The 144,179-nt window shown below is 44.5% G+C and overlaps 1 protein-coding gene, 1 long non-coding RNA gene and 1 pseudogene across 3 annotated transcripts; 2 read left to right on the top strand and 1 right to left on the bottom strand.

The window, feature by feature from the left end:
• Positions 1 to 27,219: 27,219 nt before the first annotated feature.
• On the bottom strand, positions 27,220 to 143,722 carry LOC142796348 (uncharacterized). 2 transcript variants are annotated; one of them, XM_075886723.1, is made up of 10 exons: positions 143,614 to 143,722; positions 142,143 to 142,348; positions 137,566 to 137,725; positions 134,715 to 134,862; positions 84,298 to 84,435; positions 82,607 to 82,733; positions 80,420 to 81,099; positions 77,087 to 77,293; positions 59,280 to 59,439; positions 27,220 to 30,544 (listed from the first exon to the last, which is right to left on the bottom strand). In XM_075886723.1, exons 3-7 carry the CDS (start codon positions 137,637 to 137,639, stop codon positions 80,501 to 80,503), a joined length of 1,086 nt encoding a protein of 361 aa, XP_075742838.1. In that variant the 5' UTR covers positions 137,640 to 137,725; positions 142,143 to 142,348; positions 143,614 to 143,722; the 3' UTR covers positions 27,220 to 30,544; positions 59,280 to 59,439; positions 77,087 to 77,293; positions 80,420 to 80,500. The 2 variants fall into 2 exon arrangements, with proteins under 2 accessions (XP_075742838.1, XP_075742837.1); XM_075886722.1 differs by lacking the exon at positions 137,566 to 137,725.
• On the top strand, positions 40,072 to 52,136 carry LOC142785781 (uncharacterized). Its single transcript, XR_012888982.1, has 3 exons — positions 40,072 to 40,162; positions 48,419 to 48,466; positions 52,062 to 52,136. It is a non-coding gene; the product is annotated as an uncharacterized LOC142785781 (long non-coding RNA).
• Positions 48,812 to 50,677, top strand: LOC142784028 (uncharacterized; annotated as a pseudogene).
• Positions 143,723 to 144,179: the final 457 nt, after the last annotated feature.

The raw sequence follows: 144,179 nt of genomic DNA, 5'->3' as shown, positions 1-144,179 counted from the left end.
TCTGGGGTACCTGCGGTATAGCTTGCCGGTTCTGACGAACGCTTGCAAAAGCAGTATACGCACAATAGAAAACGCCCAGGGCCAGGCACTCAGAGTTTGTCTTGGATTACCACGCTGTACATCAACAGCGGAAACCATCGCAATCGCCAAAGATCATCCGGCCACAGTGCACATTACTTTGGAGGTGCTTAGAGCTCATATTAGACACCTTGCTCGCGCCCCTGCCCACCACCTAGCTTCGCTTCCAGAAGATCGACCGAGTGCCTCCTTCTGTAAGAGAGTATTGACTTTCCGTGAGTGCCTTCCAACAGTCTACACACCTCCGGAACGGATACTAACACCTCCTTGGTGCTTGGACCGACCAAAACTGCGCTTGACAGTGCCGGGGATTCGCAAGAAGGCGGAGCTCTCGGCGCCAGCTTTAAAGCAGATGATTCTACTCATGCTACACGAAGAATACAAAGATCATGTCAAACTTTACACGGATGGCTCGACAACTATTGGAGGATCTGCAGGAGCTGTGATCTTCCCAGCAAGAGCCGAAACCATCCAGTTCAGAACGTCACACAAGACGACATCGACAGCCGTGGAGCTCGCGGCACTCCGCAGCGCACTCCGCAGGATTGACCAAGAGACACCACAAAAATGGAGCATTTTTACTGATTCGAAACCAGCTCTCCAATGTCTACACAATACTCTACGTCGTGGACCTCAAGATCAATTGGCGCTCGAAATACGACAACTGTACCATCACCTAATAGACGAAGGACATGACATATCTTTTCAGTGGTTACCAGGCCATTGCGGCATCATCGGTAACGAGCATGCCGACAATGCAGCTAAGAATGCTCACGAAAATGGAGTGATGGAACCTATTCCACTATCAAGAAGCGACGCAGCAGCAAAGATTAATACGCTTGCGCAGGATGTCGCAAGGTCTATGCGGAATACGCCCGGTTTTCTCCACACCCGTCTTCACCGCCTGGACCCATGCCTACGACTTACTATTCCATCTGGCCTACCCCGATCCGAGACGACCCTTCTCTGCCGTATGTGGCTTGGGGTGTCTTTCACGAACGCTTTTGCCTGCCGCATCGGAATGAGAGACAGCGCTACATGCGACCATTGCGACAATGACGAAACAATTGAACATATTTTATGTCAGTGCCCCCAGTACAGCTCTCAGCGACAGTCCCTCTCAGCAGTGTTTGCTCGCCTCGACGACCAGCCATTTTCTGAGCAGTCAATCTTGGAATGTCGGAAAGATCGAGCTTCACGCCAGAAAGCAACGAAGGCGCTGATGAAGTTTCTGCGAGCGACCCGCCTCGTAGAACGATTGTGACACTACTGTGTGCGAGTGTGTGTATGTGTGTTTGTGCTTCTCTTCCTCCCTTTCCCCTTACCCTTTCCCCAGTGCAGGGTAGCAAACCGGATATGTTTTCTGGTTAACCTCCCTGCCTTTCCGCATTAAAATTTTCTCTCTCTCTCGAACAGGCTACTCAACAATTGACCACATTCATACTATCAACCAGGTAATAGAGAAATCCTCAGAGTATAACCAACCACTATACATAGCCTTCATAGATTACGAGAAGGCATTTGATTCAGTAGAAATATCAGCCGTCATGCAGACACTGCGGAATCAGGGCGTAGATGAAGTATATATAAACATTCTGGAAGAAATCTACAGGGGATCAACTGCTACCATAGTGCTTCATAAAGAAAGCAAGAGAATACCAATCAAGAAGGGTGTAAGAAGGGGGACACTATCTCCCCAATGCTATTTACCACGTGCATACAGAAGGTTTTCAGAAGCCTAGAATGGGAGCAGTTAGGGATAAGAGTTAATGAAGAATACCTTAGTAACCTGCGCTTCGCCGATGACATTGCATTGCTGAGTAACTCGGGGGACGAATTGCAACTCATGATTACAGAGTTGAACAGGGAGAGCAGAAAGGTGGGTCTTGAAATTAATCTGCCGAAAACGAAAGTAATGTACAACAACCTCGGAAAGGAGCAGCGCTTCGAGATAGGTAATAGTGCACTTGAAGTTGTAGAAGACTATGCCTACTTAGGGCAGGTAATAACCGCAGAGCCGAACCACGAGATTGAAGTAACTAGAAGAATAAGAATGGGGTGGAGCACATTCGGCAAGCACTCTCAAATTATGACAGGTAGATTGCCACTATCCCTCAAAAGGAAGGTATATAACAGCTGTATCTTGCCAGTACTTAGCTACGGAGCAGAAACCTGGAGACTTACAAAGAGAGTTCAGCTTAAATTGAGGACGACGCAGCGAGCAATGGAAAGAAAAATGGTAGGTGCAACCTTAAGAGACAAGAAGAGAGCAGAGTGGATTAGGGAACAAACGGGGGTTAAGGATATCATAGTTGAAATAAAGAAGAGGAAATGGACGTGGGCCGGGCATGTAGCGCGTAGACAGGATAACCGCTGGTCATTAAGGGTAACTAACTGGATTCCCAGAGAAGAAAAGCGGGTTAGGGGAAGACAGAAGGTTAGCTGGGCAGATGAGATTAACAAGTTTGCGGGTATAAATTGGCAGCAGCAAGCACAGGACCGGGTTAACTAGCGGAACATGGGAGAGGCCTTTGTCCTGCAGTGGACGTAGCCAGGCTGATGATGATGATGATGATGATGATGATGATGATGATGATGATGATGATGATGATGATGATGATGATGAACAGCTACATTGCACATCCCTCATCGTGCTCATTTAGCTGATCTAAAAAGCAAGAACGCTTGAAGAAATGAAAATCGACAGAACTTTCTATTCTAATCAGTGCTTGGAGAGGCAATTTTCGTTTCGAGAGCGCATTGTCCGTATATACAAAGAAGCGATGTGTGATGGATAGTGAGGCAGATGTATACGTCATGCCCCAACATTACGCTCGACGGCGGCAAATCAATTACAGACTTATTACGCTGCCATTTTATTGAAGGGAGTCGTTGGCCTTTGCGAAATTCAACGGATGTTCCAGGCTGCCTCTTTCTGTCGCGGTGGCGCCCAATGCTCGGAGTGCAGTGCTAGAAATCCACCCTATAATTGGACAGTCTTGTTATTGGCGTAGCCGAGGTGAGATGTCAGGAATAGAGTGCAGACAAGGTGTAATCAGTGCGAATGTCGTGCGACGGCTGTTCAGGAACTCAATGCGTGTTCCCTAATTTCTCAAGGATGAAGCAAATACTTTCCACCGTACGTGTGATGTTTAATATACCAGGTTTTTGCAACGTGCCTTAGGCACGCGTATTCATGTAAAAAAACCTACCTATTATTTCAGTTTTTATGAAATTGGTACCCTTCTGATAATTGATAATTTCAGCCGTTTTTATTGTATGTCCAGTTATTTCCCAAGTGGCTTTGGCTGGCGGTCAGCTAATGGCTACTACAGTGTGGCTGAATATTTGGCTTGCGCTAAGAAAAATACGATGAATTCTTGCTGCAGTTGAAGTCTTCGGCCACTGCGTATGAGCGACAGGGCATAAGCGTAATTTGTTTTCAAGTTACCAGCATATTCATAAGCCTTAGCATGAACACAAACGTACAAGTAGGCAGAGATAAACAATTACACACCAAGAAACAATGTGAAGAACCAAGTTAGTGAAACCAATGGGCCACAACGTGCAAATACCGAGAAGCGCAACGCAAAAGAGCTGCTAAAAAATGTAACAATAAATACTAACGAGCTGCAAAAAAAATAGAAATGTCACCAAATGCGAATCAGGTAGGAGGCGATGTACCACAGTCTTTTGAGAAGGCTATTGTTAGCAGAAAGTGAAAGACGCACGTGTGCTGACGGTCACTGGTCAAACAACGTTTTAGTCGAGGACCAGGGCAATAGTGATAAAATATTGCAAAAACCTCAAGTGTACTAGTTAGTATTCTCATTACGTTCGAATTAAAGCAGCCGACGCCCCAACTCTTGGTTATGCTTGATACAATTGTATTAGAACGTGTCAAAGAGAAGCAGATAGCATCGGTACTATCAGTTCATTGCAAAAAAGAAAGCTTGTCGTTAAAATATATTCAAATATTCTGGTTTCTGTATGCTGGTTAAAAAAGCAATGATTAGGAGTATTATGGGTGAATGGTAGCAATAACTTCTCCCTGACTTACGGATATATTTGGATGCCTAATTACGAATATATTTGGTTGAAGGGTCGACTTGTGGGTACCTGAACTATTAAGCCAATAATCATCATCCTGTGGTCACTGAGGCCATCAATGCATATCACCGAATAAACAACTTGGGGGTTGGAAACCGTTCAAGAATATTAGCACCACGTGTCGGTATTGTAGCCATTTGTGCGTTTATGTGAAGTTAATATCTGGTTATTAAGGGTAACTGACTGGATTCCCAGAGAAGGCAAGTGGGTTAGGGGGAGACAGAAAGTTAAGTGAGCAGATGAGATTAGGAAGTTTGCGGGTATAAGGTGGCGGCAGCAAGCAGAGGACTGAGTTCACTGGCGGAACATAGGAAAGGCTTTTCCCCTGCAGTGTACGTAATGAGGCTGATGATGTTGATGGGCTGATGATGACGATGATGATGATGAAAAGTTAAAACAAGGTCAAGGACTTCTCTAGATAGATAAGACGATGTTGTCATTTTATCCTAGTTAGTCTCAGGAAGGTTTAAATCACCGCGGAGGATGAAATCGCTTTCAAAAATTTAACAAACATGTGGAAGAGCAAGCTGTGCTAGTCTTCAACAAAATATATATCGTAGCCAGGCACATGGTAGGAAGCGATAATAATGAATGAGCGAAAACAAAAGGAACCCTTTGTAATAACCTTGTAGGTCAGGTTGACAGAAATAGACTGCCTTTATTCAGCGCCCACGTACATATATACCTATACATGAAGTCACATTAATTCCGCAACATTGTGAGCCAGATATAACATGCGCGAGATGCTGCGCTATAACTACTTCTTTCCGCTCTATCCAACAGCAAAAGTTTAGGTAACATCCCGTAACCCTAATTAACAGTTAAGAGACGCCTATTGTTAATAAGCACACAAGCAATCACTTAAAGTTCGCATGTCGGAACAAACGCGATTGCTTGCGCACACGAACACTTTTTTGTAATAGCGATGGTTCCAGTGATTCGTATGCCGCAGCGGGCGCGGAAGATTCGACCAAGTTCCTCCGTACTGGCTTGGGTCCAGGGGCTGATGGTGGTGATTCGTTGTGGTCTAGTGCGTCATAGGTGTTTTCTTAGGTCCGCGTTGCAGGCGAACAGAAAGTGTCCTGGTCGGTAAGCCTCGGCAGTTTTATCGCAGTGGTGTTCGGCGTCACCTCGGTAATTGGGGTTTGCTTTGCAGGCGCTTCGAAAAGTGGTGGCGTTTCATCAGGCTCTGCATGTCTAGGGCGTAGATGGTTGGCGTGGGAAGCGGTGCATATTGCGCACTTTCACTATGTATGTCACGGCACTGAAAACCTGGTTCACCACCCCTTATTCCCTGGAGCCACGTTCACCACGTACAGTTTTCACCAAAACATTGTCCCCGACAACAAACATTCGCTCCCACCCCCTAAACAAATTCCTTTGCTGTTTCACATTTTTTTGTTTGTCCTGCATGCTTTTCGCCTATTTCGGTTTCACCAGTGACGATTTTGCGCGTGACTGGCGTTTCAAAAAAACAGTTCAGTGGACGATTTGCCTGACACACTGCTTGGCATGTTCCGGTGGGCCATGAAGAACCTATCAATGCTTTCTCGCATCACCGGCTGCTTGCCCGAGGCCTCATTTTTAAGCACCTGTTTCAGTAAGGCCTTCTTCACGGCTTCAACCATTCGTTCTGCAGCACCATAGGATCTTGTGTAAAAGCGGGAATACGAACGTGTTTTATGTCATTGGTCTTGAGAAAATCAGGAAACTCAGTTAAGGTGAACGGGGGCTGGTTGTCACTGACCAGGACTTCTGCAAGCCGTAATAGCAAAGGCACACCAAAGGTTTTCCAGGGTCTCTAGGGCTGACGTTGATGACATGGTTCACACGTCTACACATTTTGACACAGGGTCGATCAGTATAAGAAACACGTTCGTCCCCTTTTGATTAAAATCTACGTGCACCCGGGACCAACACTGCGTAGGGTAGTGCCACGGTTGAAGTAGAACAGGCCGTGCAGCTGGCTGTACTGCTTAGGAAATCTTGCATCTCTGCATTTGTTGTTTAATTTTCAAATCGATTTCTGGTCACCAGATGAAACTTCTGGCTAGCGTTTTCATGCGGCTTGCACCTGGGTGCACCTCATGTAGAATTGTTTAGCACGTGCTCCCTCAGCTGTTCCGGAATTACAACTTTTGCCCCCCCCCCCATCACGCACCCCAGCTCAAGTTATAGCTCATCACGACGAGCATAGCACGATTGAAATGCATCTTCATGCTGCCTGGGCCACCCGTTTAGCGTAAACTGAGCCATACGGTTCAGTATTAAGCTTCGCTTTCAGAACCTTGAAATCTCGTCCGCGTTCAGCGGGAGGCATTGAAAAATTGACAAGCACTCTGGAGCCTCGTCTTTAGCGACTCCTGGTTAAGGCAACCTAGACAAAGCGTCTGCCACTTCTAGATATTTACCCCTTTTAAACTTTAGGCGATACTGGTAAGCTGCAACAAGCGTTACGGTCCAACGTTGCATGCGTGTGGACGCTACAGTTGGAATACGCTTATCTTGCCCTAGTACCCCTAGTAACGGCTGATAATCTGTGTATATGGTAATACTCGGTAATACAAGTACCGTAGAAACTTTTTGATTGATTGATATGTGGGGTTTAATGTCCCAAAACCACCATATGATTATGAGAGACGCCGTAGTGGAGGGCTCCGGAAATTTCGACCACCTGGGGTTCTTTAACGTGCGCCCAAATCTGAGCACACGGGCCTACAACATTTCCGCCTTCATCGGAAATGCAGCCGCCGCAGCCGGAATTTGATCCCGCGACCTGCGGGTCAGCAGCCGAGTACCTTAGCCACTAGACCACCGCGGCGGGGCAGAAACCTTTTACGCCATAGACTATAGGGAGTACAGGTTCAAGTTTGCGCAGCCCCATTCACCGCCCTAGCGGAAACAAGGTGGAGCTTCGGTAGCTTGAACAGGCCCCACTTGCTAGGATTTCCCATTGCGCACACGAAAGACGTCCTCTTTGGAGCGCTTATCTTGCCTTTATCACGCTTAGGGAAGCTCTCCTTCGTCATTCTTGAAAGCAGGCACGCACTACTGCTGCATTGTGAGCTGCTACAAAAGTTTAAACATGACAAAGAGCTCAAAACTGTCCGTCAAGTTCTACCATTTCCAGTGCAAGCAGTGCGAGAAGCAAAGGCGTCAAGAGTGGATTACGGCAGTTTGCCGATACTCCGTGGTCTCGTTACAGTGAAAATGTTTTCGTCGTGCACAGTACTACAAACTATTATATGTGACGCTAGATGCAGGAGACGTGGCCCGGCTCATACTCCATGTTTATTCTATAAGCACTTCTTCCTTCTCGGCTTCTACCAACCATCGCTACCTTCATGCGTCACATGTGTGTGTGTGTGTGTGTGTGTGTGTGTGTGTGTGTGTGTGTGTGTGTGTGTGTGTGTGTGTGTGTGTGTGTGTGTGTGTGTGTTGGACCTCGACGAATGAAGTGCTGCGCACGATTTTCTTATATACCCCCCCCCCCAAAGGACCTCGATTTTTTTTTATTCAGTCTTCATTACTGCTACTCTTAGTAAAGCATCATATTCGACTATGAGGAAACGAATCAATTGTCGTTCGGCTGTGAAAACTTCATGCATAATAAATTAAAATGACATTAATAAAATAAACTTCTGGTTTGACAGGGATACCACGTTTGGAAACAAAGACTATTTTTTGTCTTGCTGACTGCTGCAAACACCAAACTGAAGCACGCTTGATAGTCCTCAGAGCGCTAGCGCTTCTCTTGACTTCACATGAATTTGTAACTTAGAGGATGGCCCAAACATTGTGTAGTTTCTATTAAAAGTTGACAACTGGAGAGTACACATTTATAAAGTAAATGTGACTTCCTTGCAATTTTTTTATTTTTTGTAATTTGAAATGAAGGTAGTTCTCTCCTGTTTTTCTTTCTCGAACTCCAGGCAGCACAACCATAGAAAAGTAAAATAAAATGAAAGTAGATCCTACTGTATGCGCCATGCAGAAGCGTGAAAAGATGTTCAGATAAAAGCGCAGTTAGCATGACTGTGCCCCTTTTTCTGTTCTTAATTTTAACCGCTCAACCCTTAGGTAAAAAAAAGCCATTAGGAGACGTGGAGTTTTAAAAGTGCATCTGGGAGCGGAACTTTTTTTCTTAACGTTTTATGTGCATAGTTAGTTTTTATTTCTTCTTGAACTGGTACAGCGCATTACGGGGATGAAGAAACGGCCGAGCATACCGACACAAGAGGGCAGCCGGCCGTTTCTTCTTCCCTGTAATGCGCTATACCAGTTCAAGTACGACGGACCAACTCGCCCAATCTTCAACACTCGTGGACTTTATATTTCTTCGCATTTTCCGATGTTCAAAGAGAGCTATGATGGGTGCAGACAAATCGCACTTGAAAAACTGGGGAGTTTGGCTGACAAAGGTGCTATGGCAGTCATAATGTCTGCTTATGTGCTCAAGCTATACGCTGAGAGCATCAACGAATATTTCGAAACGAGTGGAAGAAAGGAGAAAACCTAACATGGAAAGACGGGAAAGTTAAACGGTGGGCGAAAATAAAGCAGGCTTGAAATAGAGGCGTGCCGAGCGAAAGATCTTGCGTCGATTTTAGGTGGCCTTTTACTCTTCTTAAAAATCTTCGTTGCAAGCTGCCGGTTTGGAACACTGTGGAATAGAATAACTCGTAGCCCCATGCACGTTTGATTCGTCTAGTAGTTGTTGTATTTTCAAGAACACCTCTTAAACGCGCGAAAATTCGCGCTTCCAAAGCAGTCACAATCGGTGCCATGTTCTTTTCCTATTGAAGCTAGCACCAGCTGGCAAGCATTTGCAATGTCTCATGAGTTTCAAGTTTGGAGACTGTCATAACTTCGAAGACAACGTTGTGATATTATGCGCAAATGTGGTGTATGTTTATCGAATAAAATAGTGGTGTTGAAACACGGTCGAGATAGGCAGAATGCAGAATAGGCCCCATGCATACTACACATCAGCCCAACTAAGCACAAATGCGTATTCTAAAGTCAACAGGAACCCTATTGGTGTCTTGATAGTGCTGCAACTGATAGGCAGCTTTTTCCTATACCGTTTGTTAGGTATACCTCGCACAAACTCAGCAATATAGCTGTTTCCAAAGCTAAAGGGCTCCAAAACTGATCTAGGACACAAAGTGTCATTTTATTTTCATTGAAGGAGCTACCCGGTCAATTTAATGTTGGTTTGTTGCATCTTCAACTGCGTCAGCCATGTATCGTATGAAAACGCAAGCACTAAAGGTTTGGCATCATTATTCGCCATCACCTGAAGCACGAAATATTTGTTCGAATTCATATATGTCGTGCATTGACGTCATTACAAACCGATGAATACTGAAATGTTGTATATTCGATCACAGTATTGGCATCTGTTCTTCGACAGAACGCATGTGAATTCCAACAATTTCTCATAATTGTCTCATATATTTTTCTAAATTTCTTCTAGATACTTGATATAATTATTATAAGATGCGGGACGCTTCAGTAACAAAACAAACGGATATGTTTTGCCATCAAACATGCTGGCGAAAAGCTACCTTTCTGGAGGTACACCGGTGACTGACGTGATGCCAACGAATGTCAATTCCTGATCATGAATCATTATTAGTCCGGACTTCATTTTTCCACAGCCGAGAAAATAGTGTGTTTGTCTATGTACTGTTTGTATTTATTTTTTTAACCAAGAAAGTAAGATGGCTTTACGATGAACAACTTTTGCGGGACCACTTGAAAGTACTGCCCGTAAAAGCGGCTGCCTTCAGGCGATCAATAGCAAAAAGCTGACTCACACGCTTACTGCGCGTAAGATTTACCGTGGCTTGGGTGCACGTAGAAAGAAATGTGTCTCCGCAAGTCGTTTATCACAGTTACACCCGGATTTTTCTTTTTCTTTGATCGTTACCCTTAACACCCCCCCTCATTTTTTTTCATTTCGGAATTCGGACGAGGACAGGTTTTCTAAAGCACTACCGATTGCCGTTTTTATAGTGAGTGGAGGAGATCGAAGCTTGGCATTGCCTTCCATTTACCAATATTTCGCTGACTCCCTTAGAAAGGTATTTAAGTGCACCAAGTGGAAATCTGAGGTCCTGACTTCCGCAATCATAATTTTGCTCTTTCTTGTAAGAAGGCCTGATAAGCGACCATGCGAAAATTGTTCAGGGACTTTCAAATGTTTACGTATTGCGGCGAATTGAATTAACGTCACAGTAATATTATATTTGCCTAATATTTGTAGGCCCAAATCCACCTCAACTGACAGCTTGGTGTTTGCTCAAAATAGTACAAGGTAAGCTAAATAAAATACTAAATTTTTTCCTAAGGCCTTTCATATAATCAACTGACATCGAAAAAGCTCCAGCATTCTTCACCTAATTATTAAAAGTAAATTAAATGATGTGTTGCATTATGCTTTGACAAGCACGTCATGATAGCTTACTGTTCTAAAAATGTGCGCAGTACCCAGACATTGAAAAGAAAGACGCAAATGAACGAAACCGGCATCGACCTTTTTCCTCATAACTTGACACCTTCCTTGTTTTGTGTTGATATAGTTTATCTCTGATGCAATAGGCATGCCCCGACTCACATACCAGGGAAATAAATTGCACTCTAGATTCGCGTCAAAATTGCACGAGAATCGGGCGCAGACCCACGCTGCATTAAAAGCGCACACTAAAACAGATCTACATGGAAGAAAACATGGACAACACAAGATGTACCAGACTTACCACGTACGGACTTGGTAGGACATACAAGTGCAGCGCATTAAACTGGTGACTGTGGTGTGAAAATCCTTTATTATAACAGTACTCTAGCGCTACTCCGTGAACTCTTAGAGCATATGTGGTATATTGCATTGTTCTAGAAAAGTTGCATGCTGATAAGAATGACGTGGTAAAAATGTTTAAAACCATTCGATAAATTGATCATATCAATTGTCATGAATATCAAAAAGCACGTTCTGAAAAACCAAGCGCCAAGTGCAAGTTAGCATAAGTTTTTTTTCTTTTCTCAGTGTAGGTGATCACTCCGAAACACCCGTGTCATTTTATGAAGAAGAGAAAAACTGAGTGCCCATAAATTTTTCTGAAAAAAAAAGGTTGCGGTATGTGCGGGGTTGCAGTGTTTCGCTGTTGCCAGTTGTTTTAGACAACTGCACGCACATTAGTGAAAGATCACAATAAAAACCACGGAAAATGGAGGAGGTCTGCAAATATGTCAGTGTTTTGACGGACGGATATGTCGTGTCCTGCACAGAACACCAAAAGAGCGCACCATTACTTGACTTGCATGGGTGCTGGCTGCATCGCACTGCTGTTATGGTAGGCTATCCACAGACAGGAAAAGGGCAGCCATGGTTTTGAGGCACACCTAGAGTCACCATAGGAGATCAACAATGCATACTTCGGTCAGGTCGTCCCAAAGTGTATCGAAAGCTGCACTTCAGAGGTCGTGCCCATTGGATAGTTACAGCCGATCGAAGTCCACTAGAGCGCAACCACAGAACAGGCTTTATGAACCATTAATTGAAAAGTTTCACTCAATTTTATTTTTAATACCGTGCAAGTAATGTGCTCCTATTAACCTATTTCGTGGTAATTTCCACCAGTGGGGCAAGTGTAACGATTTGTTTACCTACTTGGATGATGTGGGATGCAGCACAACATGGAAAATAAGGTTGACCATACATCGTGCTGTGTTCGGAATCACCGACCATTCACGTAGCATATTGGTGTTCATCCAACCACAAGTCCTTGCATGCATAATTTCACGCTATTCACACCCATTAGGATTCTTTGAATACTGTGACTCTGAACTTGTTAGACGATGGTGGTTGTCAATACCATCCACTGCGTATAAGAAAAAGAACACACGAAACTCAAAGCACCGAAATATATAAAAAGGCATTAGCAGTCATCAGGCAGCCCCATATAGCCGGGATTTAACTCGAAATTAGCCAGGGAACCCAAGTATCCCGCCGCGGCTGACGTTCAAAGTAGCCGCGATGTTCATAAGAATGGTCCGGACCACTCTAAGGATTTTCTCGTAGCCACGCTGTTTTTACGCAAAATTTTGCTTCGTGAACCCACCTACAAGCATTTTTCGGTGACGTAAGCAAATTTAGCAACTGCGTCACCATCTCTGACATTTTCCCGGGCAGTTGCAGATAGCAAATTGCAGCGGCCGATGTGAGAACGATGGCCTCTTACGGCGTTGTTTTTTTTTTCGTTTCGTGAATTGACTTACACAACAAAATTTCTGTCGCGCAAAATTTTTTTCATGCGTGGCTTTTGTCAATGCGGCTCCTGGTACGTCCTGGACTTTATAAATAACACAAACTATAAAGGTTAAACCATTTATAGTAACGTTTGAAAACAGGCTTTTGTGCTCAGCAATCTGATTTGTCAAACATACACCAACGCAGATTTTAGAGACAACAGCAACTCCTCCGCAACGTATGCTTTCATCTCACCTGTGCCAGGAAAATAAGTTCGTTATCACGTACACCATCATGTAATGAGGTCTCAGTGATAACAACCACACGAGGAGTGTAAGACTAAATCATCTGTTCTAATTTGTCTAGTTCATTCACGATCCTTACGGCATTGAAAAGGAACACATGCAGGTCCTTACGTGCAGACTGTGAAGTCTACGCTGTGTGAGATCTTTTTCCGATTGAACAACAACATGCGTGTTCGGAACATTGTCAGATACGTAGAACTGTAAATCAATACGCAGCTTATTTTTCCCCAGCACACTCTTATTCCTTGCTCTTTTTTCAGCTTCGCGCTTTGCCATAGCAATTTTCGCTTCCTGAACGTTTGAGCAGAGAAGTCTCTTTGCATGGAAATTGGTGTACCCTTCTTTTTTTTGCAATTATGTAGTACATATTATTTTTTCATGTAATTTTGATAAAACGGCAATACAGATTTTTCTCCAGGACTTTTTCCCAAGCGATGTATTCTAGCAAAGGTCAAGAGTTTTTCTTTATTATTGTCTGCCATAGAACATCATGCGCTTTACTCACTCGCTCATCTAAGCCAAACACTACAATGTTCGTCATCAGACTACGGTCTTCTAGCTCTGCTTTTTTTTTTGTTGCAACACAAGTGCTTGCTCGATTTTTTCAACGAATTGTTAACAGTTTGAAAATTAGCTACTTTCCGTACTATTTAATTTACATTCGTTTCTAATTTGGTCATTCTGGTAGAGCAAGAATGAACATTTTTCTCTCGGCTTCAAACCCTTTTCAAGTTCTCATAAATCATCCCCAATAGTCTGCTGGCCTTGTACCAGAGTCTGGAGCGTTTCAGTATTGGTAGGTTATAGTTTCGTGGGCAATTATCTGGGACGCATTCGCAGCCATGCACTCGCCACACTTGAATTTCTTCACTTCATGCTTTCTTCGGTGTCAGAGAGCTCAAGAACCTAGCACACCTCGCGTTATTAGAATTTCAACCCCGCGACGCCTGTTGGTGCCTCAGTATGCGAAATTACTGGAATTTGTTCACATTATGTTAGGAGAAAAAAAACAGGGAGAATGTCGTGAATGTCATCCGCAGACATTTTTCTGGATCATTCCTACAGCTAGCCACTTTTGCTGTTTCTTACCAGGAGTGAGGCGTCATATACATCGTCCTTAAGATGTACATAGAAGCTGTGGCTCCATAGAAACTGTGGAACATGTATTGTTTGAGTGTAGAGCGTATGCTGATGAGCGTGCGCTTTATGAACATCGCATGCATTCGACAAGCGAGAGCACGTTCGCCCTTGACTGTGGTATTGGGACTATCAGACTGCCTTTCTTTACAGAGGCATGCTATGAAACATTTTTTTGCGTACTTGTACAGAATCAGTCAGCTAGAAAAACTCTAGCTGTAGCTTTACAGCACGGAAAAACTATTCACGCGCATCCTAATTCAATGGTCAAAGAGGTGGTCTCTTCCTTTTGTTTTTTATATTTCCTCTTCTATCTTCAAATATTGCCTTTTTCCCCTCTCTGCCTCCCTATTCGTCCTTTCAATCCTCAATTTCTTTCCCCACGCAGAGTGGCGAATCAGCGAATTATACAAGCCGCCTAAATTCTCTCCTTATTAGTGATAATATACCGTGTAGAAGGATAAATGAGCCGTCCGCTTATTCCTGCTGAAATAGTGAGCACGCGCTCGCCCTCATCACCTTATGACAGCGGCAGAAAATGAACTTCACTATGTCCGCCCCTGTAGAATGAAACTGCTCTCCGATTTCAGGAATTGATTGTTTAAAAAAAGTTTGAGACACAAGCACATTCGTTTGCGACGTGTGTTAAAGTATCATGCACAGTCTTTGCACCCACCACGATGTTGTAGATGTTATGGTGCTCTACCGTTAGGCCAAACGTTCCTGCCGTGGCAGCTGCAATTTCAATGAAAGTGAAAGTGCCTGAGCTGAGAAGCGCAATTGGTCAAAATGCAAGTGGCCAAGAGAACCGCAAGTGGCCAAAATGCCTGGAGCCGTCCACTACAAGGTCCCCCACTTTTATACCGCAGTTTGTGGCAAGTCGAACTGCAACTATACTGTTAATTTATACTGGTCTGAGCTTTTGTCATTTTTAAAATTACGTTCCTTTTGGGGATCAAAGGGGTAAATTACAAGGCAAAACACTAAGTTAATGTACCATAATCTTGAAACGTCAGGCACCAAAGCCAGGGGCAGCTTTCCAATGATGCTTAATTTCAAAAAATGCTATTCCATTGCTACCTCAAGTTATGCTCAAGCAAAGCGGATCGTTAATTAAAGTTGCACAGACGCAGAATTTATAGGTCGATATAGGCTGCGGAATCGATTCCCGGGCGCACTTCGCGTGCAAAGTATGATCATCAAATGTGGCGTGGAAGGTATTTTATGGGTGTTTTGAGTGCAGTTCGAGTTCGTGAGAGTGACCGAGTACGCTGCACCTCGCGGAACTGGTACCCGTAAAAGTGACTCTATGGCCGTCCCTCTGCTTCGCTCAAGTGTTCACGCTGCGAAAAGTTATGATAATATAACAGCTGCCAACTTTGTTTCACCGTATTTGCACTAGCAGACTATTTACTCGGCAGTTGCTCGCCAGTCCTTCACCGTGGAGTACGCGATGGAAATTTTGTTTTGGTCACAAAGGCAACCGAAGAGGTTTAAAATATTGCTAGGGTCCAAGGTCCCCCAATGCTTTGCCAGCAATATTGAAGCCAGCTTTTACATTCAAAGATCCCAGAAAGATGCTATTTTCCGGTGGTGCCCATTGAGACATCGGGTGGTTTTGACCTGTTAGTCTCAAGACTACATTTATCATAAGCAGAGAGACAGAGAGTTGTTTCTCATGAAATAACCCACAGAGACGAGTATCGGTGTCTTAATTTCCAATAAAGTTTGCCTTGAATTTGAGGCTTATTGAAGAAAACTAGAAAAAAAAGGACGCACATTGAGCACCATCTGGCCAAAAAAGGTTGCCACGTTAAACTCAATGGGCGTGCGAGGGAAGCGCTCTTAACATTCGGCTAACGTCAACAGCTCTATAAATAGGATTGCCGCAGCCGCCATTTCACGCTGGGTGCGGCTTCATTCAAGGGCAATAATTTCCACACCAGCAAGCAATTTTAGGGGCGAAGGTGGTGGTGAAAACATTTAATAACCATTAAATGGTTACAGAGAGGTGATTGGGTTGGGGCCTTATTGGCCTCCTACCCTCACAGCACTAGGTGGAACCCCTATTCCGGGGCTCCATTGGCAAGCAACGCCGCCCGCGCACGTTGAACCAGAGCCTCTTGGGCCTTCAGGTCTTGACAGCCGAGCAGGGCCGCCTCCCAGTCCTCTTTCGTGGGATTGGGGTTGGGGGGGATAGATGGATTAGACTGGCACGCCCAGACGATGTGAAAGGTGTCAGCCACCTCACCGCAGAACTGGCACGTGCCATCAAAGGATGAATTGAAATGTTTTAGCACCGCCGGGCACAGTACAGTATTGGTAAACAGTTTTAAAAGGAGGCGCTCGTCAGCGCGATGCAGTCCCTTACAAGGGTCTGGATAGCGCCGGTGCTCCTCCTTGTAGTAATTGGTAATATCTTTGAATGAAAGGGCCGAATTGTCTGATTGCGAGTAGGCTTCCAAAGACAGGGAGATAGCCCGGGAAGAGAGTGCGCGGGCGGCCTGATCGGCCTGTTCGTTACCCCTGAGTCCTTGGTGACCGGGTGCCCAAACCAGATTTCGCGGAGTTGGATTAACGTATCGGCAGCTAGGTTCCAGTATGCGCTGAGCAAGCGGTGAAGCCCACCCTAGCTGATAGTTCCGACAGGCCCCTCGTGAGTCGGTGATGATATGTTTAGAAGAGGGATAGGTGAGAGCCAGAGCGATGGCAACCTCCTCCGCGTGTGTTGCACTGTAGGCTTTGAAAGTGAGCCCGTTTACGGTGTTTGCGTTGTGTATGACTGCGGCAGTATACCACCCCCCATGGTGCGGGCCGGCAACGTCCACGTAGCACACGTGTTCCTCTTGACCAAAGTGTCGCTGCAACGCTTCCGAGCGCGCCTGGCGGCGACCACTGTGGTTTTCTTTGGACATGTTGCGGGGAAGGGGTCGGACCCGGAGGGCGCGTCTCCAAGGTTCTGGCACTCTCACCCTTTCCTCAATATAGTAATCGTGTTTGATGTGTATTCGGTCCAAGAGGCGGCGACCGGAATGGGTCTGTGCAAGGCGCGTGTATTGGTTAACGAGGTGGGCTTCTCGAAGTTCCCGGTAGGTATTCACCACGCCTAGGGCCAGAAGTCTCTGGTTGGACGTGGTGATAGGGAGGTCGAGAGCCCGCTTGATAACTTTACGGTGGATGACCTCGAGTTGATCATCCTCGTGTTTGCGTAGGTGCAAGTAGGGAGTCGAGTAGAGTATTCTACTCGTTACGAAAGCATGGGCAAGCCGCATTGCATCCCTGCTTCGTAATCCGCCCCGCTTGTTGGAGACCCGGCGGACCATACGGCCCACCTGGTCTCCCACCGTGCGAAGTTTGGCTATTGTGGTGTCGGCCTTGCGTTGGTGGTGTATGAAGAGGTCAAGGACGCGGATCTCCTTGGCCTCACGGATCGGTCCCGAGGGAAGACTGATATGGAGCTGAGTTGTGTCCTGAGGGGAGGGACGTACGTGCACAAATTCTGACTTAGCCGGGGCACACTGGAGTCCGCAGTAGGTTGCGTAGTCGTCGACTACAGTCGCTGCTGCTTGCAGGCATGACTCCATGTGACCCAGGTTACCTTGCGTGGCCCAGATCGTGATATCATCCGCGTAAAGAGCGTGATGTATCCCTGGTAAAGAAGCCAATTTGGGGGGAAGATGAAGCATGGCTATATTAAATAGGAGAGGAGAGAGGACCGCGCCTTGAGGAGTTCCCCTCGAGCCGATGACGTAAGGCCCATGTTCCTCATCTTGTATGCGTATGTAGGCTCGACGGTCTGTAAGAAACTGTCTAACATAATTGAATGTTTTATAACCACAGTTGGTCTGACTGAGGTGGTCAAGGATTACCTCATGCTTCACGTTGTCGAATGCTCCTTTAAGATCCAAGGCCAGGACTACCTTGTCATTGTGGGGGCATTCAACAGGATCTAATATTTCATGGTGGAGCTGTAGAAGTATATCCTGGGCTGACTTCTGAGGGCGGAATCCAAACATGGTGTCCGCAAAAGTGTGCTGTGTTTCTAGAAACTCGGAGAGTCTGTCGCGCACCATCGTTTCCATCAGCTTGCCGACACAAGACGTGAGGGAGATGGGGCGAAGGTTCTCCACGTCAATAGGTTTACCTGCCTTCGGGATGAAGGTCACGAGAGCTGATTTCCATTCAAGAGGGAGAGGAGTTTCTCCGTCCCAAATGCTATTGATGTATTTGAGGAGCGTGGCGTAGGCGGCGTCGGGAAGATTGGCCAACAGTTTGACCGTAACCTGGTCACGCCCTGGTGCAGTGCCACGCTTCATCTTGCGTAAGGCCGCCTGGAGGTCGTGGAGCTGGAACGGGGTGTCCAACTGCGTGTTCTTTTTGCCTGCGTAGGAGTATGCGGCCGTCCGGGGGTCCTTGGTGGTGCACAGGTATCGGTCCCTGAGCGTGTTTGCCAGCTGTGTTGTCGTTCCTGTAAAGTTGTGCATGACCTTATGTAAGTGACGTTGAGTTTCCGTGCGTGTTTGTGTTGGATCGATGAGAGCGCGAAACAGGCGCCACGTGTTGCGACCAGACATCTGGCGTGCAGCCGTGTTGCACCTGTCCACCCAGTTAGTGTCGGCTAGCTGAGCAGCATATTCCGCAGCTTGCTCCGTGAGTTCTAGGATGCGTTTCTTGAGGCGTCTGTTATGTTTCTGTTTTTTCCATCGTTTGGTGAGGCTGCGGCGGGCCTGCCAAAGATGGAGGAGGTGGTTGTCCACGTCCGTTTGAGTTTCCGTGAGCTGTATCAGCTGTTCGTGTTGTTTCAGTGTAGACGTCAGTGATTTAGACCAGGTGTCGTATCCCGACTGGAGAGGGTCTACAATAGGTAGAGTGGTGCGGAAAGTTGTCCAGTCTGAGATACGAGCTTGTGTAAGTGGGCGTTTTAAGGGACGCATGTACACAGTTGTGTTTAATACACAATGATCACTACCGAGAGTGTCCTGTGTGTTCAGCCAGTCGGCATGGCGTATGTTGCGTGTAATTGTGAGGTCCGGGCAAGTATCTCGTTGAACAGAGTTGCCTACACGTGTTGGGCTGGCGGGATCAGTGTGGAGGGTGAGTCCAAGTGTAGAAAGAAGTTCCGCAAGCTTCCTTCCACACGTGTGCTCTCGTGGGTAACCCCATAACCTGCTTGGGGCATTGAAGTCGCCGACGATCAGGAGGGGGTCCCGTCCTGCCACCTGCATAGCTTGTGTGAAAGTTTCGCTGAACGTGACGTTCTTAAGCTTTGGGGGACAGTAAATGTTTAAAATATGAACAGGTGGGTCAGATCGCCTTATAGGCAGCACCGACACCATTGTGTATGGGAAAGGCGGTGTTGTGGGGAGTGTGACTTCCTGGGCGGTATATTGCTTGTGAACAAGTATACATGTCTCCGGGTTGTGTTGAAATGTAGTGTAATTTGTGAGTTTGACGTCCGAGCCGGGTTCCTGAAGGGCAACCACGGCAACAAGGAACTCAAAGGTCTCAAGATAGAGGCGGAAATGAGCCCGCTTCTTGTGGTTCTTGAGACCTCTGCAGTTCCACTGTGTTAGTAACAACGGCTGAGTTGCTCTTAGGGGCGAAGATCCTTATAGCGGCGCTCGTTCGTCCCTCATAGCCGTTGTAGTTGTGTGTAACAAGTATAACATTTTGTCCTCCAAGGTGGTGCCAGAGAGATTCCTTGTGTGCGCTGTTGAACAATAAAAGATAGTGCTCAATGTACATGTCAATGGCTACTAAGGGGGAATGAGAGACAGGAGAATTCGGCTTTTAGTTAACGCGAACGCTGCGAATTTATTATTGTTCAAGGCGCACAGAAGACAAGAAAGGGTTGCTACGTTATACTCGCTGGGCGGAATCACCTTGGTTTTAGAAAGGTTTAGCAAGCGTTGGGCTGCAGTGCCATGAATACAGTGAACTAGTATATACCATGAACTCGAGGTGGTTAAAGGTGGGAAGTAGACACGAAGCGCAAGCCGTAAGAAAGTGCGTGTGCCCCCTCTCGTTTAGTTCTCGAAATGTCCGCTGAATGGCGGTGCTTCTATATTAGTGTCAAGAATGACAAGATGAAGAAAAGAAGAAGAGAGAGAAGTTGTCTTGAATAGGTAATTTAAACGCTGGAATGAGGAAGAAGAGGAGAAAAAAGCAGAGGGCGCGGGCCGAGTGAGGAACGTGAGAGCCGGGACGTGGCGTTCGAGAGGCCAAGGGCTGTGGAAGTTCGGACTGGGTCTCGCCCCAGGCTCCCGCCCGAGCACCACACTCGGCGAGCAGCACAAGGAAGTGCCGTTGTCCCTGGACGGTAATGGTTCTCACCCGAGCACCTGACTCGGCAAGCAGCGCACAGAGCAACCGCTGATCCTGGGCTGCAGTTTCCCGCCCGAGCACCGACCTCGTTGAGCAGCCCCAGAACCACCGCCGACCCTGGTCTGCAGTGTATCCCGCCCGAGCACCTGACTCAGCGATAAACTACTTCAGCTACCACTGTAGTGGTTCTTCAACATCGTCGCCACCGTTGAGCATCGATATGGCGTGTCATCACGCCTGAGAGGGACTCCCAGCGAACCGGAGGCCACGCCACAACTGTAAGCGCGAGAACTAGAGAACGAAAACGGAATCGGATGGTCAAACGCGCGTCATTAAGACATCTCCTTTTCTTTGTTTTTTCAACGTGTGCGTGTTTTTGTTGTTGTTTCGTTTTGTAATTTATATGGTAATGAAGTGGGAATTTTCGTTTGGTACCATCAGCCTCTATGCTTCATTTCGCAACGCCCGACGAGCGAATCAGGCCTCAGCATATACGCGTGACAATGGCGAGCCTGCCAGGATCCATGTAACTTTGTCACACGCCTAGGTCTGTCGGGAGCCGTGAAATGGATCAGGAACGCTTGATGGCGGCCGGTAGTGCTGCGGGATTATCGGCTGAGGCTACAATGACGCTCTATCCTGAGGAACAGAAAAGATTACGTGAAGAGCGTGCAGAGGCACGAGAGGCCGTGAAAGAAGATGAAGAGCGAGCGAAAACCGCTGAAGAGAGAGCGAAAGCTACAGACGAGCGAACTTTTAAAAACTTAATGCTGGAAAAGGAGCTCACTGAAAAAAAATGCAGTTTCGCGCAAGCACTAGTGTGGAAGTACTAGATAGGTCAGAGATGGTACCCCAGCCACCAAAAGTGAGCCCGCGTAAGTTAATCGCACCTCTTGACGAAAGGCGAGATGACCTCGACGCTTATATACAGCGGTTCGAGAGAATAGTGATAGGACGGGGCTGGCAGAGGAGTGATTGGGCGACTGGATTGAGCATGTGCCTTGCGGAAGAGGCGTTGGCTGTTTTTAGCCGGATGCCAGAAGCGGATGCGCTAGATTACGACAAGGTCAAAAGGGCTCTGCTCCAATGCTTCAGATTAACTGCCGAGGGTTTCCGAAAGAAATTCCGGAGCTCGAAACCACAGGAAAATGAGACAGGACAGCAGTTCGCTGCTCGAATCTCCGATTACTTCGACCGGTGGTTGGAGATGGCCAACATAAAGAGATCATTCGAGGATCTAAGAGATAATATGATTGCGGAACAATTCCTGGCATCGTGTCACAAGGGAGTGGCAATATTCCTAAAGGAGCGGAAGTTGAAGACGGTGGCTGAGCTGTCCGAACACGCCGACCGTTATTTGGAAGCTCAAGGTCAAAGGAATCTAGGGAAAGCCCAAGATGAGAAAGGTTTGGAGAGGAAAGAGCAAACCCGGAGTGCAATCAAATGCTACCTCTGTGACAAGATTGGGCATAGAGCAGCAAATTGTGCCACGGGTAGCACTCACAGTTCATCGTCGAAATGTGATCCCTGCGGAAAGCGTGGGCGCACAACAGTAACCTGTCGTGATTGGTCAGGAAATAAAACGGCTTGGATGGTTGCAGATGAATGATCTGCTGATGCTGACAGGTAAAAGCAACGTGACCAGGAGGAGAAGGATAAGACAAGTGCTGTTACGACTTCTGCCAAGGCGGGAGAAGCCGAAGATGCTATGGTAGTGGTCGTGGGGATATTGCACGGACGTAATGTGTCGGTACTTCGAGACACGGGCTCCAACATTGTATTTGTAAGAGAATCCATAGTGCCAGAAACGGATATCACGGGTACAGGAAAGCCGGTTCGGTTGGTTGATGGAACAGTACGGCGGATGCCAGTTGCTAGGGTACTGATTTTGTTGCCGTATTACTGCGGTTGGATTGAAGCCCGATGTGGGAAAGACCCTCTTTATGACATAATTCTCGGTAATATGCCAGGGGTCAGAGGAGTTGACGATCCGGATCCCCTCTGGAGATTGCCTACTACAATGCGCGCTGAGGGTACGGAGTTCTAACCTGATAAGGTTATGGGTAAACGTGACGAGAGATGTGATGATCAGCATACCAGGAAAAATTCCGCCTATGCCGTGGTGAAAGCTACGAGGAACAAGAGAGAAAAGGAAAAGGAGGGCATCAAGGAGAACAACTCAGTAGCAGCCATGGACATAACTGCAGCAGGAATGGGGGAATGCAGAAAGCGGACAGTACGCTGCGACGGTGTTTTGAGAATCTGGGCAAATGGATCTATGGTAAGAGGAGTCAGTTTGAAAAGCTTTCTGGGCTTCTGTACAGAATAGTCAAGAACCATGAGGGAGGGGAAAAGAGACAGTTAGCAGTGCCGGTGAGTTTACGAAGGGCTGTTCTAGACTTGGCACATGAAACTATTAAAGCTGGCCATCAGGAAGTAAGAAAGACAACTAGCAGAGTCACTGAAGAGTTTTTTTGGCCATGCATGCAAAGTGACATTAAAAGGTTTGTGCGATATTGTGACACATGTCAGAGAACAACACCAAAAGGTTTGGTCTCGAAGGTACCTTTGAGGACTATGCTTATTATTGAGCAACCTTTTCAAAGAGTCGCAGTGATGTGCGACTGTGACTCACGAAGATGGATGTGCGCGTTAGTGTAGGCAAGTTTAGTGGTGCAACAGTGAATTTAGGTGTGCCGTGCAGGGACGTGATGCGCCGTGAGGTGAAGTGTTGTGCGGTGAAGATAAGTGCCGAGATGCCATGAAGTGAAGTGTTGTGTCGTGCAGGGAAGTGTTGTGCGGTACAGTGAAGTGTATGATGCTAGTGGAGACGACAGTTTTCGTGGAGCGAAAACTCAAAAATTTAAGGGCATTGTCAAGAATGACAAGATGGACAAAATAAGAAGAAGAGGAAGAAGTTGTCTTGAATAGGTAATTTAAACACTGTAATGAGGGAGAAGAGGAGAAAAAAAAGAAGAGGGCGTGGGGCGAGTGAGGAACGTGAGAGCCGGGACGTGGCGTTCGAGAGGCCAAGGGCAGTGGGCAGACTGGGTCTCGCCCCAGGCTCCAGCCCGAGCACCTGACTCGGCGAGCAGCGCAAGGAAGTGCTGTTGTCTCTGAACGGTAATGGTTCTCACCCGAGCACCTGACTCGGCGAGCAGCCCACAGAGCAACCGCTGATCCTGGGCTGCAGTTTCCCGCCCGAGCACCGACCTCGGCGAGCAGCCCCAGAACCACCACCGACCCTGGTCTGCAGTGTATCCCGCCCGAGCACCTGACTCGGCGAGCAGCGTAAGGAAGTACCGCTGTCCCTGGACGGTAATGGTTCTCACCCGAGCACCTGACTCGGCGAGCAGCTCACAGAGCAACCGCTGATCCTGGGCTGCAGTTTCCCGCCCGAGCACCGACCTCGGCGAGCAGCCCCAGAACCAACGCCGACCCTGGTCTGCAGCGTATCCCGCCCGAGCACCTGACTCGGCGAGCAGCGTAAGGAAGTACCGCTGTCCCTGGACGGTAATGGTTCTCACCAGAGCACCTGACTCGGCGAGCAGCGCACAGAGCAACCGCTGAACCTGCCTCGGCGAGAAACCACTGGAGCTACTGCTGTAGTGGTTCTTCAGCATCGTCGCCACCGTTGAGCATCGATATGGCGTGTCATCACGCCTCAGAGAGACTCCCAGCGGACCGGAGGTCACGCCACAACAGTAAGCGCGAGAACTAGAGAACGAAAATGGAATCGGACGGTGAAACGCGCGTCATTAAGACATCTCCTTTTCTTTGTTTTTCAACGTTTGCGTGTTTTTGTTGTTGTTTCGTTTCGTGATTTTTATAGTAATGAACTGGGAGTTTTCGTTTAGTACCATCAGCCTGTATCGTTCATTTCGCAACGCCCGACGAGCGAACCAGGCCTCAGCATATACACGTGACAATGAGGAATATATGATGAAAAGATGCGAGGTGGTGGTACTTGGAGTGTTGAATAGGTGGACAAAAGAACACACAGACAGATGCATGGATGTACGCACGGATGTCTGCACGGACGGATGGACGCATGGACGGACGCAGGAGAGATGCATGGATGAAATCGGGGACTGACGCACAGATGAACGTGCGGACGCACGAACAGACGCACGGGCGGCCACACAGACGCACGTATGGATGGATGGAAGCAAGAACGAATGGACGGACGGATGCTTCGCCCCACTATTCATCATTCACTCCGTGGATATGCTGGGATGTTTCTAAACCTTCCTTGATGGGGCACAACTGCCACCCCCTAACTTAAATTTCTTATGGCGCCTAAAAAGAGGCGCCTAAAAAGAGCAAACCTCATAAGCACGAAAATGCACGCGACAACGACGAGCGATGCTATGAGTGACGAAACAAGGCATTCGCGCAACGTGTCGCGTGCTCGTTTTCGCGCGATCGCTCGGTTCTCTAGATTTGGAAACCGTCGCTCATCGCCCGGAAGTGCTGGGCTCAAGCAGCCTATAGCGAAAAACTGGAAAAGACAAAGACTACATAGGTACACGTGACCCTGCCCGAGTCACGTATGCGCAACAAGAAATAACGCAATGTTTACGCCTGTGCATATAAAAAAGTGCTGCAAGGCATTCATAAACACTTCCCGTTACATTACACAACAATATATTTTATTTTTAAATTGCATACCGCTCACTACGTGGTTTGCTTGGTGCGAGTAGACGGCCTCATGCCAGCAACAGTGGAGTTCGCTCGCCCAACACGTCGCGTGATTGAGGCTTGCCTGCGCCACACCGTGGCCTGCGCTAGCGACTGATCGCGCGAAGACAATCTACGTCGCGTCGCTCGTCGCTGTCACGTGCATTTTCGTGCTTATGAGGTTTAACCCTTAATGTGGGAATGCAGTGCCTACTCTTGTATGAGTGAGGACCAGCCCTTGGGAATACCGCTGCCTTACAGTGTCCTATATCCAAAAAAAATTATCTGGAATAGTAATTTTACATAAAAGGACATTGTTTGGAGACATGTAGATGACATTGGCAAAATAAAAAAGCGACTAAAAACGTCTGCCTATTCAAGAACATGCCTCAACTGAAATTTCCACCTAGCGCCACATACAAGGCTTAGTTGTTGAAGAAACAAGAAAATACTTCAGGTTGATAGATTCCAACTTGCCGACCCCGGTTTTCTTAATTTTTGGACGGCCTAACCTCATGCGCTGGGCCGAAAAAGAAATTTAAAAATAGACATGCCCTTTCTTTAAGCAAATATTGCTATTAGGAGTCGGTTACTCCGCGTAGCGTGATTCATGACGTCATCACTGGCTGCGTTAAATGCCTCTTCGGTTGCTTGAAAAAGCGGTCGCTGCTGCAAGTGGGGTGAGTTTGAGGGGTCCAGAATAAAGTTCTTGAAAAATAAACTAAAGTAGTGCCAACCGCACCCCTTCGCCTCTACCTCCTCTCCCAGCAGCCACAGCAGCGCCTCTAGAGTGTCCACCAGCAAACTAAGAATGCGAAAGCACGCGGGCGCACTGGATGTGCCAGACGCTTGGGCAGCTCGGGCACTGCTGCGCCGTGCGTTTTTCATCGAGCGGCCGTGCCTCGGGTATGCTGAAAGGGTACGCTGGTGGCGTCTGTTCGGGGAGCGCGCGCTCGCTTCACAGAAGCAAAGTCTACGGCGGCCATCGTTCCGAGATTCTTCATCGCTGCCGCAGCGTGTGTGCGGCGTTGCCAGTATTTCGTATTCGGTACACTTCCTTTCCATTTCATTCGTCGCTGAACAGTTCTTTGTATCGTTAGTGTGGTGACATTACTCGTTCGTTCGTTGGTCGATTCGAAGGAATAGAAAGCTAGCTACCCCTCGCAAAACAGGCAATGGATCGTTCTACGTTTTCAAAGCAAGCGTTTTGTGCGAAGAAGCCAACCTTTCTACTGTAGAAAAAACTACGAAAGCAACTATGACTTTGGCACGCTCTTCTTGGGCCGTCGGTACCGAAAGCTTTAAAAGGCCGCCGCAGCAATATTTAATACAGCTCCGTGCGCAGCCGAAGGAAAGACTCAGATATACGTTGTCGGCGCGGGGCCGACCAGTTCGAGTTCACTGTCAATTGCATGAAGCGACTGCGTGGGCGAGTTAGGCCATGTGATACTACTGGCAAGTGCTGACAAAATCAGGTCACATGGTCATGCTGATTCTTTCTTCGGTCTGTGAGGTTATATGCTGCTCGCATTATTCGATGTACACTGATTTAAACAACTACTGCACATCATGCGCGTATATTGACACTGATTGGCAACCCAACAAATAAAACATATATGAAGACTGAACTTTGTCCTTTTTCCCTGCATTTCTCTTCTATCTGCCAATGTGTTTGACAGTTTAACCTCCTCGACAGGACCTAAAAATCTGCATACAAGGGGTGCATGCAGCCCGACCATACTAACATTTGCGATTGCTGTAAAACATATAACAATTGGAGACTTGCAGTTGTTAGTCCAGCATGTGTCCAATGAAATTTTCTACCTATGTTCTCGTCCATGCCTTTATTCTTTTAATAGGTGTGTTAAAATACAATCAATAAAAATGAGTAAGCATATCTTGCTCCATAAAGAATAACGCATCTCAAGCTACTTGGTTATTATTATAAGGTACGAACAGCTCGCATTTCACAAGGACAGAGGTTGGGGTAGTGCGATAATGTGCATAATGTTTCTCCTCTGTGTTCTAGTGAGGTCCATACCATTTGTGTCCAGTGTTACATGAAGTTCCTTCTTTGCACATATGATTGTCCCCATTGTTTAAGCAGAATACATCTCTCTTAGAATAATGTTTTACACTTACATACCGGCTCTAGGCCACTCAACATCCATCACACCTCGGTCTTCCCTGGCATGAATACATAAGAATGACTGCGTCTGGGAAGGCAGCATTGAGTACACACGTATACTTGGGATGTTCAAGGCATGACATGTTTATGCATATGCCATCATAATGGCATGCAATATGTCGAGCGAACAAAAGGGCCTGGTATTCATTAGGAAAGGCCATTCCATATTGTAACTTTATTGATAAACACCAAAGTTCAAGTACAGTTGATTCTATGCAAAAACTGAATGAAGGGCACAAAACATGACATTTATTCAACATTTCATGAAAATGCAGGACTGCCTCAATCATACAAGACAATTATGCAGTGTACACAATAAATGACATGAAGTATGTGTTAACGGTGACTTGTTGCTATACGTGCACATCACAATGACAAGAGTAAAGAAAAGCGATGGCATTCGTGGTGCACTCACAACTAGCGACAAGTGGACGCAATTTGTGCCAAACACCTTTATCAAGATTAACACTCCACATGTGGAATTTAGCGAATGAAATGAAGTACACATATTGAACTTTTGAAAGCACAGGAATAGGAAGTAGACGTGGAAAGCCCCTACTGGGGATAAGCAAAACATATTATGCAGATATGTAGGCACAAAACAGCACATACACATAAAAGACATAATAAAACAGATGTAATAGGCACAGCAAAACCACGGACCTAATAATAGACTAGTGAGGGTAACAACAGCTCTATCTGAAGAGAAGAAGAGTGAAATTAGCCACTAAAATAGAGGCCAACCCAGATGTAGTTGGAATAAAAACACACGAGCTTATAATTGCCCTCAACAACAAGTGCAAAGCTGTAAAATCATAGGGCAACAATAGCTTCAGCCTCAAGACAACAAGAGGAAAATCAACCACAGGCCAACCTAGCAGAAGTCAAAATAAAAATACACGAGCTTAGAATTGCGTTTGGTAAGAAATGCAAAGCAAAGAGAGGAAAAACGAGAAAGCAGACACAGAGGCAATGAACAAAACCATTACTACACTGACATCTGAAGCAGAAATTTAGGGCGGTAAACCGCCAAGGCAGAAAGTAAGCGAAATTTCCCGAGTGACGAGAAACATAATGAAAAACAGGGACACTTGACACAGAATATTAAAAGTAGGCTTAGCTAAGTTAACAAAGCTTCTCATAGAGAACTCTAGTCACACAGAATTACAACGTAAATACGTAAATGAGATCGAGACACCACCCAAGCTACTTAAAGGGAACTGCTTAAAAAGGACTAAAATGTACACACTGAAACAAACGGGGCAAACGTGTTAGAAATTTCAATGACATTATGAAGGCAACTGAAAACATCTGTTCTGAACTGTACGGATCAAAGATAAGTAATTACTGTTGAAATGAAATCACAATAGGACAAAACACTGCAGTTCCTCATGTACGGTACTCGGGGATTCAAACGCAACATCAATTTTTTGGGGATAGCTGTTATGCACACCTGCTCGAAATAACCACGTCATGTCGTGATAAATATAGTCTCTAAGAATAATTTTGGCTCTGATATACACGTTCTTGTCGAAATTACGCCAATATGACCCGAACTTAACGCAGTGTCAACAAAAGTATGTGCATTACTGAGACCATAATCCCTTCATTTCAATCCGTGAGTACTGTACCTACAGACTAGGTTAAGAGGCCATACTACATATGCATCATAGAAAAACAGAAGGAAACACGAAAGAAATGAGGCATACACACTATTTTACATTGGTTGTAGCAGCCTGCTTTCCAATGCTACAACCAGCAGTTTTTGCCTCTTTAGCTTCATCAGCTGCCAAACACATGTTCTCTTTCCGCAGAAGAATGCTAATTCTGGTTTTAAAAAATGCTCTCAGCAACCTCTCCTGAATGTTGTGGCAAGGTGGAAAACAATTGACAGCTTGCACGCTGCCATTAGTGATGGCCACAAGTTGACCAATCGTAACTTCATTGCACAGAAGCTTGTTGCTATTCACTCTAAACATATTCTCAGCTGTTTCGAGCAAATGAAGTACTGCTGGCCCTGGTGATACGAGCTTGCTGTCATCAGTGTAGGATTTTAACTTTGTGAGCACACAAGCTTCGTTCGACACTGTGGCAGTTTTGCACTGCTCACAAATCCCTGTGTGCTTTGCAACACTCTTTACCACAAACCCAGCAAAGTAAATAAAAGACTCATGCTCCATCATGCTTATGTCGAGAAGATCACTGGGATGTTCAACAGCTTCTGTATCATTGCTGTTAGGAGCTCTTGCGTGGCAATTTTCGATGCCAACTAGGGAAGGAGCATCGTCGATAGCATAGCTTCCACTTCTACTGGGCCGAAAGAACTGTGCCAAAGTAGCAGCTCGAATAGCACTACGAAATTGAAGAGCTTTTGATACTGCATTCTTCGCCCTCAGAGTGGAGAACAAATTCTCAAGAGCATCTTGGGCAAATCGGCTGAGCAAAACAAAAAAGAAGCCCTTCTCATTAAGATAATAATGCTGCAGTTCCAACGCAACTTTACACACCAAAATTATGCCCGTCTGCACGGGCTTCCACAGGTGTTTCGATGGAGAGCCTATCTTCAGATCTATAAAAAGAGTTACTATATCCTTTAAAAAAAATCAGTGAGTCCTCATATTTCTGATCATTTACCTTGCTGATGCCAAGCTTCGTTGTACGTGATGTCAGTACTTTAAACCACCTATAAATGGTTTCTATCAACCATGCTGTTGTCAACGCTTATTGGGGCAAATCTCCCCTTTGGACCAGGAAACGTAGTGCAGCTGCAGTATCGTGATTTAGCAACGAAAATGCAGGCCCCACTTTCATTTTCTCATAGTGTCCTGGATCCAAGAAGGATGGTTTCAAGTGCGGTGCTATGTTTAATTGCAGTTCAGAGTCTATTTCTACCAGCTTCTGAATCGGCACAAGGTTATCCTCATTCGAAGGCAGCTTGTGCTTTTCGACCACATTTTCGGGAAGGAAAATCAATTGACCACGTGTGAGGTGGTTCCTCAAGTTCTTTAGCAAATGTGCGGTGTCTGCCATAAAATAACGCTTGCGATTTTGGTCAACAGGATGACAACAAGAAACTCTTGACACAGAATTCTTTCCCACAACTATGCCAAATTCTTTCCAGAGTGCCATATTCCCACCACCTATATCGCTAACGACTGCATCTATACGAACCCCGATTGTTTCACATTCCTGAATAATTTCAATCAACTGTTCTTGAACTGCAGCACTGCTGAACGAGTTTGCAGTAAGATAAGCAACTGTCTGCTTCCATCTTTGTGTAACCCCACCCAGCACGAAAAGAAGTCCATGCGTTGCCACTGCAGCATGTGGCAGAGAACCATCAGCCAAAGGTAAAGTTGGCCTTCCAATAACAGTGCCAGTCGTTTGGTCAAACACAAGCCCTGAGCTCAACTGAATTTCATCGAGCATCAGAACTGCATGCCTCTCATGCTTCTTCATGGTGGTTATCTGAAATATGCAACATGCATTAGGCAACAAAGGCAATAATAAAGACATTTAAAATACAATGCTTTTCAAGAATAAAATCCTCTCCTATAGAGAAATCTGTGCCCTTCAGTTTAAAGCCGTTTTTTAGTACCGCAGTTTTTTCTCTGGCATCAAGTAATTTAAGTATGACTGGCCTTGTCTTGTTTGGTCCAACTCTTCCTAAGCGATGAATGTGCTCAATGGCCACAGGTTCAAGTTGAAGAATTTTTGTAATTATGCCGTCATTTACTGCCTGTTCTAGGGTTTCACTTGGTTCTCCTTCGGGTTCCGGTATGCCATAAACGATTAGGTTTGACCTCCTGCTGCGGTTTTCCAAGTCGTCTAATAATAAAAGCAAGAATTGTAGCAATCACGTAGTCTCACCACATTTTGTAGCCTTATTTGTATATTACACTGCTCCTGCACAGCGCAGAGAGACAGTGAGAGAGGGGGGAAAAAGAAGAGGAAAGCAGGGAGCATCAAACAGGTTCGACCCGGTTTGCTATTTTGCACGAGAGCAGGGAGAAAGAAATATCAGCACTGATCATGTAAAAGATAAAAATGCTTGCTGTATTTGGGTAAAACGATTATTACACCAACCCATGTTTCTAGAAGATACCAATTTTTCAAAAAAATTCAAAACATGCCAACTGTTATTTTGTCATATTGCTGCACGGTGTTTGCATTACACATGCACTGACTGTTCTGCCATGAGACACTGAAGTTAAATTACGCTTAATTGTTAACTACCTAGAAAAGAATAAAAAAAACTGATGGCATGTTGTGAACCAGAACATGGTCGTAGGTTTAGGAAGGTATCGACACAAAAGTTCACAGCTGAGTTAGCTTATGGCATAGATTCCCTTGAATATGTGCATACCGTGTATAAATATTGATGATGACATGTTGGTTTAACGTCCCAAAACCACTATATGATTATGAGAGAAGCCGTAGTGAAAGGCTTCGGAAATTTTGACCACCTGTGGTTATTTAGAGTACACCCAAATCTGAGCAGACGGGCCACCAGCAGTTTCGCCTCCATCGAAAATATAGCCACCACAGCCGGGATTCGATCCCGCGACCTGCCGGTCAGCAGCCAAGCACCTTAGCCATAAAAAACCACAAGGGGGGGGGTGCTATCGCTTGCAAATATTGGTTGGAAGCTGGCCTATATAAATTTTGAAGTTTGCATGCGCAATTCAGTGCTATATGCCACTCCTCGCAGAAATGACACTCTTGAAAGTGACGCTCTGCTTGCTTGATGTCTGTGCGACAAGTTTTATCATCATAGTCATCATTTCTCCTTTGCCCTATTAGTGCCAGCAGACTGACTATACTTATTGCTGGCCGCTCCCAAGTCTATGGACTCGATACACACTTCGTGTTTAGCGAATCTGCTTTCTTGTTTCCCCGTTTGAAAGGAGTTCATGAGGACTGCGTTAAAGCGAGTCACAGTTCTGTGTGCTGATGTGGAAGGGCATCAGTACATGCTAGGTGTGATAGTTGCACCTGTTGGCTTATTAAAGACGATAGTCTTGGGTACCTTCGACACAAAAATTTAGATCTGTCTGTTTGTCTGTCCGTCTGTACATTTGTCTGTTTGTCCACTCTTACCGGCATAGGGTACTTGAAACGGCCGACCCCATCCGCAGCGACCACCAATGTTGCTCAACGTTGAGCATTCATGCTTGTGCAGTTGTCAATTAAAAAGCCCTTATTGCACATGTCTGGGGCACCATAACAACACTAATATATTCTTCATATGCCTCTCTTACTAGAAAACGCATACATGAGTAAATTTAAGGACCGTAGCGCTTATCACGCTACGCTTACCATGCAACGCATGCACGGTACGGGGACTGTTTCTAACGCTTTGCTAAGACGAGATGGCGGTGGCACCTACCCGTCGCCTTGCGTTCTACAGCTTATCACCTCTGAGACGGGCACACACGGCCACACGCTTTGTTTTTCAAACAAAACTGCCAGATGGCGCTCATGTCTCACGTGTGACGCGGTTTGATGCACACGTTCGCCTCCGCTGCACGCTCGAGGCACTCTAACGCAGCGCCTCCGGAATACCATTCACCAATTTTTTAGCGCAGAACATCAAATAAATGTTTTGTTCACTCTCTCCATACGAGAGATAGTGTTTTTCGATGACATTTGCAGATTAGGTGCAGATACGGGGCCAGTTTTTGTTTTTGGAGCTCTTTCTTACTGAAACTGAGACTGGTTCATAATGAGGATCCTGTGATTGTTTATAGCAGCACATGTCAGATAATTAGTGTGCCATGTGAAAAAAATACGAGTGCAGTATTTTTGTAAGTACCCTCGTAAATAAGAGCCATGCGGCAGCAGTACACTAATAATTAAAAACTCTTCCTCACACGATATATCAAGTACTTACCAGCTGCATTTAATATTTCAAGAAATTCAATGTCATTCCTGCAACAAAGGCAAGAAGCTTTGACGAACAGAATGTAAGCACTTCGAGAGATTTTTTTTTGCCTGACATAGAATCAAGGAGTTGGCTGGCTGCAAAACAACCAAATATTTGGCTGAAAGTGCTGGTCTCCACAACACCCTGGCCCTTCTTTTGAATTGACAGTGAGCACCTGTGCCATCGAAAGGATGTTTAAGGTCGACATCTAGCTGGGTTACAGTACTGGCAGAGACAAGTTCAGCTTTGGAGAATAGCATATAGAAGTGTTGGGGTTCTAAACCTTAGAATCACAATATTATTACGAGACAAGCCCTAGAAATTGTAAAAAAATGAAAGACAGTAGAGGATGGCATGAAGATAATGAGTATCTGAATATCACAATTGAAGATGGCAGTATTTGCACACTAAAGTGCTGTTGCCTTTGCTAAGCTGAGATGGTCACCAAACTACTGCAGACCCATGACCCAATTCACTAGCATATAGCATAATCCCAGAATTAGTTCAAGATGGTGCCCCTAGAAGCTTAGACGGTGCAAACAATTCAGTAAACATTCGTTGATATGTCCTGCAGGCAACATGCAAAAGACGTTGAACCAGATGACATAATCTATGTCTTTCTTATTGCTTTACTATATATCAAAATCAGCACAACAGGCATTTAAACATGCAAGGTATCACACGCAAGAACCATAAAGCCACAAAGACCATGCTAACAGGACGAACAATTGAGCTGACATACCCAAAAAAAGTTTATGACAATAATATACTGATTAAACTTTTTGCAGATGCAGCAATGCTAATGTCTGGATGAACGAATCCATAAACACTACTGTGCATACCACCAATGCTCTTAATAACAGTAAAAAAATAATTGAACAGATTGCCTAATGTTGACTGAGTGAATGCTTTGAACAGATATCTGGTGACCAGCATAGTAAGCAAAGCTTTCGTGCAACATTCTGCAGAAGGCAAGATATAAGGACATTGTGGCTGCAGCCACAACCTCAGCGGAATGCGTGTGAAAAATCGCAAAAACAAAATCTGCGAAGCTGATGCGATCGTCATCTTACATGGGAAATATTTAGCACATCCGATTCATGCGAGCACTGACCATGCAATTTTTTCAGCTTGTATGCCCGATGTGCTACCTAGAGTGATAAAGTTTGGAGTATTCTTTAAGCAAGGTGTGGAAGCGGGCTAGTTGGTATTCCATATTGTATCATGGCACAAACAAAAAAGCGCACAGAAAAAAAAGAAACAAAAAGACAAGCACTAGCTTATGGCATGAAAGGTGCACATAAAAAAGAGAAATAAGACAAGCACCGATTTACAACTGTTATTTGCAACTACAACACACAAAGATATGCCTGGGACATGTGATCACAACCATACTTGTCGTAGCATGAAGCCGATGAAACAAACTAAAACCAATAAGCCGGGAAAATACACTGGAATAACGCATGCAAGAGAGTTTATGTAAATTACACTTTGTTTTTGTATTAGATGGTTTGTTAATGTGGATTACATTAGCTACTGCCACAACCAAATTATGATTCTTTCGATACTAAGATGAGTGGTCAACACTGCTGCTTCATGAAATAAAGACACGCATTGGCATTTCAAGTGAGCTGTCAGATTATCAAAAATAGAAATCAAGAAGTGCAAAAAAAGTGTTGTTTTATGAAACAAAGGAATGCATTAGCATTGAGCTGATTCAACCACCTGAAAACCTTCCCAGTGTTGACCAGTCACTTTAACAATAGCAACAAAATCATTGTTGACACATCATCATCATCAGCCTTACTACGTCCACTGCTGGAGAAAGATCCCTCCCATGTTCCGCCAGTTAAGTCGGTCCTGTGCTTGCTGCTGCCCATTTATACCCGAAAACTTCTTAATTTCATCTGCCCACCTTACCTTCTGTCTCCCCCTAACCCACTTGCCTTCTCTGGGAATCCAGTTAGTTACCTTTAATGACCAGCGATTATCCTGTCTACACGCTACATGCCCGGCCCATGTCCATTTCTTCTTCTTGATTTCAACTATGATATTCTTAACCCCATTTGTTCCCTTATTCACTCTGCTCTCTTCTTGTCTCTTAAAGTTACACCTACCCTTTTTCTTTCCGTTGTTCGCTACGTCGTCCTCAATTTAAGCTGAACACTCTTTGTAAGTCTCCAGGTTTCTGCTCTGTAGCTAAGTACCAACAAGATGCAGCTGTTATACACCTTCCTCTTGAGGAATATCGGCAATATACCTGTCACGATTCGAGAGTGCTTGCCAAATATGCTCCATCCCATTCTTATTCTTCCAGTTGCTTCAGTCTTGTGGTTCGGCTCCGCATTTATTACCTGTGCTCAGTAGACATAGTCTTTTACAACTTGAAGTGCACTATTACCTATATTGAAGCGCTTCTCTCTTAAGAGTTTGCTGAACATTAATATCCTTCTCTGCAGATTAATTATAAGACCTACTTTTCTGCTCTCCTTGTCTAACCCTGCATTGCTGAGTAACTCGGAGGACGAATTGCAACTCATGATTACAATATCATCGGAGAAGCGCAGGTTACTAAGGTACTCTCCATTAACTATTATGCCTAACTGTTCCCATTCTAGGCATCTGAAAACCTCCTGTAAGCATGTGGTAAATAGAATTGGAGAAAGTGTGTGTCCCTGCCTTACACCCTTCTTGAATGGTATTCTGATACTTTCTTTATGAAGCACTATGATACTAGATTTCTTTCAGGATGTTTATATATACTTTATCGACGCCCTAATTCCGCAGTGTCTGCATGACTATTGATATTTCTACTGAATAAAACACCTTCTCGTAATCAATGAAGGCTATGTATAGTGTTTGGCTATATTCTGATCATTTCTCTATTACCTGGTTGATAGTATGAATGTGGTTGATTGTTGAGCAGCCTGTTCGAAATCCTGCTTGTTCTTTTGGTTGATTGAATTCTAATGTATTCTTTACTCTGCTAGCAATTACCCTTGTAAATAGCTAGTATACTATGGAGAGCAAGCTGATCGGGCAGTAATTCTTCAAGTCCTTCCCAGGTAGCACAATACATTTAATTAATGTTGTATATTCATTGCGAAAATTTTTATAAAACGTTTTATGTTTTCAAACAACATTGTCTGAACGTTTCACATGAAATGTATAACGTTCTTTGTTGTATGTAAAACATTAAATATATATTAGAAATACACTGTTGAAGTAACGTTGAATGTGAAACATTAGTGCAGCATTCAAACAAAACATTGAACATTGCATTGAATGTTATATTTCAAACATTAAAGAAATGTTCAAACAACAAAAAATCAACATAAGAGGTAAACATTCCAGCAATGTTCATGTAATATTTTACCATCATTATTTGCCGAAAATGCCCATTAACAAGAAATTTAGCTCCAGAGAAATACTTCATGATGTACAGAGAAAATATACAGAGAAAACATTATTTCATTTAAGAAATTAAATTTGTTTTTTCTAAGTTACACCAGATAATGATGGTTACAATAACATATAGTGTAATCAATCCGTGGCTATTCTTCAATTGATATTGCAACTATTCTATGCATGCTTATGAAATGGTTTTACTGCTTGAAATGTCATGCACAGCTGTCTTTTGGTCATGTATTTGTAGTAGCTTTGAAGTTTCTCATACATCACTGTGGTATGTACTTTAATGGCCAAACTACCATGGATGTCAGCATGAATGAGTTGAGTCTTGGTGGGGGGGTCGCATTGCGGTGGGGGAGTGCTGGTGTGGCTTGGGCAAATGATGCTTTAAATTTGCATGCCCCTGCTGATTCTCTAGAACACTGGTGACTCACAAAAGGTTGTCAAAACAGTAATGCAATTTCTTTGTTGAGGTCCCAAAGCTTTACATGAGGGAGTGAGCCAAACAATTATTGTAAATATAACAAAGATGCTAAGGCTTCGCTAAAGCTATCCAAGTTTGAATCATGGTGATGCTCTTGGAAAGACTGTTCCAGTCCTGAGTGATCTAGCAAAGGAGCGAAGTGGGTCATGGTGCAAACAAGAGGTAGGTCGACAGCCTTCTGGTAATGTGTGTGGGCTAAAGTATGATGGGCAGTTTGGAAGTTATATTTAAATGTATGCATTCGATACTACAAGTACATTCTAGTGATTGTGCATTGCAGGTATACATTATGTACGCCTGGGTTAGTCGTCATCTAAGCAACACTAGCTGGTACAGTACGAGTAACAGTAGAGTAATTGGAACAGATTAATATAACTTCACGGTTTAGGTGAAGTTCCATAGACTTCATTTGGGCTGCATTCAAACTGCAGATGATTACTTTAATTTTGGGCCAAGTCATGTCTTGTAAGCTCAAAAATTTGACTCATGGAGGGGCAAAATGCAAGTTATAATGAAAATAGCCAGAAGCTTTCTAAGTATTGTTAACTATTTTACTTAGAAGACGTTTAGATTCTGGTAATTCTTAAAAAAACAAGACACTTAACATAATTGAAAGACTACATCGTAGCATGACCTCATCAGGCTTTTGCAATCCTTTAGACTACTATCAGCGAAGCTGTTTAGGAAATCGCGAGTCGGTGGCAGAAAACTAATATTGTAACAGGTATGTGCCTCTGTGCAGCCTACCAGAAAACTATTATCATCATAAATGGGTATGTGTGACAGAAATTGAGAAAATCTCACTACTCAACTCCGGTACACTAATAATGATGACGGCAACAGTTAGCCCAACAATTAACTTCAAAGCAACAGCAAACCGAAGACCCCTGAGCCCCTATGAGAAAATACTAGGAAATGAGAAAGGCAACAGTACCGGCGAGAAGACCCCAAAGCAACAGGCCTGTGCTAAGGACATGCCTGTCGATCTATAAGAGGTGTGGACGCTCAGTTTCAGGGTGAGTTTCTGTCTCTGAAATTTGAATAATTGTGTCGTGCCTGTCTATGGGCTTCTCTGATCTAAGAATCAACGTAAAAACAACCTAGCATCACCTGGCTAAAGCCTAGAAGCAACCAGATAAGTCTTCACAATCGTCCAGTTTTGCTGTTTCAAGCCTTGAGCGGCTTAGTACAAGCTTTGCCGATTCTTGTATGTCACTGCATTAGAAGCAATATAAATATTGTGTATAGTTTCTGCAGCCACCAGAATCTGAGACAATTTATGGGGCTTTTATAATTAACATGTCAAAACATTTCTCATCTCAGTAAGAATTACTGTTCCTGACAATTATGGTAGCGTGATCATGTAAAGAATGCTCCTCATTTTGGCTTGTTTTCATTCACCGTCTCAACATCAGCAGCCAAAGCTACAGCTCATTTCGACAGAGGCAAAATGCCAGAGGTTCATGTACAGTCGTCAGTACGCTTAGCTCGAATGCTCCACAACATGTCCTGAAGCAGTTTGGTTGACACCAGCGCCACGCAGCTTTGAGTTTTGTTGCCGAGGTGTTACGCATACATGCCGACATGCAATCCAAGCTTACCTTATCTTAGCAACAGTGCCCAGTGTTTCACGGCTGGCCTCAGTCAAACCAGTCCAAGACACGCTGCGGAGCATTCGAGTTGAGCTTTCCGACAATTGTATGGTGCAATGTCGGTATTTAGGTATTTCAACTATCTGGTGTCGAACACCAGATAGTTGAAATACCTAAAGCTCTCTGCTACAGTGTGCTTATATTCATGTTGTGGTTTTGGCATGTAAATGCACCGATAATATTATTAATAAAACTATACAAAGCCAAACATAAGAACATCACAGTGAAAGTAGTCTGGCTGTTTAAATTCCAATGCATAAAAGAAAACAGAGCAGTAAGAACGTTCAACAGGAGCAGTCATGTTGTACGTTCTCTGTGTGTAGTCTGTTCTTGTGCAACAATACTTCAACAAGAGCCAATACCAGATTTCACACCTTTCTGTCATGTGCACCTTGAAATTGTGTTAAAGTAATGGAGATATAGCAACTCGGTCAGGATTGTAGGCACTGCGTTAATGCGATGAGGTTAGTTTCTACTAATCATCTGGAGCACAGCCCGAATGAATTTCGCCAAAAATGAGACGTCCCATGAAAAGCATTACGCTAACGTAACTCCTTAGCCAGAACAGCAACAAGGAAGCTACATATATGAGACGTAATACAAGTGTGCGAGTAACACACTTCGTAGACAACTGCATGCAGTCGGCCACTCGGTCAAAATAGCTGAACACTAGTCAGGAAATGCCCTGCTGAAAGTCAATCCGTGCACAGACATGACATCGAAACCAACAAAATATGGTCAACGGGCACATTCTCGTCTTCGCCGCTTCGGTTAATCAAGAATGCAAGGCGTGAAAACAGCGCGCAAAGACAGTGTGCAGCTGGGCTAGCTACCCTTGCTGGGCCGCACCACGAACTGAACCTAATTTGGTAACACGCTGAACACAGCTAGCACATTCCAGCCAGGCAACATGACGTAAGGTGGGACAGGTCGGCATCGATCAACGCACCATACACCTTCCATGATCAAATAAAAAGCACAGTAGGCGAGCACTGAGAGTCTCAAGATCTGCGAAAACCAAACTGTGCGTCGAATGTCAGCGTCCGGTGCATATACATGCCGCAAAACGAACCCTACAGTTTTGCAGATGATGCACACACACTCCATGCGTTTCGAGTCGGTGCCCCACATCAAAATTTGTTACCATTACCACCTTTACGACGCCAATTTTTCCAATGGGTCATTGCAGCTCTAGCGCAGCTTGCTCTACGGCTCTACCTACTGTAACAAGGCGTTGACTGTAGCCTAGTTTTTTACAATTTAAGCCACTTCACGGGTGCATCCCCATTTTTATCTCAGTTTTTGCTCAATTGAAAAAGTGGCGTTAGTGGAAATTTACTGATGTTCTAAAAAATGAACATATTTTATTTAGATAACAAATACTTCCAATATTGAACAACAGTCTGTTTTGTTTTGCAAATGTTTTTTTTGCTGCAACACTAGCAGTCTTAATCAGATGCAGCACTTAATTTTTTTATGTGTTGGCTCAAGTTGGCAACCATGAAAGCGTCTTCCTTTTTGGCTCGTGTTTCCTCCTGTTTCCTTGGCGAGCGTAGACGATCGTGACGACGAGACCAGCGCGCTTTTCTTTTACGCTTGTGAAGATAGTGAAGGTAAGCATAAATGAGTTGATTGAACTTTAAAGCTGCTACTCTCGATGAAGCGAAACTACTGTATGCACGTAATACCAATGTCACGCGGTACCTCGTCGTGACTGACACAAATGTACAGGAGGAGTCAACAGTTCCATGGCCATGCTGCCATAGGAATACATGGGCGTTAAGCGAGTAGACTTAACTAGAAGGAGGTTATTTGATTGGCGGCTAAAGTCAAGGCACGAGTGATAATAAACCCTTCAGTGCAAAGTACCCGTCCAACTTTACTATTTAAAGGAAAAAAAGAGATAGATCTAGCGGTTAGTTCACTAAGTATTACGGCTAGGTGGCATTAGCCGCCGCCCGATCTATAGGGTACAGCCACATACAGCCAATCATCCATCCATGGGATAGCGGCCTAAGAACTTTTGAGCCCTGTTCGTCGAAACCACGATGATACAAAAACCAATCCACGGATCGAGTTTGGCGCAGCGATATCTGAAAGTTGGATCGCGATGCGATAGGGGCTGATATGCAATTGAAGGTGTCAAAGTAGCAGCACCTGATCTGGCTTAAGTCTCATTCAGATCGGCCCTGTTTGTGATCGTAACTTTTCGTGCGACACCGGTGCAGTCGGTTTTAATCGCGATCAGGTCTGTCATGGACGGCCATTTTTGGCGGCCCCGCGTCACGGCAATTACCAGGCGCCGTACTTCCCCACTGACCGTGGGAACGGCGGGCGCATGAAAGGGAGCCGAGAAATGCAGAATGGGGTGCTCTTCTTGGAACGTCGCCGTCGACAATTGATCCTTTTGTAACTGCGGCGGCGTCTGCAAGGTCGTGGAAGGCCGCGATGTACCCCGAACAAGGATTAGGCAACGGGACGCACCGGCTGAGAGCCAAACAGTCCGACCGTTTCCCACGGGGAAAAGTGTGGGAAACCCTCTGGTGGCCAAGCCGTATGACAACAACCCAACAGGTTGTCACTCTCGCTAGTTGAGGCCCTCTCCCAATTAAAAAGGGGTGGGGTCAATATATTTTTGGGGCGGAGTTTCCATCAATTCAACGAGCATGATTGGACCTATGTAGAGGTCTCTTGTCCCCAAGGAACAGAGCGAGGAGACAGGAGGGGAATTTAAGCGCAGAATTTTGTCCTGCTAGGCAGACTAGTCGCTGCCCAACATGGTGTAGAAACAGATCAACAAGCATCTCTTCTAGAAGTTTTTAGTGTGGCTCTGTATCGGCTGGCCACCTAAACATAGCCATTCGACTAGTTGTGACGCGATATTAACGTCTGCAATGTAGACATCGGGACTTTGCCTCGAGTAAGCTCAACATGCTCGAAGTCACCTGCAAGCACTAGCCTCCCGGAGCCACCAGCATTGCAACACCGCCGACATCGCAGTTGTGCCAGAACTCCCTTCGACTTCTCGCATTCGATCGTCGGGGACACAACGCTGCCGGTCATCACACGTATGCCTTCACCTGTTTATTTCTTCGAACTTTCTCCTCCGTCGTTCTATTGTTGTTAGTTTGTGTAGTTTGTAATAGTTTCTCTCTATGCTGATTTATTGTTTCTTTTATATATTTCTTTAGTTGTATCAAGTGTCGATGTGTTTTGTTAGTTGTATTAAAGTGTTGTATTAGATCCCGTGTGCTGCAATATCACTAGAGTAAAGTTTGTTTTGTTTTCTCACGTCTCTGATCTCTTCACTGTCTCTGCTTGCGTACGGAACGAGCTAACCTGCTGTCATTCCCGTCGCCGACTTCGCGCTGGCGACGCTAGAGTGACAGCTTGTAACAAAACTGGCGTCCACGAGACAGGACGTTCCGTACAAGAGTAAGACAGTGAGGGGTGAACGAGAACCGTGCGGACAGCGTGGTGATAGAGCCGCACAGTTGAAGCGGGCGGTTGCGTCCTGCATATGATTGCGCTGTTTTTATAGTGGCATTATAGTGACAGTTTGCAGTATGGAGTGTATGGATTTGGATAAGTGGATCGCGCACGGTAAACAGTTAGGCCTCGAGGGCGCCGAACTGTGACAATGGGTTAAGGGAGCAGCAGGAACAGGCGCAGGCGTTAGCCAGAGAAGAGCAGACACTGGCCCGGGAGGAAAAGGAAAAAGAAAGAAAAGTGGCTAGGGAAGCCGGGGAACGGGAAGTGCAGTTACTGCAATTAAAGATTCGCCTCAGTGAGAGTAGCAGGGAGAGCCGATCCAGCAGTGAGCACGGCGATGCCGGGGAGGAGCTGAGTTTGAGAATACACGCAGGTAGACTGCTCATCACCTTTGACAAAGGAAGGGACGACTTAGATGCGTTTATACGCCGATTTGAGAGCATCGCCAGAGGGCAAAAGTGGCCTAAAAGCCAATGGGCGACGGCACTTTCGACATGTCTTACAGGAGAGGCGCTAGGTGTTTATGGCAGGCTACCACCTACAGATGCAGCGGACTACACCAAGGTTAAAACCGCCCTCCTGAAGCGCTTTCGCTTCACGGCGGATTGGTTCCGAGACAAGTTTAATAAGGAGAGGCCAGTAGGGGGTGAAACAGCAACACAGTACGCGGCTCGCTTAAGACATTACTTCGATAGATGATTTGAGCTGTCCAAAACTGAAACAGAATTCGAGTCCCTCCGCGCATTGTTGAATAGAGAGAGGTTTTTGCATGGATGTGGTTCGAACCTCGCATTATATTTGAAAGAAAGGAGGGCGGAATCCCTGGGAGACATGCTTGAGCTGGCAGAGCAGTTTTTGGAAGCTCCGGGTGGAGCAAGCCTAGCGAAAATAAAGAAAGATGGTCCCATAACAGACGAAAAGGGGAAATACGAGAAAGGAGGCAACAGCCATGCACCCCTACCACGGTGCTATATTTGCAATCGTGGGAATCACCCGCCGCACTTGTGTCGCAACAGACCTGCCGCTAATGTAGCCATCATCTGCTTCAAGTGTGGAAAAAAAAGGACATAGGGCAAACGACTGCCGGTCAGGAGCAAATAACTCACTCCAGGCGTCCTGCCTCTATGAACCAAGGGAAACGCATGAGGATCCCATATGCGACGGGTATATCGAGTTTAGGAATGGCGAAAAAGTCCCCGTCATCAACGCCATAAGGTTATCTGGCCGAGAACCTACCAGTGGCCACAGGGACCCTCCAAGGCACAGACATATCAGTGTTGCGGGATACGGGGTGCAACACAGTAATCGTGCGGAGGAAGTTGGTGAAGGAAGACGAGCTGACAGGTAAAAGCAGACTCGTCTACTTGGTGGACGGAACAGCGAGGATGCTGCCCGAAGCACGGATTGAGGTTGACACCCCCTACTTTACTGGCAATCTGACAGCACTATGCCTGCAAGATCCACTGTATGACCTCATTCTGGGCAATATCGATGGCGTAAAACCTCCTAATGATCCCAAAAAGCAGACTGAAAAACCTGTCTCGACCAAGGAGTTAAGGGAAGAGCCTGTAGCAGCAGCTATCACCCGTTCCCAAGCACATGCACAGCCGGAAAAATTTGTCAAGCTTCGTACGCCTAGGACCACGGCGGGATTGCCGGGAGACAACTATGGCTGCGAGCAGAGGGGAGATGCGACACTCAAACAGTGTTCTGAGAAGATCGGCAGGAAGCAAACATGCCGAAATGAGAAGGGAAGCGTCGAGTACAAACAAGAACAGGGACTGCTGTACCGACAGTACACAGAGGCCAACGAACGGCTTGTACGCCAATTAGTCGTTCCGCACTGCCACCGAGAAGCTGTGCTTAAAACAGCACATGATGGTATAATGGCAGGACACTGGGGCACGCAGAAAACCAAGGACCGGATCTCGGAGGAGTTTTTTTGGCCAGGCATCACAGCTGATGTAAAAAGGTTCGTCGCCTCATGTGAAATTTGTCAGCGCACCGTACCAAAGGGTCGTGTACCACATGTTACACTGGGGAGGGCACCCATAATCGACACCCCATTCAAGCGAGTGGCGATCGATATAGTGGGACCGATTCACCCGCCCTCAAAGCATGGGAACCGATACATTTTGACTTTGATGGATTATGCCACCCGGTATCCAGACACAGTGGCGATCCCGAGTATCGAAACTGAGCGAGTGGCCGAAGCCCTGGTCGAGATGTTCTCCCAATTTGGTGTCCCCCGCGAGGTACTGAGCGACCGTGGCACGAACTTCACATCAGACCTGATGAAGAAAGTAGCGCGGCTCCTTTCCGTGCGCCAGCTCCACACCACCCCATATCACCCCATGGCGAATGGCTTGGTGGAAAAATTCAACGGCACCTTGAAACCAATGTTGAAGCGCATGTGCGCTGAAAAACCGAAAGATTGGGACCGCTACCTGGCACCTCTCCTCTTTGCCTACAGGGAGGCTCCGCAGGCCAGTATGGGGTTTTCACCCTTCGAGCTTCTCTACGGCCGCCATGTGAGAAGACCCTTGGCGATACTGAAGAAGCTAAGACGACGTACCAGCATGTCTTCGACCTTCGGAACCGTTTGGAGGAAACGTGCCGCCTGGCACACGAGGAGTTGGAAAAAGCCGGAGCACGGTACACGAAGCTGTACAATCGAAAGGCGAAGGAGCGGAGTTTCAACCCCGGAGACAAGGTACTGATTTTACTTCCCACCGACACGAACAAGCTGCTACTGCAATGAAAGGGCCCTTTTGAAGTCCGGGAAAAGAAAGGTGAAGCTGACCACGTCGTAGACACGGCTGGCGGCAGAAAAATCTTTCACGCCAACTTACTGAAAAGATACGAGGAGAGGGACAGCCCCTCCACCAAGGTGTGCAACGTGGCATTTGGTGTTGTGGAATCGAGCGAGGACGAGAATATTCCAACCCCTGACTGGCTGAAAGTAGAAGGGGAAGAAGACGTGAAGCTCTCCGACAAACTGGAGGCTCAGCAGATCGGACAGCTGCAAAGAATTATCAGGGAACACGCTCGTATTTTCTCGGATATCCCGGGCAAAACTGACTGGGTCCACTGCAACCTCGAACTCACCACGAGTAACCCCGTCCACGTGAAACAATACCCTCTTCCCTTTGCAACCCGGGAAGGTGTAGAGAAAGAGGTGCAAGAGATGGAGAAGCTCGGCATCATTGAGAAATCAGAGTCACCTTATAATTCGCCAGTCGTTTTGGTAAAGAAACCCGACGGTACAAATCGACTGTGTATCGATTTTCGACGCCTGAACAACGTTCTGGTGGCCGACTCCGAACCTATGACAAGAACTGATGCGGTGTTTACTACAGTGGGAAAGAAGAAGTATTTCTCGAAGCTCCACTTCGTGAAGGGCTATAGGCAGATCCCACTGACCGAAGAGGCCAAAGCGAAGACGGCCTTCTCGATGACATCGGGACTATATCAGTTCCGCTTCATGCCATTCAGCATCAAGACAGCGCCTGCTGTATTTGCTAAGTTGATGCGGAAGGTTGCAGAAGGTATACCTGGTGTGGACCACTACTACGATGATGTACTGGTGGCCACCGAGACATGGGAAGAGCACCAGAGGTCTCTGGGACTGCTTTTTGAGCGCATACAGAGGGCCGGGCTTACAGTGCACCCCAGTAAATGCGAACTTGGTGTGGAAGAAATCGACTTCTTGGGACACCGAGTTGGCAGGGGCAGATTGTGACCACTGGGGAAAACACTCGACAAGATCGAAGCTGCACCACGTCCTTCAACCAAGCGACAAGTGCGCGCCTTCCTCGGTTTGACCGGGTACTATCGGGAATTTATCCCGAATTACGCAGAAGTCAGCGCTCCCCTTACAGATTTAACCCGGAAGGGCGAAGCTAACTCGGTGAAATGGACAGCAGCCCACGAGGAGGCTTTTCGAAGTCGCAAACAACATGTCTCTACGGAGCCGATACTACAGCTACCAAATTTGCACCAACCATTTGTACTTCGAACGGACGCATCGGACACAAGTCTCGGAGCCGTGCTCATGCAGGCCCACAAAGGCAACCTCCACCCCACAGCTTATGCCAGCCGAAAGCTGCTTCCACAGGAGGCTTCCTATAGTACCATCGAACGCAAATGTCTCGCGTTGGTATGGGGAATTCAGAAATTCTCTATGTACTTATATGGAGTACAATTGTGTCCAGACAGACCACCAGCCTCTGAGATATATCCAACAGGCAAAACAGCTGAACACTCGAGTACTTCGATGGAGTTTACTACTCCAAGAGTACCAGTTCATCATTACGCATATTAGGGGAGCGAAAACGTGGGAGCCAATTACTTGAGCCGGATATAGTTCTTGAGGTCTATGAGCATGGTATTTTTTTTTTCCTTTCGTCGTTTTTTTTTTCATTTGTATGTGCATATTTCATTGTACAAGAAGTGTATTTTGAGTTATTTTCTTTTTGCTTGGTGCATTGGTTGTTTTTACATGTTGTAATGCACATTGAAGGATTTCACTACAGTAAAGGAGCGCACCTGTTCCGTTTTGTTCGTAGTATACATTCGTGCATTGTATTCTGTATTGATGGCTGCCGTACACGTCTATTTCTTTTTCTTGTTTGCATGGCGCATTGATATTGTTGCGTGTAACTGAAGCTCATACTCTAACAATTGTTTTTTTTCCTTTTGTTGTTACCTTGATGCACTCTGCCTATTTATGTTGTGTATGAGAGGGACAGTCCTCATGTCTCCCTTGTAGGTGGTGTTTTGTTCCTTGTTGCCGGAAAATTCCCCTCCGTGTGAGCCAATGTTATAAATAACATTCTGAAAGTGGGGGCAATGTCACGGACGGCCATTTTTGGCAGCCCCGCGTCAAGGCAATTACCAGGTGCCGTACTTCCCCACTGACCGTGGGAACGGCGGGCGCATGAAAGGAAGCCGAGAAGTGCAGAATGGGGTGCTCTTCTTGGAACGTCGCCGTCGACGATTGATACTTTTGTAACTGCGGCGGCGTCTGCAAGGTCGTGGAAGGCCACGATGTACCCCGAACAAGAATTAGGCTACGGGACGCACCGGCTGAGAGCCAAACAGTCTTACCGTTTCCCACGGGGAAAAGCGTGGGAAACCCTCTGGTGGCCAAGCCGTATGACAACAACCCAACAGGTTGTCACTCTCACTAGTTGAGGGCCCTCTCCCAATTAAAAAGGGGTGGGGTCAATATATTTTTGGGGCAGAGTTTCCATCAATTAAACGCGCATGATTGGACCCATGTAGAGGTCTCTTGTCCCCAAGGAAGAGAGCAAGGAGACACGAGGGGGATTTAAGCGCAGGATTTCGCCCCGCTAGGCAGACTAGTCGCTGCCCAACATGGTGTAGAAACAAATCAACAAGCATCTCTTCTAGAAGTTTTTAGTGTGGCTCTGTATCGGCTGGCCACCTAAACTTAGCCGTTCATCTAGTTGTGACGCGATATTAACGTCTGCAACGTAGACATCGGGACTTCGCCTCGAGTTAGCTCAACCTGCTCGAAGTCACCTGCAAGCACTAGCCTCCCGGAGCCACCAGCATTGCAACACCGCCGACATCGCAGTCGTGCCAGAACTCCCTTCGACTTCTCGCATCTGATCATCGGGGACACAACGCTGCCGGTCATCACACATATGCCTTCACCTGTTTATTTCTTCGAACTTTCTCCTTCGTCGTTCTATTGTTGTTAGTTTGTGTAGTTTGTAATAGTTTCTCTCGCAAGCTGATTTATTGTTTTTTTTATATATTTCTTTAGTTGTATCAAGTGTCGATGTATTTTGTTAGTTGTATTGAAGTGTTGTATTAGATCCCGTGTGCTGCAATATCACTAGAGTAAAGTTTGTTTTGATTTCTCACGTCTCTGATCTCCTCACTGTCTCTGCTTGCGTACGGAACGAACTAACCTGCTGTCATTCCCGTTGCCGACTTCGCGCTGGCGACGCTAGAGTGGCAGCTTGTAACAAGGTCCAATCGCTATTTGTGCGATGTCTGCGCCAAACTCGATCCGGATCAGGCTGTAACGCAATGCATTGGCCAATTGTTTGCGATCAAAAGCGCTCTTGTGTCACCGGTTTTGCGATCAAGAAATGATCGGGCTTGATTGTGACCAGAAGAACTCTTGTGGCATTCGCATAACCTTTAAGTTGTGAAGAGCAGAAATGATTGCACACGGGGTGTTGTTGGAGCCTACATTTTGAAAGGTTTTGCCAGGCTGAAGAAACAAATCTGCTTCTCAAAATGTTCGCCCCAACGACACCCCGTGTTCGCAAATTTTTCATGTCTTGAAGCTTCCATTTTCCCTTTAACTTCTCTCTTTATCCTCCGTGGCTGTATATCAGCTGTCATGCTGCTAAAGTCGAGGCCACGGCCGCCGCATCGCGAAGAGGGTAAGTACAAGCAAAGCTATACATTTCAATCCACATAAAGATTCCCAGCTGGCCAAAATTAATCATGAGTACTGCCTTCTCTATAGCATGCCATATTATCACCATTTTAGCTCGTGTTACTGCAGTAGTTATTACCTTTTTTGTGTGTCAACTTAAATTGAAAACATTCGCTATATCATATGCAGATATGAAACGGTACCTGAGACGTTTACAACATGTCGGTGACCGGCAGAGAAAAAGAAGAGTTGCTGAATGTGTGCACGAACACTTCGTAGACATTGAAACTTGTATCTTTTTCCAAAGAGGATAAGAATTTCGCCAATGACGAAGACAACAGAAGTAGTGATGTCAGGAAGGCTTCAAATCAAGAGCATGTCAACCCTACAAATGCTTTTGTGAGCACATCAGCTGTAAAACAGCCAAGATTGGCCAGCAATTAATGTGGCAGAAGTTGAGTTTGAAACAACTTATGAAGAAAGCCGAGCTTGGCCAGCGAGCTGGCAGCTTGGGCCTGTGAAACTAAAGCTTGTGCATCTCATCTAACGCTCCTGCTGAAAATATTGAAGAAGCACCACCCGGAGTTACCCAGCGACTCACGAACCCTATTGGGGACACCGAGGTCTTGCGCCTTAAGAAAAATGGGGACATCTGGTTTATACCACTACTTTGGTATTAAATCAACAATAGAACAAATGATACGTACAAGCAGGCAGCATCACAAGTGATATTATCGCACTTCTCATAAATATTGATGGACTTCCCATTGTAAAGAGTTCAAGCAAACAATTCTGGCCAATATTGGCATCTGTTGAAGAGTCCAGTGATGTCAAGCCATTTGTCATTGCCTTGTTTGTTGGAAACACAAAAACTGAGAGGACTACTTGAGTGATTTTAGTGCAGAAGTGAGCATGCTGGAAATGGAAGGCTTCACTCAAGGTGACAAAAAGTTTACAGTTCAAGTACGTGCATTTGTCTGTTATACACCTGCAAGGGCATTCTTCAAGTGCATCAAGGGCCATGGAGGCTATTACAGTTGCGAGAGATGCACTCAAGAAGGAGTCTATTCTGAAAGCTCTCGAAAAGACGTTCTTCCGGCGCTCAATGATCCACTGCGAACTGATGAAGCATTTCTGAACCAAAATCAGGAAGAGAACCGTCGTGGACACTCACCACTGACCGAGTTAAAAATTTCCATGGTTAGCGATTTTCCACTGGATTACATGCACCTTGTGCGCCTAGGGTTTGTGAGGAAACTGCTTCACTACTGGGTCCGAGAAGTACCTCATAAATCAAAGGTTCCAATACATGTGCAGAATGAAATATCAGAGATGCTAATAAATTTGCAGAAGCACACACCTCGGGAAATGGCCCTAAGCCCCGAAGTCTTTGCGAACTGGAAAGATGGAAGGTTACAGAGTTTTGAAACTTTTTATTCTACTTTGGACCTGTGGTGCTATCAGGACGAATTGAAAAATGTTATTACCAGCATTTCATGAAGCTGAGTGTGACATTGTCTATCCTCGTAAGCCCTGAACTTTGCCACCTGCACTTAATCTTTTCCAAAAATCTTCTCCGAGGGTTTGTCACTGATGGTGGACGTCTTTATGGGGAGGGCGTTTACGTGTACAATATACATGCACTTGTACACCTTCCTGACGATGTGCAGAAGTTTGGCCGTCTTGACTCATTTTCCGCATTCCCGTTTGAGAACTTTTTGGGTCAATCGAAGCGTGACTTGAAAACTCTAAATCGAGCGCTTCAGCAAGTCGTGAAGAGTTTGTTTGAGCGCAGTCAGAGTGACGTGTTCAAAACAGCACTCCCAGAAAAGCAAGTAATTTTGCAAAAGCCACATGATTCTGGACCTACTCCTCCAGGTTTTCAGGGAACCAGGTTCACTGCATAGCTTTTTCAGATGTAGTTATTGAAACCAACACTGCTGACTCATGTCTTCTTATGACAGACGGGAACATTGTGATTGCAACAAATATTTTATCAGATAGTGTCGATGTAAAGATATCTGCTAGATTTTTCAAGGTACTGACCAACTTTCATGCTGGTATTGTGGGGACAACTGAGCTCCATGCTTACCAAGCTTCGGACCTTTCAGCAGTCAATGCAGTATGGTCACTCAACGAGATCAAGTCAAAGTACTTCTGCTTACCTGGTAGACACGGTTTTATTGTACTGGGTTCTTTCTACTGGGTTCTTTAACCCAGTCTTGTACTGGGTTTCTTTAACGTGCACCCAAATCTGAGCACACGGGCCTACAACATTACTGCCTCCATTGAAAATGCAGCCGCCGCAGACGGGATTCGATCCGGCGACTGAAGCTAACATGCTCTTTCAAGATGTGGTTTCAGAGCGCATGTTTTGCGACTTGTAGGGATCACCAGAAACCATCCTTGCCCTCACCCACACTAGCGGCCATATAAAGCAGCCACCAGGGCCCCTCGGTATTTCCCTGGATGTGCAAGCACAGCGAGCGACAGGTGGAAGGAGAAGTTGGCAGAAGTATGCGATGAGTTTTCATATGCGTCGAGAGTCCATCGGGCCCTAAAATAGTGGCGACCAGCGTGGAGGTTATTCTTCTGATTTGTGCCACTGTCATGATACAGGTGTGAAAAACAATTAAGTGGTTGCCGTGCGGGAACCATGAACAACAACGAAGGGCTCAAAAGCTTTAAATTTTGAAGTGCGGTCATGTACAAGCAGGAAGCAAATGACAACATATACCATCGAGGGACTACAAGGGCACTATGTGGTGTGGACCAGGAAGGTAGCACTATTGCAAGGCAGTGCTGACAGTGATCATTATTGGTGGTTGGGCGAAATTCGAGTTTTTAAAAACAGCTGCTGCGAACAAGTATACTTTACAGAGCACTTACAAGGCTACGTGCATTAATTTTGCCCCATCGCGGTGTTCTAGTGACTAAGGTACTCAGCTGTTGACCCGCAGGTCGCGGGTTCTTATCCGGGCTACGGCGGCTGCATTTCCGATGGAGGTGGAAATGTTGTAGGCCCGTGTGGTCAAATTTGGGTGCAGGTTGAAGAGCCCCAGCTGGTCGAAATTTTCGGAGCCCTCCACTACAGCGTCTCTCATAATCATATGGTGATAACAGCGAAAGTTGGGCTAGTTGGTGGTTCATACTTGGGAAGTAAAAACAGCGCAACAATATAGACAAGGACAGAGGAAGAGACGACACTGCGCTGACTCGCGACTAAACTTTATTGAAAGATACATGCACATATATCAAGCATTTGTCAAGGTTGTCCACGTGAACGGGTCAAATGCTTGATATATGTGCATGTATCTTTCAATAAAGTTTAGTTGCGAGTCAGCGCGGTGTCGTCTCTTTCTCTGTCCTTGTCTATACTGTTGCGCTGTTTTTACTTCCCAATAATCATATGGTGATTTTGGGACGTTAAACCCCACATATCTATCTTCTATCTGTCTCTCGACGTGCATTAATTGCGCAGTGGTGGTGAATGGTTTTCACTGTCTCATCAAAAGCATCTGCAATGTTTATGCTGCTACTAATGCTATTTTGTCTGTTTATCATCTGCAGTAATTCCTGAATATTCCTTGTTTTTGCAGAACAAAGTGCCGCGGCCTGCTTATTGATCACAACCAGGCCTTGGATGAGCATCGAGGAATAAAGTATAAACGGACATCATGCAATAAAGTATATTTGCAATCAAGACAAGCAGTTGAGCTGAGTTAATGCTGCCAATTAGCTGCAAAATGTAGAAAGTTCTTAAAAATTCTGATTAGAGAGCTTCGAATCAGTCTGCTTCAGTCCTTGCATATATATACAAGCGGCTAACACACGTGTGTTCCATCAATAATTTAATGTACTTTAGAATACCCTACTGCAAGTTGAAGACATGCTCCACTCATGATTTGCAAGTTTGTCTTTTCAGTTAAAAAGACTTCTGACATTGGGCCTGTTTTCAGCGTTGCATGAGCATAATTTACAATAATTCGTAATATTTTATAAATGTAACAGGAGTGTAACTTGTAACGTCACTTTTGTGTTTTGCTTAACGTTATGCAAACATTATCATAATGTTTTATTAATGTTTACATAATGTTCAAGATAACATCGCTACGTTTATTCAGAACATTAGCAGAACATTTAGTTTCGATGACATTAACAATACTGTTTCAACATTGAAGCTGAACGTAAAAGTAACATTATTATAACGTATTTGTGCTACTTGGGTTGTCATCTCCTTTCTTACGTATTAAGATAATCTTAGTATTCTTCCAAGACTCTGGTACTCTTCCCGTTAGGAGACACTTTGTAAACAGGGTCGCTAGTTTTTCCAACACAATCTGTCCTCCATCTTTCAGCAGATCTGATGTTGCCTGATCCTCACCAGCAGCTTTGCCTCTTTGCATGCTCTCCAAGCTTTTCTGACTTCTTCTGTCACCACTGGTGGGGTATCATCTGGTTTACTGCTAGTTCTTATAGTATTAAGATCGTGGTTGTCTCAGCTACTGTACAAATCTCTGTAAAAATCCTCCGCTATTTTAACTATCCTCTCCATATTGGTAGTTATTTTGCCTTCTTTGTCCCTTAGAGCATACATCCGATTTTTGCCTATCCCAAGTTCCCTCTTCACTGCTTTGACGCTCCCTCCGTTTTTCAGAGAGTGTTCAATTCTCTCCGTGTTATACCTTCTTAAACCAGATACCTTACGCCTATTAATCAACTTCAAAAGCTCTGCTAGTTCTGTTTTGTCTGTTGTACTTAAGACTTTCATGCTTTGACGCTTCTTAATGAGATTCTTCGTTTCCTTGCAAAGCTTGCCAGTGTCCTGTCTAACTACCCTGCCTCCAACTTCCACTGCACACTCGATAATAATACTCGTCTGATTATCATTCATTGTATCTACGCTAAGGTTGGTTTCCTCGCTAAGAGCCGAGTACCTGTTCTGAAGCGAGACTCTGAATTCCTGTACTCTCCCTCCCAGTGCTAGCTCATTGATTGGCTTCTTGCGTATAAGTTTCTGTCATTTGTTCTTCAAGTCTAGGCAAGTTCGAGGCCCCGCCACGGTGGTCTCGTGGCTAAGGTACTCGGCTGCTGACCCGAGGGTCGCGGGTTCGAATCCCGGCTGTGGCGGCTGCATTTCCGATGGAGGTGGAAATGTTGTAGGCCCGTGTGCTCAGATTTGGGTGCACGTTAAAGAACTCCAGGTGGTCGAAATTACCGGAGCCCTCCACTACGGCGTCTCTCATAATCATAAGTGGTTTTGGGACGTTAAACCCCACATATAATAATAAGGCGAATTCGAGGCCGTACCATTCTATGGTCTCTGCATCGTGCCTTGCCCACCACTTCCATATCCTGCACGATGCCTGGATGTGCACTCATTAAAAGTCTATTTCGTTCTTATTTTCGCCATTAGGGCTCCTTCATGTCCATGTACGGTTTCCTTGTTTTCGGTAGAAGGTATTCAATATCTGTAAATTATTGCGTTCTGCAAATTCTGCTAGAAGCTCTCCTCTGACATTTCTAGTACCGATGCCATAGTCTCCCACGGCCTGGTCTCCAGCCAGCTTCTTCCCTACTTTTGCATTAAAGTCTCCCATCAGTATAGTATACTGTGTCTTTATCTTACTCATTGCCGATTCCACGTCTTCATGAAAGCTTTAAACTGAAGCGTCATCGTGGCTGGATGTAGGGCGTCAGCCTGTACGACCTTCAACTTGTATCTCCTATTGAGTTTAATTACAATACCTACCACTATTTCATTATTGCTACAGTATTCCTCTATGTTGCCAGCTATGTTTCTGTGAATAAAGAACCCCACTCCCAGTTCTCTTCTGTCAGCCAAGCCCGAATAGCAAAGGACGTGCCCGTTCTGTAGCGCTGTATAGGCCCCATCTGTCCTCCTAACCTCAATGAGCCCTATTACATCCTATTTATTGCCCTCTAGTTCCTCGAATAGCACAGCTAGACTTGCCTGACTAGATAAGGTTCTAGCGTTAAACGCTGCCAAGTTCAGGTTCCAATGGCGGCCTGTCCGGATCCAGAGATTCTAAGCACTCTCTGCTGCATTGCAGATCTGACCACCACCATGGTCAGTCGCTTCGCAGCCACTGGGGACTGAGGGCCGTGAGTACTTGACTGAGGGCCGTGAGTACTGAATCGTTGATACAGGTTCCATTAGATATTGCTACTGCCTCAACAAGTCCTTCATTACACTAACTAAAAAGAAACTAGTAGCTCCCTGAAATCACCTGTACTTGATGCTCCTGTGTAGTTCTGCTGCTTTTTGGTTTTGCTTTGACAGATATGGCTGTGAAAACATGTGCCGGGTATATATTTTTGTGTTGGTTAAGTGAACTACAGTATGAAATAGCACAAGTTTTTAACGTTCCTTTGTAATGTTTAAGGTTCAGCACGTAAAGTGCAAAGCACACAGTGTTATTGAAACATGTTAAGAAGCTGTACCAAAAGAACATACCAATTTATTGTCCTGCCAGCTTTTCAACCAGAAAAAGTTACATTCAGTAGATTCAAATAAATGGCAAAGTTGCAAAGCTTTTATCAATTGCTAACTCATGAAAATGCTGAGCTTCTTAATGCAACTTGAAGAAAACTTGCATGATTACAGCAAAGTAGCAGCCATTTGGGTTATACACTTTTTCAAAAAAAGTTGATCATGTTAAGAGAATCCTGACAAGAGACCTAGTCGGGGCAGGTTCAGATGCCCAGAAGCCAAAAACTTCCAAGGCCGTGCTTTAGTCATCTCTACAAAATCAAGATGTGGCAGAGAGTGTCAACTTTCAATAATTGTCAGGCACGAGCTATTTTGTGAGCAGTACTCGAGAGCTCTGCCATAGCAGTAAAATCATGTTCTGAAAAAGTTTACACAAAACTAGCCTCAAAATGGTATGACACAATTCAATGGAGTATCTCAGACACAGATAAAAACTAGCTAATGTCACAAAAGTTTGGAGCTGTTTTAGACAATTCCAGACACATCTGCTGAGCCAGTCACGTGACAACTACTGTGGCCAACAATGCGGATTCGCTTCCCAAGTTCAACCAGCATGTGCAGGAACTAAGCTCCACCAGCGCAACTGCGGAACTAACGGAGTGTTGACACATCTTTGCTGCTCTGTAACCCTACGCTTTCAAACATTGTGCTTATGTAGTGCCAAGCCAATGGAAGCTATAATACCAACAGATTTTCAGCCTACCGAGATTCACGCAAAAAAAATGGACAGGTCTTGGATGGAGAACAGCATGCATATGCAAATAATAATAATGATGCTTTATGCTCAGAAGAAAGAATAAAAAACTGATCATGAGTCCTGCATACATAAAAGATTTCTTTACCCAGAAATTGCCAAAGCTTTTTGTTGTTATCTTTATTTGTCTTAAAATCAAACTTAGAAAGGTGATACTATACATAGTTTGGAATCATTCCAGTCATCACTTTGAAAATTATCACTAGATTTCTGTTCCCAGATTTAAAAAAAAAACATACATCCAAGCTTTTTCATAAGAGATGCATGCTGACATGTAGTTTTAGCAGCAATTGCGTTTTCTTGCACATAACTGACACTTCCAATACCATCCGCTAAGGAAAAAAAAAGTAGAGGGAGGAGATTCTCTCGTAGGGGATTCTCTGCGTATTGACACAAAGCAAACTTGAGTGCCAAAATTAGTGGAATACGGACACTAATAGTTGCTGTACAAACTGTGTGAGTCAGCAGGGTATACCATGTCATTATCTGACCAACCCTATTATGACGCAAGCACACTGGTATCTTCTGCAATGAATTATCAGTTACATCAGGGTCTCGAAGAGGTTCAAATTGAAAACCCGAAAATAAACAATTGTGCAGAAAATCGTGATAACCTTGCACTCATGATCTGCTGTTAAAATGCAGCACTTTACATGAAAAACTGTACTACATGAATAAAAGATTTTACAGGACATTTCATGATTAATAAAACACACCTGGTTAGGACAGTTCAGCTGCTCTGACAGGACGTTTGCTTGTAGAATATGGTTGAGCTTCATTACTCTTGCATTAACAGATGTCCTCGATCGCTGTCCTCCTTCACGCTTGGTACCCTTTGGGGGATTGATACGGAACAGCCGCCAGTAAAATGAAAATTTTATTTAGTTAGCAAAAAGACTATCCACGCGCTTGAACTTTCTTGCTACCCCGAGACTGTATAATACCACCATAGAAAGCAGTTACTTGAGATAGTATTACAGGCTTAGCCAGGGGGGGGGGGGGCACACTGGGCCTATTCCCTTCCTTCCCCACATTTTTTTTTGCCATGGCAGGTGCCCCCTCCTCCCCCGAAGAAAACTTCTGCCTAAGCCTTTAACCACTATCTAAAAAATGATTATTTTTCTGAGTCGTGATGGTCTGAACAAGCACATGACCAAATGGTTCACAATGCCTTAGCAGCAACTACTGCATCTGACAGTGTAACCAGCTGAAGCGAAATTTCAACGCACTGTTGGTTGTGTTCAGTGACTTATTATAATGCGGCATGTACATGTGCATAGTGGCTTTTTTGCAAACACTGCATACGTTATAAAAAAATTCTGGCTTTGCAACTTGTGCACATGGTTACGATACAGCTGGTGCACGACCCTCAAGTGTTTTAAGCACTTGAAATTTCTGCAGATTAATGTGAACTTACATAGGTGTTAAGTGCACTTTTATTTTGTTGCTTGTTTTTACATAGATAAATGTGCAGCAGACTAAAAGGATGTGCACATGTATTAATATTGTTTATTATATTAATAATCATATTATTAACAATAATATGCGAGAAACAACACCCAACACCCCTGCACGATTATGAGGAACCACCTCGTGAAAGGCTCAAGAAATTTTGACCATCTGGTGTTCTTTACCCTGCACAGACATTGCACAGTACACATTCCCATTTCAGTGGAGGCGAAATGGCCTAACGTGGCAGAGATATGTGAACGTAGAATGCAATGTATTGAAAAAATGTGTGTAAAGCAATTATCCAATTCAATGTGTAACAGGAAATGCAATAAAAAAGTAATAAGTAAGTAAAAAGTAAAGAAGTAGTTTGTGAAGCAAATGTCCCCCCTCTACATCTGCATCACAAAATAAATTACCAGAAAAGTGTAGGGTGGGCTTGAGGGAATAGTACCAAAACTCAAGATTGTGGCAACAGATTTTTTTTTTTTGCTCCAGGGAAGAAAAAAAAGCAGGGTAAGCATGAACGTCTCATTCTTGGCAAGTTGCAATACAATTGGTTTTGATACACACATTCAACTTAAGGCAAGCAAGGAAACATGACCAGACCGCGTGATTATACTATTGAAGCACCACTGAGAAGAAATCCGCACCAATGCAAAAGCTTCAGGCAGTGGACACAAATACTGAAGGTCGAGCATATGTCAAATATGTGCACCGTAGTAATCTCATCTGAATTGCAAATACCAATCTCAAAAGTCAAGGTTTTGCTAGTAGGAACCTAAAATTAACCATGGGTGTCATGAGCCCAGTTGGGAGAGCTCATGCCCATTATGCGAGAAAAATTGAATACCACTGTGAAATTAGGTTGCTAAGTGCCTGCACTTGAATGAGGTTATCAATGTTTCTAATTGGGATTTGGTTTGATTGAGGTAAATTAGGGTTGTATGAATGTGGTGCATGACAGGGTGCAAAGTTTTGCCTGGAACAGTGCAGAAATTAGCTACAAATTTGGACAAGACATCCGCTCAGAATTTCACAGTTTACTCTAGATTTAGGTATGCCAATACTATATGTACTATATACTATATACCTATATATACTATATACATTACTTTTTTGTACAGCAACCATCCCTGCACATGCAGCCACTTACCCCCTATTGTACTCTGAAACAGCAATTCTTGTACTTGATATGGTGAATTTTACATGCCAAAACCACTATATGATTATGAGGCACGCCATTGTGGAAGGCTCCGAAAAGTTTGAGTATCTCATTTTTTTAACACGAAGTGACATCACACAGTGCTTCGGCTTCTATCACCTTCATCAAAATGTGACCACCACAACCTGGTTCGAGTCCAGGTGTGCAGCCAAGCAGCTTAACCGTTCTACCATCAATCGTAGCGGCGAGGAATGTCTCACTCGCAATCTTATGCTTAGCATGTACCATGGTAGAAATGTTCTTTTTTTCTTCCACATCTCAAGTCCCCACTCTTGCTCCTTTGTGAAGAGACAGTGACCTCTCAATCGAGTAATTGTTCTTCTCACTTTGCACATCTGTTTACACTTGTGTGTAAATGCCTGTCTACTCTCTGCTCTCCCGCTGTCCACTTTCTCATCTTGCACCTTGGCTACACGAAATACCTGGAACACACATTTTAGTCATGTCTGCACTGACTAGGCCAGAGCATTGTTACACTCTGTAAAAACTGTAGAAGTCGAGGCACAAGTATAAATTTTCTTCATAACAGCTTGCAGTGTAGTGCTCAACCTAAACTAAAAAACTAGTAGGCATTAACAAAGTGTGAGGACCTGGCATACAACGCTACATTCCACTGTGCAAATACCACCATTAACAGCCCACAGATCAGGCCAATGCTTTTTTTTTTATTTGTAAGAGATGAATGCTTTTAGACTTTTGCGAGCCATAACTTACAAAATATTTGGGAACACATTTAGTGGTTGCCATCAGACATTTATGAACTTGTGTGCAGAAGTAATGAAAGCCAGTACTTACTTTAGGGTGGCACTTAATTTAGTGAGAGAATGACCGCACTCATTTAACAATGCAAATGACCACCAACAGAAAAGACTGACCTTTGCAAGAATTCCAGTGTGGTCGCAGCACTATTCGGGTCCATCATGTTTAATGCATAATAAGTCAAGAACATTACACAGACTGCCTCGGTAAAATCGGATGCTTCACAAAAGAGTTCCTGCTTACAGGCGACATAACATTTGTCTGAAAAGACAATTTCTGTAAAAAAAAATTAAAGAATCCTATAGTGAAACTCACGTTAGAGCATCAATTTCGAAATTAGGTATTGCTACAAAGTTTTACAAGATTTACGTGGTATAATGCGAGAGCCCATTTTTTTATCACTTTATTTGATGGCTGTCAGCCAACTAACAAATGTTCCAGCAGCGCCCTAGGAACAAGAAAAATGAATATAAAAGCGCATTTACATCCGACTTGTACCAGTTACAGTAAACAAGTAACCGATCAAAATTGCAATTGCATTTTTTAAATGTTTTGTTTAGGGGGGTTAAATTCAGCCCTAGAAAGGTAACTCAAGAATCATAGAAATGCAATCAATTCCTTTAGCATTACTTCATAACTTTATTACCGTAACACAATAATGCAAGTTTACTTAATCTCCAACATTGTGGCTGGCATGTAAACTACTGGAGTTGGCATGTTAAAGAGAAGGTTAAAGGTTTGATGCAGGCTGAAAGGCTTACCGGGACCTCAGCGGCAGATTGTACAAATGGTGCTCATGCGTTCATATAGAAATCTGCGTGTTCAAGGAAACAGACTTCTCTTGGTAAATTGGACTCTGTCTTGTCTCTTTTATAGGTCATCGTCGTAGCTGTTTGTGCAATTGAACAATTTGGATCTGGTTAACTTTTAACGGCATTAGTTTTTCAAAGTTGTTATTACTGATAATGAAGAGCTTTTTGCAAAGAAATCAGCTGCTACATTGAACACTCTCAATGCATGTGCTGGAGTGAAAGGTTGTATTATATATAAAGCAACACCTTGCACAACGGTCGTGGTTGTGCAATGCTTTGCTGCTGCTGGACCTAAGATAAGGTATTGCAGCTAAGGTGTTAATTTTGGGCAAACAGTTACAAGAGGAATTGAAAAACGCAAAGTGTTACAGTTTTGAAAAAAGATGATAGATTGTACTACAAAACTAAAAAAATTTGTAATCCATTACAAGTAACCGATTACTTTAGGATATTACATATAATTTATCTAGGCCATATAAAAACATATTCCAGAGAGCAGGTTCTCCCTATAAGGTGCATTACAAATGTCCTTGCACATCAAAAGAATTGTTCCTGCCAATGCAAATACAATAATAATTATTCGGATTAAATGTCCCAAAACAAGAATGCAATTATGAGAGACCCCGTAGGGGGTGGGGGGGAGGCTCTAAAATGCACCAAAATTCAAGCACACGGGCCTCAAGCATTTCCTCTCTCCCCCCCCACCCACCGAAATTGGAGTCACCGCGGCTGGGATTCAATCTCATGACATATGGACCAGCAATTCGACCACCATAACCACTAGACAAACGTGTCAGGTCTTCCCATCCATGCAGGTCAAACTGCTTCAGAGGTTGCATGTGGCACGATTGCAGTGTCCCACCATATGCTGGATGTGCAGTATAAAAACCGTTCATATTTACCCTGTATTATAAAAGTGATAAAGCTTGGTTTCGTACTGCAACTGCTGTTGAAAGCCTTTGTCTTCTTATTCTTTACCCCTTACCCACCCCTCATATGAAGTTCTGGACATGGTGATAAAACAATTTGAACTGTAGCACCAACCCACGTTTCTCAATGACATATGATGCACCACTCGATTACTTTACTTCCCAAAGATATGTAGCAGCTTGCGATAACCCTGTATGACAAATAATCGCTTTCTATGGTGTATAATGCAAACTTTTATTATTAATAGCAGCAATTAGTGTTTGCCATATCTCTTATTTACTGCAAAAGTAAAAAAAAATCTGCATGCCCCACACACATGCAAGACAATTACTGTGAAAATATTAGAATGAGTGTCAACATTTACAAAGTAAAGCATAAACATGATGACCTGATAAATCAATTCTTTGCTACTAACAAAAAAGTACGGTAGAATACCTTCTCAGCCCAGTGTGAATGCCTTCCGATAGTGCACCTTTCATAATATTGAAATTTATTCATACATGCATACATACACCATACCTACATACATACATAAAAAATATGAACAGAACGCATAAGCCTCAAATCTGCGCATTTGTAATCTGCAGTAGGCTCAACGCATGGCAACCGCAGCGGCGCGCTATTGGTCACACTCTCGCATGGACGCCGCCGCCACGTGCACCTAGCAACGACCGCCGCACATACCTCATGATGAAATACTCTCGTTCTCGGAGTGCGCCCTGAAGGAATCCCTAATGGCCGTTCCTTTTAGTACAACTTGTACAAGATGCTCCAAGCTCCAAAATCAGTTTGTACAAACACTTGTTTATTTTCACACTCATGCTAAACATTACCTAGTTGTCAGAAGCGTATTTTACACCATAAATCACGAAATGACTGCAAATTTGTATGTACAAACGCCACACGAGTCTTCCGCTAGTGTACGCAGATGCCGTATTTACATACTGCCATCATTTTCTGCACTTTGCTGTTGATGTCGATGATGATGCCAATCCTTTTATTTTCAGACTTTCAAACTTTTACCTGCTAACGTTCACAATAATCTTTAAAATTATAAAACGTTTTATTTTATTACTTACTACTGTTCATAATTTTGTGTAGCGTTTCAAAAATGTATACATAACATAAAAAAAAATTTGTTTTTACACTTGCACAAGCTTTGGAGACAAAATCCGAGTCAAGATAAATCAACACAAAAACAACATGGGCGCCTTGAAACGGTGCGTTCGCAGTGCGTGGTTGCTTGTTTTACAGACCTCCGTGTTTCGTAATGTCTATGGCGCCTACCGCCATTGACAACTTGTGTTTTCTCGCTCGGCCACGACTAACGGCGAAAAGGCTCTAGCATTGATACAGACGTCCTGCGAAATAACGGCTGAATCAGGTTACTGTAGTCAGGTCGTTTGCAACTCAGTGGAGTATGTCTTCAGCCACTTTCACTGTCACTGCCCAGCGTATATTTTATGCGTGCATTTTGGTTCTGACTTAACATTTTTCTTCTCAGCTGCTTTGATGCTGCCATGTTTTTTTTTTCTTTTTTGCTGCTGCTTCTGCTATTTTTGCATTGTGGTTATGTAACTCTCTTTTTCTTATTGACTAACGTTGTTAGCTCAACAAATTTCATTTTATGCATTCATTTTGTCAACTTCGTGTGTTGCCTCGATTAAGCTCTTTCTAGTTGGGAAGAATTTAGTTCGCTTCTTACCTCTGTGCATCATTGCTGCTACAGAAACCATTCCATTTCGTTCGTTCTCTCTATGTCGTTATAATTTCCCTTTTCTAGTACATCTTACTATTTTTTAAGGGCTATCCTGGATTCACGCTAGTCGATCTCAGCAAATAGTTCTTGCCCTAATTTTACCTAAGTAGGCCAGTTTCTTAGTGGTTATAACAAATAACCTTTATCTTAGTCGGCATGGCTTCAGATAAGGTTATTCATGTGACACTGAGTTATTTAGGTTCATGACTAATATTCACTTTATTCTAGACACAAACGATCGAAACAATTGCCCCCTCTTTGATTTCGCTATCCGTTCGATACTCAAACTAATTACCATTTGATTTCTATATTGTCTGTCCTTTGTATTCCTTCATTACCACCATCTTGGCTACAAAAGCTTTCATTCTTGGTGGTCAGCTACATCTCGTCTAATGTTTTCGACATCACCTGCAGTGTTGCCCAAGGCAGTGTGCTAAGTCAGTTACTCTTTCTAATATACATTGAAGGGGCCCTGCAACACTTTTGAAATGGGTGTCACTGTTGGTCATGATGTCTCACAAATCACATGCCAAAATATTTCTTAAAATATGCCGATTATAAGCGGAGTTCGAGGAATTTGCTGAATACTTCAAGCGGTTTCTCTTCTCGTACAAGCGAGTGCACTGAAGGCAACTTGGGTAGGGACACAAGGGGCAAAAAGATGCACCATTTTGTCAGCGCACGTCATGACCTTGAGCACTTTCCTTTTTTTCTCAGAACCCATGGCTACTTTCAGGGTGAGCACAAGCGCTGGCACATGCAGCAGTTGCAGTGGCCACAGTATTTGCATAGCCTATAATGCTCAAATCAGTCAATGGCTGTGGACTCGGGTATGACACAGTAATCCAGGTATAAGGCATCACCTGTAGAGAGACGAGGGAGCAATTACTGGCTGGCTTTGAGAATTAATTGTGAATTTTAGACTGCATGCTGCGCTCTAATGTTTGGCTTATGTGCTTTTGGGAGCTGCGACTACCGATCAGCAGTGTTTTCAGACAATGCTAAAAAAAGTGTTGCAGGGTCCCTTTAAGGACGTACCCGCCGACCTTTCATCCTTAATTTAGTTACATGACAACAAGTCTATCACCTATTGCAGTATTATTTATGGGCTAGTTTTTCTTTCTCTTTTTTGATGATAATTTCATTTCTCAAGTGACCTTAACCTGATTTTCAGGTAGAGTGCAACTCGGCAGAACTCCCTCATTGTACGATTAACAATACCACTATTTCAGCTGCCCCTTTATATAAATAAATATCTTTGTGTTTACCTTTCATCAGATTTATTCTATACTACGGCGTGTAGCAGCTATCTCAGCAAAAGCTTCTCAATCTGCAAGTTAGCCCCACAGAAACTTGTGCAATGCATCTTCTAATGTATATGCATTATTATATCTTATCTTTACCCACATTTAGAGTATGCTTCATCTACATGGTCACCATAACGAGATTATCTAGTTCATATGTTGGAAGCCATTACAAATAGGGCAGGCAGATTCACCTACAATAAAACATGACATTGACATGACACCATAGAGTTTCCTAAATATACACTAGAGGGAACTCTGGCGATAGTGTCTATGGGAACTACCATGCATGGCGGATCAGCGAGCAAGGAATGATGCGTATTACACGGATTCGTCTAATCTTCATACTTCTGGATTCGTGTGTATTTGTGTGGCCTGGAACTGTCTCCTCACAAAACAAAAATTAGCAAATATTCAGTGATGGCACTTCACCGCCTTATTCTTCTAGGCTTACCATTTCAAATCAGGTCATGAAGTTCAAAAAGTTTGTTCTTTTCTTTGAAACAAAACCGAAACCAGCAATAAATGAAGCCCAAGTGGGGTTCGCCACCCGCAAGTACGAAGAGTAGGCAAATCTGTGTACTACCCATCATTCCCAGGGTCGCTGAATGATCACAGTGCCAGAGTCCCCTCTAGTTAATTTTAGTAAACTATGCATGACATGGTCCAGCCACATCACTGCTCTTATATGTCTCTTTCACTGGTAGAGTATTGTGATGAATTTCAGTGCTGCTTTATCCTCCTGTGTACACGTCTTGGCACATTCACAGCACACTTAGTTTCATGTGCACTCATGGTTACACGCAGGCATTTAAGCCGTCATTACAACCTAGGCGATTGCATATTCAAATCACAGTCTTTTGAATCGCATTGCATCTAACTGTAATTGTAAAACTTTTAGTAGACTTTCAGTGATAATCTGATTTCATTACATGCTAGTATTATGTAACATTGTTGCCCCTTGCCATTTGTAGTCTTTGTTTTACTGTTCTTTCCTTGTATTTTTTTATCTCTTTTTCAGTTACTGATGTCCTCCTATCGGCGTGTAAGGTATTTTGAATAAATAAATAAACTGGCTCTTGGTCTTCTCACATTGAGGGCTACCCTCACCAGCCTATGATAATTACATTCTGCCTTGCCCCTAACTCCTCTCATGTGCATTGCCTGGGTACCAGGATTATATAAAATCTACGACTCTGTTTCTCTGTGAGGGCTTTCCATATTCTCTTCCTATTTATATAATTTCAGAAAAAGGTGTTCATTATGCAGAGTTCATTTCATTCTTCTAGCATGTATATTATTTCAGGGTGTGTGAATATTCATGTTTAGAATTAAAGTTGAGTGCTTCGATTCAACTTTCAAATACAGGGAAATATCTAAAATGTCTAAACACAGGCTGATTGCGCAACTCTGTTGGGGTGGTGTCCCTAAAACTAATGCGAAAGTCATTACAGTAGGCTTTAAAACTTTCACTGATACCCTGGTTTGAAAGCCAGCACTTGTTTCCCTTCAATGAGATTATGCCATTCCTGCATGTCGTGGCTCCAGCAAAAAAAGGCAGGGAACATACTGGAAGACTGTTGTATTGCAAGCAAAAAAAAAAGTCAGATCTTCTAGTCAAGAAACTGAAAATTACTTCGCTGAGCTTGTGAACAAAAGAAAGGTTTGAAATACTGGAAAGAGTTTTGAACTGCACTTTATACAGGTATTACAAAAATTGCTTTCTGATGCGTTTGCATCTGCTGAGGTGGCTAGCGATCGCAGGTTCTTGGCTGCTGGAAACACCATGAGATCAGGACGAGAGCCTGAAGACTTGTAATGAGGCATGACTTTTGTTTCTTCATGACAATGTGTTCGACTGCAGTTTCTTACCGTGCTGTGTGCTCAAGGGCATGAGCAAATTTGATTTTCTTTTAATTGTCAATAAAACCTTTAGTATTCGATTTGATATTTTTGGCCACTATATGGCACTACTTAATCCAAGATGAAGTCTTAGTATCAACCCTAATGTTAATATTGTAGCTCATCACCTCACCTTTCTGTTTCCTATCTTCACATTGAAGTCTTTTATGATTATGGTGTACTGAGTAAATGTTCTCTTGCATTGCATATTCAATATACTTGCCTATTACTGCTTCTTCATAGTAAAGGCCAAACAGCGGAGCAAACGCCTGCACCACTTTAAGTTTATATCTTATTTAGCTGGATGACTAGGGTTGCTGGCCCTTCACAGACAATATGCGATTCTTGAATGTTTCCGGCAATGTTTTTGTGAACTAGAAACCCCATGCTGCACTGTTTTATCGGAAAGCCCTCTGTAGCAGTGTGCCCATTAGTGCTGTATGTGCCTTTCCAGTTCTAATATCTCTAAGGTCAATTATATTCCACTCGAAGTTTTCCAAATCTTGAAATAGCTCTGCTAATGTAACTGCACTTGAGAAGGTCTTTGTGTTCAACATTGTGGAGGACAGATAACCACAGGTCAGTTAGAGCTATAGTATAGGTACCAAGGGATGAATGCCATAGGCAAAGATGGCAGCGGGTTGATAAAGTCACAAAATTTGAAAGTTCACTCAAATAAAGCGAAACCAGATCCCACAGAATAGGGTTAGTTGCATATTATTGGCAGAAGCCTTTCACCTAGAGTGCACATAAAATAATAACTCAAAAATGATGAATGGTGATGATTTGTTGGTATCTAATGCTAATATGGAGGGATACAACAGGACGTATGAATTGTGTTAAAAAAATGCCAGGCCTGCGCACAAGACGAAACACAGTCACAGCAAAAGCTAGAAGAGTGGCCTTTCAGAGCCTTTCAAAACGCTCATTGGGTTACTACTGCAAGCAAAGATGCATGATACCCACTAGGGTACTAATAATAAAATTTCTTTGATAGTAGGCCGACATTCACTATGCGATTTTTCATCATTTTTCTGAGAAGCGTGTATCCGCTAAACACTTGCAAGGTATTTTGAGCCAATTGTTCATGCAGTGGCTGAGGACGATGAGGAATAATGGCTGAAGTGGGTATGTGCCACTGTTAATAGGGGAACAAGAACAAACTTTTGTAATTGGTTGGAGTATTGAATTACCCACTCCTTACACTATTCGCATTGTGCGGCGACTGGTTGTTCTTTTGCCGTTTTAAAACGCTTTGTAAGTCATATTGCCCTTCCTTGAAATACTTCGCCATATTGTAGGGTAGTTTCTTATTGCTGTGATTTCTTGTTGTGTTTCTTGATGCATATGCCAATATGTCAACCAATGTGTCAACCAAGTCGCTGCATTTATTTTCTTCTGACAACTTTTCTTTACACTAATGTTTCATGCCTTCTTTGATCTGAAATTGTTAAATGATCCGATTCTGTTAGTTTCATTCTGTACTTTATCGCGATGTATGTCTTTATTGTGTACCTATTCGAATTTTTATGTTCACGCCCTTCCTGCTAAAATCCCTGATGGGATTGGCAGTATGTCGAAATAAATAAATAAATATTAACGCGATTGCTTTTTTGACATTAAGCCTGCCTAAGGCAAGTTTGCCAACAACTCCCAAGCACCGGTGTGGCTGAGTGGTGGAATACTGGGCTGGCACCCAGCAGACCCGGGTTCGAGCCTCACTGTGTCATTGGTGCTAGGTTTAATTTCGAGCGATGACGGACAACTGCACGTGACCCGAGTTGTGATGACATAACAGCTTTCGCTGTAAAAAGTATTGAACTTTCCTGATAGCTCACCAACTACCAGAAGGAGCGCGCTGCAGCTACTAATTCCACATAGTGGCAGGTTTCAACCAAAACTGTCATTAGCCCTGTTTCACTCTGACCTTTGGTTTGCACGCTACAGCCACTAAAGTGAGCACATAAACTAGCTTTTTTTTGAATTAGTGCCCAAATGGCAAAGAGCTGGAAGAACAATGTGTGTGTGTGTGTGAAGTACAGCTAAAATTTGGGAAAACTTTCACATAAAGATTTGGTTGCTTCATCAAGCATACGGGGGAGTATTATAGGAGTTGTACTCGGTGCTACGAGTGGTTCAAGCATTCTGATAATGACATAATGTAGATCGATAACGATGCCAAGCCTGGACGACCTTGTACATAAACAGATATTGACCACGTTGAGAAATCCTGCAGTGATTTGAGGATATCTCTATTGACTGTTGGAGAAATTCCTGACGAAGTGGGTGTTAGAACAGGTTAATGTCATGAAATTTTATTTTATTTTTTTATTCCAAACATAAACTACATTAACAGATGCCATTTCCAAACCATACAGAAGGTCCTGGACAATACAAGAAGATATTTGCAGGCCATTAGTGCGTTCCAGGAAGCTTTCCAAAAATAGAAGAAACCATCGAAACACTGTATTGCCAGTAGAGGGGAATAGTTTGAGGGAAGCAATGCTTAAAATGTTGTACCACAATCAGTGAAGGTGTTAGTGAAAAACATTATTTTTTTAACATATTTCGTATATGCATGCAACTTGTGGGAGTTGTTTCAAGTTTCATGAGTGCTCGTACACATGTGGGGATAAACAAAATGGCAGCTACCTTGGGTCAGAAAAACGAGTTGAAATTTTCCAATTTTCTGACGCATTTGGTTCAGAAAAATGTGACTGTGGCAAGGAGTTACAAGTGTGTAGCAAAATATGTGGTACTTGAAATAATACATATGGTAATCTTGATAATTATGCTCCTTAGATGATTGGAACCAAGCCACACAGGGGAATTGGCCAAGACTCGGGCAGACGATTTGATCTTGAGTACCTGGATTCATACTAGAAATTATGGCATCTAGTAGAATGAACAGTTATTCTTAATTACTAAATTGTCCACTTTTATTAGTCATCAAGAAACAGAAAAACGCATGCAACAAATCTGTGTTTTGCAACGTAAGAAATACGTTCTACATAATGATTTTAAGGAGAAGCGAGGTACAATACACACTGAAGAGGCATTATATGCACTTTGTTGATGCTCTAGCTGATGACAAAATTATGGCTGAGCCATTTGTAATGGTTGGGCAGCTTTAATCACTCACTTGTTAAATAACTTGCCATGTATGGCACCTTGTTGTCTTATTCTTCTAGCACACTATATAACCTGTGTTGATGTGGTTCCTTACCTTATACGACACCTGATTTGGATATTTTTGAAAAGTAGCTTCAAGCACAAGCGTGGCCCTGTGGTAAAACACTTGACTGCCACATGGATTGCCCAGATTAAAATCCCACGCAATCTTAAACATTTATTTCCTTATTGTGCATGCCAGCGGTAGTCAGCTATGCAAAAAATATCAGCTGTTATCATGATCTCATAACTTTTCCATTAAAATCATGAGCAATTTATGAAGCATGAAATTCAAGTGATTGACGTAGGGATGTTTCCACAGAAATGTGTATATTCCTGTCAAAGAGTGCCAGTATGGGATTCCCAAATGATAGCAGCACAATAGCATGCCAAGTTGCCGCATTATTTCATGGTTCCTTTTTTAAAGGAGGTAATATGAATCTTGTAAACACTTTTGATGGCCTCGTGCTTTGTTTTCTTCATTTGTTGTCATTAGTACCATTATTAATGCGATATTGGAAGTGCTAGTTGCATTCCCTCCTCACAAATTTGTAACTCATAAGGTAGAAGCTTTTGACGGTTTTGATTGTTTGTTATGAGTACTGTCAACTATCAAAAATATGCACAGTTGTGATTGTTGCTACCCTGTTATATAAATCCATGACTTGAAACAATGCACAGAGCAAGGTAGTGCTAAGAAGTTGGAGCTCATTAGCATAAAGTGCCCTCCTTCGTGGAGCATATTAGGCCGACCCAAACGAGAGGGATGATACTGCAGGTGACAAGAAGAGACATTGATGCCAGTACAAGATCTGATGCACTCTACATCTAAATGAAGCACATACACATGCAGCGAGTGCTTTGATAAATCTTGTGCTACATTATTTCAAGTGTTCTGAAATGGGAATTGTGGTTCACTATGCATATACTATGATTTGTGTGGATGGTGATTTGGGCTAGTTGGTATGATAGCATGACAATTAATGGTAGCGCAAACAAAGGACATCAACAAAAGAAGCCACATTCAAGACATCACAGTGCTATGCATTGTCTTAAATATGCCTTCTTTTACTGATGTCTTTTGTCTGCAATGATGAGAAAACACTAACAATGATCAGGCTAGTGTAGTGAAAGATATAGCTATGTATATCACAAGGCTGTTGTTTCCTTCGACTAACTGTTAAAGCCAACACTGTATCAATTGTAAGAGTACAATAAAATGAGATTGTTTTTCGTTGACTGGAGCTCTTTTGAAAGTTAAAAAAATAATCAAGAACTGCACATTAGAAAAACAGAGGTGGTTAAACACGAAGAAAAAAATACAGAAAAGAACTCAGGAAGAAAAATTAAGGATATTTCACACATTGTGGGAATTTCATGCAATGTAGTCCATAATGATGATGCCTATGATGCAATATTTGGCATTGAGCCAAGTGTCATTGCATGAATGAATGTGTTTTGATAAATCTAGCAGTTTCGTGCTCATCAAGGACTTACCAAAAACGTTAACTACACAGGAGTTCAGAGGGTAACTTATGGTCTGACACGTCGGCACTAATCTTACAGCACAGCTGCCAGTTTCATCACAACAAAGTGCATGCTATGGTACGACAATGTGAAGATTGTTCATTAGCATATTCCTACGTGGTCGAGCAACACTTGAATGTAGCTTGCCGAGTCATATGAAATGTTTATTATGACTTACAAAAGTGGAGGCCACCCTGGAACCACAATTGGCATTAACCGAACATTACAGCTGTATTTTAAGTACACATATGTCAAGTTTACTACCTTTTAATCAGACTGCAGTGCCAGCCCTACAGCCATAGTTAACATTACACTGATGTGATGCCTGCATAGAATCTTTTTTCAATAGGCTGTTTCAAGACATGCCGTGGCTCTGTGGTAAAATACTTGACTGCTGAGCAGAATTACCGATTGTTATTCTTTGTATTATTTTGGTCAATGCTGCCAGTGCCAGATTTTATTTAAGTTGCTCACATTTAAATTGCCAATATTTATAAACTGCCATCACGTGCGACGCATGCCACAGTGTACGACATATGCTGCCTGTGACTGGAAAAAAGGGTTTCATGACGTACATAACAGGACACTCATTGTATACATGTCATAACCAGACAGTCATGTTCGTCATATTGTCATTCTCTGCTGTGCCTTTTTCAGTTCATACCAAGTTATGGAGGTGAGCTTGATAGCACCCAGATGCAGGCCTCTAGATAGATATACGTGCTCAAAGTGCCTTTGTTCTTTAAAAAACGCTTTGCTTTCAAAAGGCTTTCTAACATAAAAAAGAAGCTGCTCAAGCATGCCACTGACTTACCCAAGGTGGGCCAAAAGCAATCAAACATCTGAGAGACTGGAAGATGCATTGAGTGAGTTACTAAAAGCACAGGTTTTGTATATGAAGAAATATCTGTTTGTGGCACATTGTTTTGCTTATTGTCAATGACATTTACTGTTTGAAGTGAATAAATATGCACCATATGTAAAGAAATAGCCAGTTACAAGTGAAAGTATTTATTCTAATTACATCTGCTATTTTCATCAGTGTTAACTTCCTTTCTCCTCTATTTCTCCCAACCGGCTCATAAAATCTTCAACATAGTTAGGCATATCACTGGTACAAGAATATAGGTTCCAATGGGCACCCCGTGCTGAACCACCATTATCTAGGTCTTCCTACTCCAAAAGTGTGTCTGTGCGTGCCTTCTTTGTGTCTTCATTTTTAGTGCGCTATTAACATTCCACCTGTGTGTACTCCTAGTCACCAAAATTAATGCATAAGTTATGAAGCATCAGAGGCAATAGAAAACAGCCACAATATGGTGTGGAGCTTAAGGCAAACACGCTGGCATATTGTTTCCTTTAAGCTGCCAAAACTGTTTTCTATTAGGACGCTTATTGCTGAAAACCACTTGCTAAAACCAATGGGTGTACTTCGCAAAACCGCACCATCTTTAAAAGTCTGAGTAAGAAGGAACATAGAAGGATGCCCTGCATATCCTGAAGCAAATGGCTAAGCTGTGCTTACATAGTTTCGGAAGTTTTATTAAAAGTGATGTTATTTTGAATATTATAGGATAAAGATTTTTGATTAATCTTCTAATACAAATATTGAAGAATTGCCTTCATGGCTACAAATCGCTTAAAATTTAAAGTTTTCGGTGGAAGGAGTTTCAGTTCATGCATGCACTTTATGCATACATGCAGTAATACACTTTTAGTACAAAGCTTTCTGGGGCACAAATTGTTTTTGAAAAAGAATACTTGCGCACCTACCATCCTTAATTCACTGGACAGTCGTTCTGTCAGATAGACTCATGGCGAAGAGAATGGCGGCCACCCTGAGGAGGATCCTTTGAAAGGAGCTCTTCAAGCGGCTTGCTGCCTCTCTCGCGCTTGTTTTATTGGCTTCACACCAGCGCACACATAAGAAAAGTTAATTCCTAGAGAAGAAAAGAACGCTGGCCTGGATTATGACGCCGGGCATTTATTAAAAAAAAAAAGTGCACGGCAAGAGAGCGCAAGCGCGTTACCCAGACGTAGCTTGATCTCACCAGATAAATGCGAGTTTCTGCAGATCACGCGGGCACTCGCATGCGGTAGCTTGTTGTTGACGAGCACGTACGCGAAACACAAGTGCTCAGGACAGACAGAAGTTTGCCTGCGAAAGGCGCCTACAACACAGTATTGCTTTTTAATTTTCCTACAATACTTCCACTTTGTGATGTGCGGCACCTCGTCGTTCCTCGATGGAGTCCAAACGCGCTTAGACATCTCGACGGGCAGGCGGATCATAAGCTCTAATGTTCGGTGGTACAGTACCTTAGTAGCATCACAGTCAAACTAAACTTGCAACTCTTTCCGAACTGCTCCTACCAGAAACAAAGGTGCACGGAGCGTCGTGTTTCCCATATTGGCTTCCTTGAAGTGGCGACAACGCGCAGGCGCCGAACATGCCGCGCGTAAAAATGTGCAGTCGGTGCGCACTGAGGCCGGCTGTGGCCGGCGTGTTTGTTGTTGTTGTTAGTGGTTCATGAAGAAAAGGGAGGGGCGCAACAGGGCGGCGACGCAACCTGACAACGAGAGTACGGCGCGGAGACCGTTGCTAGGCGCACGTCGCGGCGGCATCCCTGCGAGAGTGTGACCAATAGGGCACAGCTGCGGTTGCCATGCGTTGAGCCTACTGCAGATTACAAATGCGCCTCAAATCTTCCATGGCATGAAAACATGCATGGCTAGACCATGTTGCACATTTAGCTTTTTATGCATTGCAACACCTGGTTGGAACACAAAATCGTGGCTTTATTTCAAAAGTTAGAAGACACCCTTCAATTAGGTGCATCGATTTAACAGTACTGTAATCAATACCATTTAGGCTGCCGGAGTTTCTCAGATTCTTGATTCCATTCCAGACAGGCAAATCTTGATACGAGTATACGAGTATATATGCACCACGATGAAAGAGTGTCAATCCAGTACAACATGAAACCAGGGGCTGCAGCAGTAAGGTGCCTACCTGTCCCCATTTTTGCATGCCCTTTATCGCACCCATTCTCCTAAGGGCAAACATTGTCATAACAAGCCCAAATTCCCCCCCCCCCTTCCCCCACCAAGAGAGAACTCTTATCATGGTTCCTCTCGCCCCAGTACATCGATCCTGGCGCCGCATGAAACACCTTCCTTGACGCACTAGTTACAAACTTGAAAACACACCTTACCTAGGGCTGCAATGATGGGTTTAGGTGGCAGCTCATAAAGCACTTCAGTTATACTTGTGCCTTGCTAAAACGGAAAAGAATGACTCAGTTTGAAGTGGTATATGCCATATGGGACGTCTATTTACTAAGAGTGTTTTCCCCTCCCTTTAAAACTTTGTCACATAGCATGATGTATACCTTATATGTATTTGTATATCATCTTATCTGGTCAAGGTGAGAAAATTAACCCATATATGCCTAGTGTCCTACATGTAGGACGCTGAAAATTTTCATTGTAAATTGAATGTTTTTTTTTTGTAAAAAAGCTAACGCTAATTGTCGTGTGTTGACGATGCTGTGCCCTTATAACCCGCTAGTGCAGGCGATCGCCGGGCTACCAGTCAGCTCGTGAGCGCAGTCTCAAAATTGTTGTTTCACGTGCCTGAAGCAGAGCACCATGCCGCGAAAGAAAATGCAAGTAATACAGATTCAAAATGTTCGCGATGCTGACAATATTTTTCTGGATTGATTGTCAATTATTGGGTCTACAGTAAAACTTGTATAACCTTGATGTGCGGTAAAGTTTATTGTTTGCGGTCTCTCAAACATTGGTGTCCTACCTATAGGACGCTAGGCACATGGGGTGTCACGCTGTGTCAACTTGGCACGCGTGCCGCATCGTGCCCGTGAAGCTTGTCGTAACGCAATTACATGCATATGGATGTATAGTACGTTCATGTCATTACTTTATTTGCACTCAGGAGATTCCCTGCAGTTCATTTCACTAAAAAAATATTTGCAGATGCCAACGACATCTGGAGCATATGGACGTTGGCAATACTGTGCCTTCACTTGTCGGCATTCTGCCGCCCGACAATCATGCTGGTGCAGTTACAGGTCAATAAAGCGGTGATCAAGAAGGCACGCAGAAACAAATGAAAAAGAAGTCTCGAGGCTTTTACAATTACTGATTCGACACAGAATAAAAAAATCTTTTATGCTGTTGGAAGGACAATAGCACAATTAACATGATCTCAAATGGTGATGGACTTGAACCGCAGCAAATGGTGAAAAGATATTCAAGATAAAAGCGATCTAAGGACATAGTGGAGCAGCCTTTTTGTTTTTCAAATATAATGCAAACATGGCCGAGGTTGGCCAACCGAGTCAAAATATTGCAAAGTACAACACTGCCACGAGAAGTATGAAGTGATAGTCATCACTGCCAACGTATCTCCTCGATGCATGTGGGAACAATGCTGTTGTACGGAAAGGGAACAGACAAAGCGGACCTGAGAATGTTTCGAAGGGCAGTTACAATGTAGTAAATAAAGAGATATGGCTACAAGCCATTGCGTGGAAGAAGCCTGCCAGTCTCGACAGGAGGCGCAAAGCTGATTTGAATGCACTGACCACTTAGTCATCCTCCGAGAAAAGCAAACAACGTGCGCTCATAGCCATGGGAAGACCACCATCTGTTGTAAAAAATGTGACATTACAATGCATGCTAAATCTTTCAAATTATACCATTCATTTAAAAAAGTAGTGTGGCACGCGGAACGCATTCCAAATTGACACAATGTGACACTTATGTGCCTAGCGTCCTATATGTAGGACGGTGCCAAAAACGTCAGAAAAAGTTTTCTTGCAAATGAAAGTTTTATTTTATTTTCTGAGAGCTTAGAAGCTATTATTCTGAGAAAAGAAAATCGTTTTGTTGATATCCTTGGGTTCAGGCATATATGGGTTAAGCACTTCTAACTAAAAAAGCCATATGCAGATATTCATCAAGTGAAACGAGATTTTATACAAAGGCATGCCAAGAACAATGATGCCACACAATGAACCATAACTCTCGCAATGTCAGTGCGTGGCCACATGAGCACCTGCAAAGCAGAATAAGGAGCTGGAGTACCAGCCACAAGGGTACCTGTGGTTTTAATTGCTAATAATGTCTGACTTGTCTAAGCACACAGTCATGTAGGCTCACGGTCGCAACGATAGCAGCTTACGTAACCCAGCTTTAGACTGTTTGCTGGACAGGTACTCTTGTAGTAACAAAGACAAGGATAGGAAGCAGCATGTCCAATCTTTAAATACACTGTGCATGCCAGCATAAAGTGTGCCAATTACTTATTGTCACAAAAATTTAATGCACCAAAAACACTGCACAGCTCAGCACTTACTTGCAGGTCGTAAGCTTTCATAGCAGCACTTTTTTTTTACTGATGACAATACCTTAATGGCCATTATATTACCATATATTCCTGTATATAGGACACCTCTTATAGAACATTTTTATTGGTGCATCTTATGTGCACAAAATGTCATGCAAATAGATGAATGAAAGAAATTTATCAAAAAAATAAATCCGGTATGTTGCTATGGCGTCCTACTCTAAAGCAGGTCACTCCAAATGTCCATATTTTACTTGTGAGCATGAAAGATGTGCTCATGACAGCATTCGACAGAAGATAGTTATTCTTGTTTCAACAATGAAGTAACCATTATTTTGTATGATGACCACTTGAAGCAGCACATCACATATGGGCTCTAAGAGTGGCGCGTGTAGCTCCTCTAGCCAGCAATTACAGAGACTATGGCCGCAGTAAAGGCCGCCACTATCACGCGCACTATATTGAGTTCAAATTGTTTTGTCCTGAAGTATTTTCAGGACATACTAAAGTTAGATTATGCCTCACAATAACACATTCCATTGATTAGTCAACCAGTTACAAGGATAAAAGCACCACTTCACTATCTTCATCATTATTAGTATTCATGACAAACTTCTCTGCAATCCAAAAGTAGTCGCAGTTTAGATCTCCAACGTGCAGTGTGATCGTTTGTTCACTGGTTCATTCACATCTTACAACACCCGTGAAATAATTACTCGAAGGTCAATAACGAAAACCCAACGATGCTGCCTACTAAAGCAGCAAAACTTTTGACAGAGCACCAGAGGATGTGGCAAAGCATAATATTGATACTACGATGACTTTTTTTTTCAGCCACTACATTTCGAATTTTTGTGGCATTAAAAACAAGCCTCAACACACTTCCTCAAAGAAAGTGCCCCATAGTGCATAAGGAATATGCGTATTTTACCCCAGCTCACTTTTCCCCTCTTAGAAATATTCTTACGAAAAGCATATGTCCGATGACACTTTCAAAAAAAAAGTTCCGGTATCGGGCAGGTTTACACAAAAGGAACAAAGGAGTTGCACTAAACAAGTATGCATTAGTGCTGCTATTATTATTACCTGCTAATGAGCATTTCTCTTAGTACTATACAAATCGAAAAATTCTGTACACTACACCTACCTCGAAAACCTTGAAGAGCCTCTGTTCTTTGTCCCCAAAGTACGCAGCCAGCAATGGTAGAAATGCAACCTCCTTAGCATTCTTGTAGCCCTTTGAAAGCTCCCGTTCTGTCTCAATCACCCATGCCATGACATCCTTCTTGACAATACTTTTCATGTGCTCGAACATCAATGGTGCGTAATCTTGCAACGAAGCCCGAAAAGCATTCTAGAATACAAAAAAAAGACTGCGAAATAAATACCTTCAAAATTATGTCCTGTGATACAGGCAGTAACCGTCTCATATACTTCACACTAATGAACAAACTAGCAGTTTTTATATTCACTTTGCAAACTTCGATATGTTGCAGCCATCTTACACTGAAATGCATTCAGAACCCTTTACAAGAGAGACTAATTTAACAGACATTTGAGTATACATGACACCAGGGTGCCTATATTAAAATAAATGTTAAGAAAATAACCATGCCAAAGAGACATCCTCTATAGAAGACAAGAATTACTACCTAGCACATCATTATCATATAAAGATTCATCTGTATCAGTATAGGATGATATGCAAGAATGGCTTTGCACCTAAATTTCATGCATACAAATGTCTCGAAAGGCCTACTTTTCAAATTCAGCACCTTCCACTGCAGAGTGCACGACAAAGATGTTAATATTAAGCCTGTAACAGGCAAAACAGAAGAAATACTTTTGGAAAGCTAGTAAGAATAAGCAATAAGCAACAGTCTGCAATATATGCAATAAACTGATAAAACAAGAATATCTTAGTAATGAGAACACATGGTCAGTATCCAATGAGAGCAGATTACTAACTACCAGAATCCAAAGTTTTTCTGCAATATATGCAATAAACTGATAAAACAAGAACTTCTCAGTAATGAAAACACTTGGTCAGTATCCAATGAGAGCAGATTACTAACTAACAGAATCCAAAGTTTTTCTAAAGAGCATACGTCCTGTCCCATTTAATTACAGGAAATGTGATCCTAATCTGAAAACTTTGAAGCCTTTATTCAAAGTCTTCAATAGTTGTCGATTCTGACATGGGATACTTCAAAGTGCACAGGCAAGCCCAATATTTTTATGTAAGCAGAAGCCTCCGCTAAAGTAAAACATAAGTTTAAAATTAGGCATACAGTCGAGCCCGCTTGTAACAAACCTGAGCCTGACGCGGCATGCGTTGGCGGTATCCCGAAGTTCGTAGTAAATGGAACACAGTTTTTGAAAAAAGTTGCAAATGAAAACACATTTTTTTTTTTTTTGCGCAAAATAGTTTGTGATGCACGCGTTTCGAAGAGTAAAAGCGATTAGGGCAGTTTTGAGTATATTTTAAGCGGCAGTGTACTCTTCGCCGAGGCCCGTAGCATAAGCTGCATGAGGCACTGGCTCCAAAGTTTTGTCGTTCTCGCAAACCGATTCCTCCAAAACGCTCTTGCCGCGTAATTAATTCACAATGCCCTTATCCGTGCACGGTTCCACGGTGTCGGCATCATCATCGGCTGTAATAAAACCATCGCAACAGATGTTCCACCCGCTCTGCCAGGTCGGAGTCGACGACGCGCTGCCACAAATAGCCGCCGGAGTGGTCCTGTTCGGAAGCTTCAGGCTCGGCATTGGGCCCGACGTCGACGAAGCCGGCCTCGCGAAACAGTTTCGCGCGCATGTAGCCGTCACCGCTGCCCACGAAATATTCACCATCTCCAGAGCTGAATACCGGGACGCCCGAGGCGGCAAGTTGGCTGCCAGGTGGTCAACAGCTATGAGCAAGTGCTTCGCAACCCGGCACCTAACGCGCAAATTTCGCCCAAGCCAAGCGGTCACACTTTCGACGTTTCGTTGAGCGGCAGGAAAAAGCATGCAAGGCCTCCCGTCCGCCATACTGACCACACACGCACATCAAGAGCGAGCAAGACGCGCACAAGCAACACATGCGCCAGAATGCGTGGTACAGCTCTGGGCCTGTTTCTAGTCAGAAAAAAAAAACTTCGAGGCAGCATGGCTGGCGTCGCGGAGCGGTGGAGACGGGCGAAGGGGTTGTGACCAAAAGAGGAGAGCTGATTTGCGAGAGAAGGGCAAGGAGCTGCGATAGAGTGGTGGTGGTGGTAGTGGTTAGAAGATGAGAAAAGGCACCTAATTTCTGCAATCTGGTCGGGAGCACTGCGCAGTGCCTTATAGAGTGAAAAGAGGGGCGGATACGACAGGAAAGCGACCTTGAAAACCAAAACACGCGGGAAGGAGCCGGGTCGGGCAGCTTGCTTGAAAGGTGCGCGGTGCGCGAGGTGCATTAAAAAAAATCAGCGGCTGTGGTCAAAGAATCCTTTTGTTGCGCCGGCGGGTTTGCGGGACCTTACCGACTTCCATATTTCGCGACTCATTCCGCGCAAGTGAACAGCCGTTTTTACGCTTCCGCGTGCGTGCGGTGGGCATGCTGAGCTGAGTGCGAAGTGAGCGAGCACAGGTCCTAAACACGAAAACAATCGCGAATTATGAGTTCAGTGGGGCAGCATACGTGCGTGCACTAGAACAATACGATAAGACAAGACGCAGACGATCGGGTGCTGACAATGTTGGCGAATGGTCTGGTCACTGCAGGCAGGCGACGTCAACGACAGTACCAGCGATCAAAAACAGGGGAGATGGCCGACATGTCTTCGAAAAATGTGTGCCAGTGTGAAAACAAAACACGGGCCGCGTCCGATGCTGGGTGCTCAGAGTAGCCGGGGGACATAAGACGGAAGGGCGGGTAACAAAGAGCGGCAGCTAAAGGGACGCGGAGGCAGGGTCGGCGTTTAACAATAAGAATCTATGGGCACCTCGGTGTTGGTTCATCCGTAGTCAAAAGTGGTTTCCCGGGAAGTCGACAAAGCCCCGACTTTGTTCGCTGTTTCCATCGCCAGAGCTCGGAAACGTTCGTTGTAAGTGCGATTTTATGTAATTGAAACAATTTATATTTCCACGGTCACGCGGATATTGTTCGTTTTAACCGAAACTTCGTTTTAAGTGGGGCCGTTATATGTGGGCTTGACTGTACTTCCAAACACAAGAAAAGATGGCTGCTTCCACTGCTCACGATAACAATACATGACACAAGTTTTCTTGTTCTAGGCATTATGTCATATTGAAATATTGAGACAGAACTGATGCCACCGACAAGGTTTCCTGATCAAACACTACACCGGCAACTGAAAAGGTCTAGGAGCTAATGTGCTATACTTTCAAAAAACACCAGACACAAGCAGGCTTTTTAGCATTAAAAAATACTATCACTAGACAACTGCTCAGCACTCTTTTTACTATCTATTCCACAGTGACATGCAATCCATACCTTGGCGTCCTTTCCAATAAAGATATTAATGTGCTCATAGAAGAAGGGATGGTGAAACAATAGTGGCCACTCCTTCTTGATTTAGGGAGCATGATGGACAGGGCTCGCACTATTAATAAACTGCCGTTGTGCTCCATATGTGTCTTTCATGTACACCATGGCCAAAGAATAATCCATGTCCTTTGGACTTTTCCGTGCTTCCCAATCAATAAGTTGCTGCTTTTCATCAAGTTCATCACTTTTCAAAACTGACCATGTTTGCCAATTCATACAGCCATACGACATTTTCAAACTCCTCTGTGCCGACACAGGAGTCGATGACTGGATTCCTCGCTTGCTTCGATAGATATTTTCAACCCTCGCCTCAAGTTGTTGAAAAAATGAGTCGTAGCCACGGCCAAGCAAGGTGCCATTCGTACTCCTATCTTCAAGAGCAACTGGGTATGCCCTGACCGTTTCCTCAGCCACACTCCTAATTAGTTCTCTTCTTGGCCTAGTGCACACAACTAACATTTGCTCGACAATACAACGGACCAGCTGCCTCCGATGCTTAAGGTCAAGAGGGGATGCTGCTGCACTAAGCGTGCACTGAAGATCTTTGGGCAGCTTCTCTGTTGACACACTGATGCTGATGTCATGGGTCGGTTCTGGTAAGAGTATGTCGTTTCGTTCCGAGATGTCTGAAACAAGGAGCGTAAAGTTTAGTGGGAACACGCATCACAAAAATGGAAGCAGTAATGCAAGTCTCTTCATGTTATAATTATTACCATTTTTATTTCTATTATATTTTCAATTTGATACTTTATGAGGCAAAACCACGATGTATACATGAGGCATGTGTTTATAGAAGTCTCTGTATAATTTCTACCCACTGATGCTGTGAAATATGCACCCACATCGCACAGTACACAGGCTAACATTTCATCTGTACCAAAATATTAGCTACGACCACTGCTGCTCGGAGCGAACTTGTGACCTTCGAGTGAACAGCTCAGCACTGTAATCTCTTCACCACCGTGGCAGCTCTGCTTGTTTACTCCACGCTCGTCTTCTTGTCCCTTTGCCATCAATCTGAGCCCTCACTATAACAATCGTCATGCCCTACCAACTAGCCCAAACCACCATTTTAAGTCAGTACAAAGCTTTCCCACTGGCAGAAGAGCCATGGCTCTAAAACTGGAAGGCCTGCCACCCTCCAACGTTGTGTTGGCTACTGTATAGCAGTGGTAAATAGAGCATATTGTATGCTTATTCAAATAACTAAGTGCATTGAAGTTTTTGTATTGGTAGAGACCCAGAAGCTTAAGGTAAAACTCGTCAGCATAGTGCGGGTTCTTTAACTTCAAAAGAACGGATATAAATTTAAAACAAGATTTCGAAGTTTGTTAAAAAGAAAACTATCCTCGTGCTTTCCTGCCACGCTAACCTTTTTGCGACCTCAGCAGATTACGTCATTACAAGAAGCTCTGCTTATTTTGTTTGTATAAATAACTTCTCTGAATTTATTGTCATTATTATAAAATCATCAGTCAATTTAGGTTCACAGGGACTGACTAGACAGGTAGATAGCTAAAATAGCCCACAAAGCCAATGACAATGCTTATGTTCGGCAATACAGGATACAATAGTTTTCTTCTACTTTGAAGGTGGAGTTCAACAAATACATTACACTGTCATAAAGCCTTCTACGTGAACTGCAGGTTTCAAAGTTGCTATTTGCTGATCTGTCGAAATATAGCAACATAAACAACATAAAAAGTGGTCTACTATTATGCATAAATGACATTCGTGTAAAGTTTGGTCCCTGTCAGTGGTAAGTTCTCTTTTCCGCCACATCAATTTTTGCACATTTATAGCATACAAATGACATACCCTGCACTTTCCCTCGCTTCATGGTGAATTTTATGCCATTCAGGTTGCGCCTAACAAATACAAACAAGCCTTTCAATACCTTCGATTCTGCAAAGTTGTTGCAGGAGATTCCGAATTTAAATATGAAAGAATGAACTTTTAACACAAAATTAGTAATGAAAAAAAAAAAATCCCTGATTTCGTAACATAGAAAGCTAAAATGGAAAATAAGGAGACAGAACAGCCCATAAAGTTTTAGTATGGGCATATCTCTTAGTCCTGTTTTTTAGCATGTCACTTTTAAATGTCAACTACACTTAAAAGCATTTTTCATACCTTGAACAGGTGAACTTGCTGGGGGAGCAACCTCCGCAACAACGAAAATTCTCTGGTCCATTGACAGTTGCACAAGGACTTCTTGAAACACAGCCTCCTCAAGTTCTGTCCAATCTAAAAGAAAGACCTGCAACAAAACAGCATAATAGTTCGAAAAATGGCTATTACATTTGATTTATAATGTATGCAAATACAAAGTAAGATTTCTAGAACAACTATTTTATCTTGTCAATTCAATGTGCAATGTACTTGGTTGAAAAAGTGAAAACTCAAAGCTGGTGCATACACAGAGATGTCGCATCATATATATATATGCTTCCAGGACTGTTGTGAAGCAGCTTGAGGACAGTATTCGACAAGTGATCAGTTGTGCCATTTTCTTTTGAGAGTGGAGGCAGAGCTGCCTCTGCTACAAAAGCTGAAATGGTACTGTTAACAATGCTAAGCAATCTACAACAGAACATACAACAGCTAAAATGGTGCTGTTAGCAACTATGCTAAACATTTCACAACCAAACATATATAACGAAGCCGTTTTACAGCAGAGCTATGTGGTCCAGGTTTGCCATCATGAACCACCCTGCGTTCAATCACTGCCAAAGCACTCGGTACAGAAGGTCAACAAAAAAAGCCGATACTTGAGTCCCCTAACCGGTGCTGGGGCCCCGGTGTTACCTTAAATTTTTGTGGAATAGTGGGGCGAGTACCGAAATTTTCCAATTTTTGTGGCACATGTACACTATTGAATACAGCAGAGGACAGCAACCTGCAGCACGTGGGCCGCATGCAGTTCACTAGGCTGCATTATCCAGCCCCTGGCACATGCTCATAACACCACCCCTATGTAGCTGAATACCACCTCCACAACTCACAGTGCCAGACAGTTTTTTTTTCTCTCCTGGTAACTTATGTTTACGAATTGCGACATTATGGCATGTGTGCTGAAAACAAACACAATCTTTATAGTTAACTACATAACTATTGTTAATTAAAGTTTTATATTCTTGCCTACTTCAACCCCTCTGGCGATTTGCAGAGCAACATGTGCCATATTGGCTTCATGCAAATCAACTTCCCACCTGAAAAGGTTGCCAACTGCCAACCGTTGGGATCACAGCCATGCATAGTGCAGTATATCACACAGCATATCAAGAGTGTTGAGAGGGGAAAAGTCCAGCCAAGCCATGATGAGCTAGGGGGCCAGCAGCTCTGCTGTCACAACCTTGCAAGAAGCGCTATTTTTTTTTACCTGAAAACTTCTTCAGCAATACTCATAATCACAGTGATGCGAGAAAATTGTCTGCACAGCAGCTGTAGACAAACTCGAGCTAGTAAACATCTAAAACAACTACAGCTTCTCACGGTATAAAGTGTGCCAGCTATATATCGAAAGCTGTGTTTGCTTGCTTGATCACAATTATGATGCGCTTGGAGTTATCATTTCAGTTTTACATTAGCACAGTTTGAGCCTCGTCACATATACTTGGCGCAATTTTTTATTGAAATGCTGTTCAATAATAGGAAAGCAAGAAAACAACACGCCCCACTTAATGCGATGCTGCTGCTGGTTGGTTTGCTGCTGCATTAATAACTGCCAAGCAGAAGTTTAGTGCAACGGTCTAAAGATGAAGCTCGAACACTTTGGTCAGTAAATAAAAGCTATCAAAATGCTGCACAAGTGAAGTTTTCACCTTTGCATTGCTCGAGTTGCAGATCCCGTTTTCCCTTGCTTTCTGAATAACATCATCCATTGTTTCAGCGGTGATCATCTTTTTTATTGAGTGATCCGCACTCCATATCTTCGAGAGAGGCATGATCGATTGCCCTACCTGCAATAACAAAGCATGCTTATCTTCAGCGCCCAGAACATTGTACCCTATTGAACCAACAAAACTACCTCTAGAGTCCGCTAGGATGGTTTAATAAAGCGGGATCTGCATCAAAGCTCTATGAAGAATACATCACTTCAGACAACAACAAAAAACACTCATAACTGACATATTCCATTTGCACACAGCACTGTCGGCCTTTGAATTGTATAAAGAAAATTATATTCAACTACAGATGAGCCTTTTGACAAGCTCTGCTGCTGAAAGCAGCAAATACTTTTTATTGCAAAATATAGCACCTTCAGAAACACCTATGACTGGACTAGCTCTAACAAAAAAAAAGGGAGGGAAGAGGAGTTCACCTATTTCTTGAAGCTTCAGCATTAACTCTTCCTGTTTTTCTTTTTTTGAGAAGAAAATCGTGCCAGCTAGCCCAGCTGTTGACCTTACTAGAATGACAGAACTGTCGGGCTGAACCTTTAACACCTCTGCACAACCCCCCCCCCCCCCACCTTTTTTTTTGTCCTATTCGAAAAATGTGTAAAAGTTTTTGACAAAGTGTGACATGTTAGTGCACGTGTGACAAAAGAATCATAATAAGACTAGACGGGTGGCACATGCGCGTTCTTTTGAATTGAGGAGGAAACCCGCGCACGTTATTCATACATAAATAGATTGTTGTTTCTAATGAAATAACCCGCAGAGACAAATGTCAGTTACTTAATCTCCAACAAAAATTTCCTTGAATTTGTTGATTACTTAAAAAAACTAGTAATGAATGGATGAACTTTGAGCACTACCTGTTCAAGAAAAATTGCCACGTTACAACGTGGGTGGTAGAGGCAAGGTTTAGCGAGGGTTGCACCGCATTGCCATGAAAGGTGGGCGTGCGGTTATGAAAGGAGGAAACTAGACACAAAGTGCAGGCCGTGATAGAGCGCGCACGTGCCGCTCCTCTGGCCTGGCACGTGCCGCTCCTCTGGCACGTGCCGCTCCTCTCTCCAGCATCACACCAAGACTTGACATCCGCATGACGTCCCCGAACAAGCCTAGCCTCCAAGCACGCGAGCGGCGTTGCTTTGTTGACCAGAGTTATTTTGTGGTCTTCTGCATGTTTTTGCGGGATTGTTTGGAAACGCTGGCTTAGACGCGGTAGAGTAGATCAGCACAATAAGGGCGCGAATGCGTAGGAGCGTTCCACGGCGATCGTCTGCTCAATGTGCTGACCGCGGGGACCCGAACGCATGGGAAACGCTGGCACATTAGCCCCGCATCTCGTAGCATTTCTCGGGAAAAAAATGTAAAAAAAACGCACACAATTTTTTATTGCGTCTCACTATTTATTTCGAATTTTATTCTTCTCTTCCAGCAACAAATACATAAACTACGCATGTTGTGTTAAATCATTTTTGCCGTACCACGTGGTATATTGTTGACAATGTCAGAGCAGAGTCGTCTACATAAAGGACCAACGTCACTGCACTGCAGTGTACGTGGGGCCATTCCTACGCCCACGTCATGCCCTCATTCTCTACGCGTGCGCCAGCAGAGGGGAGGCGGAGCAGCTTTCATCTTGAAATTTGACCCATTTACGTTGCAAATTTTGGCAGACGTGATCATGAACGCCTCGTCTACGAATCGCACTTGTCAGCTCAAAATTGTCAAACCTGGTAAGTGGCCCTTTAACGTGGCGGGCCCACTCAAGTGGCAACTACTGCGCATTACACGCTTTGTTTGCGTATGCACTGTGCTCACTGTTCTTGACAAAAAAATTGAGTTTGGCTAATTCAGAAAGACTATCATCCCCAGTTTTCAATGACACCTGGTGCGAACGCGTAGTATAAATGGTTACCTAATAGGAATGAAAATAGTTTGAGCAAAAAAAATGACCGCAGTTTCCCAAGTGGGAACGCTGGTTAGTATGCGGAGCATATATGTTGAACTGCGATAAATGTGGTTTGTAATTTGCGACATGCGTGTTTGTTATGAGTGAACACGAGTGAACACGAGTGAATACGCACGCACGTATGCTGCGAAAGACGATGTTCATTGATGAGACGCTTTGGTTATTTTTTAACCGGATGGCTTTATGGTCCGTAAAGTGAAGGGTGAGTGGGTCTAGTTGCAGTGGTCGAAGGTCGAAATTTGCAAAGACGTGGTCGATGCACGCCCCGCGAACTGTGGTCGGATGATTTTTGCCGAAATGCGTTGCTCGTTTCAGCGAGTGCCGCGACTCCATGTAGTCGACCACCCGATCGTCCTTGATGACGTCGACATTGAAGTCGGCAACTATCATGAAGGGTCGTCGGTGTGGTCGTTGTTTCAGGTATTCTTCGACAGCTTCGTCGACGTAATTTTCCACTGCGGCATGCGATAGGTTGAGGGCGAGGTACATCGTCATGACGTCGACTCCGCAGACGCTAGAGACGCAGTGCTCACCATTGGCGCATTGTTGAGCGCATGCCCGCAGGTGGAGGTCTTCGACGGAGTCGACATCGTCACACTTTACGTGAATTCTTACGCTGCCCGAAAGTCGTTGGAACCCGTGGCTGCACGCGGCCGGGGCGCATCCCGCAACTTCGACGTCATCGGTGGCGTCCCACGCCTCGGTGAAGCAAAGCACGTCCACTCTGCGGAGTACGGGGTCTCGGACGATGTCAACTGCGTGAGCGCCCAGCGACCTGGTGTTGAGCAGTGGCAGGGTGAAGTGGGACTCGGAGTCAACGTCTTCGAGCGCGCGAAAGTATCGTTGGGTGACGGTGTCCAGCCTGTGTTTCTCCAAATGTTCAAACTCGTCGGCCATGTTCTTGTCGACGTTTCCACGTGCGTGATGAAAGTGGTGATCGCCGGCTTCGTTGGTGAGATACAGGTTGTCGACGTCGGTGCAACGGCTAACGGCAACGTACACCAGCTTTTGCAGATGCGTCTTTGAGCATTCGTAGACGACGTCGAAGTAGGTGGCTCCCTGCGAATTGTGTACGGTAATGGCGCTGGCTTGCACGACCGGAAACTGGCGCTGTTCGTAGGTAATGCTGGCCTTGTGGTCGATGGTCAGCGTGAGAGTCTGTCGAGCGATGAGGATCCTCCGCTCGACGCTCACGTCTCGCAGCTGCTTCACGTTCTCGAAGCTGGGAATCTTCCGCTCGACGCCGACGTTTGCGTTCCGCATCACGAGCTCTTCTCAGCGCGGCCTTGTGTACGGACTAAGTTTCTTCGGAATTGCTTGCGGTTCCGCCAACACATTGGCTGACGCTATTGGAAGAGACGTCAGTAAGTGTGTTTGCGGATTCGTTAGCATATACATTCACCAGCGACATCGGACGTGGAGCGACCGCACAAACCAACCGACGAAGGGTGGTGCGCCCCGACACTCGGTTATTTGTAGCGAGCGCCGGCCCCGGCGTGCGCATGCGCGCGTTAGCATACAGCTGGTGCACGTAAAACTAAAGGTCGCGTGGCACGCGGAGGGGAGAGGCCAGCGTAGGGCGTACTGTGTTGAGAGGAGGAAGAGATGCACAGATGATGGCGGAGAAGGAGGGGAGGCTGCAGATGATGACGGCGCGTGACTAGCCCCTAATATAACATCCTCCACATGTAAAACAACAGCCGCCAGAGTTACCATCCTTTCGCTTTATGTTCTCCCACGCAGCCAAGTGTTGTGGGTCTGCAAGGGTGCTGAATAATCAAACTCTCTCGTTGTGAGGGTGAAAAAAAAATGGGTGCTGTTTTATGCCTCGTTTCCTGCGACAGCATCCGAGTTTCGTGAAAGGACACAAAAGCCAACAACGCGCATAGAAAAAACAAACGCTGCAGCGCTTGCTCCGCACACTATGTCGACTGATCCATCGGTGAAAACTTTCAAATGATCGGCGTACTTCTCTTCAATATATTCAAGTACCAAAGAACCTACTTTTGCTGTGGGTGTGCAACACTTGCTGTGCATTCGTGGAATCGTCACCTGACAGTCAACATCCCCAAGTGACCAGGGTGGGTCTTGTCGAAGTTGTCTTTAGGTCCGTTCGATTCACCTGCACCAATTGGAACCAGTTCACGACTCTGCACGCGAAGTTCAGAAATTGTGCAGCGTGAGTTCAGCGGTGCAGGCACAGCGCGACCCCCGAAACTAATGACGATGAGCCAACAGTGTGCAGGCCTTATTTCTCTTCGCCTCATTTACGCCGTACAGCTAACACTGAACGATGGCAAACCACACATGTGGACAGTTTATGAGGCGCAAACATATTGGCGAAACACACCCCGTTTGTAGAGGCGGGTATGAAGCCTAAGCCACCTACGCTAAAGTGCTGCATCGTCTGCTCAGCTGCACATGCGGCTGCACCAAGCCGGCACTGTCAGCATAGGTGGTGCAGGAAAATCTTGAACCAGTGCTGCCCCTCTTCTGCACCTTTTGAAACGAATGACAGAGTTAAAAGGTCGTCAATGCTGCACCGCTGAAACAAATGGCAAAGTGCAGCACCTTGTGAACTGGTTCACGTGGTGCAGGTGAATCGAACGGACCTTTCGTTTCGGGAAATCGATGATAAGATGGAGAAGGGTGTTGAGGGCCACGAAAGCTCGCGATTTCGTGCGTCGCCGAAGGCGACTGAGCAGTGCTCGTCCTGGGCTTTATTCGCCAATTCAGCAAAGCTGTGTCAGCAGTCCTTGAGAGGCGAGAAGATGTAACAGCAGAAAATGAGCTTCATGAAGCACCTTTATACTCGCTGCAAACTTTGGCACTCCCAAAGCAACTCTGAGGCCTTTGCGATGAAGTTTTTTCAGCCGTTCGTACTGTGACTCACTCGGGAAGATCAGAGGCAATTGGAGAAGCACACAATTGACAATGACTACCTCGTGTAACGTTATCATTGATGTTGGGTGGCTTCCCCAGCATGTTCCTGCCATCATTAGAAGAATGTTTACACGAGGTTACAGCGCTGATTTATTCTTGTCTACTGCCCGTCGCCTATTCATACTGGTGTCTAGTGTGACTCCAAGAAATCTCATTTACTTAACTTGTTTAATTGGCGCATCAGGAAGTAATATTTTAATCCTTGTTTCTCGTCTTTGCATACCTGGGAATAGCATGAATTGAGACTTTTTAGCTGATATTGTTACTCCAATCGATTAAAGATAGGTTTGCGCGGAGAGTAGAACTCTTTGGCCAATCATTTTCAATCACTTATGCTGATATCCAGACAGCCAGATGCATATGTCGTCGGCATAAATTATATTTGCACTGCATTGCTCAAAGTCTTGAGACCATTAGGTAAACCAGCAAAGGCCAGATTGAATAACATTGAAGACAAGACACTGCCCTGTGGCACTCCTCTAGTGATTTTCCTTGAGCTACTGAGCAATGTCCCTAATTAGCTTCACCTGCATCGAGCGATAACTAAGAAATGCCTGAACAAAGCGTAAAAGGTTCCCCGTTATTCCCATAGATGCAAGACCACAAATTATGGCACCTTGGAACACGTAGTCGTATGCTTTTCAAACGTCCAGGAATATTGCCATCGTTGAAAAGCCGTATGCTCGTTGGTGTTCTATGTGACCCACTAAGTCCCATATGTTTTCCTGTGCCCTCAACCGCTGCCGAAACCCAGTCATACATGCTGGAAAGGCCTTGTGATTCTCCATCCACCATGTCAGCCGAACACAGGCCAGCTTCTCCATCAGCGTCCCTACGCATGAAGTTAGTGATACTGGTCTGTATGATGCCAGTTCTGTTCTGTCTTTAACTGCCTTCAGCACTGGCATGACCTAGGCTATTTTCCAGGCTTGAGGAATGCTTCCTGACTCCCAAACATAGTTAAAATGCATCAAAAACCTGCTCTTCAATTCTGCAGAAAGATTTGAGATCATTTGGTTTGCAATTCTGTCAGGTCCAGGAACACAGCAACGATGGTGACAACTTCTGGTCGACGTATGTTCAGCAGCGGGAAAGATGCGTCGATAACAGATGTAGAATGAGGCGGAAGTGGGTAAGGTGGTTCACTTTCTCTTCCAATTACATACACGTCAGCAACCTCTTATGCCAGAGACGTCATTAATGTAACCTTAATAACACGAGGGCAATAAATGGTCTCAAACGCTCGGGCGTGCTACCCACCCAATTTACTACTCGCCATATCCTTGATAGTTGAGTAAATACACATCAACTCTCACAAAACGTTGCCCTTTGTTTCCTCCGATGTTTGTTGCGGTATCGTCGTATTGCTGCATTAAGTCTGTTGAACTGAGTTTTGCTAGCAGGTTCACAACTCTTTGCATAAGCCTTTTCTCTGCCCTTCTTCTGGCTGCACACAAATTATGGAGCTTTAAGTCCGGGGCTGGAAAATGTGCAGGTAGCTTAAGTAAAGTGTCCCTTCCCTGATCGGTGAACTAGATGTTCTCGGCATATTCCCTGATCGGTGAACTAGATGTTCTCGGCAGCGATTTCAATCAGTTACTTAGCAGGATTTAGCAACCATCAAATGGTAGCCAGAACATTGATCAGTATAGGGAAGTGACCATTGCCCATTCTGTCCGAATCTGTGCAACACGCGAGTTGAACGTCACTTGAATGTAACATCAAGTTAATACTTGTACAAGCTGGGGCCTAAAGAATGTTACATTGCCATCATTTGCAATGCATAGGTCTATTTTATCAATAGCTTTTCCCAGACAATGTCCACGTGAATCCTAACTCGTGTCCCCCCATGACGTGTGATGCACATTGAAATCACCACAAACGATGCGCGGAGCTTGGCAACGATGACACAGATCTTCCAAAAACTTTTCGAAGGAAATTTTCTTTTGAGGAGACGCATACACCGATGCAATGCTGACTTTGCGGTTTCCTATTTGTGCCCTGATTGCACAAACTTCTATAACATCTGTGCACAAGTCCACCACATCGAGTGCTACGTGTGGTATCTCTCTGCGTATATTTGAGAAGGTTGTTATCGTGGGGTTTTGTGAGTAACGTATCCAGTGGTCGATCGTTGTCTCTGTAATCCAGCCTCCGACAGAGCCAAGATCGGAATTCGATATTCTCTCAAAAACAGGTGTAATTCATTCATGCGAGAAACAATACCGGCACAATTCCACTGCATTATGAAAGGCACTTTTCGGCGATTTGACGTGCACTCAGGCTTGGCCTTCGGTATCCTACTGCTGGTTGTGCCCAAAAGAACCAAGCAGCACTGATTCTAGAGCCAGCACGGCCTGCAGCATGGTCTTCACAGTACCTGGTGACATAGTCGCTAGGTGAGAACGTAGAGGGGCAAACGGAACATGAACAATCTCCGCAGTGTCGTGGATATTTTCCTCATGTTCCTTTGTCTTCTGCTCAAAATTTTGTCTACGTAATCTGGCATAGGTAGCTTGTGTAGAAATGTTCTGAGTAGATTCAGTTGGCATGGCTCCTTGTTTTGCTTGACTTACATTGCCCGGTGTTTTCATGAAGCATTCTTCCGATTGCACCTCACGTACATTCTTTGATGCGCGATGGCGATGTTGCCGACTGCCAATTTTAGCGTTTGGTAAAGCATCCAAGGCCCTAATAATCTGTCAGAAGGCGTACAGCTGATACACTCGAGTAGTCGTTCCTATATTCAGAGGTTAGACGTACCGATCATATTTTGGAAGTGCGCCTTGTGGACGTATCTCCCATACGAGTTATATCGCCCAAAGAATGAGCAACTGTAAGGATGAACTAGCCTGCCACCTCACGTGATAACTTCGATTATATCCGCGAGCTCCACTCGCGGATATAAGACTTCATACGTAATAGCAAATAAACTACTACACGAAATGACACGTGTGTGTGTGAGGTTCCTAAACGATGCATGAACCCAACGACTCGAAGGCATGCACGCTTTGCATAGCTGCCCTCGCATCGCGGGTCGCCCGGCTGATGAGCCAATGTAAAAGCCATCGAGGGAAATTGGCTCGAAATATGCGAACACGTAAGAAAAAGCAATGGAGAGCACCAATCCTAATTTGAAGTACCCCACTCCAAATCTGTTTATTTAAAACAGCAACGCAAAATCTCTGCAATTTCGCAATCACAAGTATAAGCGTCTTTTCGCGTACTGTCTAAGCGCACTCAAACTAGTCGACACATAACGACAAGAAGAAATCGGAAGTATGTGTTGTTCACACACACACAAAACAAAACGCCCTCACAGAAGCGGTAACGAAACCGGAATGAGAGATCGCGACATCCTGCACAATTACTGCGACTTTTCTGCGGCATTATAACAGGCATTGAATTGAGCTAACCCCGAACCAGGGAACATAATGAAAGGCGAGCAGCTTATTTCACAAAATAGACTTGAAATTGCTGCCCTGAAGTTCAGACTTTTGATTCTATGTCCCCTTGTCTTTTGTCGCAACACGCTGCGCCTAACTGGCGGTACTATAAAGAATTTTCAGCCATGACCGGACTTGTCCCTGCAGTGCAGGGCGCAAAAACCACCACGGCAACAAACAGCGATGTCAGTTTTAGATGAAAACTATTTCACAACACAGCGCGCACGGAAGGACAAGTTCGTATCGGTCAGAACAGATGCGCTGTGCCCCAAGCAGTCCGTGCTTCCACAGCAAGAATGACGGTCGCAAGCGACTGTAAACAACCTATAGTGCCTAGATATACTTACTAGTGTGCCCACTGCAGACTGTTTTCAACGGGAAAAGCAGGCACCAAACGATAGTCTTGAGTATGGAGATAGTGAGCAAAATTTTTATTTGATGTTCTGCGCAAGAAACTTGGTGAATGGTATTGTGGCGGTGGTGGTATGACAATTTTATTAAAGAAAATGTACCAGGGAGTTGCGGCATATTGCATGATTGAGTGGCAAGAACCTATTCCGGGATGCTAATGACTTTGGCCGCTGCTCGAGCGCGCCTCACCGAGGAGCATTGAGCATCCAAGGTCTAGCAGTGATTATGTTCTCCTCTCAAGCCTCTCTAGTTGGGATGGAGAAAGGGGGTGGAATAGGAAGGGCGTCAGTAGGGCACGAAGTGACGACGTAGTAGGTGTCGGCCAGGACCTGGCAGGGCGAGCAGGTTCCACTGATATCCGGCAAAAAATGCCTGGCAACTGCCGGGCTGAGATAGGTGTTCTTCTAGAGGCATCATAGTATTCGCTCGTCCGCTTCCTCTATGCCAATTGCATTGTTCGGGTACAGGTATTTTGGAGGCGCAGCGTTAGAGTGCCTCGAGCGTGCAGCGAATGCGAACGAGCGAATCAAGTCACGTCACACTTGAGACACACAGCGCTATGTGGTAAATTTCTAGGAAAACGAAGCGCGTGGCTCTGTGAGACGGCGTGCGCAAGTCTCAGAGGTGATAAGGTGTAGAACACAAGGCGACAGGTACGTGCCACCACCGTGTCGTCTTTGCAAAGCGTTGGACACACTCGCCTTTTCGTGCAAGCTTTGCACTGTCAGCGCAGCGTGATTTACTTATAAATGCCTTTTTAGAATTACTTAAATATGCCTTTTAAATGCGAAGCATTTCTTAGCGAACTCAAGCGACCTTGAGCGTATCTATCTATCTATCTATCTATCTATCTATCTATCTATCTATCTATCTATCTATCTATCTAGCCGCATACGACTTTTAGCTCTCCTAGCCGTATAGATAATGGTATCAATAGCAAACTTGGTATGGCATAATATGACTCTATGGAAAACATATTTGTCGAATCATAACAATAAATTATGACAAGCATGTCATAATTTTTATGTTATGACTGCAGGACCATGATATACATTTCATGATCCTGCAGCTCTTGCAGTGATTTCGTTCACATGGCGTGTAGCAAAACTGGCATGGTATGACATCATTTCTCGCTGAACCCAAGCGACCCCCCGACATGAAAATCACGACATGTGTGTCATGTAACAACATGACTACATGCCATGCTCATCATGCACTCATGGCCGTTTCGCTAGCGCCACATATACCAAATTTGGTTTACGGCACGTGAGTGGATGACGAAGGTATGTGACAGATTCAAACATGATAATCATGAGATGCTTGTCATGTAACAACATCATTAAATGCCTTGCTCATAATGCGCTGGCGGCCGTTTCGCTGGCATCATCTATACCCAATTTGGTATTACGGGACGTGAATGGATGAGGAAGGTATGATACTGGTGAAAAGATGATAAACGTGAGATGCATGTCATGTAACAACATGACTACACGCTACGCTCATGATGCGCTCGTGACCGTTTGTCTAGCTTCCCATGTACCAAACTCGGTATTACGCGACGCGAACGGATGACATAAGTAAATGACGTATCCAGACATGATAATCATGACACGCGTGTGATGTAAGAACATGACTACATGCCACACTGATGATGCGCTCGCGGCCGTCTCGCTAGCTGCCCATATGCCAAATTTTGTATTATGTGACGTCAATGGATGACGAAGACATGTGACTGGTGCAAGCATGATAATCATGAGATGCGTGTCTTTTGAGAACATGACTACATACCACATGCAAGGTGCCAATACGTTTGAACGTGGCGCACTGGGCGTGCTCAACGGCGTTCATTTCGTGGCGTCACGACCGCGTTGCCACGCCAGGCCCCAGTCTCTCGAAATACTCGCAGGTGCGCGCCGCGCTGTGTTGCTTTGACGCATGCGCGTTTCAGCGCGTCCGGGGTCCCTTCGCCACGAATAGTGGGAGACGCTGTGTTGTGTGGGTAACGCATCGGCATAGAGTAATGTTACTTTTTGGCATCGGCACGAAATGCAGCTTGTCTCATTTCGCGCCGGTTGTAGTTGGGCCGCGCCAACGGACGCTGTCGCGCCTGGCCTCAGACTATAGAGTGCTCGCGTTTCGCTAACGTAGCGTCGCTGTGCCCAGGGTGCGCACACGTCAATGCTAAATTGGAGCATATTGGGCCCTTCTTGAGGCTCTCGTGGCCATTTTGCTAGCTCCACATATACCAAATTTTGTGTTAGGTGACGTCAATGAATGAGGAAGGCTTATGAATAGTGCAAACATGATAATCATGAGATGCGTGTCATTTAAGAGCATGAACACATGCCACATTCACAGCGTGCTCGTGACCGTTTCGCTAGATTTACATGTACTAAATTTGGCATCACATGACCTGAAGAAATGACGAAGGTAAACGACACAATCAAACAGAATAATCATCACATGGAAGCCATGTATGGCATCACTGGCATTCACCTCGTAACGTTGGGCAGATTTAAAGTAACATATCAAAATTTCTCACTCATGCTTCGCATATCATCGATTCCCACTGTACACGCGATCTACTAAATTTTTTCAATTGACAATTGCAAAAGTATTAACGCTGAATCTTGAGCAACATTGGTGTGCGCTGCGAATGGGGTCGGGCGTTTGGGGCATCGGCTGGTGCTGTTCAGAGTACCCGCTACCGTTAAGGTTGGACAAACAGACAAGTGTACAGACATACAAACCAAAATTTTTGCGTCGAAGGTCCCCAAGAAAGACTATCGTCTTTAAAACACTGCCGCTGAAGCCTACCTTCGCAGGCCACCAGATGACAACACCCTTGGGGACCATGCTATTCGAGCAGCAGAGCGAACCGAGAACGCGTCCCCTACGCGCGGGGAATTTCTTGCATTGGTAGTTGCGGGAAATTTCTGGCATTGAACAGGTAGCGCATGCTTCCTCCGATCATTGCCGTCTTTCTTTTTTGTGCGCATTGTTGGCCCTATTGTCTTTTCGCAAAACTCGGATGCTGTCGCACGAGAGGAGGCATAAAGATAGCATCCTTTTTTTTCACCATCACAACGAGAGAGTTTGATTATACAGTGCCCCTGCAGACCGAGAACACTATAGCTGCGACGGAGAACATGCAGCGAAAGTATCGTAACTCTGGCGGCTGTTGTTTTTGAGAAAAATCTTTGTAATTGCTTCAATCAGTGCTTGTTCAAAATTACAGTCGATGGCGTCATCAATGAAATTCTCCGTGAAAACTCGAAATGGTTTATTTTGTATTTCATTTGCTGCTCTCTTTTGATTTTTTTTTATTCGTCCAATGAGTTTTCTCACTGAAACCAACGCCACAAACATCGGCATTTCTGCGAAATTGTCATCTGAATGAAACCAACAAAAGAGCCGCAAGAACACGAAATGTAAATCATGGCATTGATGACATACATGTCATGATTTTCATGATATGACTAAATAGTGATACTCCTAATACAGGATACTTACGTCATAGCAATTTCGGTATCGATACTAAAAAATCGCAGATTCCACGTACAGTGGGAATCGATGATATGCGAAGCACAAATGAGAAATGTTGATATGTAAGTTTGAAATCAGCGCCATGTTACAAGGTGGAGGTAAATTAAGCTATACATGACTTCCGTGTCATGATTATCATGTTTAGATGTGTCGTTTACCTTCCTCGTCTATTCAGTTCCCTTGATGCCAACTTTAGTATATGTGGAGCTAGCGAAATGGGCACGAGCACATCATGAGGGACCCAATATAATCCAAGGAAGCATTCACGCATGCGCACGCTTGGCACAGCGGCGCTACGATAGCAAAAGACGAGCACTCTATAGATAGGAGCACCCCCATCTCGCACCCAGGCGCCTTCGGCGGTATACCCTCGCTCCCAGAGACGCCAAAATTTTTTTGATTTGATTGATTTGTGGGGTTTAACGTCCCGAAACCACCTTATGATTATGAGAGACGCCGTAGTGGAGGGCTCCGAAAATTTCGACCACCTGGGGTTCTTTAATGTGCACCCAAATATGAGTACACGGGCCTACAACATTTCCGCCTCCATCGGAAATGCAGCCGCCACAGCCGGGATTTGATCCCGCGACCTGCGGGTCAGCAGCCGAGTACCTTAGCCACTAGACCACCGTGGCGGGGCAGCCAAAATTTGTTTGCAACTGCCAATGATTTGTGCACATTGTGGGGAAATAGCTTCATTAGAACACATGCTCTGGCAGTGCAGCAAATTCGCTCAATTATCGAACATCACCTCTGCCAGATGGGAGGCGGCAATCCGCAGCTCGTCCTTAGCAGATCAGCTCTGGGCTGTCCACCAAGCCCGTGAGGCGGCTGAGGAGCTTGGCATCTCAGTCCCCACGTGGGAGCTGCCCGCAACACAGTGATCTGTGTTTTGGAGGACCAAATAAAAGTTTATTCAATCCAATCCAATGCCAAAACGCACCTCGCTAGCATGGCAAACAGTGGCGCTGGGAGTTTAAAATGCGAAAAAAGTGCTTGTTCATGCTGCGCCCGCTTATGAAACGCCATCTGGTTACCACTGTGCTGTCATCTGATGCGACAACAACCAGCGCAAGAGCAAGATATTGCTGAGCACTGCCTCTTAAGTTCACAGCGCATCGCGGGAATCGTGCCGGTGTGGTGTTTTGCGATTGCACAAATTTCCGTCCACAACGAAAAACACGGAGCTCCACTGCCTTAGCCTATAATCGCAATCAGCAGGAAAAGCTACGAGCTTAGTGAAGTGTACAAGAAAGAATATTTCTTGAGTCTACTCCATCAAGACTCTAGCTGTTTCACTTTACAGCAGCGATTTGCATGCAGTATGCTTGTAGTATGAGGCACAAAACTATTGCCGTACTCTTTCACCGGCCGCATGCCAATAATGGGATTGTGAGGAGGTTTATTAGCCGTTAAAGACAGCGACGAGACAGCGTGAAGAACCGTCCAGCGATCGGCACAGCAACGAACCGAAGCACAAGCCGAGAGAGCCGGACGTTGGCGATGCTGCTTGCTGCAGGCACATCTTCTTCTTCACAATCGCCCCCGCTGAAAAAGGAGCCATCCTGGCGACCTAAGAAGTTTCAGGGAGAGGCTCATGATATAATTTTAGGTGGGAAACATGGGCGATGTCACGTGCATGCCGACGCATGTCATCCGATCGGGAAACTGGCTCAATTAGGTAATTAACCGCAGAGGTTTTCTCTAAAACGGTGTAAGGCCCCTCGTACCGGGGGAAAGTTTTGATGAGAGTCCCGGAGTTTGGTATGGGACGGCAAGCCACACGAGAGACCCTGGGGCATAGTTGGAATCCGGAAGAGAGGTGCAACGGTTTTCTTTCTGACGTTGCTGCTCGTCCGAGGTGAACGCACGGGCGAGCTGGTGGCACTCGTCGGCTTGTCGAGCAGCATCGGAGATAGGTGGACACTCGGAAGCATCAGAACGGTAGGGAAGTAGAGTATCAATTGTATGGGAAGGTTCACGTCTATAAAGAAGAAAGAAAGGTGGAAATCCCGTGGTTGTTTGTATTGCAGTATTGTATGAGAATGTGACGTATGGTAGAACACTTTCCCAGGTGCTATGATTAAATGCCAGGTACATTGAAAGCATATCACCCAGCGTGCGGTTAAACCGTTCCGTGAGCCCCCGTGGTTATTTGTATTGCAGTATTGTATGCGAATGTGACGTATGGTAGAACACTTTCCCAGTTGCTATGATTAAATGCCAGGTACATTGAAAGCATATCACCCAGCGTGCGGTTAAACCGTTCCGTGAGCCCATTAGTCTGCGGGTGGTATGCTGTCATTTTCCGATGAATGACGTGGCATTCCGAAAGCAGAGCTTCGACGACCTCGGAGAGGAAAGCGCGGCCTCTGTCACTAAGGAGCTCTCGAGGTGCGCCATGTCGAAGGATAAATTGACGTAAATCGAAAGAGGCGACATCCTGAGCGGTAGCGCTCGGTGAAGGGGCTGTTCAGCGTAGCGTGTTAGATGGTCGACCGCCACTCTAATCCACCGATTGCCATCTGGTGTCAATGGAAGGGGGCCGTAATGGTCAACGCCAACGCGATCAAATGGCTTGGCAGGGCACGGAAGTGGCTGCAATTCGCCAGTCGCACGTAGCGGTGTTGATTTGCGTCGCTGGCAGTCAGGACAGGACTGCACATATTTGCGTACAAAATTGTACATGCCGCACCAGTAATAGCGATGGCGAAGGCGTTCATATGTTTTGAACACCCCAGCGTGGCCACATTGTGGATCATCGTGAAGAGAGGCGCATACTTGCGATCGTAAAGTGCGTGGAATGACTAGTAGCCACCGGCAGCCATCAGGAGAGTAGTTGCGTCGATGGAGAAGTTGATTGCGGATGACAAAATAGAAAGCTTGACGTCGGGGGGATTGAGATACCGGAAGGTTGGGCGTACCGGATAGATATTCGAGAAGCGATGCGATCCACGGGTCACGACGTTGTTCGGTGGCAATTGAGTCAAGCTTTAACAATGACAAGGTCTGGAGGCACGTGTTTCCGCATGTCGGATCTGGTGGCAAAGGTGAGCGTCAGCGTCAGAGTGTTTGCGTCCGCAGCGGTATACGAGGCGAATGTCGTACTCCTGGATGCGGAGTGCCCATCCCGCAAGGCGGCCAGAAGGGTCTTTCAGCATGGAGAGCCAGCAAAGCGCATGGTGAGCAGTTACTAGATCGAACGGGCGGCCGTATAAGTACGGCCGGAACTTTTCAAGCGCCGACACCAGAGCCAAACACTCTTTTTCTATCACGCTGTAATTAGTTTCGGCTTTCGTCAGAGTGTGGCTAGCGTAGACTACAACGTATTCTGAATAGCCGGGTTTTCGTTGAGCGAGGACAGCACCTAGCCCGACGCCGCTGGCGTCGGTGTGCACTTCGGTAGGAGCCGTCGGGTCGAAGTGGCGAAGAATAGGTGGCGAGGTGAGCAGACAGCGCAGAGTAGTGAAGGTAACGTCACATGCAGGGGACCAGCAGGAGAGGTTCACGTCACCGCGAAGAAGCTGGGTTAATGGTGACATGATGGATGCAAAATTGCGAACAAAGGGCCGGAAATATGAGCATAGGCCTACAAAACTGCGAAGTTCCTTCATGGTCGTTGGCTTGGGAAATTCTGCGACTGCTCGAAGTTTTGCTGGGTCAGGTAATACGCCGTGCTTCGACACGATGTGGCCTAGGATGACGAGCTCGCGTGCAGCGAAGCGGCATTTTTTCAGGTTAAGCTGCAGGCCAGCGTTGGTCAGACAAGACAAAACGTGCCTGAGGCGAAAAAGGTGCGTAGGAAAGTCGTGCGAGAAAACCACGACATCGTCTAGGTAGCAGAGGCACATATTCCACTTGAGGCCACGTAGCGTATTATCCATAAGTCGTTCAAACGTGGCGGGCACGTTACAAAGCCCAAAGGGCATGACGTTAAACTCCTATAGTCCGCCAGGTGTAATAAATGCAGTTTTTTGTCGATCGGCTTCAGCCATTGGAACTTGCCAGTAGCCAGACCGCAAATCTAGCGACGAGAATAATTCCGCTCCGTGAAGGGTGTCAATGGCGTCATCAATGCATGGCAAAGGACATACGTCCTTGCGAGTTATCTTATTGAAACGACGATAGTCTACGCAAAATCGGATAGATCCGTCTTTCTTATGCACCAGGACGACAGGAGACGCCCAGGGACTATGAGATGGTCGAAGGACGTCTCTACGAAGCATATCTTCGACTTGATCTTTGATGACGCGGCGCTCTTCAGTGGAGACACGGTATGGTCTTTGACGCAGTGGCTGGTGTAGGCCGGTGTCAACATGATGCTTGGCTTGCGACGTGCGGCCTAGTTGAGGTTGGGACACATAGAAAGAATTCTGGAACTCATGCAGAAGATCAAGCAGGTCGGCATGTTCGGTGGGAGTGAGTGTCGGCGATGGCGCTGGAAAACGTATCTTTGGACGACTCCTCGAGGGCGGACAGTGATTTTGGGTGGTCGCAGAAGTCATCCGGGACATCAACCAAAGACGAAGGGTCGAGATCCTGCACGCGGCCGAGACATTCCCCCACAAGCAAAGTTACAGGTGCGGAAAGCGGGTTGAGTATGAACATATTGCTTCTTCCGGCAGCAAGGTCAATCGTTGCGAAAGGCAGCGGCAGAGCTCGACGACTCGTGAAGATATCAGAAGGCATAAAAAAGACTGTAGCGTCAGTGTAGGCGTGGCATGAAACTGGAACAAGTGCGAAATTTTCAGGCGGAATATCGGTATCTTCATGCACGAACAACTTCTGCGGCTGATGAAGAGCGTCAAGTAATGGGACATCACAAAAGGATGAAAACTCAACTTCAGCGCATGCGCAGTCGATGACGGCATTATGGCGGGATAGGAAGTCCCATCCGAGGATGACATCACGCGAACAGACAGCGAGGACAATAAACTCCACAATGTAAACAATGCCTTCGATGGACACTCTTGCAGTGCAGGCTGCGAGAGGCGTTACTTGCAGTGAACTTGCGGTGTGGAGTGACAGTCCCGAAAGCGGCGTCGTGACTTTACGTAATACACGGCAGACATTAGCGGCAATAATAGAAACAGCGGCGCCGGTGTCCACAAGGGCGAAAGTACAATAACCTTCAACAGTTACTGTGACCACGTTAGCAGGAGAGAATCAAGGGATTAGACAGTTCGAAAACGGCGCAGTTCTTGCCTCTTTAACTGCGGTGCTTAATTTTCCTGGTCAGAAGGTCTGGGCCGGCGATGCATTGGGGAGGGCGATCGCCGACGAGGAGAGGGTGCGCGTGGCGTCACGAAGTCGAGGTCGTTGGGAGGGGCATAGCGAGGTGACGAAACCGGCCCGTATTGCGCGAAGGGTTGGCTGCCTGGTTGCGGCGATCGGACAAAGTCGCCGAACGTCTGAGGTCGACGGCGGCAGTAGCGGGCAACGTGTCCGGGAGTAAAGCAGGCGTAGCATATCGGTCGGTTATCGGGCGTCCTCCAAGAATTGGCGACTGGTGGTGCCGCCCAAGGTGCAGTATAAGCAGCTGGGTATTACGGGCTGTGAGCGCGAGGTGTAGGGTGGTTGAGGAAGCCTACGCACAGTGTCCGCATATGTGAACGGCGCTGCTACAGGCTGCATCACTTGCGAACAGGCGACAGGAGGAGCCACAAGCTGCGCTGCATACGTTAGGGGCGCGGCCACAGACTGCACGGCTGGCGGATAGGCGACAGGAGGGCGTACCAGCTGCGCGACACGCTGGCAGTGAACACGGCTGGATAGAGGCGGCTCGTGGTGCGCGACAGGAACAGCTTGGGCAACCTCTTCCGAAATAGCAGTGCGAAGCGGGGCAGGTAGACGGGTGGTGGTCTCGTGAGTGAAGGGCACTAGGGAAAGTTGGTGGGGGACTTTCTCACGGAAGAAGGCTCGAACTTGCTGAAGCAACAGAGAATTGTCAGGCAGGGTGTCGAAACTGGACACTGACTCCCCACCATGCTGAGGCTGCCAAGTCAGAGTGCATTGCTTCTTCAACTCGTCGTAGCTCTGACACAAGCTGACGACTTCGGAAACTGTGCTTGAATTTCTTGCCAAGAGCATTTGAAATGCGCCGTCGTCGATGCCCTTCAGGATGTGTTTGACCTTGTCAGATTCGGGCATGGTGTCATTCGCACGTCGACAAAAGTCGACGACGTCCTCAATATAGCTGGTAAAGGTCTCGCCAGTCTGCTGAGAGCGGACGCGCAAGCGCTGTTCTGCCCGCTGCTTGCGGACAGCCGGCCGACCGAACACTTCAGCACATGATGTCTTGAAAACGCTCCATGTGGGGTTGTTGTGTTTTTGGTTATTAAACCACAATTCGGCGACGCCAGTGAGATAAAATATCACGTGGCCCAGCTTGTCAGCTTCATTTCACTTATTGTTGGCGCTCACTAGTTCGTAGTGCTCGAGCCAGTCTTCGACGTCAGTCCCATCTGCAGCGCTGAAGACCTTCGGGTCCCGTAGCCTAGGATGGCCAGGGCAGTCGAACTGGGGCGAAGGCGTCGATGTAGTGGCGTTGTCAGTCATGACAGGCGGTAGCGTGCGGGTTCGCAGCTCCAGGGTGTAGCAACGGGGATTAACAGTACCTTCCACCAAATGTGAGGAGGTTTATTAGCCGTTAAAGACAGCGACGAGACAGCGTGAAGAACCGTCCAGCGATCGGCACAGCAACGAACCGAAGCACGAGCCGAGAGAGCCGGACGTTGACGATGATGATGATGATGATGATGATGATGATGATGATGATGATGACCTCTTATGAATGGCGCTCACCCACAGAGGGGGACGGGCCAAGAACCGGGCGGCAGGATACTTAAACGAAACTAAAATGAAAATGAAGCCAATCTGAAAAAGTAGCTCAAAAATAATACTACCAAAAAAAACAAAAATGTTTGCTGAGCAAGCGATCAAACCATCTCTTGTTTTTGACAGATATAACTATGAATTATAAACTAAAAACCTGAAAAGGTTGGGGTTCACTAGCACGGTAATCTTTTAGTTGCATTGATGTAATCAAACACAGTAGAGCATACATCCCTGTGGCAGTAACAAAATGAAGTTCCGCCAAGTGATAAAATTACTGGTAGATTTACTTGTATTCCTAGCTTTTGTAATGGGGCTACTGAAAATCTTTTTTTCTGATAAGAATAATGATGGCGGAATAAAAAGAAATGTTCAATTGTTTCAGTTTCGTTGCACCAAATGCATAGCGGTGACGCCTTGAGTCGAGCTTTGTTAAGATAATAATTTAGTTGTGGAACTGCACAGCGTAACCTGGTATAAGTGACTTCTAACTGGCGAGATACACACCACTGTTTATTCCAGCAATAGCTAAAACGCTCGAAATCTTTGAATTTATCCAAATTACCTTTTCCCCACTGAAGGCAAGCATTTCGGAACCTTAGCGCTTTTACATAAGCCGTATCTGACAAAACTGGGATGGTGGGCCCACCCAGGGATACTGCTGCTAAAGAGTCCGCCATTTCGTTCAAATATAATCCGCGGTGGCCCTGTACCCATAGCAAATGCAGCTTTTTTACGTTTTTCGGTACTAAATGCTGAAAAGTATTCATCAGCTATACATTTACTGCCGCAGAAAGTGCATTACAAACTGATAACAAATCTGTAATGATAACTGCTAATGATTCGCCTGAGGGCAATTAGCGTAGGGCAAAAACAATGGCCAATAATTCTGCAATGAATACCGGGGTATAATCTGGGAGTCGAATCGAAAAGGACCAGTCTAAAGAAGGAGAGACGATGCCAACCCCAGCCTTTTCTTTTGACACAGATGCATCAGTCGCAATGATATTGCTTATCTCTAGGTGAGCTAGATAATCTGCTAACTGGTCATTTGAATACCTATGTGCCAATTGTTTCGCGTTATGAGGAAATATATCATCAAATTGTATGCTAAAAATTGACTTTAGGCTGTATATTGGACCAATATGTTCAATTTTTACATTCAATTGCTGTAGTAGCGCTTGTGCAAATACTATTAGTGGGGTGTGTAGTCGCGACCAATTGGTTTCGAAAAATAAAGCCGGTTCATGAATGAAAGCGTAAAATGAGAGTCTTTGGTGTGAACTGTATATCTTTAAGAATGCTTGCGCAGTAAGAATTTTAAACCGATTTAGCAGAGAAGGTAGGCGAGCTTCCATATATAACACGTTATTTGCAACAATTTGGTAGACCCAGACACAAACGCAACGCTTCTCTTTTCAGCAATATTAGGGCTCTCATTTTATAAGCTGCGCTGCCAGAAAATAATATACATCCGAATTTCATGATGGGCCGCACATAAAGTTTATATATCATTATTAGCACATCTCTTCTTAAACCCGCTTTACGGTTTGTGAGCTTCCGTAGCCACCACATGGCCCGTGTTGCCTTGGAGTGCACATCATCAATGTGACTTCTCTAATTTAATGTGTCATTATATAGGATGCCCAAATATTTAAGAGAATTCGCCTGCGGAATAAGCTCATTACTGTACATTAACGAGATGTTGATAGGCTGCAGAAAAGACAATGCAAGAAGCCCACTTTTTTTTACGTTCAGGGTCATATGAATATTTTTAAGCCATCTTTCTATGATATTAAGATAATTTTGTAGACTGGTATAGGGATTGAAGGTCGGTATTACTTGCAAAGAAAGCAATATCGTCCGCGTACACATATAACTGAATATCCTTAGTTGATGGAAGGGAGCTTAAGAAAATGTTAAATAAAACTGGCGACAGAACAGCTCCCTGTGGTACGCCATGTGTCTGCTTATATCTATTCGACGAGCACCCATCCTTAAAGCAGTAATATTCTCTCCCTCTTAGAAACTCCGACACCCACGCAGTGATGTAGTTGGGAAAGTGGTGATATTCTATCTGTTTTAATGAAATTGAATACTCAACCCTATCGTACGCCTTAGCCAAATCTAGAGTAACTAAAGCACAATATTGGCGCCGATGCCGAGCCAGTTGTATTCGGCTCTCTAAATCAACATGCGCACACCATATTGAGCAACCGGATCTAAAACTAATTTGACTGGGGTGTAATATTGCGTTATTATCAATATATTTCATTACCCGGGCATTCAGAACTCTTTCAATTAGCTTAACCAGATTCGACGTGAGTGATATTGGCCTTACATTGTCCAAGGCGAATCCTTTCTCCTGCTTTTTAAGAAGTGGAATCACTTTAGACAGCTTCCATTCCGCAGGTATCCAAGCTTTTGTCAAAGAAAAATTCATCAGATTAAGTACTTCAGTTGGACAATTTCGAATATAACTTTTATCATTGCATTTGTTACCCCGTCTGGTCCAGGTGCTGAAGGAGATAAGTGCCTTATTATCTCTGCCAGCTCATCTAAAGTAACCTCCTTGAAATCCTCACCTGCCATTGGGTTCACAATGTGCAGTGGTATAGTTGACATAAATCTATCTTGGAGCCCTTTCGCAATATTTTCTACTAAATCAAGGAGCTCACGGGGGGAAAGAACAGAAGAGTCAATATTTTCAGCGGGTGTTAACATCTTTTGAGATCTTAAAAATCTGAAGAGCGCTTTTTTGTTTTTAGCCCTAGAAAGATAATCATGTCGTTTCATATTATAACCATCTTTTGCTATACTTACTGTGCGTTTGAAGTGTGCTGCTGCAAATTTATAATCATGCCAATTTTTTGGACATTGGTTGGCCAGCAGTTCTTTCCAAGCAGCTTTCCCTTTTCTATAGCTCCTCATGCACTCTTCAGTCCACCATGGACTAAAAGAACCTCTTGTGGCCGAGTCTAATTTAAAAGTTGCGTCTTTTACTGATCTTTTTAACACTGCACACAGACTCATAGCCCTAATGTCACCTTGTATGTCCTTGCGGCGATCAAAAGTAGCCCTCAAGTCTTTTTCTAATTTTTCTATAGTTGAGGAATGAGCGGGCCTTTTCGGCGACATGTATTCTCGGAAAGTTCAGTACAAAACTAATAGGCAAGTGGTCACTGTTAGTAGTACAGTCTAAGGTTTGCCACGAACATATATTTAGAGATTAGCTTGAAAATGTCAAGTCAATTACAGATTTAGAGAGACCTCGGACAAAAGTGGCAGATTGCCAATTTAAACAAGATAAATTCTTGTCAATAGCCCATTCCCACAAACGTTTTCCGCTTAAATCTGTTTTGAAACCCCAAGCCACATGATGTGAATTGAAGTCTCCAGTGATTAATATATCCTTTCTGGAGGCAGAGAACATATCGTCTAGACTTTGTGTGTCTTGCACCCCGGCTGGTAAATACGCATTTACAAACGAAAAGGGAGAACCGTCGGGTAATATTATGTCTCCAATCAAGATTTTACAATCTGGAGTCACACAACGATAAGAGATCGTAGCTTTGTGACTAAACTTAGTTGCTATCAAGACAGCAAGCCCACCACCTCTGCTAAGTCGGTCCAATCGAAATAGCCGATAATTTTTTAGGTAAAACTTTTGGCTGGTGGAAAGCCAGGTTTCTTGCAGTGATATAATATCTGGGGAAAGTTGTGAAGAAAGGTATGATAGGTCTGTGGCTGCGGAAAATATAGATATGCAATTTCACTGTAATATGGTTAGTGAACCTATTTTGACGACAGAACCGTCGCAGAAACTGCTTGGTCCAAAATGTCCTTTCGCAAGAAGTCTTTCTTAGACATGTTCTCAAAGAATTCTTTTTTGGATAGATACTTTTTAGATTTCGAATTATGCAAAAAATTTTTTGATTGGGGAGATTGGGTTCGCTTCAGATTCTTATGAGAGTCCATATCCATTTCTGCACATGCTTCTGATTCATTCGTAAGATCACCGTCTTCCGTTGTTTTGAAAGTCCCTGCCACAGTAGAAACCGCTCGCTGACGTGTTGTTGCACTTTTTATTTTCGTACGCTGCAATACTAATGATGTCTGAGGATCCCAATCGTTTGTAGATGCTACACCTAGAATTTAAGATAGTTCATTGGAAACCAATTGTGCCAAGCTTTCAAAAAGATTGTTTGCGAGGCGTTCCATTGACTTTTCCGTAGCCTTCTCTATGGCCTCTGTGATAGAAGTTGTGAGAGATGCATCCATGGCGGTGGTATTACGTGCTGCAACACCTGCATATCCTTTGGATCTCTCCTGCATTTCTGCAACGGCTTCTCTCCGAGAGCACCGCTTGCGTTCTACAATATCCAATATGGCAAGCTCCCTTTCTTTTGCTGCACAGTCTGCGGAGTCTGCAGGGCGTGCCCCATTACATAAGCAGCACCTCTCTTTCTCAGAGCTGCACTCGCGGCTGTCATGATTTTCACCACACAGACGACATCTAAGAACTGATCGGCACCCTCTGACGCTATGTCCATATCGCCAACATTTCAAACACTGCAGGGGTTTGGGAGAAAGTGGCTCTACCTTATAGATCAGTGGCCATGCCTTAATTTCGGAAGGTCGGACTGTTCCTAAAAAGGTCACTATCACCGATTCCGTTAGGGATTTTATGTTGTCAATTGTACGGGTGCATCTGTATACTGAAATTACACCAGCCACCGAAAACAAATCGAGCACTTCTGCAGGTGTCAGGCTTGTGTCTACACCGCGGACTAATCCTTTCGAGCATGCGAGGTGTGCCGGAATAAATGGGCTTACCGGATGCGCTGCGAATTCGGAAAATTGCAGGAGCTTACGAATGCATTCCTGATCTGCAGAACAGCACAGGATGCCTCCGCGACCAAACTGGCGGACCTCAGTTATCTCCTGGAAATGCGAAGTGGCTTTTCGAAGCTGCACTTGAATCGCCTTTGGGTTCTTCATCGGAATACTGCCCCCATTTGTAGGTACCAGCGCCACAGGGACACTTCTCGCCCCAATGCGTAACAAATAGATCTGTGTCAAAAGAAAAGGCTGAGGTTGGCATCTTCTCTCCTTCTTTGAACTGGTCCTTTTTGATTCGACTCCCAGATTATACCCCGGTATTCATTGCAGAATTATTGGCCATTGTATTGGCATCTTAACGTTGGCGATGCTGCTTGCTGCAGGCACATCTTCTTCTTCACAGGATATATGTATTACGACTCAGGCGTGGATGCACGCACCGCGCATGTTTAGTACAAATAGTGATGCGTGAACGGCGCGGAAAGCAAGACTTTCGACCCGGTCGAACAGCGACATGCCTTGACTGTCACTAGGCGAATCTACATGTGTTTTCGGCCGGCGTCACAGTAGCATTTTAAAATCTTGTTCTGGCTGGCACTTTTGCAGCGTGTGTGTGTTCCGAGTGCCCGGCAGGACTGGTAATTGATACATACGCGCACCGCCGCGGTGGTTTAGTGGCTAAGGTACTCGGCTGCTGACCCGCAGGTCGCGGGATCGAATGCCGGCTGCGGGGGCTGCATTTCCGATGGAGGCGGAAATGTTGTAGACACGTTTACTCAGATTTGGGTGCACGTTAGAGAACCCCAGGTGGTTGCAATTTCCGAAGCCCTCCACTACGGCGTCTCTCATAATCATTCGGTGGTTTTGGGACATTAAACACCACATTTCAATTGATACACATGTGGTGCAAGAGCATAAGTTGGAACCAGATTCTGGCAATAAGTTGATGCCGTCTTACAGCACAAATTCTGCCTTGTCACAGCCGAGGCGCGGAGCAGTTCGACTTAGTCGAAAGCAACGGCTTACGCTGTTTGAGTTTCTTTCAATCGAAATAGTACGTACCAGATGAAGCTGCTATTGTAGTCTGCAATGCACGTACTGCAAACATTCCGGACTGTCGAAGAAGGTCTCCTCGACGTTTTACACAAAATCAGCGTCAAATTCAAGCACGGGAACAGCACGAACCATGGTTACAGCCGGACTCGAGTTGTGAAGTTTCGCGTTTGAGTTGCAGGGCCTCTGCTTGCCTGGCAGTTGAGAGAGTTGCTTCTTTGTGCTTGCAACAGATGGTGCCACGTGCCTTTCAATTATCCAGCAAGCACTCAACTTGCTTTGTTCTGGTGTATAGTCTGACGCCAGGTGCGACCAGCGTCCATCAGCGCGGCCCGACAGCAACCGGCGCGAAATACGACATGCTGCATTTCGCGCCGATGCCATAGAGAAACACTACTCTACGCTGATACCCAGACAACACTGCGTCTCCCTCTTTTCGTGATGAAGGGGCGCCGGACGCACTGCAACGCGCATGCGTGAAAGCAACGCAGGGCGACGCGGGCCTGCGAGTGTATGGTAGGACCAGCACCTGGCGTGGCAACGCCGGCCTGACGCGACGGAATAAACGCTGGTGAGCAGGCGCACCGCGTCATGTCGAAATGTATTGACACCTTGACTGTGGAACGTCGTCATGTTCTCACATAACACGCACCTCATGCTTATTATGTTTGCACCAGACACATACCTTCATCGTTCATTGGCGTCACGTAATACCAAATTTGGCATATGTGAAGCTACGAAACGGCCGCGAGTGCATCGTGAGTGTGGTATGTAGTCGCGTTGTTACACAACATGGGCACGCAAGTCGTGATTATCATGTTTAAATGTGTCATTTCCCTTTGTCATCCGTTCGCATCGCGCAATACCCAGTTTAGTACATGTGAAGCTAGCGAAACGGCCGCGAGGGCATCATGTAGTCTTGTTGTTACATGACACGCATCTCATGTTTACAATGTTAGGGTCTATCGCTTGTGTTCACCATGCAATCATGTCATACAATACGAATTTTGCAACATGCCATATGAACGAAACCACTGCGAAGGCTGCAGGATCATAATTGTAATTCATGTCATTCATGACATAAATGCCATGATTTTCATGTTATGATTACTCAAATATGTTCTTCACACAGTCATGTCATGCCATACTAAGTTTTGTACCAATACCTTTATCGAAATGGACACGAGAGCTAAAAGACGTAGGCGGCTATATGAGATAGATAGATAGATAGATAGATAGATAGACAGACAGACAGACAGACAGACAGACAGACAGACAGACAGACAGACAGACAGACAGACAGACAGATAGATAGATAGATAGATAGATAGATAGATAGATAGATAGATAGATAGATAGATAGATAGATACGCTCAACGTCGCTTAAGTTCGCTAAGAAATGCTTCGCGTTTAAAAGGCATATATTTAAGTAATTCTAAGGATCGTCGCACTTATCACACTGCGCTGACGGTGCAACGCTTGCACGAAAAGGCGAGTGTTTTCAATGCTTTGCTTAGACGACACGGTGGTGGCGCCTCTCCGTCGCCTTGCATTCTACTTTTTATCACCTCTGAGACATGCGCGCACGTCGTCTTAGAGCCACGCGCTTCATTTTCCAAGAAAACTGCCAGATAGCACTCATTCATCACGTGTGACCTGACTTGATTCGCTCGTTCGCCAACGCTGCACACTCGAGGCACTCTAACGCAGCGCCTCCAGAATACTTGTACCCGGACCCTGCAACTAGCATAGAGAAAGTGGACGCACGAATGCTATCCCGCCTCTAGAAGAACACTCATCTCAGTTCGGTAGTCGCCAGGCATTTTTTGCCGGATATCAGTGGAACCTGCTCGCCCTGCCAGGTCCTGGCCGACACCTACTACGTCGTCACTTCGTGCCCTACTAACACGCTTCCATTTTCAACCCCTTTACCCATCACAACTAGAGAGGCTTGGGAGAAGCTGCTTGCTGCTAGACCTTGGAAGCTCAACGATCCTCGGTGTGGTGCGCTCGAGCAGCGGCCAACTCCATTGGCATCCCGGAATAGGTTCTTGCCACTCAATCATGCAATATGCCGCAACTCTCTGGTACATTTTCTGTAATAAAATTGTCATACCACCACCGCCACAATATCATTCACCGAGTTTCTTGCGTAGAACATCAAATAAAAGTTTTGCTCACTATCTCCACACTCAAAACTATCGTCTTTCGACGACATTCGCAGATTAACATGAAGATACGGGGCCAAATTTTTTTCACCTCCTTGGTGCCTGCTTTTCCCATTCGAAACAGTCCGCAGTCGGCACACTAGTACGTATATCTAGGCACTATAGGTTGTTAACAGTCGCTTGCGACAGTCATCCTTGCTCTGGAGGTGCGTACTCCTGGGGCACAGCGCATCTGTTTTGACCGATACGAACTTGTCCTTCCGTGCGCGCTGTATTGTGAAATAGTTTTCATCCAAGACTGACGTCGCTGGTCGTTGCCGTGGGTAGATTTTGCGCCTTGTGCTGCCGGGACAAGTCCGGTGACGGCCGAAATGTCTTTATAGTACCGCCCTTTAAGCGCAGTGTGTTGCGACAAAAGACAGGGTTACATAGAATCAGAAGTGTGAACTTCAGGGCAGCAATTCTATATATACTTTGTGAAATAAATCGCTCTTTTCTAATTATGTGTGTGGTTAGGGTTTCGCTCAATTCAATCCCTGTTTTAATGCCGTAGACAAGTCGCAGTACTTTTGCAGAATGTCGCGATCTCTCAGCCAGGTATCATGAACGCTTCTGTTTGGGCGTTTTTTTTTTTTGTGTGTGTGTGCACAACACATACTTACGTGTTCTTTCTGTCGACTATTATGTGTCGACTAGTTTGAGTGCGCTTAGGCAGTACGCGAAAATACGCTTATATTTGTGACTGCGAAATTTCAGATATTTTGCGTTGCTGTTTTGAATGAACAGATCTGGAGTGCGGCATTTCAAACTAGGATTGGTACTCTCCATTGCTTTTTCTTGAGTGCTCGCGTATTTCAGATCCAATTTCTCTATGTGGCTTTTACATTGGCCGATCAGCCAGGCGACCCGCGATGCGAGGGCAGCTATGCAAAGCGTGCATGCCTTCGAGTCGTTGGGTGCATGCATCGTTCTGGAACCTCACACACACGTGTCAAATTGCGTAATAGTTTATTTGCTATTTCGTGTAAAGTCTTATATCCGCGAGTGGAGCTCTCACAAAGTATTCACGTGATGTGGCAGGCTAGTTCATCTTTACACTAGCTCATTCTTTGGGCGATATAATTCGTCTGGGATATAAGTCCACAAGGCGCACTTCCGAAATATGATCAGTACGTCCAACCTCTTCATAAAAGAACAACGACTGTTCCAATGTATCAGTTGTACGTCTTCTGACGCATTATTAACGCTTTAGATGCTAACCAAACGGTAAAATTGGCCGCCAGCGACATCGCCATCACGCGTCAACAGCGTCAACGCGATCTGTTGCTTTCACTGCACGACAAGCACTGTGAATTCTCTCTGTACATATTGTGTATCCTATATATGGGGACGGCTGCACCACCCAAGTGCTGAGTAAGGAAAGACAGTCACACTGCCCCTTCGGACACTATTGCACCCGCTAACAAAATGATTAGCAATAGCAGCCGCTCATGAACGTTTTAGCTGTGTTATTTAACGTGTAAAGGTTTTACAGAGACGTGCTCAACACTGGGCCAAAAAAATTAGCAGCATATCCTTGGAGTGAATGATGGAGAGTAGGGCGAAGCATTCGTCCGTCTATTCATTCTTGCTTCCGTCCGTCCATATGTCCGTCTGTGTGACCGTCCATGCGTCCATCCACCCGTCCATCCTTGCGTGCGTCCGTTCCTGCGTACGTCACTGCGTTCGTCCATGCATCCGCCGCTGCGTTCGTTCATGCGTCCATCCATGCATCTGTCTGTGTGTCTGTTGGTCCATCTATTCAACACTCCAAATACCACCATCTCCCATCTTTTCATCATATATTCCCCATATAGAAGCACCGCCATCCAGCGGGCATTCCAAGGACTAAACGAGAGGTGGCACACGCACACTTTCTTACGGCTTGCGCTTCGGGTCTACTTCCCACCTTTAACCACCTCGAGTTCATGGTATATACTAGTTCACTGTATTCATGGCACTGCAGCCCAACGCTCGCTAAACCTTTCTAAAACCAAGGTGGTTACGCCCAGCGGGTATAGCGTAGCAGCAATTTCCTGTCAGATAGTGCTCTAGGTACATGCCAATGGCTGATAATGGCAAATGAGAGACAGGAGAATTAGGCTTTTACTTTCTTACGGCTTGCGCTGTGTATCTATTTCCCACCTTTAACCACCTCGAGTTCATTCGTGGTATATACTAGTTCATTGTATTCATGGCACTGTGGCTCAACGCTCGCTATATTTTTCTAAAACTAAAGAGGTCACACCCAGCTTGTAACACGTAGCAACCCTTTGTTGTCAGATAGTGCTCAATGTACATGCCAATGGATGCTAATGGGAATTGCAGCGTGCGCATTAACTAAAAGCCGAATGCTCCTGTCTTTCATTCTCCATTAGCAGCCATTGGCATGTACATTGAGCATTAATTTTTATTGTTGAACAACGCATAAAAGAAATCTCTCACCAGCGCCGCATTGGATGTCAAAATGTTATACTTGTTATGCACTACTACAACGGGTATGAGAGACGAACGGGTGTCGCTATAAGTAGCTTCGCGCCTAAGAAATTGAATTTGCCTAATTCAGAAAGACTATCATCCCCACTTTTCAATGACACCTGGTGGTAAGGTGTCGTATAAATCGTTACGTAATAAAAATGAAAATAGTGTGAGCAACAAAAAGCATTTTTACTGTGCAAGCCTCCGTCGTACTGCAAGTATGACGAATTTATTCAACCTAACAAAATGAAATTTCCTCTACCTGTAGACAAAGTGGTATTCAAGGTTTCTATAAAGATTATATTGAACATAAACTAATCAATATATTCTTTACGCCTCAATGAGAATGATCAGAGTAGTAAAAGGTCGAGTGGTAATGTCTTTTTTTTTTATTTAAAGCAGACCTATAATATTCAGTGGCTAGGTACACTACAATACACTTGTTTTCCATGCGAAGTGGCTTTGTGCTTTGACAAAAACTTGATGAATTATTATTGTGTGATTGCGGCAGTTTATGGCTGTACTCTATTACGCAATACTGATAAACTGACAAAACTATAGAAGCTGACACTCCCAACTCCTATATATTGAAGCAGCAGTTCCCCTTTCTGGAAATTTCTGAAGAGACCATTCTTTTTATCTTCACCAGGGAACCTAAAGACGGCAATAATTTTAGGTAATTATTCTGCGTGCCAGTTCCATAGAAACTCGTTTTTTTTTCTTCTTTTAGATGCTATTTAGCTACAAGTATTGCATGTTAGTAAATGCATATTGTGTCTTTTATCTTCTTGTGCTAACTTGACCACCCAGCCCTTCAAACAAAATTTTCAATTAATAATAAACCTCACAGGTGATTTTCTTTTTGTGGTAGCCCTATCTATGAAATGAAAAATTAAGTTGTTTTATGCTAGTTCCAGCGTTCACCGAAGTGGCGCCACCTGCTTTGCTCCTAAATTCCAGACACCCTTTCGAGAAGATTGCGCTTGCTCGGCACAGAGCGCACTGAGAGCATTCGCGCCAGCCGTCTTACTGATCACAAAATTATCTGAACGAGTGTAGCGTTAGCCTATATCAGCTCTCTTTAGTGCCACGTGCAACGCGTACTTCTGATGAGGCCTTCTTCGAGTCACTCAGTGTCGCAGTTACCAGACATTAAGTTTGTGCGCACCACCCTTTGGTATACATGTATGTTCTTGAACATAACAATATGATCTTTAGTGAGTACTCCAGGTTTTTTTTAGGGACGACGCTCCTTGTAGCAACACTCATTCGTCCCTCGTAGCCGTTGTAGTGTGTAACAAGTATAACATTTTGACTTCCAATGTGGTGCTGGTGAGAGATGTCTTCTGTGCGTTGTTGAGCAATAAATATATTTCTCAATGTACAGGCCAATGGCTGCTAATGGGGAATGAGAGACAGGAGCATTCGGCTTTTAGTTAACGCGCAAGCTGCGATCACCATTAGCAGCCATTGGCATGTACATTGAGCACTATCTGACAAGAAAAGGTTGTAGCGTTATACTTGCTGGGTGTAACCTCCTTAGTTTTAAAAAGGTTTAGCGAGCGTTGAGCCACAGTGCCATGAATAAAATGAACTAGTATATACCATGAATGAACTCGAAGTGATTAAAGGTGGGAAATAGATACGAAGCGCAAGCCGTATGAAAGTAAATGCCGAATTCTCCTGTCTCTTATTTCCCAATAGCAATCATTGACATGTACATTGAGCACTATCTGACAGGAAAAGGTTGCCACGCTATACTCACTGGGAGTAACCACCTTGGTTTTAGAAAGGTTTAGCGAGCGTTGGGCTGCAGTGCCATGAATACAGAGAGTGGTGTTGGACACTTTAAATTTACCTAAAAGAACATAAAGTGTTAAGCCCTGCCTGCTGCACCGAAGTATCTCAGGCTGCCAAATTTAAAAATTAAAAGAAAACATATATAATTTTTTTAATAAAATAAAATAACAGAATAAAAGAAAGGGATGACTACCACCAGGGTAACAACAGCCAAGGGAGCGGATCGGGAAATCAGGGAATTTATTTTGTACTTACCATAAACTAATGTACATTCTATGTGTAACCTTCGTCTTGACTGACAATGATTCTTCTTTTGTTCCAGGTGTAAACTAATTTACATACTATTTTTGTCTTTTTTGATCTTGACTAACAATTATTCTTCTGTTGTCTTCCATTTATATCGGCTTCTTGTACCACTTCGTAGTCTTCGCTTGATGTCTTTCCCATAGAGTCCTCCTCTCTTCTTCACCTGTAATGATCCCCCCCTTTTTTCCCTCCCTCACTAAAGATTCCTCGTCACTGCTCAGGCTCTTACATTGGACGCTTGATTTCATATACACAATAAGTAAGGAATTGATGTGAATTACACATTCATACCCTCTTTGTTGTTTGTTTCCCTTTTTTTTTTGTCTTGTAATTCTCCCTGTTTTTTTCCTTTTCTTTTTTGTTTTTTTTTGCTCTCTCTCTTTTTTTTTCATCCTGTTTTCCTTTTGAGTGATTTTTTTTCTTTTTTACATGGCCTTTTCCTTTCTAGTTTTTTATTCCCTCTCTCTTTTTGCATCCTGTTTTTGTCTTTGGTTTTTTTACAGGACATTTTTTTCCCTTTTTAGACACAAGGATCCCATTGTTGTGACATCGGTAATTTGTGTTAGACCATGGCCGTCCGGGTGAAACACTTTATTAGTATTATTTTCTTTCATTCTCTTTTTTTGTTTTTTCTAGCGAATTCCCAGCTACGAACATGCCACTGGTATTAGGCCTTTCGAGGTTCTCGATTGCCACCAGTGCGAGATATGCGGCTTTTATCGCAATGGGGGATTTTGTCTCATTTTGAAGACTGGTTGTATAGAGTCCAATTGGTGGCCAAAGCCTTCGGATTTCACCTGGTGATGAATACAGTGAACTAGTATATACCATGAAATCGAGGTGGTTAAAGGTGGGAAGTAGACACGAATTGCAAGCCGTAAGAAAGTGTGCGTGTGCCTCCTCTAGTTCAGTCCTTGAAATGTCCGCTGGATGGCGGTGCTTTTATATGAGGAATATATGATGAAAAGATGCGCGATGGTGGTACTTGGAGTGTTGAATAGGTGGACAAACGGACACACAAACAGATGCATGGACGGATGCACGGATGGCTGCACGGACGTACGGACGCATGGACGGACGCAGGAGCAGATGCATGGATGAAAGCAGCGACTGACGCACAGATGAACGTGCAGACGCACGAACAGATGCACGCACGGACGGGCGGCTGGACGCACGAGCGGCCACACAGACGCACGTATGGATGGATGGGAGCAACAACGAATGGACGGACAGATGCTTCGCCCCACTATCCATCATTCACTGCGTGGATAAGTTGCGATCTTTTTAAACCTTCTATGATGGGGCACAACAACTGCCACCCTCTAACTTAAATTTCTTATGGCGCAAAGAGAGGCCTTTTAATGTAGGAATGCAGTGTCTACTCTTCTATGAGTGAGGATCAGCCCTTGTATCATACGGCTGCCTTTCTGTGTGCTATATCCGAGAAAATTATCTGGAATAACAATTTAACATAAAGGGACATTGTTCAAAGAAGTGTGGATGACATCGGTGAAATAAAAAAGCCACTAGTTACGTCTGCCTATTCAAGAGGTTGCCTCAACTGAAATTCCCACCTAGCGCCACATACAAGGCTTTTCGAAGTAACAAGAAGATACCTTCGGTCGAAAGTTCGCGATCTGCAGACACAGGAATCCTTAATTTTTGGACGGCCTAAGCGCATGTGCTGGGCCAAAAAAGAAATCTAAAGATAGACATGCCCTCTCGTAAAGCAAATATTGCTATTAGGAGTCGGCACTCCACGTAGCGTGATTCGTGACATCATCGCTGGCTGCGTTAAATGCCTCTTCCATTGCTTGAAAGAGTGATCGCTGCTGCAATCGGATTGAGTTTGAGGTGGTCCAGAATGGGCCATCTCTCTCAATCGCTAGATAGCGTTCACATTACAAAAAGCCATTGGCAACCTCGGCAACTCGGGCTCTGTCGTCCAGAGCCTTGTTATGCCTACGAGTCCACATCGAACGTCCATGCCTCTGAAAAAGGCAATCTGTGTCAAGGCCAGCACGCGAGCTCACCTGACGCGAACAACTCAACGGTGTCATCACGTGGTGGTGCCTTCCTCACTGGCCAGTCTTACGCAAGGCATGGCGACGTCATTCATCCTTGGCTGCAGCCACGTACAGCTGCTCCGTAATTGATGAGAATGACGCGGCCCAGCGGAGACCCCATTGGAGGATTCTGACATCACGACCAGCGGCACTTCTGGTTGGACATTTGGTTACTCAAAGAATCCACCCGGTGCACATAAAAAAAGCCCTGCGGCGCGTCGCGAGCAGTTGACTTATGTGTGAAAGAAGAGAGCTCCGCTCTTCGCGTCTCAAAAGCGTCGGCCCCTGTGTCGAATTTGTAACGCCTCTGTATCTATACTGTACATAAACCTTGTTAACTCACCGTCGTCTCGTCCGCTCGTCTATGAGCTCTGCGCAAAAGCAGTCGCGAGCTGAGAAACCTACGCTATCAAACGGCTGGTGACCTTCCCGGCGGAGTTCAATGCAATGGCATCTTCGGGACCGCGTTGGCGTCGGCCTCTTTCGTAACAGTGGTTGGCAGCTGCGGGATCGGCCAGCTTCAGCGACATCGATGCGGTGAGTGCCTGATGTGTTCCCCTCAGGTCACCAGACTACTCAAGCTCAGGTTATAGTAGTTTTAGAGAAGGGCTGTGTGAAGCATTGGCGAGCGAGCTTTGATTGTTTCAAGCCAAGTCAGAGCGCTTTGAAACCAATGTCAATGCAGAGGGTGTAAACACGACAGTGCTAAAAAGTTGCTTGCGCGTCTTGCTAGTAGAATTATAGTGGGTACGGCAAGTAGATTCTTAACAGGGGAAACAGCAAGAGGCTAGTGTGAACGATGGAGAACCTTGAAGTGAAGGAACTCATCGAAATTTCTGAGGAACTTGGCCTTTCTTTGGGCCGTGCAAAACGAAAGCAAGCGATCCTCAAGAACATGAAGGATGAACGAGTGTCGGCTGAGGAAGTCGATGAGGCCTGGGTGGATATCAAAGCACGCCGTGAGGAGGTCGAAAGGCTCTCGAACCTGAAGTAGCTGAAAGACGAGAACGCCGTAAGGAAGCCGAGAGACAGGAGCGTCTTGAGTTGAAACGAATAGAATTGGCAATCCTACAGTGTTCGCAGGTGCCTAGCGTAGCTTCTGGGACAGTTCAGGCCAGCGGTCGGAGGATTCGCGACCAACTGCCACCGTTCGTAGTAGGCGAGGACATGGCGAAGTATCTCGTCAAGTTTGAACACGTCTGCGAGCGAAATGCTTTGGAGCGGTCTCTTTGGGCGCAGAACTTGTTAGCTCTTCTTCCCGGCGAAGTGTCCGACGCGATAACTTGCTTGTCGAGGGAAGCGTTTGAGAGCTATGACGAGGTTAAGGAAGTGCTCTTGAGACGTTATAAGTTGTCACCCGAGGCTTTCAGGCAAATGTTCCGGTATGCTAAAAGGGGGAATGAGTCACACGTTGACTTTGCGTTTCATCTCAAAGCCGATTTAATTGAACGGCTCAAGGGCAAAAGTTTTTATAACGACCACGATAAAGTGGTAAAATGCATTGCATTGGAGCAATTCTACCGCTTCATCAAGGAGGATGTCAAGCTTTGGCAGCAGGACAAACTTGGTGAAGTGCAGCTAAACAAGGCAGCAGAGCTAGCTGAGGAGTATTATACTCGCCGAAAGTCACATAGCAGGGCAGTGTGCGTTGAAAGGATGAAAGAAAAGAGGGCTTTTAAACGAAGTATGATCAACGGAAATCCGCTCTGCACCGTAATTTCCAGAGGGACCCGTTTTTTACGAAGGACACTGTAGGGGAAGGGCAAACGGAAGCGGAGAAATCGAGTGACGTTCCTAAACAACGCGCTGATACCACACGGACGTTTGATTCACGGAAGCCGCTAATCTGCTACAACTGCAAAAAGGAAGGGCACATGGCGATAAACTGTAAGCAAAAGTTTGCTTTTGCAACAATCCGAGAATCGGGAAAGAACATACGGTTGTTAGAGCCGTATCTCCAAGAAATTAGTGTGAATGGGAAAACGTGTCAAGCACTTCGAGACTCAGCGGCAACCATGGACGTTGTCCATCCTTCTTTGGTGTCTCCGGATGACTTTACAGGAAAATGCGGGTGGATCAGGCAAGTCGCCGAAGAGCAGAGTGCTTGCTTACCAATCGCTCCAGTTGTCATTGAAGGCTTGTTCAGTAAGATTCACACCGAAGCAGCTGTGTCTGCCGCGATTCCTGGTCTTTTTCTTTATCTTTTCTCTCACCACTCAGAGCAGCTTGTGAAACAGCAGGGTAAATCATTCTTCCCCTACTTAGCGTGCATGGCCCTCATGCGATTGCAAGCGCGGAAGCTTTCGCAGGAGCTTGATCTTGTTCAATGCGGTGAACCATCAAGTGACCTTGGCGGTGAGTCGACGGAACCTCAGAGAGGAAATTCTCCGTGTGAGTCATGTGAGCAGTCACTTGAGCGGCCCGTCGCCGAAGCGACTGGCACGGTTTCTGTAGCAGGGGGAGACGACATGGTGCCATTGAGTCAGAGCCAGAGGGGTGCAACGCTCTCGCCTGTAGCGGAAAGTTGAGGTAAGCTGTCGAGGATTGATCGAGAGACGCTCATTCGAGAGCAGCGTGAGGACCTCTCGATTAAAGCGCAAATGGAAAGCGTAAACTTGGAAAAAAAGAAAAAGAATGTTTCTTTTCTTGTGAAAGCAGGGCTCCTGAATCGGAGCTACACAAATGTGCAGGGTCACAAGTATGAGCAGCTCTTGGTGCCACAAAAGTATCGTCGCCAATATTGGAACTGGCGCATGAAAACGCACAGGCAGGGCATTTCGGCATAAAAAATACCAAGGCTAGAGTTTCGCTTGAGTTTCATTGGCCGAAATGCTGGAAGGATATCGAAGACTTTGTACGCTCATGCGACACTTGTCAGAGAGCGGGGAAAACGACGAAATCAGTGGAAGGCACCCATGAAGCTTGTGCCAATTTTCACAGAACCTTTTCGCCGCCTAGTAATTGATATCGTCGGGCCATTGCCAGAGTCAAGGCAAGGTTGTCAGTGCTTCCTGACGGCTCTCTGTGTAGCCACAAAATTTCCGGAAGCGATACCGCTTAAGGAACTTAATTCCCTTCATGTCATGGATGCACTGCTATCTATACTTGCACGCGTCGGATTTCCTTCTGAAATCCAATGCGACAATGGTAGTGTCTTCACCAGCTGCCTTACGTCTACCTTTATGGATAAATGTGGAATAAAAGTTGTGCACAGCTTGATCCATCACCCGCAATCTATTCCGGTAGAGCGTATGCATTCCGTTCTGAAACGGATACTGAGAGCTCTTTGCTATGAGCACAAATGTGACTGTGAAGTGTGTATTCCTCCTGCTATGTTCGCTTTGAGATCAGCTCCTCATGAGAGCACTGGTTTTAGCCCTGCAGAGCTTGTGTATGGCCGGAGTTTGAGAACACGACTGTGAATGCTATGCGAGTCCTGGGAGGGATTCGATGAGGACCCTAATATAGTTGCGTATGTTCTAGACCTCCTTCAGAGGCTTGGAAAAACGAAAGATCTAGTGGAAAGCCACATGAAGGCTTCACAAGTGTTGTCGAAGGAGTACTACGACAAATCGGCGAAGAAGCGCGCTCTTGAAGTAGAAAGTCTGGTAATGCTGCTGCAACCGTCCAAAAAGAACAACCTTGAGGTTCATTGGGAAGGGCCCGCCAAAGTAATATCGAAGCTTTCTGATACCAATTATAAAGTGAAATTAGGAAGGCGGCCGAACAAAATTTACCACAGTAACTTGATGAGGCCATACGTTCAACGTCAAGCGGTCGTAAATCGGCTGTTCAATGCTTCAGAGGAAGAGGGAGCAGACATTTTGAGTTCTAGTGATGTAATCGAAAGGGCATCGGAGGTAATCTTGAAGCAGTTGAACCTAGAGCCTAGGTTAAGTGAAGTCAGGAAGGAGGACCTGAGAAGGATTGTTTCCGAGTTTGAAGACGTGTTTTCAGACCGTCCCGGAAATACGACGGTGATCGAACACGATATCGAGCTAACTTGTAAGGAGCCAATCCGTAGCAAGTCGTATCGTTGTTCCTCTGTGCAAAAGCAGATCATGAAAGAGGACATCAATAAAATGCTGGAATCGGGAGTCATAGTACTGGGCTAGAGTGACTATATACATTCCCTCTAATATTGGTTCAAGTGCCAGGAAAAGATCCGAGGCCATGCATCGATTATATAGGCGCCTTAATGCCATAACTCGAAACCAAACTTTCCCGATACCAAACCTACAGAAGAAGGTGGAAACTGTGTCACAGTCCAGATATATTTCCATGCTAGACCTCGTGCGAGGGTATCGGCAAGTCCCCCTTACGGAGCGTGCTAGCCGCAATGCCGCATTTGTTTCTCCATTTGAAACGTATCATCCACTTAAGCTGAGCTTTGGATTGAAAAATGCGCCCTTTTGTTTTTCAGGCTTAATGGATCGCGTTCTTAAAAGCCTCTCTGAGTTCGCTCTGCTGCATCTTGACGATGTCGCCATCTTCTCCAACAACTGGGAAGAACATGTCAAGCATTTACGCGTCGTGCTGAACAGGTTGAAAGAGGCTGGCCTTACCGTGAAACCTACTGAATGTCAGCTAGGGTGCGGCAAGGTGTCTTACCTGGGACGCGTTGTGGGGCGTGGTCGGCGTAGACCTTCAGAAATTAAGGTAGCCGCCGTCATGAACTATCCACGACCAACCACAAAATCTGAGATAAGGGCATTTTCGGGCCTGGCTGGATACTAGCGAGTTAAAGTAGTATGGGACTCAGAAAAGGAGAATGCAATTTGCCAGCTAAAACAGGCCCTAAGCGAAAAACCCGTTCTCATGGCGCCCGATTTCTCTAAGAGATTTGTGATTCAATGCGACGCGAGTGATCGGGGCAGGGGAACCATATTGTGCCAGGAAGACAGAGCTGGTAATGGAAGGCCAGTTTTATATTTGAGCCGAAAACTCAGTGGCAGGGAAGAGGCATACAGTACCTCTGAAAAGGAATGCACTTGCCTCGTGCGGGCCGTTCAAATGCTAGCCTGTTATGTCTCTGGTTCGATGTTTGTGGTCGAAACAGACCACTGTCCTGTAACCTGGTTAAATAACATGTCGCCTAAAAGTGGCCGGTAATTGAGGTGGAGCATGATACCCCAACAGCACAACTTTGACGTTCGTTAGAGAAATGGAAAGCTAAACGCTAATGCAGACGCATTGAGCCGTGTGTTTAGTTAGTACCTTCTCCACCTTTCGGTTTCTCGCAGGCAATTCGGGGCAAAAGTTTGTCCTCATCATAGCCTTAGCTGAGTGCTCTCGTCCAGAGTGATCTCAACAAGCCAACTTTATGTTCTATTCTATTTCGTTATGTTGTTGTACGTGTAAAAGTTTGAATTCTCGAATTTAGAGTCTTTTGTCCCACATGTGTCTCTTGGTGTAGCCGGAATGAAATTTCGATATACACACAGCATGGTATACGATGTACTATACTTTGTCTGGTGTTCCGTTGGGTGACTGAGGGCACTTGCTTGTGTTGTGTGTTGTCTGTTGTCGAACCGTTCTTGACAAGTTGCAGAACCATCGACAAGTGCTGAGAGCAAAAATCGTCAGAAGAAACGAGCGAAGCTGGACGGCAAGTTGTGGCGACAAGCCAGTGGAGCTGGGAACCGTCCTCAAGTACAGGATGTGTTCACGGAACGAAGTCTGGAGCTGCATTCTCCCCATGACCCTGGAGGTAAACCTGGAGGGACCCAGCGAACGAGCGCGCCCAACATCCGAGCCACGTGGAAGCAGCTTGTCTTTGCTGCGTATTGTCTGGCGGCGGGGGTGCTGTTACACCTGGTAGTCCACACTGAGCGCCGATGCCTCTGCAAAGGCAATCTGTGTCAAGGCCAGCAGTCGAGCCAGCCTGACGCAATCAACTCAATGGCGTCACCACGCGGCGGCGCAGGTCTGTCACGCACCTGCGAGCTCGCTCAGCCCGTCGAAGCAATCGGCGCCTTCCTGTCTGGCGAGTCTTACGCAATGTGTAGCGACGTCACTCGTCCTTGAGTGCAAGCACACACAGCGGCTCCGGATTCGATGAGAATGGCGTGGCCCTGCGGCGACCCCATTGAGGATTCTGACCTCACGACCAGCGGCGCTTCTCGTTGGACATTCGGTTACTCAAAGAATCCACCCGGGGCAAATAAAAAGCCGTGCGACGTGGCGCGAGTAGTAGACCTATGTGTCAGAAGAAAGAGCTTGGCTGTCCGCGTCTCTAAGCTGTCGGCCGCAGTGCCGGATTTGTAACGCCTCTATGTATTTGCTGTACATAAACCTTGTTAACTCACCGTCGTCTCATCCGCTCGTCTATCAGCTCTGCGCAGAAACAGTCGGGAGCTGAGAAACCTACGCTACCAAACTGCTGGTGACCTTCCCGGCCGAGTTCGAAGTAGTGGCGCCTTCGGGGCCGTGTTGGCGTCGCCGTCTTTCGTAACAGTGGTTTCAGCGGTGAGATTCGTGACCCCCTTCGTAACGTCGTCGGAGGCGCGCTTCGTAACAGCGGTTATGAAAGGTGGGAACTAGACACAAAGCACAGGCCATGAAAGAGTGCCCACGTGCCGCTTCTCTGGGCCAACCGTGCCACCACTCGTTTAGTCCATGGAATGTCCGCTGGTGGCAGCACTTCTATATGATGGATATATGAGGAAACGATGCGAGATGGTATTACTTATAGTGTTCACTAGACGGACCTGCGGATGAACAGAGACACGGATGGACGGATACACAAACACATGCACTACGGAGGCACGCGTGGATGTTTGGGTGGGCACAAAGACGGTTTCATGGACGAGCGCACGGGCGGACGCATGAATGAAAGCGCTGACTGACGCTTCGCCGCCTCATCATCGTGCACTTGTTGGTTATGCAGTGATTTATTTCAAGCAATAGAAAATGCATTTAATGCAGTCAGCGCTGACACGCTATTAGGAGTAACCAGTTTCTTGTAGCAATACTAGCTTAAAGCAACATGTCTTATAGCAACATGTCGTCGTCGAAATCATTACCTAATAGAATAGAAGATAGTGTGAGCAACAAAAAGCATTTCCTCTGTGCGAGCCTCCGTCGTACTGCAAGTATGGCGAATTTATTCAACCTAACAAAATGAAATTTCCTCTACCTTTAGACGAAGTGGTATTCAAGGTTTCTATGAAGATATATTGGACATAAACTTATCAGTATTTCTCTACGCCTCAATGAAAATGAGCAAAGTAGTAAAAGATCGAGTGGTAATGTCTTTTTTTTTTCTTTTCAAAGCAGACCCGTAATATTTAGTGGCTAGGTACACTACAATACACTTGCTTTCCATGCGAAGTGGCTTTGTGCTTTGACAAAAACTTGATGAATTATTATTGTGTGATTGTGGCAGTTTATGGCTGTACTTGGTTACGCAATACCGATAAACCGACAAAACTATAGAAGCTGATACTCCCAACTCCTATATATTGAAGCAGCAGTTCCCCTTTCCGGGAATTTCTGAAGAGACCATTCTTTTTATCTTCACCAGGGAACCTAAAGACGGCAATAATTTTAGGTAATTATTCTGCAGGCCAGTTCCATAAAAACTCATTTTTTTTCTTTTAGATGCTACTTAGCTACAAGTATTGCATATTATTAAATGCATATTGTGTCTTTTATTTTCTTGTGCTAACTTGACCACCCAGGCCTTCAAACAAAATTTTCAATTATTAATAAACATCACAGGTGTTTTTTTTTTTGTGGTAGCCCTATCTATGAAATGAAAAATTAAGTTGTTTTATGCTAGTTCCATTGTTCACCGAAAGTGGCGCCACCTGCTTTGCTCCTACATTCCAGACACCCTTTCGAGAAGATCTTTCGAGAAGCGCTTGCTCGGCACAGAGCGCACTGAGAGCATTCGCGCCAGCCGTCTTACTGATCGCAAAATTATCTGAACGAGTGTAGCGTTAGCCTATATCAGCTCTGTTTAGTGCCACGTGCAACGCGTACTTCTCATGAGGCCTTCTTCGAGTCACTCGGGGTCGCAGTTACCAGATATTAGGTTGTGCGCACCACCCTTTAGTATGTATGTATGTTCTTAAATGTAACAATATCGTCTTTAGTGAGTAACCCGCGATTTGTTGCCAAATCTTGAGCACGTCTCTGAATAACCCTTCCGCGGCAAATACCATCACTAACTTGAACGTTCATGAGCGGCTGCTCTTGCTAATTCTTTTGTTAGCTGGCACGATAGCGTCCGAAGGAGCAGTGTGACTGTCTTTCGTTACTCAGCACATGAGTGGTGCAGCCGTCCTCATATATAAGATACACAATAAGTACAGAGAGCATTCACTGTGAGTGTCAGGCAGTGAAAGCGACAGATGGCGTTGACGCGGTCGACGCGTGATGGCGATGTCGCTGGCGGCACATTTTAGCCTTTGGTGTGGCTTCTAAGGCCTTAATAATGTGTCAGAAGACGTACAACTGATACATTGCAACAGTCGTTGTTATTTTATGAAGAGAATAGACGTACTGATCAAATTTCGGAAGTGCGCCTTGTGGACTTGTATCCCACACAAATTATATCGCCCAAAGAATGAGCCAGTGTAAGGATGAACTAGCCTGCCACATCACGTGATTACTTCGTGAGAGCTGCACTCACGGATATAAGACTTCACACGAAATAGCAAATAAACTATTAACTGATTTGACACGTGTGTGTGAGGTTCCTATACGATGCATGCACCCAACGACTCGAAGGCATGCACGCTTTGCATAGCTGCCCTAGCATCGTGGGTCGCCCGGCTGATGGGCTAATGTAAAAGCCACCTAGAGAAATTAGATCTGAAATATGCGAGCACGCAACAAAAAGCAATGGAGAGTACCAATCCTTGTTTGAAATGCCGCACTCCAGATCTGTTATTTCAAAACAGCAACGCAAAAGATTTGAAATTTCGCAATCATAAATATGAGCGTATTTTCGCGTACTGTCTAAGCGCACTCAAACAAGTCGACACATACTAGTCGACAAGAAGAACACAAAAGTATGTGTTGTTCACACACACAAAAGAAAAAAAAGAACGCCCAAACAGAAGCGTTCATGAAACCTGAATGAGAGATCGCGACATTCTGCACAAGTACTGCGACTTGTCTACGGCATTAGAACAGGCATTGAATTGAGCAAACTCCGAACCACACACCTAATGAGAAGCGAGCAACCTACTTCACAAAGTAGATTTGGAATTGCTGCCCTGCAGTTCACACTTCTGATGCTATGTAACCCTGTCTTTTGTCACAACACGCTGCAGCATGTTAGCACATGCTAGCATGTCAGCACATGCTAGGTGTGATAGTTGCACCTGTCGGCTTATAAAAAATGACAGTCTTTCTTGGGTACCTTCGACGCAAAAATTTTGGTCTATCTGTCTGTCTGTCTATACATTTGTCTGTTTGTCCACCCTTACCGGCATAGGGTACTTGAAACGGCAGACCCCATCCGTAGCGACCACCAATGTTGCTCAAGGTTGAGCATTCATGCTTGTGCAATTGTCAATTAAGAAGCAATTATTGCACATGTCTGGGGCACCATAACAACACTTATATATTCTGCATATGCACCTCTTACTAGAAAACGCATACATGAGTAATTTTAGGGACCGTAGCGCTTATCACGCTGCGCTTACCATGCAACGCTTGCACGGAATGGGGAGTGTTTCTAACGCTTTGCTAAGACGAGATGGCGATGGCACCTACCCGTCGCCTCGTGTTCTACAGCTTATCACCTCTGAGACGGGCGCACACGGCCACGTGCTTTGTTTTCCAAATGAAACTACCAGATGGCGTTCAAGTCTCACGTGTGACGCGACTTGATGCACTCGTTCGCCTCTGCTGCACGCTCGAGGCGCTCTAACGCAGCGCCTCCAGAATACCATTCACTAATTTTCTTTGCAGAACATCAAATAAATGTTTTGTTCACTCTCTCCACACGCAAGATAGTGTCTTTCGACGACATTTGCAGATTACATGTAGATACAGGGCCAATCTTTGTTTTTGGAGCTCTTCCCAACTGAAACTGAGACTGGTTCATAATGAGGATCCTGTAATTGTTTATAGCAGCACATCTCCGATAAATAGCGTGCCATGCAAAAAAAATGCAAGTGCAGTATTTTTGTCAGTATCCTCTTGAAAAAGAGCCATGCGGCAGCAGGGCACTAATAATTAAAAACTCTTCCTCACACGATATATCAAGCACTTACCAGCTACATGCACTATTTCAAGAAATTCAACGTCATTCCTGCAGTGAAGGCAAGAAGCTTTGACGAACAGATTGTAAGCACTTTGAGAGATTTTCCTTTGCCTGACATAGAATCAAGGAGTTGGCTGGCTGCATAACAACCAATTATTTGGGTGAAAGTGCTGGTCTTCACAACACCCTGGCCCTTCTTTAGCATTGACAGTAAGCACCTGTATCATCGAAAGGATGTTGAAGGTCGACATCTAGCTGGGTTACAGTACTGGCAGAGACAAGTTCAGCTTTGGAGAATAACTTATAGAAGTGTTCGTGTTCTAAACCTTAGAATCACAATAATATTACGAGACAAGCCCTAGAAATTGTAAGAAAATGAAAAACAGTAGAGGATGGTATGAGGATAATGAGTATCTGAATATCACAACAATTGAAGATGGCAGTATTTGCACACTGAAATGCTGTTGCCTTTGCTAAGCTGAGATGGTCACCAAGCTACTGCAGACCCATGACCAAATTCACTAGCATATAGCATAATCCCAGAATTAGTTCAAGATGGTGCCCCTAGAAGCTTAGACGGTGCAAACAATTCAGTAAACACTCGTTGATATGTCCTGCAGGCAACATGTAAAAGACGTTGAACCAGATCATATAATCTATGCCTTTCTTATTGCTTTACTATATATCAGAATCAGCACAACAGGCATTTAAACATGCAAGGTATCACACGCAAGAACCACAAAGCCACATAGACCATGCTAACAGGACGAACAATTCAGCTGACATACCCAAAAGAAGTTTATGACAACGATATACTGATTAAACTTTTTGTGGAGGCAGGAATGCTAATGTCTAGATCAACGAATACATAAACACTACTGTGCATACCACCAATGCTCTCAACAACAGTAAAAAAAGTAATCGAACAGATTGCTGAATGTTGACTGAGTGAATGCTTTGAACAGATATCTGGTGACCAGCATAGTAGGCAAAGCTTTCCTGCAACATTCTGCAGAAGGAAAGCTATAAGGACATTGTGGCTGCAGCCACAACCTCAGAGAAATGCATGTGAAAAATCGCAAAAACAAAATCTGCGAAGCTGACGCGATCGTCATCTTACATGGAAAATATTTAGCACATCCGATTCATGCGAGCACGGACCATGCAATTTCTTCAGCTTGTACTCCCCATGTGCTATCTAGAGTGATGAAATTTGGAGTGTTCTTTGAGCAAGGTGTGGAAGCGGCCTAGTTCATATTCCATAATGTATCATGGCACAAACAAAAAAGAGCACAGAAAAAAAGAAAGAAAAAGACAAGCACTGGCTTATTGCATAAAAATTGCACAGAAAAAAGAGAAATAAGCAAGCACCGACTTACAACTGGTATTTTCAACTACAACACACAAAGATATGCCTGGGACATGTGATCACAACCATACTTGTCGTAGCATGAAGCCGATGAAACAAACTAAAACCAATAAGCTGGAAAAATACACCGGAGTAACGCATGCAAGAGAGTTTATGTAAACTAGACCTTTTTTTTGTTAGTGCATTGGAGGGCTTGTTAACGTGGATTACATGAGCTACTGCCACAACCAAATGATGATTCTTTCGATACTAAGATTAGGGGTCAACACTGTTGCTTCATGAAATAAAGACACGCATTGGCATTTCACAAAGTGAGCTCCCAGAATACCAAGAATGTAAATCAAGAAGTGCAAAAAAAAGTGTTGTTTTATGAAACAAAGGGATGCATTAGCATTGAGCAGATTCACCCACCTGAGAACCATCACAGTGTTGACCAGTCACTTTAACAATAGCAACAAAATCATTGTTGACACATCATCATCATCAGCCTGACTACGTCCACTGCAGGACAAAGACCTCTCCCATGTTCCACCAGTTAAGTCGGTCCTGTGCTTGCTGCTGCCAATTTATACCCGAAAACTTCTTAATCTCACCTGCCCACTTTACCTTCTGTCTCCCCCTAACCCACTTGCCTTCTCTGGGAATCCAGTTAGTTACCTTTAATGACCAGCGGTTATGCTGTCTACACGCTACATGCCCAGCCCATGTCCATTTCCTCTTCTCGATTTCAACTATGATATTCCTAACCCCCATTTGTTCCCTTATTCACTCTGCTCTCTTCTTGTCTCTTAAGGTTACACCTACCCTTTTTCTTTCCTTTGTTCGCTATGTCGTCCTCAATTTAGGCTGAACACTCTTTGTAAGTCTCCAGGTTTCTGCTCCGTAGCTAAGTACTAACGAGATGCAGCTGCTATATACCTTCCTCTTGAGGGATAGTGGAAATCTACCTGTCACAATTTGAGAGTGCTTGCCAAATGTGCTCCACCCCATTCTTATTCTTCTAGTTACTTCAGTCTCGTGGTTCGGCTCCGCATTTATTACCTGTGCTCAGTAGACATAGTCTTTTACAACTTGAAGTGCACTCTTACCTATATCGAAGCGCTTCTCTCTTAAGAGGTTGTTGTACATTAATATCGTTTTCTGCTGATTAATTTTAAGACCTACTCTTCTGCGCTCCTTGTATAACCCTGCATTGCTGAGTAACTCGAGGGACGAATTGCAACTCATGATTACAATATCATCGGAGAAGCGCAGGTTACTAAGGTACTCTCCATTAACTCTTATGCCTAACTGTTCCCATTCTAGGCGTCTGAAAACCTCCTGTAAGCACGTGGTAAATCGAATCGGAGAAATTGTGTCCTCCTGCCTTACATCCTTCTTGATTGGTATTCTGTCACCTTCTTTATGAAGCACTATGGTAGCAGTTGATCCCCTGTAGATTTCTTCCAGGATGTTTATATATACTTCATCGACATCCTGATTCCACAGAGTCTGCATGACTATTGATATTTCTACTGAATCAAACGCCTTCTCGTAATCAATGAAGGCTATGTATAGTGTTTGGCTATATTCTGATCATTTCTCTACTACCTGGTTGATAGTATGAATGTGGTCGATCGTTGAGCAGCCTGTTCGAAATCCTGCTTGTTCTTTTGGTTGATTGAATGCTAATGTATTCTTTACTCTGCTAGCAATTACCCTTGTAAATAGCTAGTATACAATGAAGAGCAAGCTGATCGGCTTGTAATTTTTCAAGTCCTTGTCATCTCCTTTCTTGTGCATTGAGATAATGTTAGTATTCTTCCAGGACTCTGGTACTCTTTCTGTTAGGAGACACTTTGTAAACAGGGGTCGCTAGTTTTTCTAACACAATCTGTCCTCTATCTTTCAGCAGATCTGATGTTACCTGATTTTCACCAGCAGGTTTGCCTCGCCTCTTTTCATGCTCTCCAAAGCTTTTCTGACTTCTTCTATTATCACTGATTGGGTGTCACCTGGGTTACTGCTTGTTCTTATAGTATTAAGGTCATGATTATCCCAGCCACTGTACAGATCTCTGTAAAAATCCTCCGCTATTTTAATTATCCTCTCCATATTGGTAGTTATTTTGCCTTCTTTGTCCCTTAGAGCATACATCCAATTTTTGCCTATCCCAAGTTCCCTCTTCACTGCTTTGACACTCCCTCCGTTTTCAGAGAGTGTTCAATTCTCTCAATGTTATACCTTCTTAGACAAGATACATTACGCCTATTAATCAACTTCGGAAGCTCTGCCAGTTCTTTTTGTCTGTTGTACATAAAACTTTCATGCTTTGACGCTTCTTAATTAGATTATTCGTTTCCTTGGAAAGCTTGCGAGTGTCCTGTCTAACTGCCCTGCCTCCAACTTCCACTGCAGACTCGATAATAATACTCATCCGATTATCATTCATTGTATCTACGCTAAGGTTGGTTTCCTCACAAAGAGCTGAGTACCTGTTCTGAAGCCAGACTCTGAATTCCTGTACTTTCCCTCTCAGTGCTATCTCATTGATTGGCTTCTTGCATATAAGTTTGTGTCGTTTGTTGTTGAAGTCTAGGCAAATTCGAGACCGTACCATTCTATGGTCACTGCTTCGTACCTTGCCAATCACTTCCACATCATGCACGATGCCTCGGTGTGCACTCATTATAAAGTCTATTTTGTTCTTATTTTCGCGTTTAGGGCTCCTTCATGTCCACGTAGGGTTTCCTTGTTTTCAGTAGAAGGTATTCAAAATCCGTAAATTATCGCATTCTGCAAACTCTACTAGAAGCTCTCCTCTGGCATTTCTAGTACCGATGCCATAGTCTTCCACGGCCTGGTCTCCAGCCAGCTTCTTCCCTACTTTTGCATTAAAGTCTCCCATCAGTATAGTATACTGTGTTTTTATCTTACTCATTGCCGATTCCACGTCTTCACAGAAGCTTTAAACTAAAGCGTCATCATGGCTGGATGTAGGCGCGTCAGCTTGTACCACCGTCAACTTGTATCTCTTATTGAGTTTAATTACGATACCTACCACCCTTTCATTATTGCTATAGTATTCCTCTATGTTGCCAGCTGTGTTTCTGTGAATAAAGAACCCCACTCCCAGTTCTCTTCTGTCAGCCAAGCCCAAATAGCAAAGGACGTGCCCGTTCTGTAGTGCTGTATAGGCCTCGTCTGTCCTCCTAACCTCACTGAGACCTATTACATCCCATTTAATGCCCTCTAGTTTCTCGAACAGCACAGCTAGACTTGCCTAACTAGATAAGGTTCTAGCGTTAAACGTAGCCAAGTTCAGGTTCCAATGGCGGCCTGTCCGGATCCAGAGATTCTTAGCTCCCTCTGCTGCGTTGCAGACCTGACCGCCGCCATGGTCAGCTGCTTCGCAGCCGCTGGGGACTGAGGGCCGCTAGTACTTGACTGAGGGCCGTGAGTACTGAATCGTTGATACAGGTTCTATTAGATATTGCTACTGCCTCAACAAGTCCTTCATTGCACTAACTAAAATGAAACTAGTAGCTCCCTAAAATGGCCTGCACTTGATACTCTTGTGTAGTTCTGCTGCCTTTTTGTTTTGCTTGGATAGATATGGCTGCCAAAACATGTGCTGGGTATGTGCTGTGCAGAGAGTGTCAAAACATGTGCTGTGCAGAGAGTGTCAACTTTCAATAATTATCAGGCAGTAGCTATTTTGTGAACAGTACCCAAGAGCTCTGCCATATCAGTAAAATCATGTTCTGAAAAAGTTTACACTAAACTAGCCTCAAAATGATATGGTACAATTCAATTGAGTATCTCACACAGAAATAAAAACTAGCTAATGTCACAGAAGTTTGGAGCTGTTTTAGACACTTTCCCGACACACCTGTTGAGCCAGTCACATGACAACTACTGTGGCCAACAATGCAGATTCGCTTCCCAAGTTCAACTAGCATGTGCAGGAACTAAGCTCCACCAGCGCAACTGCGGAACTCACCGAGTATTGACACAACTTTGCTGCTCTGTAACCCCCCGCTTTCAAACATTGCCCTTATGCCCCATTGCCAAGCCAATGAAAGCTATGATACCGACAGATTTTCAGTCTGCCGAGATTCACGCAAAAAAAATGGACAGGTCTTGGATGGAGAACAGCATGCATATGGAAATAATAATAATGATGCTTTATGCTCAGAAGGAAGAATTAAAAACTGATCATGAGTCTTGCATATATAAAAGATTTCTTTTCCCAGAAATTGCCAAAGCTTTTAATTCTTAACTTTATTTGTCTTAAAATCAAACCTAGAAAGGTGATATTTTACATATTTTGGAATCATTTCAGTCATGACTTTGAAAATGATCACTAGATTTCTGTTCCCAGATTTGAAAAAAATATACACCCAAGCTTTTTCATAAGGGATGCATGCTGACATGTTTTTGCAGCGATTGCATTTTGTTGCACATAACCGACACTTCCAATACAATCCGCTAAGAAAAAAAAAAGTAGAGGGAGGATATGTGTAAGGGATTCCCTGCGTACTGGCACAAAAGAAACTTGAGTGCCAAAATTAGTGCAATACGGACACTGATAGTTACTGTACAAATTGTGTGAGTTAGCAGGGTATACCATGTCATCATCTGACCAACCCTATTAGGATGCAAGCACACTGGTATCTCCTACAATGAATTATCAGTTATATCAGGGTCCCGAAGAGGTTCAAATCAAAAACCCAAAAATAAACAATCATGCAGAAAATCGTGATAAGCTTGCACTCATGATCTGCTGTTAAGATGCAGCACTTCACATGAAAAACTGTAGCACATGAGAATAAGCTATTACAACACATTTCATGATTAATAAAACACACCTGATTAGGACAGTTCAGCTGCTCTGACAGGACGTTTGCTTGTAGCATATGGTTGAGCTTCATTACTTTTGCACTAACAGATGTCCTCGACTGCTGTCCTCCTTCACGCTTGGTACCCCCCTTTGGGGGATTGATATGGAACAGCTGCCTATAAAATGAAAATTTTCTTTAGTTAGCAAAAAGACTATCCATGCGCTTGAACTGTCTTGCTACCCCAAGACTGTATAATACCACCATAGAAAGCAGTTACTTGAGACAGTATTACAGTCTTAGCCAGGGGGGGGAGAGGCACACTTGGCCTATTCCCTTCCTTCCCCACATTTTTTTTTTTTTGCCATGGCAGGTGCCCCCTCTTCCCCCGAGAAGAAAAATTCTTCCTAAGCCTTTGACCACTATCTAAAAAATAATTATCTTTCTGAGTAGTGATGGTCTGAACAAGCACTTGACCAAATGGTTCACAATGCATTAGGAGCAACTACTGCATCTGGCAGTGTAACCAGCTGAAGCGAAATTTCAAGGCACTATTGGTTGTGTTGAGTGACTTATTATAATGCAGCATGTACATGTGCATAGCGGCTTTTTTGCAAACACTGCATACGTTATAAAAAAAATTCTGGTTTTGCAACTTGTACACATGGTTACGATACAGCTGGTGCACGACCCTCAAGTGTTTTAAGCACTTGAAGTTCCTGCAGATTAATGTGGACTTACATAGGTGTTAAGTGCACTTTTATTTTGTTGCTTGTTTTTACATAGATATATGTGCAGCAGACTAAAAGGCTTTGCATATGTATTAATAATGTTTATAATATTAATAATCATAATAATAACAATAATATGCAGGGTACAACACCCAACACCCCTGCACGATTATGAGAGACCCCCTCGTGAGAGGCTCAAGAAATTTGGACCATCTGGTGTTCTTTACCGTGCACAGACATTGCACAATACACATTCCCATTTCAGTGCAGGTGAAATGGCCTAATGTGGCAGAGATCTGTGAACGTAGAATGCAATGTAATGAAACAATGCGTGTAAAGCAATCATCAAATTCAATGTGTAACAGGAAATGCAATAAAAAAAGTAATAAGTAAGTAAAAAGTAAAAAAGTAGTTTGTGAAGCAAATGTCCCCCCTCCACATCTGCATCACAAGATAAATTACCAGAAAAGTGTAGGATCTGCTTGAGGGAATAGCATCAAAACTCAAGAAGGTGGCAACAGATTTTTTTTTCCTCCAGGGAAGAAAAAAAGCAGGGTAAGCATAAACGTCTCATTCTCACAAGGTGCAGTACAATTGGTTTTGATACACACAATCAACTTAAGGCAAGCAAGTAAACATGACCAGACCTCGTGATTATACTATTGAAGCACCGCTGACAAGCAATCCGCACCAATTGAAAAGCTTCAGGCAGTGGACACAAATACTGAAGGTCGAGTATATGCCAAATATGTGCACCGTAGTAATCTCATCTGAATTGCAAATACCAGTTTCGAAAGTCAACGTTTTGCTTGTAGGAACCAAAACTTAACCATGGGTGTCATGAGCTCAGTTGGTAGAGTGCTCATTATGCGGGAAAAAATGAATACCACTGTGAAATTGGGTTGCTAAGTGCCTGCACCTGAATGAGGTTATCAATGTTTCTAATTGAGATTTGGTTTGATTGATGTAAATAAATTAGGGTTGTATGAATCTGGTGCATGACAGGGTGCACAGTGTTTCCTGGAACAGTGCAGAAATTAGCTACAAAACTGGACAAGACATCCACTCAGAATTTCACTGTTCACTCTAGATTTAGGTATGCCAATACTATATTTACTATATACTATATACCTATATATACTAAATACATTACTTTTTTGTACAGCAACCATCACTGCACATGCAGCCACCTACCCCCTATTGTACTCTGAAACAGCCATCTCTGTACTTGATGTGGGGGATTTTACATGCCAAAACCACTATATGATTATGAGGCACGCCGTTGTGGAAGGCTCTGAAAAGTTTGAGTATCTCATTTTCTTTAACACGAAGTGACATCACACAGTGCTTCGGCTTCTATCACCTTCATCAAAATGTGACCGCCACAACCTGGTTTGAGTCCACAACTTCCAAGTGTGCAGCCAAGCACCTTAACCGTTCTACCATCAATAGTAGGGGCGAGGAATGTCTCACTCGTGATCTTATGCTTAGCATGTACCATGGTAGAAATGTTCTTTTTTTCTTCCACATCTTCAAGTCCCCTCTCTTGCTCCTTCGTGAAGAGACAGTGACCTCTCAATTGAGTCATTGTTCTACTCACTTTGCACATCTCTTTACACTTGTGTGTAAATGCCTGTCTACTCTCTGCTCTCCCGCTGTCAACTTTCTCATCTTGCACCTTGGCTACACGGAATACCTAGAACACACGTTCTAGTCATGTCTGCACTAACTAGGCCGGAGCATTGTTACACTCTGTACAAACTGTAGAAGTCAAGGCACATGTATAAATTTTCTTTATAACAACAGCTCGCAGTGCAGTGCTTAACCTAAACTAAAAAACTAGTAGGCATTAACAAAGTCTGAGGACCTGGCATACGACGCTACATTCCACTGTGCAAATACCACCATTAACAGCCCACAGATCAGGCCAATGCTTTTTTTTATTCGTAAGAGATGAATGCTTTTAGACTTTTGTGAGCCATAGCCTATAAAAATATTCGGGAACACTTTTAGTGGTTGCTATCAGACATTTATGAATTTGTAATGAAAGTAATGAAAGCCAGTACTTAACTTAGAGTGGCACTTAATTTAATGAGAGAACAACAGCACTCATTTAACAATGCAAATGACCAGCAACAGAAAAGACTGACCTTTGCAAGAATTCCAGTGTAGTCGCAGCACTATTTGGGTACATCATGTTGAATGCATAATAAGTCAAGAACATTACACAGACTGCCTCGGTAAAATCAGTCGCTTCACAAAAGAGTTCCTGCTCTCACCCGACATAACATTTGTCTTAAAAGATGGTTTCTGTAAAAAAAATTTAAGAATCCTATAGTGAAACTAACGTTACAGCATCAATTTCGAAATTAGGTATTGCTACAAAGTTTTACAAGATTTACATGGTATAATGCGAGAGCCCATTTTTGTATCACTTTATTTGATGGCTGTCAGCCAACTAACAAGTGTTCCAGCAGCGTCCTAGGAACAAGAAAAATTAATATAGAAGCGAATTTACATCCGACTTGTACTAGTTACAGTAAACAAGTAACCGATTAAAATTGCAATTGCATTTTTTAAATGTTTTGATTAGGGAGGTTAGATTCAGCCCTAGAAATGTAACTCAAGAATCATAGAAATGTAATAAATTTCTTTAGCATTACTTCATAATTTTATTACTGTAACACAATAATGCAAGTTTATTTAATCTCCAACAATGTGGCTGGCATGTAAACTACTGGAGTTGGCATGTTAAAGAGAAGGTTAAAGGTTTGATGCAGGCTGAAAGGCTTACCGAAACTTCAGTGGCAGATTGTACAAACGGTGCTCATGCGTTCATATAAAAAACTGCGTGCATGTTCAAGGAAACAGACTTATGTTGGTAAATTGGACTCTGTCTTGTGTCTTTTATAGGTCATCGTCGTAGCTGTTTGTGCAATTGAACAATTTGGATCTGGTTAACATTTAACGGCATTAGTTTTTCAAAGTTGTTATTACTGATAATGGAGTGCTTTCTTGCTAAAAAATCAGCTGCTACATTGAACACTCTCAATGCATGTGCTGGAGTGAAAGGTTGTATTATATATAAAGCAACACCTTGCACACCGGTCGGGGTTGTGCAGTGCTTTGCTGCTGCTGGCCCTAAGATAAGGTATTGCAAGTAAGGTGTTAATTTTGGGCAAACAGTTACAAAAAGAATTAAAAAATGTGAAGTGTTATAGTTTTGAAAAAAAAATGATAGATTGTACTACAAAACTAAAAGAATTTGTAATCGATTACAAGTAACCGATTACTTTAGGAGATTACATATAATTTATCTAGACCATATTAAAACATGTTCCAGAGAGCAAGTTTTTTCTATAACGTGCATTACGAATGTCCTTGCACATCATAAAAATTGTTCCTGCCAGTGCAAGTACAATAATAATTAATCAGATTTAACGTCCCAAAACAAGAATGCAATTATGAGAGACCCCATAGGGGGCGGGGGGAGAAGCTCTAAAGTGCACCAAAATTTAAGTACACGGGCCTCAAGCCTTTTCTCACCCCCCCCCCCCCCCCCCCCCCCATCGAAAATGGAGTCACCGCGGCTGGGATTCAATCTCCTGACATATGGACCAGCAGTCCGACCACCATAACCACTAAACCATCATGTCGAGTGTTCCCATCCATGCAGGTCAAACTGCTTCAGAGGTTGCATGTGGCACAACTGCAGTGTCTTACCATATGCTGGATGTACAGTATAAAAACTGTTTATTTTTACGCTGTATTTTTCAAGTGATAGAGCTTGGTTTCGTACCTCAACTGCTGTTAAAAGCCTTTGTCCTCTTATTCTTTACCCCTTACCCACACCTCGTATGAAGTCCTGGACATGGTGATGAAACAGTTTTTACTGTAGCACCAACACAGATTTCTCAATGACATATGATGCACCACTCGATTACTTTACTTCCCAAAGATATGTAGCAGCTTGCGATAACCCTGTATAACACATGATCGCTTTGCATGGTGTATAATGCAAACTTTTATTATTAATAGCAGCAATTACAGTTTGCCATCTCTCTCCCATACTGCAAAAGTAAAAAAAAAAAATTCTGCATGCCCCACACACATGCAAGACAATTATTGTGAAAATATTAGAATGAGTGTCAACATTTACAAAGTAAACCATAAACATGATGACCTGATCAATCAATTATTTGCTACTAACAAAAGGTGTACGGTAGAATACCTTCTCAGCACATTGTGAATGCCTTCCGATAGTGCACCTTTTATAATATTGAAATTTATTCATACATGCATACATACACCATACCTACATACATACATAAAAAATATGGACAGAATGCATAAGCCTCAAATCTTTCGTGGCATGAAAACGTGCATGGCTAGACCATGTTACACATTTAGCTTTTTATGCATTGCAACACCTAGTTGGAACCCAAAATCGTGGCTTTATTTCGAAAGTTAGAAGACACCCCTTCAATTAGGTGCATTGATTTAACAGTACTATAATCAATACCATTTAGGCTGCCGGAGTTTCTCAGATTTTTGATTCCATGCCAGACAGGCAAATCTTGATACGAGTATACGAGTATATATGCACCACGATGAAAGAGTGTCAATCTACTACAACATGAAACGAGGGGCTGCAGCAGTATGGTGCCTACCTCTCCCCATTTTTGCCTGCCCTTTATCGCACCCATTCTCCTAAGGGCAAACATTGTCATAACAAGCCCGAATCCCCCCCTCCCCCCACCAAGAGGGAACTCTTATCATGGTTCCTCTCGCCCCAGTACATCGATCCTGGCGCCGCCCGCTGCATGGAACACCTTCCTTGACGCACTAGTTACAAACTTGAAAACACATTTTACCTAGGGGGTCAATGATGGGTGAAGGTGGCAGCTCAGAAAGCACTTCAGTTATACTTGTGCCTTGCTAAAAAGGAAAAGAATGACTCAGTTTGAAGTGGTATATGCCATATGGGACGTCCATTTACTAAGAGTGTTTTCCCGTTCCCTTAAATCTTTGTCACAATGCATATTGTATACCTAATATATATTTGTATAGCATCTTATCTGGTCAAGGTGAGAAAATTAAGCACTTCTAACTAAAAAAACCACATGCAGATATTCATCAAGTGAAACGAGATTTTATACAAAGGCATGCCAAGACCAATGGTGCCACACAATGAACCATAACTCTCGCAATGTCAGTGCGTGGCCACATGAGCACCTGCAAAGCAGAATAAGGAGCTGGAGTGCCAGCCACCAGGGTACCTGTGGTTTTAATTGCTAATCATGCCTGACTTGTCTAAACACACAGTCATGTAGGCTCACGGTTGCAATGATAGCAGCTTACATAACCGAGCTTAAGACTGTTTGCTGGACAGGTACTCTTGTAGTAACAAAGACAAGAGATAGGCAGCAGCATGTCCACTCTTTAAATACACAGCGCATGCCAGCATAAAGTGTGCCAATTACTTATTGTCACAAAAACTTAATGCGCCAAAAACACTGCAGAGCTTAGCGCTTACTTGCAGGTCGTAAGCTTTCATAGCAGCACTTTTTTTTTACTGATGAGAATACCTTAATGGCCATTATTTTACCCTATATTCCTGCGTATAGGACACCTTTTATAGAACATTTTTATTGATGCATCTTATGTACACAAAATGTCATGCAAATAGATATATGAAAGAAATTTAACAAAAAATCAAGTCCGGTATGTTGCTATGGCGTCCTACTCTAAAGCAGGCCACTCCAAATATTCATATTTTATTTGTGAGCATGAAACAAGTGCTCATGACAGCATTTGACAGAAGATAGTTATTCTAGTTTCAACAATGAAGTAACGATTATCTTGGATGATGACCACTTGAAGCAGCACATCAAAAATGGGCTAGTGGAGTGACGCGTGCAGCTCCTCTTGCCAGCAATTACAGAGACTATGGCCGCAGTAAACCACTATCACGCGCACTGTATTGAGTTCAAATTGTTTCGTCCTGAAGTATTAAACACACAGAACCAATGCAATAAATAAAAGTGGTATCCCACTGGGTGCTTAAGTTTTTCAGGACATACCAAACTTAGATTATGCATTGCAATAACACATTGCATTGATTAGTCAACCAGTTACAAGGATGAAAGCACCACTTCAGTATTTTCATCGTTATCAGTATTCATGATAAACTTCTCTGCAATCCAAAAGTAGTCGCAGTTTAGATCTCCAACGTGCAGTGTGACCGTTTGTTCACTGGTTCGTTCACATCTTACAACACCCGTGAAAGAATTACTTGAAGGTCCACAACGAAAACACAATGATGCTGCCTACAAAAGCAGCAAAACTTTTGACAGAGCACTAGAGGATGTGCCAAAGCATAATATTGATATTACGATAACTTTTTTTTTTTTCAGCCCCTACATTTCGAATTTTTGTGGCATTAAGAACTCGCCTCAACACACTTCCTCAAAGAAAGTGCCCCATAGTGCAAAAAGAATATGCGTATTTCACTCCGTTTCACTTTTCCCCTCTTAAAAATATTCTTACACGGAACATATGTCCAATGACACTTAAAAAAAAATTTCAGGTATCGGGCAGGTTTACACAAAAGGAACAAAGGAGTTGCACTAAACAGGTATGCATTAGTGCTGCTATTATTATTAGCTGCTAATGAGCATTTCTCTTAGTACTACACAAATCGCAAAATTCTGTACACTACACCTACCTCGAAAACCTTGAAGAGCCCCTGTTCTTTGTCCCCAAAGTACACAGCCAGCAATGGTAGAAATGCAACCTCCTTAGCATTCTTGTAGCCTTTTGAAAGCTCACATTCTGTCTCAATCACCCATGCCACGACATCCTCCTTTACTATACTTTCATGTGCTCGAACATCAATGGTGCGTAATCTTGCAACGAGGCCCGAAAAGCATCCTAGAATACAAAAAAAAAAGACTGCGAAATAAATACCTTCAAAATTATGTCCTGTGACACAGCCAGTAACCGTCTCATATACTTTACACTAATCAACAAACTAGCCTTTTTTTATATTCACTTTGCAAACTTGAATATGTTGCAGCCGTCTTAGACTGAAATGCATTCAGAACCCTTTACAAGAGAGACTAATGTAACAGACATGTGAATACACATGACACCAGTGTGCCTATATTAAAATAAGTGTTAAGAAAATAACCGTGCCAAAGAGACACCCTGTATAAAAGACAAGAATTACTACCCAGCACATCTTTATCATATAGGGATTCATCTGTATCAGTATAGGATGATTTGCAAGAATGGCTTTGTACCTAAATTTCATGCATACAAATGTCTCGAAAGACCTACTTTTCAAATTCAGCACCTTCCACTGCAGAGTGCACGACAAAGATGTTAATATTAAGCCTGTAACAGGCAAAACCGAATAATTAATTTTGGAAAGCTAGTAAGAATAAGCAATAAGCAACAGTCTGATTATATGCAATAAACTGATAAAACAAGAATATCTCAGTAATGACAACACATGGTAAGTATCCAATGAGAGCAGATTTCTAACCACCAGAATCCAAAGTTTTTCTGCAATATATGCAATAAACTGATAAAACAAGAACATCTCAGTAATGAAAACACTTGTCGTCAGTATCCAATGAGAGCAGATCACTAACTACCAGAATCCAAAGTTTTTCTAAAGAGAATACGTCCTGTCCCATTTAATTACAGCAAATGTGATCCTAATCTGAAAACTTTGAAGCCTTTATCCAAAGGTCTTTAATAGTTGTCGATTCTGACATGGGATACTTTAAAGTGCAAGGCAAGCCCAATATTTTTATGTAAGCAGAAGCCTCCGCTAAAGTAAAACATAAGTTTAAAATTAGGCATACAGTCGAGCCCGCTTGTAACAAACCTGAGCCTGACGCGGCATGCGTTGGCGGTATCCCGAAGTTTGTAGTAAATGGAACACAGTTTTTGAAAAAAGTTGCAAGTGAAAACATAATTTTTTTTTTGCGCGAAACAGTCTAAGATGCACGCGTTTCGAAGAGTAGAAGCGATTAGGGCGGTCTTGAGTATATTTCAAACGGCAGTGTACTTTTCGCCGAGGCCCGTAGCATAAACTGCATGAGGCACTGGCTCCAAAGTTTTGTCGTTCTCGCAAACCGATTCCTCCAAAACGCTCTTGCCGCGTACTCAATTCACAACGCCCTTACCCGTTCACGGTTCCACGGTGTCGGCATCATCATCGGCTGAAATTAAACCATCGCAACAGACGTTCCACCCGCTCTGCCAGGTCGGAGTCGACGACGCGCTGCCACAAATCATGACCTACTACACTCCTGACCTGCCCAGAGAGCACCTCTTCCAGCGCCCACGTTCTAGTTCATACCTTCTGCCGCTAGGGCCGTCACCTACGAGCGGCGTGGCGCTAGGCAGCACCTGTTCGCTGTCGTCTGCTTCAGCCATCGCTGTGGCAGTGCAAATCGTTCTTATTGTGCATGAATTGTGTATGAATGTGTAAAATATGGCAAATAAAGCGATATGATTCCTCGTCAGAGTTGGCTGCATTCGTGTGGACGTTTGAAGCAGAAATAGAACCGTAAAAAAAGCACACAAAGGGTCACAGTGGCAAGCAGACGGGAACTTTTCTACAAATGAAGGAAAATTTATTATGAAAATATTTCTTGAATGAAAACGTAGTCCAACGAGATAAAAAAACTATTGTTAGGCATTCATTGTTCACACTGAATCACGATGGTTCCAGACGATACGCATACAC

Source organism: Rhipicephalus microplus, chromosome 2 (genome assembly GCF_043290135.1).
Source record: "Rhipicephalus microplus isolate Deutch F79 chromosome 2, USDA_Rmic, whole genome shotgun sequence".
Classification (NCBI taxonomy): Eukaryota; Metazoa; Arthropoda; class Arachnida; order Ixodida; family Ixodidae; genus Rhipicephalus; species Rhipicephalus microplus.
The sequence above is the reverse complement of the archived record's forward strand: the minus strand, read 5'-3'. Positions and strand labels throughout refer to the sequence as shown.

Bases quoted from the DNA above. Each gene is read 5' to 3' on its own strand.
- LOC142796348 (XM_075886722.1), bottom strand. From the start codon at position 142,222: ATGCTAAGGAGGTTGCATTTCTACCATTGCTGGCTGTGTACTTTGGGG. The intron at 134,863-142,142 runs GTAGGTGTAGTG...TTCATTTTATAG, and splicing joins GGCTCTTCAAGGTTTTCGAG to GCAGCTGTTCCATATCAATC. The intron at 81,100-82,606 runs GTATGAAAAATG...TCCTTGTTTCAG, and splicing joins AGCAAGTTCACCTGTTCAAG to ACATCTCGGAACGAAACGAC.